Source organism: Zea mays, chromosome 1, assembly GCF_902167145.1.
Source record: "Zea mays cultivar B73 chromosome 1, Zm-B73-REFERENCE-NAM-5.0, whole genome shotgun sequence".
NCBI lineage: Eukaryota > Viridiplantae > Streptophyta > Magnoliopsida > Poales > Poaceae > Zea > Zea mays.
Window position 1 is genome coordinate 188294741 of NC_050096.1, and position 144179 is coordinate 188438919.

At 45.2% G+C, this 144179-nt stretch overlaps 2 protein-coding genes across 4 annotated transcripts; one reads left to right on the forward strand and one right to left on the reverse strand.

The window, feature by feature from the left end:
- The first annotated feature begins 64594 nt into the window (after positions 1 to 64594).
- LOC100194190 (uncharacterized) lies at positions 64595 to 74990 on the forward strand. Of its 3 annotated transcripts, XM_020546440.2 has the most exons (12): positions 64595 to 64751; positions 64872 to 64940; positions 65037 to 65201; positions 66082 to 66213; positions 67086 to 67225; positions 67663 to 67770; positions 67958 to 68083; positions 68743 to 68895; positions 72591 to 72698; positions 73758 to 73928; positions 74022 to 74101; positions 74563 to 74990. In XM_020546440.2, the coding sequence occupies exons 1-12, from the start codon at positions 64673 to 64675 to the stop codon at positions 74603 to 74605; spliced, it is 1374 nt and encodes a 457-aa protein (XP_020402029.1). In that variant the 5' UTR covers positions 64595 to 64672; the 3' UTR covers positions 74606 to 74990. The 3 variants fall into 3 exon arrangements, with proteins under 3 accessions (XP_020402029.1, XP_020402031.1, NP_001132707.1); XM_020546442.2 differs by lacking the exon at positions 73758 to 73928 and having other exon boundaries at positions 64597 to 64751; NM_001139235.1 differs by lacking the exon at positions 67663 to 67770 and having other exon boundaries at positions 64620 to 64751; positions 74563 to 74940.
- A 32521-nt stretch (positions 74991 to 107511) lies between these two features.
- Positions 107512 to 112171, reverse strand: LOC100384473 (uncharacterized). Its single transcript, NM_001177004.1, is given in 3 exon segments — positions 107512 to 109320; positions 110533 to 110955; positions 111854 to 112171. Coding segments are annotated over 3 exon segments (2094 nt in total). The 5' UTR covers positions 111980 to 112171; the 3' UTR covers positions 107512 to 107775.
- Positions 112172 to 144179: the final 32008 nt, after the last annotated feature.

The following is a 144179-nucleotide window of genomic DNA, read 5'->3' on the forward strand; positions in this document are numbered from 1 at the left end:
GCGTAGTAAATAAAGTTCACAAAATAAAGTGCAGCGGATAATCGATGTCGTCGGTATCGAGGAATTGGGCAAGGCCTAGCCCACTACTCCTCGTGCTCCTCTCTTGCCGGAGCAACATCCCACTCGACTGTCCAACCCGGTGGCAGGGTGGTAGGCCAAGTCACACCATCAACCATTTCCCTATATGGTACCTGCAAAAATTGTGCCACAAGCAAGGCTGAGTATGCTAATACTCAGCTAGACTTAACCGGTGTGAGGAGTCTACTCCTCTACCTCTAGACTATGCAGCTGTTTGGCTGATGGGGTTTGGTTTGCCAAAAGCACTAGCTGTTTCTAAAATCAATTTTTAGCTTTTCAAGTTCTATCATCATTAGCTTAGCTAGGTTTGCTCCTTCTAAGCATACATGGTAACAATCATTTAGTTCAATCAACAAGTTATCTCATGTAACCATATTTCACTTCTTACTCGATGCAGTACAAGGAATCAAGCAGTCTCATTAGCTGCGAGAAGCAGACGATTCGAATCGAGTTTTAACCTTGCAAGGTAAACCTAAACACACGGCATGTCAGGGTACTCCGACCCTGCACATGACAACCGTCCCCATCGATTCACCGTTCGCGTCCAGGCCTCACCGCCTTGGCATACAATGCTCCACTGACCCCGGCTGCCGCCGTGCAGTGACCGCACTTGTACCCACCATAGCTAGCATGGGAGACCCAGTCTCAGGTCGCATGAGGGATAAAGTCCGCGCCCGGCTTCACTCAGGTACTAGGTTTACCGGTTACCATTTTTCCCGGCATGTGCTTAGTACGTTCAAAAGCTTGACTCAGGTATCCACACATTAATCCTTAATTCCTTTTTCCCGTCTCATGGACAAGGCATCCTCCCTGGATCCAAATCCATAGACTAACATATATCCCATTGTCAAGATGAATACAATCAATTCCTGACCTCGCGCGAGTGCTAGAAAAATCACTCGACTTCTACCGAGATCCTGATTAGCAAGCAGCTACTCGACCTAGCATACTAGTATTCATCTCAAAAAGGAATCCTAAGTTCATGCAACTAGAGGTTTCAAGCAACTCCTACACTTAAGTGCACATTGCAATCCTACAAGCATTAAGTGTAGTAAGGTAGCATATAATAATACGGTTATGCATAAAAACCGGGGCTTGCCTTCAATTGTTGGGGCTGCGGGGAGATCCTCAATAGCAGCCTCTGAAGCCTGCTCCTGGTCCTCCTCTTGGACAGGTCCTTGCTCGGGGATGAGCACGTACTCTCCGTCGGCAAGATTACAATCTAATGAATGCAATGCGTAAGATATATTCATGATATGATATGTGCTTTTAGAAATCACAACTTAAAGGTGTATGATCTTCTTGAGTTAAACAAGGTTAACTTTACTTATGTAAGACCCTTGGCTGGTATACTTGGTAAATTAGTTTAAACTTAGCTAAGGTAAGTAGTAGATTTAATTTTTGGGGTTCCACTGAATTCCTTTTAAGTCTTAGGTAGAATTGATAAGTTCCCAAGTTAGACTTATTGGGGTGAGGTTTATTTCTTCTTCCCTTTTCTTTTATTCTTTTTAATGTTTTGGAGTGGGTTTGAACTATAAGTTGCTTTTATCAAATTCTAAAAATTCTGCAAAAATTACTGTGGCTTGGTACTGGTGTATGGTTCTCTGTCTCAAAATTTGGGAGTCAGAAAGTGAATAGTTTTCTCTGGACAAAATTATCAAATCCTAGGGCAGAAGGGGTGCTTTGAACTACAGCTACTATTTAACAGTGGGCAATTCTCTAGAACTTATTTTTTCTGGCTTCTAGGTGTTATAACATGACTTGATACAAATTTCTAGTCATTAATACCTTTTAATTATTTTTCTATGGTTTTCTCAAGTTTCTAGCCAAATGGGTGCTTTCTACTACCACTATATATGAAAAACATCAAACAACAAAGTTCTTATTTTTCTTGGTTATTATTTTGTGTAAGAGCAATCATTCTGAAGTTTGGCCTCTTTTTGCTTAAAGGAAGGGGTGGTATGCATTATTTGAATCAAGTGGCCTTTCTCATAAATTATTAGCAATAGGTATGAGATTGTTTCTTTTTCATGGGTTTGCATTTTTCTCTGGTAGTTTATCTCATCATGGACTTAGCTAATTTTTGGTTGCCCATTATCACATTATTAGGGGTTGTTCAAGAATTATTGGGAAAATGCCTTATTATCACTTTATATTTATTTTCCTTAGTTAAAAAGTTGGGCTGAGGTGCTCTTTATTTTTGTAGTGGGACTCTGGTGGTTGTAAGTCCACTGGATTTTTATTACTCATTTTGGTTATAGTTTTGCTACTCTAATAATTGATTTTCAGTCCATATAAGGCTAAATAAAACATTTTAATTTAAAACTGGTCCAAATTAATGGTCTCTGTATTTTTCCTAGGTTCTCTGTTACATAAGTAAACTAGGAAAAATAATCTTAATCAATGTTCATTAATTTCCAATGCCCTTCTGACTTTTCCTAAGTTTTGGGCAAAATATCTTTAAATGAATAAGCACATCATAATTTCTAATGCTGGGGTTCCTACTATTTTTAAACAGTGCCTAAATGAGGTTTGATCATCTACAAATTTTCTTAAGTTCAGCACAGAAGAAAAACTGATTTTCCTTAATTAAACAAGGTTTGGTGGGTTTCTGTTTTTAATTTTAAACTCTAAAATTTAGAACAGAAAGCATAGGGTTTATCATTTTTAAATGATAGTTCATAATATTCAAGAGCTAGCAAAATTGGTTTGACAACTTTTTATTAAGAATTCATCAAGTTATGGATTTTACAAGTTCTCTGGTTGTTTTAAAAAGAATAACAGAATTGGTTTAATGGAAATCCACTTTGCACTGGGGTCCCTGGCGGGTTTTTAAGTTTTCTTCGCGGATCAGTCCTTAGGCTACTATTCACATGGGTCACTGACGTTACAGAAAACCCCTCGGGTTCTACAAATCCTAACCCGAGGTCCTTCTTCTAACTTAAACAGTAACCGCGGCGGAAGAAAGGGCGGAGGGGCTTACCGGCGGCGAGATTGCTCCGGTGAAGTGGTCGAGGACGTAGGGGAGGTCTCGGGGATCACAACGGTGTGTGGGTCGCCGTCGGAGATGGCCGGAGTCGGTCGGTCCACGCGCGCAGGCGGGGATGCTCGTCGGCGGCGAGGAGTCCGGCCTGGTCACGGCGAGATAGTTCAATTGGATGGGTCAGAGAGGTTCACGGGATGCCAGAGAAGATATGGGTGCAAGGAATTGGTCGGAGACTCACTGGATAGCTCGGTCCACGCGCGGCGGCGGAAGACCGAAGTCCGGTGAGGTCGATCTCGGGCCTCCGGTGAAGTCCGGCTGGGTCCGAGGGCTTGGCAAGCTTCACGGGCTACTGGCGGAGCTAGCCGAAGCACTGGCTCGACTTGAGGATGGCTGGAGTGGGCTGGCCACGATGGCCGAAGCTCTGGCGGCAATGGCGAGCGGAATTGAGCTCGCCGGAGCTAAGGAGAGGGGGCTGGCCGGTGAGGGTGAGTGCGGGGTGAAGTGAGGTGCGCCCGGGGAGGCTTTATAGGCGTGGGCGGGCACGGCCGAGGGCGTGGGCGCGCGGCGGACTTGACCGGACGCCGGGGCGAGTGCGCGCGCGGGTTGGCGAGCTCTGGCGTGCCGACCAGGGTCGAACACGTGTGCCCGTGCGTTCTGCCCAAGTTCTGGCGCGTGTGGTCGCTCATCCGAGCCTGCTCTCGCCTTGGTCAGTGCACAAAACCTCTTCTCCTCCCTACAAGCTACCATTCTTGTGTGGGGGTCATAGGATTTTGCCTACTGGTTGCAGAGATATGGAGCCAGGAAATCCGGTCTGTCTCCCTGCCCAAACCCGAGGCAAATCCAAGGTTTTGTCATGTCTAGGGCTCGCGTCCCAATGCCATCTTCTGGCACACGATAGAGGGGTTAGTTAGACACAATTTTGTCAATGGGGCCATTAGGATTCGAGTTAGGGATCAAGGTGAACATCCCTGATCTTTGGCTCAAGGTCTGAATTTCAGAATTCTGAAATTCAGAATTCCCAATAAGTCCCCACATGAGAAGCTTGATCTGGGATCTTATTTGAGCTATTTTGGCTAAGCTTTCTCAACCTTTCTTGTTGCTCATTAAATATACTTCAATTTTTATAATTGGCTCAAGTCATAATTTTAAACTTTTCATCCCCTTTTTCTTATTTTCTTGAATTTTGCTCATGGGGCTCACTTAGGGTTTTCATTAGGGTTGTACATTCTTATCTTTTTTTAAAAGATTCAATTGTTTTGATCATGATACTTTTAAGTATATGCTTGGTGAATTCTTTGTTCTTAAGTAATTTTTGATGCTCATGATTACTTTGATTCACATGAAATAATGGTTCTTGGGTTGGTATTTGAGAGAAACCCTAGGTGACACTGGGGTGTCACACGAATCTAAAATTTATAAATTTAAGCACAACTACAAGCCGGGTTAGCGTTAGAAATATGAACGAGTCCGAGAGAGAGGGTGAAAAACAAATCGTGGGCAAATAAAGAGTGAGACACGATGATTTGTTTTACCGAGGTTCGGTTCTTGCAAACCTACTCCCCGTTGAGGTGGTCACAAAGACCGGGTCTCTTTCAACCCTTTCCCTCTCTCAAACGGTCACTTAGACCGAGTGAGCTTCTCTTCTCAATCAAACAGGACACAAAGTCCCTGCAAGGACCACCACACAATTGGTGTCTCTTGCCTCGGTTACAATTGAGTTGATCACAAGAAAGAATGAGAAAAAGAAGCAATCCATGTGCAAGAGCTCAAATGAACACAAGTCACTCTCTCACTAGCCACTATTTGATTGGGAATGACCTATTGACTTGGGAGAGGATTTGATCTCTTTGGTGTGTCTTGTATTGAATGCTATAGCTCTTGTAAGGTGTGGAAAGTCAGAAAACTTGGATGCCATGAATGGTGGGTGGTTGGGGGTATTTATAGCCCCAACCACCAAACTAGTCGTTTGGTGAAGGCTGCTGTCGCATGGCGCACCGGACAGTCCGGTGCGCCACCGGACACTGTCCGGTGCGCCTGCCACATCACCAAGCCGTTGGATTCTGACCGTTGGAGCTTCTGTTTTCTGGGCCACCGGACAGTCCGGTGGTGCACCGGACAGGCACTGTTCACTGTCTGGTGCACCATCTGGCACTGCTCTGACTCTAGCGCACTGTAGCGCATTTAATGCCTTCTGTAGACGACCGTTGGCGCGAAGTAGTCGTTGCTCCGCTGGCACACCGGACAGTCCGGTGCGCCACCGGACACTATCCGGTGCTACACCGGACAGTTCGGTGAATTATAGCGGAGCGACCTCCAGAATTCCCGAAGGTGAGAGTTCGGAGTTGGAGTCCCTGGTTGAAGCGTCCCGATCCTTTGGGACTCAAATGTGATACAATTACTAGTCCCAGGAGGCTAGTAACCACATTCATTACTTCAAATGGTCATAGAGTCTGAATAATGTTATTACAATACCAGGGATACAAGCTCGAAAGTGAGCCGAAAAACATAAAGCGCAGTGGAAGATAAAATAGCCCAGGTCACAGGCAGAACTGGGTGAAGACACAGCCCCATCAATCAAGCATAGCAGAAAAGAAGTCTTCAGCTGCTGAAAAACATAAATAAATCTGGGTGAATACACTAGGTATTCCGCAAGCCCACCCGGCTCACGTAAAGAGAAAGTGACCTATATAGTACATGCTTTATATGGTGGAGTTGAAGTCACTCATACTTTTTCATAGAAAGGCGGTACTCAATGTTTAGGGTTTTCCAAAGACAATAGAAGTAACACTTGCTTGACCACCACTGAGCTTCCCGCTCCCGTGGTACCATTTTCTTTCCAGAACATACACACGCATTTCCCTGTTCCCAGTTGTAGTAGAAACACTAATTGTCATACCATACCAGACTCGTCCATACCAGTGGACACGGACTATTCGAATAGGTTTAGACTCTGCGCAGAGGGGTACACTTTACCCACTAGTCCGGCTCTGCGATCTCATGGCCAATGAGACCCGAATCCGAAACTCTTTCCTTCCTTGTACGTCCGAACCTTAACGGTTATACCGGAAGGAGTCAGGCCACCACCATGTCCAAACCGGACAAAACATTCCCCCTCCTTATCCTCCCGTTGCTACCCCAGCCTTCATAACCCTGGGGTGGGACCGTACGAGTTCAGATTGAGTGGCTGCCCACACAGCCTCGAGTGGTTGTACTTTTTGAGAGTACAGGTAATGAAAGATGACAAACCGGTCCTTATATGAGAGGACGATCCTTCTGCTCACGTCTAAACCAGCTGAGCCAACACCTTAGGCCCTCCCCTAAACCAGGGAGTCCCTGATCATCCTACTTCACCAGGTGATGAGGGTGAGTACCCTTCATCGCACTCTTTTGGAAAACATTTCACTTATACCCCTTTTACTTGTCCCATATCTTTTAATCGAAGTAATAGTTAATGCGGGCTCTCTCATGCTTACCATGCAATTCGATTCCCATCCCATAATCCAGGTTTAGGCAGTGGTAGAGAGAAATAGGTAATTAATGCATCAAGGGAAAGATGGACTTGCCTTCGTCGAAGCTTTCCTGGCACAAAAGGTTAATCTCGGAGGGGTCGGGTTCCTGCCCTTCTTCCGGAGCTAAGAGTTCCGGAGGATCGGATCCCTCTTCCGCTAATTAAACAAGACAATAACAATACATCAAACAGAGTGACCTTTGTGGGGTGTGCAAATTATTATACTTTATTATTTTTGTGCTCTAATAATTTATTTAGACAATTTTTGGTGCATAAAATATTAGTATCTAAATATATATGTGAAAATGGGAAAGGAAAATAGGAAAAAGAAAAAGGAAAGGGATTCTTCACTCAACCGGGCCGGGGGGATTTTGGCCCACAAGGCGTGCGGGCGAGGGCGCGGGCGCGCTTTGCGGCCCAAACGGCCCAGCAGCGAGGGGACGGCAGCGGGGACAGCGCCGTAGCGCGGGCCCACCAGCCAGCGAGAGAGGGGGGGCTGACGGCGCTACTGGTAACGGAGGGGAAGGGGGGCTCGACCGGGCCGGTCGGCGGCGAGCTCCGTGGCGGTTCTCCGCCGTCGGTCTGGTCCTCTGGCGGGGAAGGGGTTGTGAAGCACGGGCGGTTGGAGTGGGTCACGATGGTGGGGCAAATTTGGCCTGCGGGGGCCTATGGCGGCCGGTCCACGGCGCAGTGGCGGGTGCCCGTGGTGGCGAAGCCGCTGGTGAGGTTTCCGGCCATGACAGGGGGGCAAAGTGGTGTCGAGTGATCGCGAGTGTGTGACGGAGCTTTGGGCCATAGCTTAATTGAACAGAGAGACGCTAGAGAGGGGGAAGGGAGCTCACTGGAGCAAGGCAGGGGGCACGGCGGCGCTTGCTTGAACGGCTCGGGGAGGAGAGCAGTGAGGATGGCTGGTGTTGTGTGGCGAAGACGGTGCTCGAGCGGGCCCTTTTATAGGCGCTCGGGGGAGGGAGGGGGATGGGGGAGACGGCGAGCACCGGCGAGCTCGCCATGGGTACGGGAATGGCGCTAACGCCGATTGGGACGGCTCGGGCAGGCTGAGGGGGTGAGTAGTCGGCTCAAGCACAGTGGCGGGGTTGTCGCGGGGGCTGGCGGGCATTAATGGCGAGGCGACGAGGCGAGGGGCGCTCGGCGGCGATCGCGCCGGTGAGGGATGGGCGAGGGAGAAGGAGCTGACGGGTGGGGTCGGGCTGCCAGTGAGAGGTTCGCGCGAGGGAGAGAGCGGTGAGGTGCTGACAGGCGGGGCCCAGTGGTCAGGGGGCGGGAGCGGCGCGCGGGTTGGGCCGCCTGGGCCGGAAGAGAGGGGGGGAGCGGGCGCGCGGGAGCTGGGCTGGGATTCGGCCCAGCCGAGGGAGGGGAGAGGGTTTTTCCTTTTTCCTTTTCTTATTCTATTCCTTTTTCTTTTTCTTTTCTACTTTTTGTGACATTTTGTTTCTTTTTCTCTTATCAAAATTTCTCTAAATGAACTTGGTGATAAATATGGTCTATGTGAGGTGCTTCAAATCATTTTAAGTGCATGCAAAAGATGGGGGTGACCTAGGGGTAGGGTTACGGGAGAAGAATAAAATGAAGGAGGGGGGAAATTAGGGGGGGTTAGGGTTTCAAACCTGGGTTGGGATTTTGGGATGTTACAAACCTACCCCACTTAAAGGAATCTCGCCCTCGAGATTAGACTAGATTTGGGAAAAGATAAGGGTATTCCCTCCTCAAGAAGTCCTCACTCACTACCGGAATCCGAGGCTTTGCCGAGTGTTGCATTCTTTGCCGAGTGCATTTTGTCGGGCACTCGGCAAAGACGGCTTTGCCGAGTGTCGCACTCGGTAAAGTTAGGCTCTCGGCACAGAGCCCCTTTACCGAGTGCTGAACACTCGGCACAGTACGACACTCGGCAACGACAAGTTTGCTGAGTGTCCAACGCTCGGCAAAGAGGGTCTCGGCAAAGGGCCGTCAACGGCCGTCCCAAAGCTGACGGCCGTCAGTCTTTGCCGAGAGCCAAAGTCTGGCACTCGGCAAAGAGGCTTCTTTGCCGAGTGTCTAACAGCTAGCACTCGGCAAAGCTGCCTTTGCCGAGTGTCATCTTTAGACACTCGGCAAAGTATATTTTTATTTTTTTGATTTTGTCTCCCAAACTTTTTGTGGTATGTTCCTACACTATGTAGACCTACATGTATCATTTGTGGACAATTATAACATAGTTTCAATCGTTAGTAGATTTAGTTCGTTTATTTGAATTTCTTCGGAAAATTCAAATTTGAACTGCAGGTCACTCGAAACTTGGACAACCGTACATGCAAAAATGATATTCATGTTACTTAGCATAAGTTACGACCGATTGCAGGTGCGGACCGGAAACTTCGAGCAACATGCTCACTAAACATGGTCGTGAACTTGGCATCCACATGTTTAAAAATTGTATAAAACCCAAACAAAGTCAGAAAATCATGAAACTTGTCCACGTGTCATGATATCATATGTACAGGCTGTGATAAAAATTTTAGAATGTTTGGAGAAAGTTGTGAGACACTATGTGTAGAAACATAAGAGATCCACATTGAAACTCTTTGATTTCATGTGTAGTCCTCTAGGTTTCTATACATAGTGTCTCACAACTTTCTCCAAACATTCTAAAATTTTTATCACAGCCTGTACATATGATATCATGACACGTGGACAAGTTTCATGATTTTCTGACTTTGTTTGGGTTTTATACAATTTTTAAACATGTGGATGCCAAGTTCACGGCCATGTTTAGTGAGCATGTTGCTCGAAGTTTCCGGTCCGCACCTGCAATCGGTCGTAACTTATGCTAAGTAACATGAATATCATTTTTGCATGTACGGTTGTCCAAGTTTCGAGTGACCTGCAGTTCAAATTTGAATTTTCCGAAGAAATTCAAATAAACGAACTAAATCTACTAACGATTGAAACTATGTTATAATTGTCCACAAATGATACATGTAGGTCTACATAGTGTAGGAACATACCACAAAAAGTTTGGGAGACAAAATCAAAAAATAAAAATATACTTTGCCGAGTGTCTAAAGATGACACTCGGCAAAGGCAGCTTTGCCGAGTGCTAGCTGTTAGACACTCGGCAAAGAGGTAGTAAAGAATCTTTGCTGAGTGCCGCAACAGAGGGCACTCGGCAAAGAGGTCTTTGCCGAGTACCGCCGATCTGGCACTCAGCAAAGAATATTTTATAATTTTAAAAAAATCTTTGCCGAGTGCCAGATCGGCGGCACTCGGCAAAGAAGGAAAATAACTACCGACCGTTCTTCTTTCTCCTTTCTCTTCTCTCACGCGCTCTCTTCCTTTCTTCTCTGCCCGCGCCGCCGCGCCGCCTTTGTGCCCGCCGCCGCCCCTTTGTGCCCGCCGCCGCGCCGTCTGCCGGCCGCCGCGGCCTCCCCACGTCGTCTGCCCGCCGTCGCGGCCTCCCGACGCCGGCCCCTTGCCGTGGCCCCTTGTCGCCGTGTGCCGTGCCCGCCGCGCCCTCCTCGGTCGTGCGTCATGCCCTCCGCCGCCGTGCGCCGTCTGCCCGCCCCCTCCCCGCGGTCGTGCCCGCCGCACCCGCTCGCTCGTCGCGTCGTCGCCTCGCCGCCCGCCACCGAAGGTATAAATTATGTGTGTTTATATTATTTATATGTGTGTTTATATGCGTGTTTATATGGGTGTTCATGAATTTATGCATGTTTATATGTTGTGTGTTTATTAGTTAATAAACAATATTATTTATATGCATGTTTAACTGTTTTGGTCATTTGTTGATAATGAACTGGTATTAGTTAATAAACAATATTATTTACCATGATTTAATTTGAACAACTACATGTTTATATTAATGTAATCAAAGTAGACATGTTTATATTAATGTAATCAGAGTAGACACAATCACATTTTTAATGAGAAGGAGAATGAGGGTATTTGTGCGTAGGTTGAATGTCCTTATCATTTTATGCATGGATTTCCGGCCATCGTGCCGTTGAATTATGCGTGGAAGACAGCCATCGTGCTGATACTTTTATTTGCAGGATTTCGAAACCTCCCCGTGCAGGGGAGGTGCTGCCAAAATTTTCTGTTGCTAGGCTTCTGTTAGGGATGGAGGACCGTGAGTGGATGTACATGGGCCGTAGAGGAAGGAACGATGTCACCACTGAATGGATTAGAAAGACCGATGATTTCGTGGAACGGGCATATGGCGAAGCTGCTAAAGGAGCGAGTCTAGTCCCATGCCCGTGCAGCAAATGTGACAACCGGAAAAGAAAACCAAAGAAGACCATGGTAGAACATATTTGGAAGAATGGATTTACGCCGGGCTATACTCGGTGGATATTTTATGGTGAAGCGCATCGTACGAGAGAGGAGGTGCTGAGACAATGTGTCGAGGATTATGACGCGGATGCGGGGGTAGCGGATATGTTGAACGACTATCAGGAGGCACAGTACACGGGAGGATGTATGGATGACGAGCCAGAGCCGACTGCAAAGGCGTTCTACGACATGTTCGACGCGGCACAGAAGCCCCTTCACGGCCAGACAAAGGTTTCTCAACTGGATGCCATTGGGCGTGTAATGGCGTTCAAGTCGCAGTACAGCATGAGTAGAGACGCATTCGATGGCTTGTTGACGGTTATTGGGAGTCTGCTTCCGGATGATCACGTTCTGCCAAAGAGCATGTACGAGGCACAGAAACTACTTCGTGCACTCAAGATGACGTATGAGCAGATTCATGCTTGTCCGAAGGGCTGCGTGCTATTTAGGAAAGAATACGCGGAGGCAAAGTACTGTCCCAAGTGTAATTCGTCTAGGTTTATGGAGGTAGACTCTGGTGATGGACAGAAGAGGCAGCTCGACATCCCCTTGACAATCCTACGACACCTTCCGTTCATATCGAGGATCCAGCGTCTGTACATGACAGAGGAATCCACGAAACAGATGACATGGCACAGAAATGGAATACGATACAATCCTGACAAGATGGTGCACGCATCAGATGGTGAAGCATGGAAACACTTTGATGACATTCACCGTGAGAAAGCCGAAGAGGCTCGTAATGTACGTGTTGCGTTGGCCACAGATGGGTTCAATCCCTATGGAATGAGCGCTGCCCCGTACACATGTTGGCCCGTGTTTGTTATCCCAATCAATCTCCCCCCTGGTGTGTGCTTTCAAAGGCAGAATATATTCGTGTCGTTGATAATTCCCGGACACCCGGGGAACAAAATGGGCGTGTACATGGAGCCTTTGATCGATGAATTGGTACGTGCCTGGGAGGAAGGGGTATGGACGTATGACCGAGCTACGAAGACAAACTTCAGAATGCATGTTTGGTACCAGTACTCAATGCATGACTTACCGGCGTATGGGCTATTATGTGCCTGGTGTGTTCACGGTAAGTTCCCATGCCTAGTTTGCAAGGAAGCTCTCAGGTTCATTTGGTTGAAAAAGGGTGGCAAATATTTGTCCTTCGATAAACATCGACAATTTCTTCCTGCTGACCATCCATTCCGCCTAGACATCAAGAACTTTACGAAAGGTGTTGTAGTGACAGACCGCCCACCTGCAACGATGACTGGTGCCGAAATTCGTCAACAGATAGATGGGCTCGTGGCCAATATAGAAGGTGGTTTTGTGGGATATGGTGAGCAGCATATGTGGACACATAAGTCTGGCTTGACTCGGCTCCCCTATTATGACGACCTGCTCCTTCCACACAACATTGACGTGATGCACACTAAAAAGAATGTTGCTGAGGCACTGTGGGCAACAATTATGGACATTCCTGATAAGTCAAAGGATAATGTGAAGGCAAGAGTGGATTTGGCAGCGTTATGTGATAGACCAAAACTAGAGATGAAGCCGCCAAGTGGCGGAAAGTCGTGGAGAAGGCCTAAGGCCGATTTCGTCCTAAGCAGGCCCCAGAGGAAGGAAGTACTTCAGTGGATCAAGATGTTGATGTTCCCTGATGGGTATGCATCTAACCTGAGTAGGGGGGTGAACTTATCTACTATGCGAGTCTTAGGGATGAAGAGTCATGACTTCCACATATGGATTGAACGGATTCTTCCTGCGATGGTTCGAGGCTATGTCCCTGAGCATGTCTGGCTAGCGCTTGCAGAGTTGAGCTATTTCTTCCGTCAGCTTTGTGCAAAAGAGTTATCTCGGACCATTGTTGCAGACTTGGAAAGATTGGCCCCTGTGTTACTGTGTAAGCTTGAGAAGATATTTCCACCCGGCTTCTTCAATTCAATGCAGCATTTGATTCTTCATCTCCCCTATGAGGCACGAATGGGGGGCCCCGTGCAGGGACGTTGGTGCTATCCAATCAAGAGATGTCTAAAGACTATTCGAAAGAAATGTAGAAATAAATGCAAAATTGAGGCTTCCATTGCAGAGGCATACATTCTAGAGGAGGTCTCAAACTTCACAACAATTTATTATGGTGACAAACTGTCGAGCGTGCATAATCCACCCCCTCGTTACAATGATGGCGACAATGAATCGAACCTTAGCATATTTCGAGGCCAACTCGGAAGCGCAAGTGGCTCGACCACCAAGACCCTGACACATGAAGAGTGGCGGCATATCATGCTATACGTATTGACCAACCTTGAAGAGGTGACGCCATACATGGAACAATTTCTTCATGAATTCTGGCGTCGATCAAGGGATCCCACTCCACAGGAATATGACGCTCTTCTTAGAAAGGGTGCGAGAAATGGGTTGCCCGATTTCATTTCCTGGTTCAAACGTAAGGTACATGCTTAGTTTGTAAAAGAGATACGTCTTTGAACTCAATTTAGCGTCTTTTAACTTGCGAATACTTGCAGGGCCAAAGAGATCCGTCTATGAGTGCCGAGTTGGGACAAGTAGCCAACGACTTTGCTTATAGGGTCAAGAAATATTCTGGGTATGACGTCAATGGATACCGTTTTCGCACAACACACTACGACAAAAGTCGACCCAATCGGAAAACAACGTGTTCTGGAGTCTTTACGCCGGGCCTTGACAATGTCGATTATTTTAGACGAATTGAAGAAATATATGAGCTCAATTTTTATGGTTCCAAACCTCTTACTCCAGTGATATTCAAATGTCATTGGTTTGACCCTCAAGTGACGAGACGGACACATTCTAATCTTGGGATAGTCGAAATTCGACAAGATTCCACCTTAGCAGGAGACGATGTCTATATCGTGGCCCAACAGGCCACACAAGTGTATTATCTCCCATATGCGTGTCAAACGAAAGAACATCTTAAGGGTTGGGATGTTGTGTATAAGGTATCGCCGCACGGGAGGTTACCTGTTCCTAATGATGAAGATTACAACTTAGACCCGGACACATATGATGGAGAGTTCTTCCAAGAAGATGGGCTAGAAGGGCGATTTGAGATAGACTTAACTGAAGCTATCGGAATGGACGTAGATATTGAAATGGTTGTAGAAGAGGAGGATGATGAGGTGCAAAATGATAATGACTTAGGAATCCTTGAAGGCAATGATGAGGTTGCGTCTTCCGATGATGTTGAGATTGAAATGCTTGATAGTGATGATGAGAGTTATGATCCGGCTAACCCCGACACATATGAAGATTATTTTTAATCAATGTAATGCTATATGACTTTTTATTTCACACCTATTTTTAAATACATCTTTTTATATGTGCTTATTTGTTTACTCTTAATTGCAGGTTGTTGGACAAATATGGTGGGCAGTTTCCTGAGGAGGAGGAGGGGGAGGAGGAGTAGGACGGCGGACGATGCAGAGCAGGCAGCGCAGCAGGACGAGGCAGAGCAGGCAGCGCAGCAGCAGGCGGCGCCTCAGGACGACGACGACCAGCAGCAGGACGACGACGACCAGCACCAGGACGCCTCAGGTTAAGGCGGCTCTAGTTCGAGGAGCATCTACCTGCGAGGCCCCGCGAGTTTCCCGCTGCGTCCCATACTTCGGGACAGACGGCTGCTGATTCGGCCGGAAGGGGAGAGGTATGTAACTTTATGTTCTTCATTCTTGTTCATATTATGTGTTCAAAATCATAATATAAACTAATACTTTTTATTTATCACTTGGACAGGTCTTGGACGGTTTTGGATTATGCTGGGGGTCATCGTCGCCCCCCCAACAACATCCTCGGCCTGCTGTGCAGGGAACACTTCCCTGGACTTGTCGAGTACGCCGGAGTGACGGGCCCAGCCTTCACCTTCGACCACTACGCCGTCGCCCCCGATGCAGTAGACCGGGACGGCAGGGAATTCAATAACAAGGCGGAGCGGGTGAAGCAAGAGCTGTGGGTAAGTCTTAGTATAATGTAAAATATGTCGCATTCGTTGCAAATTCTTGAAATAATGTATGGATACATCATTTTTGTATGCAGGATTTCTTCAGATGCGATGCTGGATACGAGGCTAGGGCGGATGTGGTGGCCACCACGAGCTGTAAGAAGCTCGTTGTGGACATGCACTATGAGGCCCGCATCCAGGCCATCATCACCTACCACGGCTCCGTCCTTGGGGAGAAGGTGACCAAACCTCAAGCCTGAACCATGTCGTTGACCAGGGAGCAGTACCTGCAGGTAAAGTCATGCATGTTTGGTACCAGTACTCAATGCATGAATTTTATTTTATCTTCTGATATGCACTTTATGTGTTTACTTTGCAGGTGATTCCACATTGGTGCGCCGCACATCCTCTGTGCTGGGAGCAGATGGTGGATATGTGGTGTTCGGCTGAGTGGGACGAGGCACACACAGCTAGCCGGGAACGGCGTTTGATGATGCAAGGCCCGTCCCACCACCAAGGCAGCCGGAGCCTGGGCCAATATGCCGAAGCATGGGTACGCCACCTTTTTTATTTAGATATATAACACTAAGTTAGATATTATTTCTAACTATCTCGTTGGTTTTCGTTGCAGTCGGCGTCACATGGTGGCAGGCCTTGTTCCACCTTCTCGGCCTATGCTATGGCCCATAAGGGTAAGGCGACGTCCGACGTCACCTACAACCCGGATGACGGGCCCGAGGCCTACACCAACCCCGCCATCTACAGCCGCCTCCATGACTACACCGCCATGGCGCAGGAGGTCCATGGCCCAGACTATGATCCAAGCACCGAGCCGATCGACCCCGATGTGCTGATGAGGATCGGAGGAGGCAAGAGACATGGGAGGTACTGGATTGCCGACGGGGCAATCGACTCGTCCTCCACTCCCACTCTGTCTCAGGTGAGAGCAAGGAGCACGGGTTCGAGTCCAGCCATACGACCTCGGCACGACAGCTCACAGCATCGCATACAGCAACTCGAGGTTAGTGCTTATGTAACTCGTCCTTTCTTGAGTTATATACCTTCTCTTTGAGTTACTATAACGTTGGCTTGTAATATTACAGACCCAACTAGAAGAAGAGAGGAGGGAACGTCAAGAGATGGAGGCGAGGATAATGGCGGAGCGGGCGGCGGCTGATCAGAGGATGGCGGAGATGTTCCAGTACATGCAGAGCCTTGGCGCCGCACAGGGCATCGCTCCGCCACCTCCATTGTTCCCCCTAGTTGACCCTACTCTCTTCCACACTCCTGTGAGTATCAAAATTGTAGTTACATGTTTGTAATGCATCTGGTATAACACATGTAATCTCTTCTCTGTGTAGGGCCAATCTGGGGCGGCATCCAACAACCCTCCGGAAGGGTTCAGCCCAACGCAGCCCCGGTCAAACCGCCCACCTCCATGAGTGTTGTGTTTTCATTGTTGTAGACTTCAAAACTTATGTATAATACTTATGTCTGTGTTTGATACTTATGTGAGAGCTTGCGACGTTTGAGACTTATGTTTGTGTTTAATACGTGTGTTGAACACTTATGTTTGTGATGGATATTTATGTTTGTGTTGGCTATTTATGTCTGTGATGATATCTGTGATGTATATATGTGATATCTTCTGTTTGTGTGGATGGAATACAAAAAACAAATAAAAAAGGTATATACTGGTCACTTTGCCGAGTGTTACACTCGGCAAAGAGGCTCTTTGCCGAGTGTCAGGGTCATAACACTCGGCAAAGAGCACAGACCTGGGCACCGGCTTAGGTTCTTTGCCGAGTGCTGCCAGAAAGACACTCGGCAAAGATATCTTCGTTGCCGAGTGTCACCGTTGACACTCGGCAAAGCCGCCGTCTCCGTCACCCGGCGTCGTAACGGCCGCTTTTCTTTGCCGAGTGCTCCCTGGCACTCGGCAAACATCTTTGCCGAGTGCCCGACAAAAAGCACTCGGCAAAGAAGGCTTTGCCGATGTACTGTTTGCCGAGCCTTCTTTGCCGAGTGTTACACTCGGCAAAGCCTTTGCCGAGTGTTTTTAAGGCTTCGCCGAGTGCTTCAGGCACTCGGCAAAGCTATTGATTCCGGTAGTGACTCTCCCAGGTGGCTTCCTCTTCTCCTTCTCTGCTCCACTAAACTTTACAGAGCTTTACTTCTGAGGTGCGGGTCTTTCTGACTGCTGAATCAAGAATCTTCACTGGTTTCTCACGATATTGAAGATCTTTCTGAATCTGCACTGTCTCTTCTTCGAGGTGACTTTCTGGTGCTTGCAGGCATTTGCGGAGCTGGGATACGTGGAACACATTGTGGATGTCGGACATGGATTTTGGTAATTCCAGGCGGTATGCTGCGGGTCCTACCTTGCCAATAATGGGATAGGGACCTACAAAACGTGGGGCTAGCTTCCCTTTGACTTGGAACCTCCTGACACCACGCATTGGAGAAACCTTGAGGTAGACGAAGTCTCCTTCCTCAAATCGAAGTTCCCTTCGCCTGTTGTCTGCGTAACTCTTCTGTCGACTTTGAGCTTCAAGCAACCTTCTGCGGATCAGTGCAACTTTCTCTTCTGCCTCTTTGACAAAGGCGGGTCCTTCTAGTGCCTTTTCCCCCATGTTGGACCACATGAGAGGGGTCTGGCATTTTCGTCCATACAGTGCTTCGAATGGTGACATCTTGATGCTGGACTGATAGCTATTGTTGTAGGAGAACTCTGCGTAGGGTAGACTGGACTCCCAACTTCTATCAAAAGCTAATACACATGCTCTTAACAGATCTTCAAGGACTTTGTTGACCCTTTCTGTCTACCCATCTGTCTGAGGGTGGTACGTGGTACTGAAATCTAGCTTGGTGCCCATAGCTTTCTGAAGGCTTGTCCAGAACTTGGATGTGAACTGGGTTCCTCTGTCTGACACTATCTTCCTTGGGATGCCGTGGAGTCTGACTATCTCTTTGAGGTAAATCCGGGCAAGGGTGGCTCCCCCAAAGGTAGTTTTCACTGGAATGAAATGGGCTACCTTGGTGAGGCGGTCTATTATTACCCAGATGGAATCATTCCCTTTTTGCGTCCGGGGTAGTCCGGTTACAAAATCCATGCCTATTTCTTCCCACTTCCATTCAGGTATCGGGAGGGGTTGTAATAGGCCAGCAGGTTTTTGGTGTTCGGCTTTTGTTCGTTGGCAGATGTCACATCGGGCCACATACTGAGCTATTTCTTTCTTCATCCCCTTCCACCAGTATCTGGTCTTGAGGTCCAGGTACATCTTGGTAGTTCCGGGGTGGATGGAGTAGGCCAAGTCGTGAGCTTCCTTGAGTAGGACTTCTCGGGCCTCCCCTTTTGGTACACACAGACGGTGTTTGAACCAAAGGACTCCTTGGTCATCTGTCCTGAGGTCCGGGAGTTGTTCCTTGCGGGCTTTCTCCACAAGCCTTGTCGTCTCTGGGTCTAGATGTTGGGCTTTGCAGATGAGGTCTTCGAGCATTGGCTTGACTTCGAGACTGTCGTTGTTTCCCAGACATGCATTTAGTTGTGCCGATTCTTCCTTCTAGTCTTCTAGAAAGTTGGTCCCTTTTATTCCGAATGGTTTTCGACTGAGAGCGTCGGCTACCACATTGGCCTTCCCGGGGTGATAGTGAATTTCGAGGTCATAATCCTTGATCAGCTCTAACCATCTTCGCTGATGGAGGTTGAGATCAGGTTGAGTGAATATGTACCTCAGACTCTTGTGATCGGTGAAAATGTGGCATTTGTTTCCGATTAGGTAATGCCTCCATATCTTTAAGGCATGCGCTATGGCTACCAATTCCAAATCATGGGTGGGGTAATTCTGCTCGTGCGGCTTGAGTAGGCGTGATGCGTAAGCAATGACTTTCTCGTTTTGCATTAGCACACACCCTAAGCCTTGCCTCGAGGCATCACAGAAGACGACAAAATCTTGATGAATATCTGGCAGTGACAGAACGGGTGCTGTTGTAAGTTTCTCCTTTATGATTTGGAAACTTCCTTCACATTTTGGGGTCCATACAAATTTGTGGTCTTTCTTGAGAAGTTCTGTCATTGGTCTTGCTATGCTGGAGAATCCTTTGATGAAGCGGCGGTAATACCCTGTCATTCCTAGGAAGCTTCGAACTTCACTGACGTTGGTTGGTTGCCTCCATTTTGACACTGCTTCTACTTTGGAAGGGTCCACTTCTATCCCTTCTGCGGTTAAGATATGCCCAAGGAAGGCTATCTTTTCCAACCAGAATTCACATTTACTGAGTTTGGCATAAAGTTGGTGTGCTCTGAGTTTTCCAAGGACGATCCGAAGGTGACGCTTATGGTCTTCGCGGTTCTTGGAGTAAATAAGGATGTCGTCGATGAAGACTACGACAAACTTATCTAACTCTTCCATAAACACTTTATTCATGAGGTTCATGAAAAAGGCGGGTGTGTTTGTCAGTCCGAACGGCATTACCGTGAATTCATATTGCTCGTATTGGGTGACAAATGCAGTCTTTTGGATGTCCGCTTCCTTGATCCTCAATTGGTGGTAACCAGACCTTAGGTCTATCTTGGAGAAGTACTTGGCTCCTTGAAGCTGATCGAAGAGGTCATCAATCCGAGGAAGTGGGTACTTGTTCTTGATGGTAACTTCATTTAACGATCGGTAATCAATACACATTCTCATGCTTCCATCCTTCTTGGAGACAAACAGGACTGGTGCTCCCCAAGGTGATGAGCTGGGACGAATGTACCCTTTTTGCTGAAGATCTGAGATTTGAAGCTTCAGTTCTGCTAACTCGGTTGGAGCCATGCGGTATGGTCTCTTTGCGATGGGTGTTGTTCCAGGAATCAGATCTATGTAGAACTCCACTTCTCTTTCTGGTGGCATTCCTGGCAATTCTTCTGGAAATACGTCCATGAATTCTTCCACTACTGATATACTTTCCGTTGTTAGATTGAACATCATTGGGTCACTGGCGGGTGGCTGTGCCTGGCAAGAGACTGACTTTCCCTGCTGGTTAGTGAGGAGGACTATCTTATCTGCGCAACTGATGATGCCTTTGTGTTTAGTTAGCCAATCCATCCCTAGGATTACATCAATTCCCTTGGATGGCAAGACGGTTAAGTCTGCCAGGAATACTACCCCACTTAAAAGGATTCTGACTTGGGAACATTTTAGTTGGCATAGGAGGTCGGACCCTGGGGTTCGGGTGACCAAAGGAATCTCTAGGGGAGTAGAGGGAATGCCATATTTTCCACAAAGCTAGTGGCTATGAAAGAGTGGGATGCTCCAGAATCGAAAAGTACGGTAGCGGGAGTAAATTCAACAAGGAACTCACCGAGTACTACTCCCGGAGCCTGCTGAGCTTCCTGGGCATCGACGTGATTTACACGTGCCCTCCCTTGGTACGGAGTCTTGTTCTGCTGGCTGACGGCGGAGGGCGCCTTGGGGGCGGGTGCCGAGGTATTCTTGGGGCCATTCACCGAGTTGGAGTAGGCGGGTCCCTGTGGCTTCAGCTGCGGACAGTTGTTCTTGAAGTGACTTGGATCACCGCAGTGCCAACATGCATTTGCCGGAGGTTGGTTGCTTGCCACTGAGGGAGAATGGAAAGAGCTCTGACTCTGCTGGCTGAATCGTGACGGAGTGGGTCCAGCTGGTCTACTGAAGTTGGGCCCCTTGGGTGGAAACCCAAATGATCGAGTCTTCTGGTACCGGTCCTGCTGTTGTGCCCGGAGAACCTGGAATTTCCTTTTGAGATGTCCTTTTTCTTCCTCCTTAGCTCTTTCAACTTGCATGGCCTTGTTGGAAAGGTGAGAGAAGTTGAGGAAGTCTTGGCTAGCCAGAATTGTCTTAAGTTCTGGCCTGAGTCCCTTAAGGAAACGGGCCATCTTCTTGCTCTCAGTATTGACATCATCTGGCGCGTAGCGGGCTAACTCCGTGAACTTGTGCACATATTCGCTGACAGATCTTCCGTCTTGAGTCAATTCTTGGAACTCGTCCTCTTTAAGCTGTACCAATCCTTGGGGCACATGGTGCTCCCGGAAAGCTGCTTCAAATTCCGCCCAGGTAGCATCTCTGATGGTGACGTTGAAGGTGTCCCACCAGGCTAAGGCCATCCCAGAGAGTTGGTGGGCAGCCAGTTGAACACGCTGATTTTCTGGGCAACCAATGGCTTCCAGTTTCCTTTTGATCGTGCGCATCCAATCGTCTGCATCGAGGGGGTTGCTTGATCTGGCGAACGTGGGAGGTTTGAGTCTCATAAAGTCCCCCATTCTATCTTGCGGTCTTCCACCATTTGGCCGTTGATTTTCCAGATTTCAAGTGAGGACCTCGATGAGTCGGGTCTGATTGGCTAGAACTTGGGCTAGGTCTAAGGGTAGGGGTGGAGGTGCGGGGAGGTGGGTTTCACTTTCCTCTCTAACGACTTCCCCTTCAGCTCTTCGGGGGAAACCTGCTCCAATCCCTGAGGCGGTAGGCGTGGTTTTATCCGAAGCCATCTGCCAGGGAAGAGAGTCACTATCATGCACATGCAAATTGTTTTCAACCAAGTTATTTTATTCATTACACCATCACATTACAAGCATAAGACTACTACAGGGGGAGACTACACGAGAGCGTTCTTCGAGGTACTAGCGAGTTCCTTGTCTAAGGTGTCCCCAAATGCCTTGAGAAGGTCGTCGAGGCTGGCTAGGGATACATCTTCTTCGTTAGACCAGTCATCTATTCTGGGGGGAGGTAGGGCTAGAGGGGCCTTCTTCTTCTTCTTCTCTGTTTGGCATCCTTGGTTAGTGGTCTTCTTCTGGATCTTCTTTTTGGGGGCGAGCGCCTTTAGCTTCTTGTCAAAGTCTATCTTCAAGGTCTGATAGGCCTCACGGGTGTTGGCTTCCTCGCCTTCCACTATGCTGAGACTCTCCTGGAGAGATGCCTTCTCTTGCATAAGCTCTTTGACTTGCTGCTCTAGGCTTTCCACTCGGGAGTTTAGGTGGGTACAATGGGAGGAGAGCTCATCGTAGTGGTTGTCGAGGGTGTGGAGGTATCCGGCCATGTAGACGATAGTGGGATCATCTTCTATGGGATCTCCTCCTGACAGAGCCTGGAGTCTTTTCTTCCAGGTTGGGGTGTTTTTGTTGCTGGGTGGGAAATATCGGAGGGGAGTCTCAAAGATCTCTCGGCTATAGTTTTGGCACAGTTGTTTGAGGGCTTTTCGAGCAACGCTCTGGCATGTGTCTGGGAAGCGGTGCCCGATGAAGGTAATTTGGAAAGGAGGGTGGTTTGGGTAGTTCCGGCTCTCTCCCAAGTAGACCGCCATAGAGCACTTTTCCATTCCATTTTCACGGTACTCTTTCTAGACATATTCGGGCTTCTTGCGGATCCCCAAGCGCAGCGCGCAGCTCCGAAGAAGGTGAGGAAAGCCTTCCTCCTCTGAGCAATAGGAAGTCCTAATCACCCAGGGGTTTTCCATCTGGTAGACGAAAAGAAAGGTCTATTAATATCGGGGAAAAGGGGAAAGAGTGTTTCTTGGGGGTAAGAGGTGTTTTCTTGTTAAGGCAACTTTTAAGGTCAGGGCTGTGGTCTACGGCCAGTCCTATAGGCTCTGATACCACCTGAAGCGTCCCGATCCTTTGGGACTCAAATGTGATACAATTACTAGTCCCAGGAGGCTAGTAACCACATTCATTACTTCAAATGGTTACAGAGTCTGAATAATGTTATTACAATACCGGGGATACAAGCTCGAAAGTGAGCCGAAAAACATAAAGCGCAGTGGAAGATAAAATAGCCCAGGCCACAGGCAGAACTGGGTGAAGACACAGCCCCATCAATCAAGCATAGCAGAAAAGAAGTCTTCAGCTGCTGAAAAACATAAATAAATCTGGGTGAATACACTAGGTATTCCGCAAGCCCACCCGGCTCCCGTAAAGAGAAAGTGACCTATATAGTACATGCTTTATATGGTGGAGTTGAAGTCACTCATACTTTTTCATAGAAAGGCGGTACTCAATGTTTAGGGTTTTCCCAAGACAATAGAAGTAACACTTGCTTGACCACCACTGAGCTTCCTGCTCCCGTGGTACCATTTTCTTTCCAGAACATACACACGCATTTCCCTGTTCCTAGTTGTAGTAGAAACACTAATTGTCATACCATACCAGACTCGTCCATACCAGTGGACACGGAATATTCGAATAGGTTTAGACTCTGCGCAGAGGGGTACACTTTACCCACTAGTCCGGCTCTGCGATCTCATGGCCAATGAGACCCGAATCCGAAACTCTTTCCTTCCTTGTACGTCCGAACCTTAACGATTATACCGGAAGGAGTCAGGCCACCACCATGTCCAAACCGGACAAAACATTCCCCCTCCTTATCCTCCCGTTGCTACCCCAGCCTTCATAACCCTGGGGTGGGACCGTACGAGTTCAGATTGAGTGGCTGCCCACACAGCCTCGAGTGGTTGTACTTTTTGAGAGTACAGGTAATGAAAGATGACAAACCGGTCCTTATATGAGAGGACGATCCTTCTGCTCACGCCTAAACCAGCTGAGCCAACACCTTAGGCCCTCCCCTAAACCAGGGAGTCCCTGATCATCCTACTTCACCAGGTGATGAGGGTGAGTACCCTTCATCGCACTCTTTTGGAAAACATTTCACTTATACCCCTTTTACTTGTCCCGTATCTTTTAATCGAAGTAATAGTTAATGTGGGCTCTCTCATGCTTACCATGCAATTCGATTCCCATCCCATAATCCAGGTTTAGGCAGTGGTAGAGAGAAATAGGTAATTAATGCATCAAGGGAAAGATGGACTTGCCTTCGTCGAAGCTTTCCTGGCACAAAAGGTTAATCTCGGAGGGGTCGGGTTCCTGCCCTTCTTCCGGAGCTAAGAGTTCCGGAGGATCGAATCCCTCTTCCGCTAATTAAACAAGACAATAACAATACATCAAACAGAGTGACCTTTGTGGGGTGTGCAAATTATTATACTTTATTATTTTTTTGCCCTAATAATTTATTTAGACAATTTTTGGTGCATAAAATATTAGTATATAAATATATATGTGAAAATGGGAAAGTAAAATAGGAAAAAGAAAAAGAAAAGGGATTCTCCACTCAACCGAGCCGGGGGGATTTTGGCCCACAAGGCGTGCGGGCGAGGGCGCGGGCGCGCTTTGCGGCCCAAACGGCCCAGCAGCGAGGGGACGGCGGCGGGGACGGCGCCGTAGCGCGGGGCCACCAGCCAGGGAGAGAGAGGGGGGCTGACGGCGCTACTGGTAACGGAGGGGAAGGGGGGCTCGACCGGGCCGGTCGGCGGCAAGCTCCGTGGTGGTTCTCCGCCGTCGGTCTGGTCCTCTGGCGGGGAAGGGGTGGCGAAGCACGGGCGGTTGGAGTGGGTCACGAACTCATGATGGTGGGGCGAATTTGGCCTGCGGGGGCCTATAGCGGCCGGTCCACGGCGCAGTGGCGGGTGCCCGCGGCGGCGAAGCCGCCGGTGAGGTTTCCGGCCATGACAGGGGGTGCAAAGTGGTGTCGAGTGATCGCGAGTGTGTGGCGGAGCTTTGGCCATAGCTTAATTGAACAGAGAGACGCTAGAGAGGGGGAAGGGAACTCATCGGAGCAAGGCAGGGGGCACGGCGGCGCTTGCTTGAATGGCTCGGGGAGGAGAGCAGTGAGGATGGCTGGTGTTGTGTGGCGAAGACGGTGCTCGAGCGGGCCCTCTTATAGGCGCTCGGGGGAGGGAGGGGGATGGGGGAGACGTCGAGCACCGGCGAGCTCGCCATGGGTACGGGAATGGCGCTAACGCCGATTGGGACGGCTCGGGCAGGCTGAGGGGGTGAGTGGTCGGCTTAAGCACAGTGGCGGGGTTGTCGCGGGGGCTGGCGGGCATTAATGGCGAGGCGACGAGGCGAGGGGCGCTCGGCGGCGATCGCGCCGGTGAGGGATGGGCGAGGGAGAAGGAGCTGACGGGTGGGGTCGGGCTGCCAGTGAGAGAGGTTCACGCGAGGGAGAGAGCGGTGAGGTGCTGACAGGCGGGGCCCAGTGGTCAGGGGGCGGGAGCGGCGCGCGGGTTGGGCCTCCTGGGCCGGAAGAGAGGGGGGAGCGGGCGCGCGGGAGCTGGGCTGGGATTCGGCCCAGCCGAGGGAGGGGAGAGGGTTTTTCCTTTTTCCTTTTCTTATTCTATTCCTTTTTCTTTTTCTTTTCTACTTTTGTGACATTTTGTTTCTTTTTCTCTTATCAAAATTTCTCTAAATGAACTTGGTGATAAATATGGTCTATGTGAGGTGCTTCAAATCATTTTAAGTGCATGCAAAAGATGGGGGTGACCTAGGGGTAGGGTTATGGGAGAAGAATAAAATGAAGGAGGGGGGGAAATTAGGGGGGTTAGGGTTTCAAACCTGGGTTGGGATTTTGGGATGTTACACTAGTGCACCGGGCACTGTCCGGTGGCACACCGGACAGTCCAGTGCGCCAGACCAGGGCACACTTCGGGTGACTTTAGCTCTCTATTTTTGAATCATTTCTCAGTCTTTTTATTGGTTTGTTGTGAACCTTTGGCACCTGTAGAACTCATAATCTAGAGCACACTAGTTAGTCCAATTATTTGTGTTGGGCAATTCAACCACCAAAATCAATTAGGAAAAAGGTGTAAGCCTAATTCCCTTTCAATCTCCCCCTTTTTGGTGATTGATGCCAACACAAACCAAAGCAAATATAGAAGTGCATAATTGAACTAGTTTGCAAGATATAAGTGCAAAGGTTACTAAGAATTGAACCAATAAATTCTCATAAGATATGCATGGATTGTTTCTTTATTTTTAACATTTTGGACCACGCTTGCACCACATGTTTTGTTTTTGCAAATTCTTTTGTAAAATCTTTTTCAAAGTCCTTTTGCAAATAGTCATTGGTAAATGAGTAGGATTTTGAGAAGCATTTTCTAGATTTGAGATTTTCTCCCACTGTGTCAAATGCTTTTCCTTTGACTAAACAAAACTCCCCCTCAATAAAATCCTCCTCTTAGTGTTCAAGAGGGTTTTAGATATTAGTTTTGAAAGGGTTGTACCAATTCTATCAAAAGTAAGATACCGATTGAAAAATCTTTTCTTAACTCAAAATTTTTGAAATTGGTGGTGGTGCGGTCCTTTTGCTTTGGGCTAATACTTTCTCCCCCTTTGGCATGAATTGCCAAAACCGGATACTTGAGTGAAATATAAGCCCTTTTACGTTCTCTCCCAATGGTAAATAACATAAGAGTGAAGATTATACCAAAGTTGGAGAGCGGCTCGGAGCGACGGCGAAGTATGAGTAATTTGATGGAGTGGAGTGGAAGCCTTTGTCTTCGCCGAAGACTCCAATTCCCTTTCATTCTATGACTTGATTTGAAATACACTTGAAAACACATTAGTCATAGCATATAAAAGAGATATGATCAAAGGTATATTAATGAGCTATTTGTGCAAAACATCAAAAGAAATTCCGAGAATCAAGGATATTTAGCTCATGCCTAAGTTTGGTAAATGTTTGTTCATCTAGTGGCTTGGTGAAGATATCGGCTAATTGTTCTTTGGTGTTAATATATGCAATCTCGATATCCCCCTTTTGTTGGTGATCCCTTAAGAAATGAAACCGAATGGCTATGTGTTTAGTGCGGCTATGCTCAACAGGATTATCCGCCATGCGGATTGCACTCTCATTATCACATAGAAGAGGGACTTTGGTTAATTTGTAACCATAGTCCCTGAGGGTTTGCCTCATCCAAAGCAATTGCGCGCAACAATGGCCTGCGGCAATATACTCGGCTTCGGCAGTAGAAAGAGCTACGGAATTTTGCTTCTTTGAAGCCCAAGACACCAGAGACCTTCCCAAGAACTGGCAAGTCCCCGATGTGCTCTTTCTATTGATTTTACACCCTGCCCAATCAGCATCTGAATAACCAATTAAATCAAATGTGGATCCCCTAGGGTACCAAAGGCCAAACTTAGGAGTATAAACTAAATATCTCAAGATTCGTTTTACGGCCCTAAGGTGAACTTCCTTAGGATCGGCTTGGAATCTTGCACACATGCATACGGAAAGCATAATATCCGGTCGTGAAGCACATAAACATAGTAAAGAACCTATCATCGACCAGTATACCTTTTGATCTATGGATTTACCTCCCGTGTCGAGGTTGAGATGGCCATTGGTTCCCATGGGTGTCTTGATGGGCTTGGCATCCTTCATTCCAAACTTGTTGAGTATATCTTGAATGTACTTCGTTTGGATAATGAAGGTGCCCTCTTGGAGTTGCTTCACTTGAAATCCTAAGAAGTACTTCAACTCCCCCATCATAGACATCTCGAATTTTTGTGTCATGATCCTACTAAACTCTTCACATGTAGATTCGTTAGTAGACCCAAATATGATATCATCAACATAGATTTGGCATACAAACAAATCATTTGCAAGTGTTTTGGTAAAGAGTGTAGGATCGGCCTTTCTGACTTTGAAGCCATTAGTGATAAGAAAATCTCTTAGGCATTCATACCATGCTCTTAGGGCTTGCTTGAGCCCATAAAGCGCCTTAGAGAGTTTATATACATAGTTAGGGTACTCACTATCTTCAAAGCCGGGAGGTTGCTCAACATAGACCTCTTCCTTGATTGGTCCATTGAGGAAGGCACTTTTCACGTCCATTTGATAAAGCTTAAAGCCATGGTAAGAAGGATAGGCAAGTAAAATGCGAATTGACTCAAGCCTAGCTATGGGTGCATAGGTTTCACCGAAATCCAAACCTTCGACTTGTGAATATCCCTTGGCCACAAGTCGGGCTTTGTTCCTTGTCACCACACCATGCTCATCTTGCTTGTTGCGGAAAACCCACTTGGTTTCTACAACATTTTGATTAGGACGTGGAACTAAATGCCATATCTCATTCCTAGTGAAGTTGTTGAGCTCCTCTTGCATCGCCACCACCCAATCCGAATCTTGAAGTGCTTCCTCTACCTTATGTGGCTCAATAGAGGAAACAAAAGAGTAGTGTTCACAAAAATGAGCAACACGAGATTTAGTAGTTACCCCCTTTTGAATATCGCCGAGGATGGTGTTCACGGGGTGATCTCATTGAATTGCTTGGTGGACTCTTGGGTGTGGCTGTCTTGGAACTTGTTCATCTTCCTTGTCTTGATCATGGGCATCTTCCCCTTGATCATTGCCCTCCTCTTGAGGTGGCTCATCCTCTTGATCTTCTTTTTCTTCATCTTGAGCCTCATCCTCATCTTGAGTTGGTGGGGATGCTTGCATGGAGGAAGATGGTTGATCTTGTGCATTTGGAGACTCTTCGGATTCCTTAGGACACACATCCCCAATGGACATGTTCCTTAGCGCGACGCACAGAGCCTCTTCATCATCTAGCTCATCAAGATCAACTTGCTCTACTTGAGAGCCGTTAGTCTCATCAAACACAATGTCACAAGAAACTTCAACTAGTCCAGAGGACTTGTTAAAGACTCTATATGCCCTTGTGTTTGAATCATATCCTAGTAAAAAGCCTTCTACAGCCTTAGGAGAAAATTTGGATTTTCTACTTCTTTTAACAAGAATAAAACATTTGGTACCAAAGACTCTAAAATATGAAACATTGGGCTTTTTACCGGTTAGGAGTTCGTATGATGTCTTCTTGAGGATTCGATGTAGATATAATTGGTTGATGGAGTAACAGGCGGTGTTGACCGCCTCGGCCCAAAATCGATCCGAAGTCTTGTACTCATCAAGCATGGTTCTTGCCATGTCCAATAGAGTTCGATTCTTCCTCTCCACTACACCATTTTGTTGTGGCGTGTAGGGAGAAGAGAACTCATGCTTGATGCCCTCCTCCTCAAGGAAGCCTTCGATTTGTGAGTTCTTGAACTCCGTCCCGTTGTCGCTTCTTATTTTCTTGATCCTCAAGCCGAACTCATTTTGAGCCCGTCTTAAGAATCCCTTTAAAGTCTCTTGGGTTTGAGATTTTTCCTACAAAAAGAACACCCAAGTGAAGCGAGAATAATCATCCACAATAACTAGACAGTACTTACTCCCGCCGATGCTTATGTAAGCTATCGGGCCGAATAGGTCCATGTGTAGGAGCTCAAGTGGCCTGTCAGTCGTCATGATGTTCTTGTGTGGATGATGAACACCAACTTGCTTCCCTGCCTGACATGCGCTACACACCCAGCCTTTCTCAAAATGAACATTTGTTAATCCCAAAATGTGTTCTCCCTTTAGAAGCTTGTGAAGATTCTTCATTCCAACATGTGCTAGTCGGCGATGCCAGAGCCAACCCATGTTAGTCTTAGCAATTAAGCAAGTGTCGAGTTCAACTCTATCAAAATCTACTAAGTATAGCTGAACCTCTAACACTCCCTTAAATGCTACTAAATCATCACTTCTTCTAAAGACTGTAACACCTATATCCGTAAAAAGACAGTTGTAGCCCATTTTACATAATTGCGAAACTGAAAGCAAGTTATAATCTAAAGAATCTACAAGAAAAACATTGGAAATGGAATGGTCAGGAGATATAGCAATTTTACTCAATCCTTTGACCAAACCTTGATTTCCATCCCCGAATGTGATAGCTCGTTGGGGATCTTTGTTTTTCTCATAGGAGGAGAACATCTTCTTCTCCCCTGTCATATGGTTTGTGCACCCGCTATCGATGATCCAACTTGAGCCCCCGGATGCATAAACCTACAAAACAATTTTAGTTCTTGATTTTAGGTACCCAAACGGTTTTGGGTCCTTTGACATTAGATACAAGAACTTTGGGTACCCAAACACAGGTCTTTGACCCCTTGTGTTTGCCCCCAACATACTTGGCAACTACTTTGCCGGATTTGTTAGTCAAAACATAAGATGCATCAAAAGTCTTAAATGAAATGCTAGATTCATTTGATGCAACAGGAGTTTTCTTCTTAGGCAATTTAGCATGAGTGGATTGCCTAGAACTAGATGTCTCACTCTTATACATAAAAGCATGATTAGGTCCAGAGTGAGACTTCCTAGAATGAACTCTCCTAATTTTGTGCTCGGGATAACCGGCAGGGAACAAAATGTAACCCTCGTTATCCTGAGGCATGGGAGCCTTGCCCTTAACAAAGTTAGACAATCTTTTAGGAGGGGCATTAAGTTTGACATTGTCTCCCTTTTGGAAGCCAATGCCATCCTTGATGCCAGGGCGTCTCCCACTATAAAGCATACTACGAGCAAATTTAAATTTTTCATTTTCTAGTTCATGCTCGGCAATTTTAGCATCTAATTTTGCTATGTGATCATTTTGTTGTTTAATCATAGCCATGTGATCATGAATAGCATCAATGTTAACATCTCTACATCTAGTGCAAATAGTAACATGCTCAATGGTAGATGTAGAGGGTTTGCAAGAATTAAGTTCAACAATCTTAGCACGTAAAATGTCATTCTTATCTCTAAGATCGGAAATGGAAGCATTGCAAACATCTAATTCTTTAGCCTTAGCAATTAATTTTTCATTTTCAATCCTAAGGCTAGCTAGAGAAGCATTCAATTTTTCAATCTTAGTAAGTAAACTAGCATTATCATCTCTAAGATTGGAAATTGAATCATCACATACATTTGAATCAACCTTAGCAATTAATCTAGCATTCTCATTTCTAAGGTTGACAATAACATCATGGCAAGTGCTTAGCTCACTAGATAATTTCTCACATTTTTCTACCTCTAGAGCATAAGCATTTTTAACCTTAACATGCTTCTTGTTTTCCTTAATTAGGAAGTCCTATTGGGTGTCCAAGAGTTCATCCTTCTCATGAATAGCACTAATTAGCTCATTTAATTTTTCATTTTGTTGCATGTTTAGGTTGCCAAAAAGAGTGAGCAAGTTATCCTCCTCATCACTAGAATTATCTTCATCACTAGAGGATGCATATTTAGTGGAGGATCTTGATTTTACCTTCTTCCTATTGCCATCCTTTGCCATGAGGCACTTGTGGCTGACGTTGGGGAAGAGGAGCCCTTTGGTGACGGCGATGTTGGCGGCGTCCTCGTCGGAGGAGGAGTCGGTGGAGCTCTCGTCGGAGTTCCACTCGCGGCACACATAGGCATCGCCGCCCTTCTTCTTGTGATACCTCTTCTTTTCTCTCATCTTGCCCTTCTTGTCGTTATCCCTGTCACTGTCACTTGATAATGGACATTTTGCAATAAAGTGACCGGGCTTACCACACCTGTAGCACACTTTCTTGGAGCGAGATTTGTAGTCCTTCCCCCTCCTTTGCTTGAGGATTTGGCGGAAGCTCTTGATGATGAGCGCCATCTCCTCGTTATCGAGCTTGGAGGCGTCAATGGGGAGTCTACTTGATGTAGACTCTTCCTTCTTCTCCTCTGTCGCCTTGAATGCGACCGGTTGTGCTTCAGGCGTGGAGGAGGCATCTTGCTCGATGATTTTCTTTGAGCCTTTGATCATCAACTCAAAGCTCACAAATTTTCCTATTACTTCCTTGGGAGACATTAGTGTGTATCTAGGATCACCACATATTAATTGAACTTGCGTAGGGTTAAGAAAAAAGAGTGATCTAAGAATAACCTTGACCATTTCATGGTCATCCCATTTAGTGCTCCTGAGGTTGCGCACTTGGTTCACCAAGGTCTTGAGCCGGTTGTACATCTCTTGTGGCTCCTCCCCTTGGCGAAGCTTGAAGCGACCGAGTTCCCCCTCGATCGTCTCCCGCTTGGTGATTTTTGTCACCTCGTCTCCTTCGTGCGCGGTCTTGAGCACGTCCCAAATCTCCTTGGCGCTCTTCAATCCTTGCACCTTGTTATACTCCTCTCGACTTAGAGAGGTGAGGAGTATAGTGGTGGCTTGGGAGTTGAAGTGCACGATTTGGGCCACCTCGTCCTCATCATAATCTTCATCCCCTACGGATGGTACCCGTACACCAAACTCAACAACATCCATATGCTTTTGTGGAGTGAGGTTAGGTGATATCTCATCATATCACTCCACCTAGAATAATCTTCACCGTCAAACGTCGGTGGTTTGCCTAATGGGACGGAAAGTAATGGAGTATGCTTAGGAATGCGAGGATAGCATAGAGGAATCTTACTATACTTCTTGCGCTCTTGGCGCTTAGAAGTGACGGACGCGGCGTCAGATCCGGATGTAGAGGGCGATGAAGAGTCGGTCTCGTAGTAGACCACCTTCTTCATTTTCTTCTTCTTTTCGCCACTCTTGTGCGTTCGAATGCGTGAAGGGGATCCATCCTTCTTGTTGGCGGACTCCCTCGATGGAGCCTTCCCGTGGCTTGTAGCGGTCTTCTCACCGCCGATCACCATCTTCTTGGTGTGATCTCCCGACATCACTTCGAGCGGTTAAGCTCTAATGAAGCACCGGGCTCTGATACCAATTGAAAGTCGCCTAGAGGGGGTGAATAGGACGAATCTGAAATTTATAAATTTAAGCACAACTACAAGCCGGGTTAGCGTTAGAAATATGAACGAGTCCGAGAGAGAGGGTGAAAAACAAATTGTGGGCAAATAAAGAATGAGACACGAAGATTTGTTTTACCGAGGTTCGGTTCTTGCAAACCTACTCCCCATTGAGGTGGTCACAAAGACCGGGTCTCTTTCAACCCTTTCCCTCTCTCAAACGGTCACTTAGACCGAGTGAGCTTCTCTTCTCAATCAAACGGGACACAAAGTCCCTGCAAGGACCACCACACAATTGGTGTCTCTTGCCTCGGTTACAATTGAGTTGATCACAAGAAATAATGAGAAAAAGAAGCAATCCAAGTGCAAGAGCTCAAATGAACACAAGTCACTCTCTCACTAGCCACTATTTGATTGGGAATGATCTATTGACTTGGGAGAGGATTTGATCTCTTTGGTGTGTCTTGTATTGAATGCTATAGCTCTTGTAAGGTGTGGAAAGTCAGAAAACTTGGATGCCATGAATGGTGGGTGATTGGGGGTATTTATAGCCCCAACCACCAAACTAGTCGTTTGGTGAAGGCTGTTGTCGCATGGCGTACCGGACAGTTCGGTGCGCCACCGGACACTGTCCGGTGCGCCTGCCACGTCACCAAGCCGTTGGATTCCGACCGTTGGAGCTTCTGTCTTCTGGGCCACCGGACAAGCACGGTTCACTGTCCGGTGCGCCATCTGGTACTGCTCTGACTCTGGCGCGCACTGTAGCGCATTTAATGCCTTCTGTAGACGACCGTTGGCGCGAAGTAGCTGTTGCTCCACTGGCACACCGGACAGTCCGGTGCGCCACCGGACACTATCCGGTGCTACACCGGACAGTCCGGTGAATTATAGCGGAGCGACCTCCAGAATTCCCGAAGGTGAGCAGTTCGGAGTTGGAGTCCCTGGTGCACCGGGCACTGTCCGGTGGCACCTTCGGGTTTGAGAAGAGTCGCTCCGCTATAATTCACCGGACTGTCCGGTGTGCCACCGAAATGTCCGGTGTGCCACCGGAATGTCCGGTGCACCAGCGGAGCAACGGCTCCAGCGCAATGGTCGACTACAACGGACACCTGCAAAAGTGCTACAGTGTGCGGACAGTTCGCGCAGAGTCAGAGCAGCAGCCAGAAGGCGCACCGGACAGTGAACAGTACCTGTCTGGTGCCGCATGAAGACAAGGCTCCAACGATCGAAACCGTCAGAACCCTAACGGTTGGGTGACGTGGCTAGCGCACCGGACACTGTCCGGTGCGCCCATCGACAGCAGCCTGCCCCAACGGTTGAATTGGTGGTTGGGGGCTATAAATACCCCCAACCACCTCCACTCCTACAATCCAATCATTCACTACTCCTCATTCAATACAAGAGAAATACACAACACTCCAAGACACAAATCAAAGCCTCCAATCCAATCAAAGTCCACAATTCAACTCTAGTATTTTAGGACTTGTGAGAGGATCGTCTTGTGTTTCTTTGTCGCTCTTGTTGCCTGGTTGGCTTTCTTCTTTCTCTCATTCTTACTCTTAAAGCCTTGTAAGCGAAGCAAGAGACACCAATTGTGTGGTGGTCCTTGCGGGTTCTAAGTGACCGAGGAAATCAAGGAAGAAAGCTCACTCGGTCTAAGTGACCGTTTGAGAGAGGGAAAGGGTTGAAAGAGACCTGGTATTTGTGACCACCTCAACAAGGACTAGGTTCTTTGGAACCGAACCTCGGTAAAACAAATCACCGTGTCATCCGCTTTACTTTCTTGATTGATTTGTTTTCCCCTCTCTCTCGGACTCGGATTTTATTCTAACGCTAACCTCGACTTGAAGTGTGCTTAAAGTTTGTAAATTTCAATTTCCGCCTATCCACCCCCTCTAGGCGACTTTCAATTGGTATCAAAGCCCGATACTTCATTAAAGTCTAACCACTCGAAGAGATGTCGGGAGATCACACCAAGAGGGAGATCGTGACCGACAGCGACAAAACCCGCAAGCTCGAGAAGAACCCATTTGAGGGAGTCCGGCCACAAGCATAAGGAGGAATCTGCTTCCTCCATCAAGTCACAACAGAGAGGTGACAAAAAGAAGAAGATGAAGAAAGTGGTCTACTACGAGACCGACTCTTCATCACCCTCCACCTCCAGCTCTGAATCGACGTCCGTCACTTCTAAGTGCCATGAGCGCAAAAAGTATAGTAAGATGCCCCTCCGCTATCCTCGCATTTCTAAACGCACTCCATTACTTTCCGTTCCCCTAGGCAAACCACCATTTTTTATGGTGAGGAATATTGTATGTGGAGTGATAAAATGAGGCATCATCTAACCTCACTCCACAAAAGCATATGGGATATTGTTGAGTATGGAGCGCATGTACCGAAGGTAGGGGACAAGGACTACGATTCGGACGACGCCGACCAAATTCGGCACTTTAACTCCCAAGCCACAACTATACTCCTCGCCTCCTTGTGTCGAGAGTAGTATAATAAAGTACAAAGGTTAAAGACGACCAAAGAAATTTGGGACGACCTCAAAACGGCGCACGAAGGGGACGAGGTGAACAAGATCACCAAACGGGAGACGATCGAGGGAGAGCTCGGTCGATTCGTCCTCAACCAAGGAGAGGAGCCACAAGCCATGTACAACCGACTCAAGACCTTGGTGAATCAAGTGCGCAACCTCAGGAGCACAAAATGGGACGACCATGAAATGATCAAGGTTATTCTTAGATCACTCGTATTTCGTAATCCTACTCAAGTTTAATTAATACGTGGTAATCCTAGATATAAGCTAATGTCTCCCGAGGAAGTAATAGGGAAGTTTGTAAGCTTTGAGTTGATGATCAAAGGCTCCAAACAAATTGTCGAGCAAGGCGGCACCTCCACACCCGAGGTGCAACCCGTCGCATTCAAACGACGGAGGAAAAGAAAGAAGAGTCTACATCAAGTAGGCTTCCCATCGACGCCTCCAAACTCGACAACGAGGAAATGGCACTCATCATCAAGAGCTTCCGTCAAATCCTCAAAAAAGGAGGGGGAAGGACTACAAACCCCGCTCCAAGAGGGTGTGCTACAAATGTGGTAAGTCCGGTCATTTTATCGCTAAATGCCTTATGTCTAGTGATAGTGACAGGGACAATGACAAGAAGGGGAGGAAGAAGGAAAAGAAGAAGTGCTACAAGAAGAAGGGCGGCGATGCCCATGTATGTCGAGAATGGGACTCCGACATGAGCTCCATCGGCTCCTCCTCCGACGAGGACGCCGCCAACATCACCGTCAACAAGGGACTTCTCTTCCCCAACGTCGGCCACAAATGCTTCATGGCAAAGGACGGCAAGAAAAAGAAGGTACAAGCTAGAACCACCCCCAAGTATACTACATCTAGTGATGAGGGTAGTTCTAGTGATGATGAAGATAACTTGCTTAGTCCTTTTGCCAACCTTAACATGCAACAAAAAGAAAAATTAAATGAATTAATAGGTGTTATTCATGAAAAGGATGAACTCTTGGATAGTCAAGAGGAATTCCTTATTAAGGAAAACAAAAAGCATGTTAAGTTAAAGAATGCTTATGCTCAGGAAGTAGAGAAAAATGGAAACCTAAGGAGCTTAGCATTTGCCATGACACTATATCCAACCTTAGAACTGAGAATGTTAGTTTAACTGCTAAGGTTGAAAAATCAAATGTTTGTCATGATTCAATTGTCAATCTTAAAAATGAAAATGCTAGTTTGATTGCTAAGATTGAAAAATTGAATGAATCAATTTCTAGCCTTAAGAATGAAAATGCTAGATTAATTTCTAAGGTTAAAGATTTAAATGTTTGCAATGATGATGTTTCCAATCTTAGAAATGAGAATGATATTTTACATGCTAAGATTGAAGAATTAAATGCTTGCAAACCATCTACATCTATTGTTGATCATGTCTCTATTTGTACTAGATGTAGAGATGTAAATGTTGATGCTATCCATGATCACCTTGCTTTAATTAAACAACAAAATGATCACATAGCTCAACTAACTACTAAAATTAATGAGCATGAAATTGAAAATGAAAATTTTAAATTTGCTAGAAGCATGCTCTATAGTGGGAGACACCCTGGCATCAAGGATGACATTGGTTTCCAACAGGGAAGCAATGTCAAACTTAATGCCTCCAAAAGATTGTCTAATTTTGTTAAGGGCAAGGCTCCCATGGCTCAGGATAATGAGGGTTACATATTATATCCTACTGGTTATCCTGAGCACAAGATTAGGAGAATTCATGCTAGAAAGTCTCATTCTGTTTCCCATCATGCTTTTATGTATAAGAATGAGGCTTCTAGCTCTAGGCAATTAACCCATGTTAAATTGCCTAAAAAGAAAACTCCTACTGCATCAAATGAACCCAATGTCTCATTTAAAACTTTTGATGCTTCTTATGTGCTTACTAACAAATCAGGCAAAGTAGTTGCCAAATATGTTGGGGGCAAACACAAGGGCTCCAAGACTTATGTTTGGGTACCCAAGGTCCTTGTTTCTAATGTGAAAGGACCCAAGACCGTTTGGGTACCTAAGAACAAGGCCTAAATTGTTTTGCAGATTTATGCATCTGGGGGCTCAAGTTGGATTATTGATAGCGGATGCACAAACCACATGACAGGGGAGAAAAGGATGTTCTCCTCCTATGAGAAAAACGAAGATCCCCAAAGAGATATCACATTCGGGGATGAAAATCAAGGTTTGGTCAAAGGTCTTGGTAAAATTGCTATATCACCGGACCATTCCATTTCCAATGTTTTTCTTGTAGATTCTTTAGATTATAACTTGCTTTCAGTTTCTCAATTATGCAAAATGGGTTACAACTGTCTTTTTACAGATACATGTGTTACTGTCTTTAGAAGAAGTGATGATTCAGTAGCATTTAAGGGAGTATTAGAGGGTCAGCTATACTTAGTTGATTTTAATAGAGCTGAACTCGATACTTGCTTAATTGCTAAGACTAATATGGGTTGGCTCTAGCATCGCCGACTAGCCCATGTTGGGATGAAGAATCTTCACAAGCTTCTAAAGGGAGAACACATTTTGGGACTAACCAATGTTCATTTTGAGAAAGACAGGGTTTGTACCGCATGTCAAGCAGGAAAGCAAGTTGGCTCCCACCATCCACACAAGAACATCATGACAACGGATAGGCCACTGGAGTTACTCCACATGGATTTATTCGGCCCGATTGCTTACATAAGCATCGGCGGGATTAAGTATTGTCTTGTTATTGTGGATGATTATTCTCGCTTCACTTGGGTATTCTTCTTGCAGGAAAAATCTCAAACCCAAGAGACCTTAAAGGGATTCTTGAGACGGGCTCAAAATGAGTTCGGATCAAGGATCAAGAAAATAAGTAGCGACAACGGGACAAAGTTCAAGAACTCTCAAATTGAAGGCTTTCTTGAGGAGGAGGGCATCAAGCATGAGTTCTCTTCTCCCTACACACCTCAACAAAATGGTGTAGTGGAGAGAAAGAATAGAACTTTATTAGACATGGCAAGGACCATGCTTGATGAGTACAAGACTCCGGACCGGTTTTGGGCTAATGCGATTAACACCGCCTGCTACTCCATCAACTGACTCTACCTTCACCGAATCCTCAAGAAGACATCTTATGAACTCCTCACCGGTAAAAAGCAAAAATGTTTCATATTTTAGAGTCTTTGGTAGCAAATGTTTTATTCTTGTTAAAAGAGGTAAAAAATCTAAATTTGCTCCTAAGGTTGTAGAAGGCTTTTTACTAGGATATGACTCAAACACAAGGGCATATAGAGTCTTCAACAAATCCACTGGATTAGTTGAGGTTTCTTGTGACATTGTGTTTGATGAGACTAATGGCTCCCAAGTGGAGCAAGTTGATCTTTATGAACTAGATGATGAAGAGGCTCCATGTGTCGCGCTAAGGAACATCCATTGGGGATGTATGTCCTAAGGAATCCGAAGAGCCTATACAAGCACAAGATCAACCGTCATCTTCCAATCAAGCATCTCCACCAACTCAAGATGAGGATCAGGCTCAAGACAGTGAAGATGAAGATCAAGAGGATGAGCCACCTCAAGAGGAGGACAATGATCAAGGGGGAGATGAAGTTGATCAAGACAAGGAAGATGATCAGGAAATTCAGGGACAAAGACCGCCACACCCAAGAGTCCACCAAGCGATTCAAAGAGATCACCCTGTGAACTCCATCCTCGGCGATATTCATAAGGGGGTAACCACTCGATCTCGAGTCGCTCATTTTTGTGGACATTACTCTTTTGTGTCCTCTATTGAGCCATACAGGGTAGAGGATGCATTAAGAGATTCTGATTAGGTGTTGGCAATGCAAGAGGAGCTCAACAACTTCACGAGGAATGAGGTATGACACTTAGTTCCACGTCCTAACCAAATTGCTGTAGGAACCAAGTGGGTTTTTGAAAGTCTCCTAGAGGGGGGTGAATAGGCAAATCTGAAATTTATAAACTTTAAGCAAAACTACAAGCCGGGGTTAGCGTTAGAAATATAATCGAGTCCGAAAGAGAGGGCAAAAAACAAATCACAAGCAAATAGCGAGAATGACACGATGATTTATTTTACCGAGGTTCGGTTCTTGCAAACCTACTCCCCGTTGAGGTGGTCACAAAGACCGGGTCTCTTTCAACCCTTTTCCTCTCTCAAACGGTCACTTAGACAGAGTGAGCTTCTCTTCTCAATCAATTGGGACACTTAGTCCCCACAAAGGCCACCACATAATTGGTGTCTCTTGTTTTGATTACAAAGAACTTGGGAACAAGAAATGGGGAGGAAGAAAAGCGATCCAAGCGCAAGAGCTCAAAAGAACACGGCAAAATTCTCTCTTCTAGTCACTAATTGCTTTGAGCGGAATTGGGACTTGGAGAGATTTTTGATTCACTCTATTTGTGTCTTGTATTGAATGCACTAGCTCTTGTATTGAATGTGTTGGCTGAAAACTTGGATGCCTTGAAGTGTGGTGGTTGGGGGGTATTTATAGCCCCAACCATCAAAGTGGCCGTTGGGGAAGGCTGCAGTCGAAGGGCGCACCGAACAGTCCGGTGCGCCACCGGACACTGTCCGGTGCACCAGCCACGTCACCCAATCGTTAGGGTTCGACCGTTGGAGCTCTGACATGTGGGGCCACTGGACAGTCCGGTGGTGCACCGGACAGGCACTGTTCACTGTCTGGTGCGCCTTTTAGCACCTGCTCTGACTTCTGCACGCGCAGTCGGCACTGTAGCGTTGCCAACCGACCGTTGAACTCGACCATTGGCGCAGTAGCCGTTGCTCGGCATGGCACACCGGACAGTCCAGTGCTACACCGGACAGTCCGGTGAATTATAGCGGAGAGCCATTTCCAGAAACCCGAAGCTAGCAAGTTGGAGTTGATCCACCCTGGTGCACCGGACACTGTCTGGTGGCACACCGGACAGTCCGGTGCGCCAGACCAGGGCATCCTTCGGTTTTCTTTTCTCCTTTGATTTGAACCCTTTATTTTATCTTTGTATTGGTTTGTTGTGAACCTTCGGCACCTGTAGAACTTATAATCTAGAGCAAACTAGTTAGTCCAATTATTTGTGTTAGGCAATTCAACCATCAAAATCATTTAGGAAAAGGTTTGACCCTATTTCCCTTTCAATCTACCCCTTTTTGGTGATTGATGCCAACACAAACCAAAGCAAATATACAAGTGCAGAATTGAACTAGTTTGCATAAGGTAAGTGCAAAGGTTACTTGGAATTAAACCAATTTACATTTTCATAAGATATGCATGAATTGCTTTCTTCATTTTAACATTTTGGACCACGCTTGCACCACTAGTTTTGTTTTTGCAAATTCTTTGTAAAATTCTTTTCAAAAAACATTTTGCAAATAGTCAAAGGTATATGAATAAGATTTAAAGAAGCATTTTCAAGATTTGAAATTTTCTCCCCCTGTTTCAAATGCTTTTCCTTTGACTAAACAAAACTCCCCCTCAATGAAATTCTCCTCTTAGTGTTCAAGAGGGTTTTAGATATAAATTTTGAAGGAGGTTATACCAATTTGAAATTATATCAAAAATAAGGTACCAATTGAAAAACTTCTTAAATACAAATTGAGAGACTCATTTTTGAAATTGGTGGTGGTGCGATCCTTTTGCTTTGGGCTAATACTTTCTCTCCCTTTGGCATTAATCGCCAAAAACGGATACTTGTGAGTGAAATATAAGCCCTTTTTCAAACTCTCTCCCCCTTTGGCAAATTATATACGAGTGAAGGATTATACCAAAGTGAAGAGCGATGCGGAGTGACGGCGAAGTGTAATTAACTTGATGGAGTGGAGTGGAAGCCTTGTCTTCGCCAAAAACTCCATTTCCCTTTCAATCTATGACTCATCATGAAATGCACTTGAAAACACATTAGTCATAACACATGAAAGAGATATGATCAAAGGTATATGAATGAGCTATGTGTGCAAAATATCAATTAAAATTCCTAGAATCAAGAATGTTTAGTTCATGCCTAAGTTTGGTAAAAGTTTTCTCATCTAGTGACTTGGTAAAGATATCGGCTAATTGTTCTTTGGTGTTAATATAAGCAATCTCGATATCCCCCCTTTGTTGGTGATCCCTCAAAAAGTGATACCGAATGGCTATGTGCTTAGTGCGGTTGTGCTCAACGGGATTATCCGCCATGCGGATTGCACTCTCATTATCACATAGGAGAGGAACTTTGGTTAATTTGTAACAATAGTCCCTAAGGGTTTGCCTCATCCAAAGCAATTGTGCGCAACAGTGGCCTGCAGCAATATACTTGGCTTCGGCAGTAGAAAGAGCTACTGAATTTTGTTTCTTTGAAGCCCACGACACCAGGGATCTTCCCAAGAACTGACAAGTCCCTAATGTGCTCTTTCTATCAATTTTACACCCTGCCCAATCAGCATCTGAATATCCAATTAAATCAAAAGTGGATCCCTTGGGGTACCAAAGGCCAAACTTAGGAGTATAAACTAAATATCTCAAGATTCGTTTTATGACCCTAAGGTGGAACTTCCTTAGGATCAGCTTGGAATCTTGCACACATGCATACAGAAAGCATAATATCTGGTTGAGATGCACATAAATAGAGTAAAGATCCTATCATCGACCGGTATACCTTTTGATCTACGGATTTACCTCCAGTGTCGAGGTTGAGATGCCCATTGGTTCCCATGGGTGTCTTGATGGGCTTAGCATCCTTCATCCCAAACTTGGTGAGTATGTCTTTAGTGTACTTCGTTTGGCTAATGAAGGTGCCCTCTTGGAGTTGCTTCACTTGAAATCCTAGAAAATACTTCAACTCCCCCATCATAGACATCTCGAATTTTTGAATCATGATCCTACTAAACTCTTCACAAGTAGATTTGTTAGTAGACCCAAATATGGTATCATCAATATAAATTTGGCATACAAACAAATCATTTGCAATTGTTTAAGTAAAGAGAGTAGGATCGGCTTTTCCGACTTTGAAGCCATTAGCTATAAGAAAATCTCTTAGGCATTCATACCATGCTCTTGGGGCTTGCTTGAGCCCATAAAGCGCCTTAGAGAGTTTATATACATGGTTAGGGTACTCACTATCTTCAAAGCCGGGAGGTTGCTCAACATAGACCTCCTCCTTGATTGGTCCATTGAGGAAGGCACTCTTCACGTCCATTTGATAGAGCTTGAAGTCATGGTAAGTAGCATAGGCAAGTAATATACGAATTGACTCAACCCTAGCTACGGGTGCATAGGTTTCACCGAAATCCAAACCTTCGACTTGTGAATATCCCTCGGCCACAAGTCGGGCTTTGTTCCTTGTCACCACACCATGCTTATCTTGCTTGTTGCGGAAGACCCACTTGGTTCCTACAACATTTTGGTTAGGACGTGGAACAAGATGACATACCTCATTCCTCGTGAAGTTGTTGAGCTCTTCTTGCATCGCCAACACCCATTCTGAATCCCTCAATGCGTCTTCCACCATGTATGGTTCAATAGAAGACACAAAAAGAGTAATGTTCACAAAAATGAGCGACACGAGATCGAGTGGTTACCCCCTTATGAAAATCGCTGAGGATGGAGTTCATGGGGTGATCTCGTTGTATTGCTTGGTGGACTCTTGGGTGTGGCGGTCTTGGATCCTCATCATCTTCCTTGTCGTGATTATTGGCATCTCCCCCTTGATCATTGTCCTCCTCTTGAGGTGGCTCTTCTTGATCTTCATTTTCATCATCTTGAGCTTGATCCTCATCTTGGGTTGGTGGAGATGCTTGATTTAAAGATGATGGTTGATCTTGTGCATGTGGAGGCTCTTCGGATTCCTTAGGACACACATCCCCAATGGACATATTCCTTAGTGCGACGCATAGAGCCTCTTCATCATCTAGCTCATCAAGATCAACTTGCTCTACTTGAGAGCCGTTAGTCTCATCAAACACAATGTCACAAGAAACTTCAACTAGTACAGTGGACTTGTTAAAGACTCTATATGCCCTTGTGTTTGAATCATAACCAAGTAAAAAAGCCTTCTACAGCCTTAGGAGCAAATTTAGATTTTCTACCTCTTTTAACAAGAATAAATCATTTACTACCAAAGACTCTAAAATATGAAACATTGGGCTTTTTACAGGTGAGGAGTTCATACGATGTCTTCTTGAGGATTCGGTGAAGGTAGAGATGGTTGATGGCGTAGCAAGCAGCGTTGACTGCTTTCGCCCAAAACCGGTCCGAAGTCTTGTACTCATCAAGCATGGTCCTCGCCATGTCAAGTAGAGTTCTATTCTTCCTCTCCACTACACCATTTTGTTGTGGTGTGTAGGGAGAAGAGAACTCATGCTTGATGTCCTCATACTCAAGGAAGCCTTCTATTTGTGAGTTCTTGAACTCCGTCCCATTGTCGCTTCTAATCTTTTTGATCCTTAAACCGAACTCATTTTGAGCCCGTCTCAATAATCCCTTTAAGGTTTCTTGGGTTTGAGATTTATCCTGCAAAAAGAACACCCAAGTGAAGAGAGAATAATCATCCACAATAACTAGACAGTACTTACTCCCGTCGATGCTTATGTAAGCTATCGGGCCGAATAGATCCATGTGCAGTAGCTCAAGCGGCCTGTCAGTCGTCATGATGTTCTTGTGTGGATGATGAACACCAACTTGCTTCCCTGCTTGACATGCGCTACAAATCCTGTCTTTCTCAAAATGAACATTTGTTAGTCCCAAAATGTGCTCTCCCTTTAGAAGCTTATGAAGATTCTTCATCCCAACGTGGGCTAGTCGGCGATGCCAGAGCCAACCCATGTTAGTCTTAGCAATTAAGCAAGTGTCGAGTTCAGCTCTATTAAAATCAACTAAGTATAGCTGACCCTCTAACACTCCCTTAAATGCTACTGAATCATCACTTCTTCTAAAGACAGTAACACCTATATCCGTAAAAAGACAATTGTAGCCCATTTTACATAATTGAGAAACTGAAAGCAAGTTATAGTCTAAAGAATCTATAAGAAAAACATTGGAAATCACTACACCAAAATAGTTTATTTCCTAGAGCCTAAACTCTAGAAAGTTAGCCCTAAACTCTAAGAAGTTAGCGAAACCCTCGGAAGTAAAGATATCCCGTCGAAAGTTTGGCTCTCGGAATTTTTTTGTCGGAAGTTAGCTTAACTTCCTAGAGCCCTCTAGGAAGTTAGCTAACTTCCTACAGCCAGCGGCTCCTCTCGGAATTTAGTAGGTTCACGTCGTTAGTGCCGTCAGCTAGCTAACTTCTTACGACTTACTGTAGCCCTAGGAAGTTAGCTGGATAACTTCCTATGGCCCAGTTGGCCTCTAGGAAGTTAATTTGACCAGCATTACAAATGTTGTTAATTTTTATTTTACACCATATTCCACAACATAACAAATATATCAACAGCTATAGCACAACATATTTTCACATAAAACATCTCACACACAATCACATAACAATATTTAAATCCATAGTCTAATCAATTACATCACAAAAGTCTCATCCATAGTCATAAGACACATCTCATCCAATCATAATAAGAGACAATATCACAACATCTCATACATAGTCATAATAAAAGTTTCAAGTATCACAACATATAAAATCGAAGCTCACGATCGTCGATCACTATCGGGGTACAGTGACGAGTGATGGTTGATACCTCCACTAGCGAAGAGGGCTTCGACAATACGATGATGAACATCACAACTTTGGAAGAAAAAAGTTTATGATTACAGATGTCCAAAGCTCAGCACGCAATATACCAAGCTTTTTAAGGTCTTCAGAGTACAACAGTTTTAACTGCTCCATGCAAGACTTAACAGTGGACACCTACAATACCAAAGTGATAGTTTTGTCTTGAGTCAAACTTATTTAGCTTTGACCAAATTTATAGAAAAATACAGCGACATCTACAATACCAAATTAGTTTCATTAATTGACCATCATAAAATGCCTTGATAGTGTATTTATTTGATATTCCAGATGTCAATGTATTTTCTATAAATTTGTCAAAGTTAGAGATGTTTATCTCGGGAGAAAACAATATATATTACATTTTGGGAAGGAGGGAGTAGCAAATATTTACTTGTATCAAATTAAGAACATTCATTTATTATTGTATTCACAAAAAGTAGATACCTTGTCCAGATCGATGAGGGTAGTATACTCCACTTGTGGAGAGTCCACTCTAGATAATGACTTAGTATCATTGGTGTCGAACGGAGAGTCCATTCTCAAAACTGACTTACAGTCATTGGTATCCATAGTGTCTTTCATTTGTTCCATACTCTTTATTAGTCCAACTGTGGTATGGTTGGTTAGTCAAAACTAAAAATGCGCAGCAGGAATTGTGAGGCTGGTAAAAGAAGTGAATATACCAATTCACTCTGGCTAGCAATACGGCACTCGAATTCATCAATTACTTTGCTCAAGAGTGATTCCACAACCTGAAAATTAACAAACTCAATATGAATGTTTATTCTCTCAACCACATTGCATAAACAGCTAGCTACACAGTAGGCTCACTGATGGAATTTCTTCGGGTTTCTTATCTGAGAGAGTTGTTTGAACAAGCATCCTAATGTAGTCTGGAGCAGTCTACAGCTAAGAAGACAAGTATCACCCAAATTAAAAGAGAGAGTTACGTAATGTGAAAGAAGAATTAGGTAATTGATTCTTACTGTTTCAGTGGGTTCTAGAGAAAAATCAAGACCTATTTGCTCCGTGATATGCCATCCCGGAGTAATTCAGCTGAGTGACTTCTCATCATCGCCCTCTCCAACTTGTCACTTCTATTGAAACAAGTCTGATTAATTAGAGTACTAGACTATAAAGTATGAAGCTAAGTCAGCTAAATGTGAGATGAAATTCTAACGGATTCGTAATTCAATCTAGCATAAATGAGACTACATCAAAATTCAAGCTCTACAAGAGGATAAAAACGTATTCTAGCAGACTAGCACAACCACTACCGGAATCCGAGGCTTTGCCGAGTGTTGGATTCTTTGTCGAGTGTCTTTTGTCGGGCACTCGACAAAGAAGGCTTTGCCGAGAGCCGCACTCGGTAAAGTTAGGCTCTCGCCAAAGAGCATCTTTACCGAGTGTTGGACACTCGGCACAGGACCCCACTCGGCAAAGACAGGTTTGCCGAGTGTCAAACACTCGGCAAAGGGGGCTCTCGGCAAAGGGCCGTCAGCGGCCGTCCCAAAGCTGACGGCCGTCAGTCTTTGCCGAGAGCCAACGGTTGGCACTCGGCAAAGAGTCTTCTTTGCCGAGTGTCACATAGTAGGCACTCGGCAAAGGAGGCTTTGCCGAGTGTCATCTCTAGACACTCGGCAAAGTATATTTTTATTTTTTTTATTTTGTCTCCCAAACCTTTTGTGGTATGTTTCTACACTATGTAGACCTACATGTATCATTTGTGGACAATTATAACAGAGTTTCAATCGTTAGTAGATTTAGTTCGTTTATTTGAATTTCTTCGGAAAATTCAAATTTGAATCACTCGAAACTTGGAAAACCGTGCATAAAAAAATGATATTCATGTTACTTAGCATAAGTTACGACCGATTCCAGAAGCGTACCGGAAACTTCAAGCAACATGCTCACTAAACATGGTCGTGAACTTGGCATCCACATGTTTAAAAATTGTATAAAACACAAACAAAGTCAGAAAATCATGAAACTTGTCCACGTGTCATGATATCATATGTACAGGCTGTGATAAAAATTTTAGAATGTTTAGAGAAAGTTGTGAGACACTATGTGTAGAAACCTAGAGGACTACACATGAAATCAAAGAGTTTCAATGTGGATCTCTTAGGTTTCTACACATAGTGTCTCACAACTTTCTCCAAACATTCTAAAATTTTTATCACAGCCTGTACATATGATATCATGACACGTGGACAAGTTTCATGATTTTCTGACTTTGTTTGAGTTTTATACAATTTTTAAACATGTGGATGTCAAGTTCACGGTCATGTTTAGTGAGCATGTTGCTCGAAGTTTCCGGTACGCTTCTGGAATCGGTCGTAACTTATGCTAAGTAACATGAATATCATTTTTTCATGCACGGTTTTCCAAGTTTCGAGTGACCTACAGTTCAAATTTGAATTTTCCAAAGAAATTCAAATAAACGAACTAAATCTACTAACGATTGAAACTTTGTTATAATTGTCCACAAATAATACATGTAGGTCTACATAGTGTAGGAACATACCACAAAAAGTTTGGTAGACAAAATAAAAAAAGTATACTTTGCCGAGTGTCTAGAGATGACACTCGGCAAAGCCTCCTTTGCCGAGTGTCAAATGGGTGACACTCGGCAAAGTGTAATGACATAATCTTTGTCGAGTGTCCCCCGGATGACACTCGGCAAAGACGCCTTTGCCGAGTGCCGCATCTAGGGCACTCGGCAAAGTGTATTTTAAAATTAAAAAAAAATCTTTGTCGAGTGCCAGATCGCGGGCACTTGGCAAAGACCGTTTACTTACCGCCAGTTAACCCTTTCTTCCTCACTCTCTCACTCTCTTTCACACCGTCGCCGCCGCCGCGCCCTCGCCGTCTGGTTCGCCGCCGCCGCGCCCCTCGCCCTCGACACGCCCCGCCCGGCCGCGCCGCGCCGCCGAGCGCGCGCTCGTTGCCGCGCCGGCGCCCCCCGCCGCGCCGTCACGCGCTCGCTGCTCGCCGCGTCGCCGCGCTTGCGCTGCTCCGGGGCTGCGCCCCTTGCCCTCGCCCTCGCTGCGCCGGGGCCGCTCGTCGCGCACGCGCCCCTCGCCGCATGCGCCCGGTTCGCCGCCGTCGCGCCCTCCACGCCCTCGCAAGCCCGCCGTCGCGCCCTCCACGCCGTCACGCCCGTTCGCCGTCGTGCACCGTCCACGCCGAGCAACTAGGTATAAACTCATTTTGAGATTTTAGTTGCTAAATATTGTCAAATAAATGTTTGATTGTTGTGAAATAGAGTTAGGTTTTTTGTGTGTGATTGTGTATTGTGAAATAGAGTTAGGTTTTTAGTGGTCACTTTGCATGCATTAGGTAAGTCTTTTAATTGCACAAAAGATGTTTATGTGGTTATTTAGGCATTAATGTATATGTGTGGATATGTATATGTGTGGATGTCAGCCATCGTGCTGCTACTTATATTTACAGACTTTGAAAACCTCCCCGTGCAGGGGAGGTGCTGCCAGATTTTTTTGTTGATAGGCTTTGGTTAAATATGTTATAGGATGGAGGACCGTGAGTGGATGTACACGGGCCGTAGAGGAAGGAACGATGTCACCACTGAATGGATTAGAAAGACCGATGATTTCGTGGAACGGGCATATGGCGAAGCTGCTAAAGGAGCGAGTCTAGTCCCATGCCCGTGCAGCAAATGTGACAACCGGAAAAGAAAACCAAAGAAGACCATGGTAGAACATATTTGGAAGAATGGATTTACGTCGGGCTATACTCGGTGGATATTTCATGGTGAAGCGCATCGTACGAGAGAGGAGGTGCTGAGACAACATGTCGAGGATTATGATGCGGATGCGGGGGTAGCGGATATGTTGAACGACTATCAGGAGGCACAGTACACGGGAGGATGTATGGATGACGAGCCAGAGCCGACTGCAAAGGCGTTCTACGACATGTTCGACGCGGCACAAAAGCCCCTTCACGGCCAGACAAAGGTTTCTCAACTGGATGCCATTGGGCGTGTAATGGCGTTCAAGTCGCAGTACAGCATGAGTAGAGACGCATTCGATGGCTTGTTGACGGTTATTGGGAGTCTGCTTTCGGATGATCACGTTCTGCCAAAGAGCATGTACGAGGCACAGAAACTACTTCGTGCACTCAAGATGACGTATGAGCAGATTCATGCTTGTCCGAAGGGCTGCGTGCTATTTAGGAAAGAATACGCGGAGGCAAAGTATTGTCCCAAGTGTAATTCGTCTAGGTTTATGGAGGTAGACTCTGGTGATGGACAGAAGAGGCAGCTCGACATCCCCTTGACAATCCTACGACACCTTCCGTTCATACCGAGGATCCAGCGTCTTTACATGACAGAGGAATCCGCGAAACAGATGACATGGCACAAAAATGGAAAACGATACAATCCTGACAAGATGGTGCACGCATCAGATGGTGAAGCATGGAAACACTTTGATGACATTCACCGTGAGAAAGCCGAAGAGGCTCGTAATGTACGTGTTGCGTTGGCCACAGATGGGTTCAATCCCTATGGAATGAGCGCTGCCCCGTACACATGTTGGCCCGTGTTTGTTATCCCAATCAATCTCCCCCCTGGTGTGTACTTTCAAAGGCAGAATATATTTGTGTCGTTGATAATTCCCGGACACCCGGGGAACAAAATAGGCGTGTACATGGAGCCTTTGATCGATGAATTGGTACGTGCCTGGGAGGAAGGGGTATGGACGTATGACCGAACTACGAAGACAAACTTCAGAATGCATGTTTGGTACCAGTACTCCATGCATGACTTACTGGCGTATGGGCTATTCTGTGTCTGGTGTGTTCACGGTAAGTTCCCATGCCCAGTTTGCAAGGAAGCTCTCAGGTTCATTTGGTTGAAAAAGGGTGGCAAATATTCGTCCTTCGATAAACATCGACAATTTCTTCTTGCTGACCATCCATTCCGCCTAGACATCAAGAACTTTACGAAAGGTGTCGTAGTGACAGACCGCCCACCTGCAACAATGACTGGTGCCGAAATTCGTCAACAGATAGATGGGCTCGTGGCCAATACAGAAGGTGGTTTTGTGGGATATGGTGAGCAGCATATGTGGACACATAAGTCTGGCTTGACTCGGCTCCCCTATTATGACGACCTGCTCCTTCCACACAACATTGACGTGATGCACTCTGAAAAGAATGTTGCCGAGGCACAATGGGCAACAATTATGGACATTCCTGATAAGTCAAAGGATAATGTGAAGGCAAGAGTGGATCTGGCAGCGTTATGTGATAGACCAAAACTAGAGATGAAGCCGCCAAGTGGCGGAAAGACGTGGAGAAGGCCTAAGGCCGATTTCGTCCTAAGCAGGGCCCAGAGGAAGGAAGTACTTTAGTGGATCAAGATGTTGATGTTCCCTGATGGATATGCAGCTAACCTGAGTAGGGGGGTGAACTTATCTACTATGCGAGTCTTAGGGATGAAGAGTCATGACTTCCACATATGGATTGAACGGATTCTTCCTACGATGGTTCGAGGCTATGTCCCTGAGCATGTCTGGCTAGCGCTTTCAGAGTTGAGCTATTTCTTCCGTTAGCTTTGTGCAAAAGAGTTATCTCGGACCGTGGTTGCAGACTTGGAAAGATTGGCCCCCGTGTTACTGTGTAAGCTTGAGAAGATATTTCCACCCGGCTTCTTCAATCCAATGCAGCATTTGATTCTTGATCTCCCCTATGAGGCACGAATGGGGGGCCCCGTGCAGGGACGTTGGTGCTATCCAATCGAGAGATGTCTAAAGACTATTCGAAAGAAATGTAGAAATAAATGCAAAATCGAGGCTTCCATTGCAGAGGCATACATTCTAGAGGAGGTCTCAAACTTCACAACAACTTATTATGGTGACAAACTGCCGAGCGTGCATAATCCACCCCCTCGTTACAATGATGGCGACAATGAATCGAACCTTACATATTTCGAGGCCAACTCGGAAGCGCAAGTGGCTCGACCACCAAGACCCTGACACATGAAGAGTGGCGACATATCATGCTATACGTATTGACCAACCTTGAAGAGGTGACGCCATACATGGAACAATTTCTTCATGAATTCTGGCGTTGATCAAGGGACCCCACTCCACAGGAATATGACGCTCTTCTTAGAAAGGGTGCGAGAAATGGGTTGCCTGATTTCATTTCCTGATTCAAACGTAAGGTATGTGCTTAGTTTGTAAAAGAGATACGTCTTTAAACTTAATTTAGCGTCTTTTAACTTGCGAATACTTGCAGGGCCAAAGAGATCCGTTTATGAGTGCCGAGTTGAGACAAGTAGCCAACGGCTTTGCTTATAGGGTCAAGAAATATTCTGGGTATGACGTTAATGGATACCGTTTTCGAACAACACACTACGACAAAAGTCGACCCAATCGGAAAACAACGTGTTCTGGAGTCTTTACGCCGGGCCTTGACAATGTCGATTATTTTGGACGAATCGAAGAAATATATGAGCTCAATTTTTATGGTTCCAAACCTCTTACTCCAGTGATATTCAAATGTCATTGGTTTGACCCTCAAGTGACGAGACAGACACATTCTAATCTTGGGATAGTCGAAATTCGACAAGATTCCACCTTAGTAGGAGACGATGTCTATATCGTGGCCCAACAGGCCACACAAGTGTATTATCTCCCATATGCGTGTCAAACGAAAGAACTTGCGTCTTCCGATGGTGTTGAGATTGAAATGCTTGATAGTGATGATGAGAGTTATGATCCGGCTAACCCCGACACATATGAAGATTATTTTTAATCGATGTAATGCTATATGACTTTTTATTTCGCACCTGTTTTTAAATACATCTTTTTATATGTGTTTATTTGTTTACTCTTAATTGCAGGTTATTGGACAAATATGGTGGGCGGTTTCCTGAGGAGGAGGAGGGGGAGGAGGAGTAGGACGGCAGACGATGCAGAGCAGGCAGCGCAGCAGGACGAGGCAGAGCAGGCAGCGCAGCAGCAGGCGGCGCCTTAGGACGACGACGACCAGCAGCAGGACGCCTCAGGTTCAGGCGGCTCTAGTTCGAGGAGCATCTACCTGCGAGGCCCCGCGAGTCTCCCGCCGCGTCCCATACTTCGGGACAGACGGCCGCTGATTCGGCCGGAAGGGGAGAGGTATGTAACTTTATGTTCTTCATTCTTGTTCATATTATGTGTTCAAAATCATAATATAAACTAATACTTTATTTATCACTTGGACAGGTCTTGGACGGTTTTGGATTATGCTGGGGGTCATCATCGCCCCCCCAATAACATCCTCGGCCTGCTGTGCAGGGAACACTTCCCTGGACTTGTGGAGTACGCCGGAGTGACGAGCCCAGCCTTCACCTTCGACCACTACGCCGTCGCCCCCGATGCAGTAGACCGGGACGGCAGGGAATTCAATAACAAGGCGGAGCGGGTGAAGCAAGAGCTGTGGGTAAGTCTTAGTATAATGTAAAATATGTCGTATTCGTTGCAAATTCTTGAAATAATGTATGGATACATCGTTTTTGTATGCAGGATTTCTTCAGATGCGATGCTGGATACGAGGCTAGGGCGGATGTGGTGGCCACCACGAGCTGTAAGAAGCTCGTCGTGGACATGCACTATGAGGCCCGCATCCAGGCCATCATCACCTACCACGGCTCCGTCCTTGGGGAGAAGGTGACCAAACCTCAAGCCCGAACCATGTCGTTGACCAGGGAGCAGTACCTGCAGGTAAAGTCATGCATGTTTGGTATCAGTACTCCATGCATGAATTTTATTTTATCTTCTGATATGCACTTTATGTGTTTACTTTGTAGGTGATTCCACATTGGTGCGCCGCACATCCTCTGTGTTGGGAGCAGATGGTGGATAGGTGGTGTTCGGCTAAGTGGGACGAGGCGCACACAGCTAGCCGGGAACGGCGTTTGATGATGCAAGGCCCCTCCCACCACCAAGGTAGCCGGAGTCTGGGCCAATATGTCGAAGCATGGGTACGGCACCTTTTTATTTAGATATATATCACTAAGTTAGATATTATTTCTAACTATCTCGTTGGTTTTTGTTGCAGTCGGCGTCACATGGTGGCAGGCCTTGCTCCACCTTCTCGGCCTATGCTATGGCCCATAAGGGTAAGGCGACGTCCGACGTCACCTACAACCCGGATGACGGGCCCGAGGCCTACACCAACCCCGCCGTCTACAGCCACCTCCATGACTACACCGCCATGGCGCAGGAGGTCCATGGCCCAGACTATGATCCAAGCACCGAGCCGATCGACCCGGATGTGCTCATGAGGGTCGGAGGAGGCAAGAGACATGGGCGGTACTGGATTACCGACGGGGCAATCGACTCGTCCTCCACTCCCACTCTGTCTCAGGTGAGAGCAAGGAGCACGGGCTCGAGTCCAGCCATACGACCTCGGCACGACAGCTCACAGCATCGCATACAGCAACTCGAGGTTAGTGCTTCTGTAACTTGTCCTTTCTTGAGTTATATACCTTCTCTTTGAGTTACTATAACGTTGGCTTGTAATATTACAGACCCAACTAGAAGAAGATAGGAGGGAACGTCAAGAGATGGAGGCGAGGATAATGGCGGAGCGGGCGGCGGCTGATCAGAGGATGGCGGATATGTTCCAGTACATGCAGAGCCTTGGCGCCGCACAGGGCATCGCTCCGCCACCTCCATTGTTCCCCCCAGTTGACCCTACTCTCTTCCACACTCCTGTGAGTATCAAAATTGTAGTTAGATGTTTGTAATGCATCTGGTATAACACATGCAATCTCTTCTCTGTGCAGGGCCAATCTGGGGCGGCATCCAACAACCCTCCGGAAGGGTTCAGCCCAACGCAGCCCCGGTCAAACCGCCCACCTCCATGAGTGTTGTGTTTTCATTGTTTTAGACTTCAGAACTTATGTATAATACTTATGTCTGTGTTTGATACTTATGTGAGAGCTTGCAACGTTTGAGACTTATGTTTGTGTTTAATACTTGTGTTGAACACTTATGTTTGTGATGGATATTTATGTTTGTGGTGACGGTTTTATGTTTGTGTTGGCTATTTATGTCTGTGATGATATCTGTGATGTATATATGTGATATCTTCTGTTTGTGTGGATGGAATACAAAAAAACAAATAAAAAAGATATATACTGGTCACTTTGCCGAGTGTTACACTCGGCAAAGAGGCTCTTTGCCGAGTGTCTGGGTCATAACACTCGGCAAAGAGCACAGACCTGGGCACCGGCTTAGGTTCTTTGTCGAGTGTTATGTCGCTGGCACTCGGCAAAGAGGTCGGCTTTGCCGAGTGCCACTTGGGACACTCGGCAAAGAACCTGACATGGGGACCCTCCCTGGCGGGTTCTTTGCCGAGTGCCACGTTCTTTGCCGAGTGTCCCACGTGGCACTCGGCAAAGATGGATTTTTTGCCGAGTGCTGCCTGGAAGACACTCGGCAAAGCTAACTTCTTTGCCGAGTGTCACAAGAGACACTCGGCAAAGTTGCCGTCTCCGTCACCCGGCGCCGTAACGGCCGCTTTTCTTTGCCGAGTGCTCTCTGGCACTCGGCAAAGAGTTTTGCCGAGTGCCCAAGAAAAAACACTCGGCAAAGAAGGCTTTGCCGATGCACTGTTTGCCGAGCCTTTTTTGCCGAGTGTTACACTCGGCAAAGCCTTTGCCGAGTATTACACTCGCCAAAGCCTTTGCCGAGTGTTTTTAAGGCTTCGCCGAGTGCTTTAGGCACTCAGCAAAGCCATTGATTCCGGTAGTGAACACATTCCGTTTAATATTATTTTCAAGAGAGAGAAAATATAAAAACAATAATTTAATAGAGTAAACGGTTGCAATGATCCAATACTATTACGAATGCACTCTGAGCATAATCTAAGCTAATATCCGGAACAAAACTAAAAGCATGCAGTCATGCACCGACTAAAAGATCGTGACTGAATCTGAATCACACACAAAAAAAGTAAATTACAACCTACCATGTACGTAATAGCCTTAACTCAAATTTAATACGTACTTCCCATTAAAAAATGCAAATTTCCTTCGCAAAAAAACATGCAATTTTTCCACCGCACAAGAGAAATACACCGTGACTCACCAGCTTCATCCGCCATGCGCCAGGCAATGTCGATGTTCCTCGAGGACACAACAGTATCCCCTCCTCCTGCGACGTCGTACCCTTTGCCCTGTTGTCGCGTCACTTCCTCCACGACGGCGGCCGCGTCGACCGTCGCCTCCTGCTCCATCGACGCCATGGGAGGGTCTGGACCAGGACCAGCGCCAAACCCAGTGACCCGACCGCGGTTGGGACGCTTGTGAGGAGGCATGATTACTGGGATGAGGGCGGGGAAGCCGGTGGAGGGGAGCTCTTCCTAGAGATCTCTCCCTTATTCTTGCGCAAGGAATGATGGAAAGATAAGGGTAGATTCACGGATTAAGATAAAAAATAGAGTTTTTTACATTGGTCCCCTTAATTTCGCCACGGTACTCGTTGTTATCCTTAGTTTTTCTTCTTGCTCAGTTTTACCCAACACTACTTCCATTTGCTCAGAAATCCGCCTGGCCACCGTCTCCGTCCATTCTAACGTGACTTACAACGCGGGCCCACTACGCAGTTCCATCCTTACCTTCGCCGCGCCCACGCTACTCTGCGCAGCCGCCTCTATTCCTCCCAATGCGCGACTGGCAGCCTCCCGACCCTAATTCTCCCTCTCTCCTCGCCTGACAGTCTGCTTCTCAGATCTGCGGACGCGACACGGCGCCTGGCGGACGGAACGACGGCGCGGCAGGACTCTTCTTCACCGGCGCGGCGGCCTGCGTCTTCAACCCCGCGTCGCCTGGCGGACGGAACGACGGCGCGGCAGGACTCTTCTTCACCGGCGCGGCGGCCTGCGTCTTCAACGGCCTGGCAGCAGCCACGCCGGGAGGAGCTCCAAGCCGATCCCAAGCTCCAATTCCATCGCAAGCTCAAGCCCCGCCGGGAGGAGCTGCCACGCCGGGAGGAGCTCCAATTCGACGAATCCGCCCAAGCCCCGCCGGGAGTAGCTCCAATTCGACGAATCCGCTGTCGGGATTGAGGGAGGAAGATAGCATTCGGGGTAGCCACCATCGATCATCGGCATGCTCCACCCTCGGCTATCACTAGGCCAATACATGCTGTTGCTTGCCCTTCGAGTCTGAAGGACGATAGTGCTCCAGCAAAGCAGAAAAAAGGCTGACAACGGCTACACCTTCATCAACCTCGCTACGATTCGACGAATCCGCCCAAGCCCACGCCGGGAGTAGCTCCAATTCGACGAATCCGCCGCCGGGAGTGAGGGAGGAAGACGCCCGGAAGGACCTGCAGCTGCCCCGTGCCGCCGGCCACAGGCTGCTTCGTGGGGGCGCCCCGCCGGGAGGGAAGAAGCCAGCCGAATCCGCGAGCAATTGGCCCGCGCTCTTCTTCGCGTGCCAGGACGACGCGCTGGGGATCGAGGGCCTGCTGCGCAGCGGCGTCGACGTCAACAGCATTAACCTCGACAACGACACCGCCCTGCACATCGCCGCGTGCTAGAGCCACCGCGACGTCGTCAGGGTGCTGCTCAGCTGGAAGGCCAACATCGACGCGCGCGACCGCTGGGGAAGCACGGTGAGCCGCCCGCACGCCATTGCCATTTCTCTCAGCTCATGCCCTGTACTCTCTATAAATGTTGGCTACTATATGAGTTTTTAAAGTCGTTATTTCCTATGAAATAGGATGAATCATATTATTCCCAATGATGAGGTTGAACCAATAGAAGTAGTTGCTGCACCTGATGATGATGAAAGACAGTATCCTGAGTTTGTTGACAAGTGGGATATGCTAGAATTTGAGGACTATGATGGAGACATTTTCACAGGGGCACAATTTGAATTTTTTCGTAATGCTCTGAATTTTTTACCTTAACCAAATAAGACCAAAACATGACTCCATGCCAAGTTTCGCTAATTTTCGACCAAATTTGCTATTTATTTATTTTTCGCTAATGTGTCGTACTTCTATTTCTCCATACAAATAGTCTTGTTTCATGCACTTTCATACAACAAAGTCCATACCTCAGTGGTGTTTCATTTCTCACTGTTGTCGCAGCTCTCAAGTTCGATTCTTGATTCTAGCAGCAGTGACCCTTTTTTGGATTTTTTTTGGAGAAACAGAACATATCATTTTTTGCAATTTATGTCCTGATTCAGATCTCATCACACAATTCACATAAATTTGTCTCACAACATAATTCACATAAATTTGTCTCACTAGAATTCACACCATCAATCATAGATTTAGCGCTTACAATTTGAGTTTATCACAAGAAAAAGCAAGACAATAAACATCATAGAAGCATAAAAAACTCTAAACATATTCTTCAACTCGACCATGCTGGCATTCATCTTCTTCAACTCCACCAAATTGTCATTCACCTTCTTCATTTCGGCAGCAAATTTGTTACAGTTCGTAGTCACATCTTCCGCTCGTTCATCCCACATATTAGACACCATCATCTCTCCCGAACCACCCACCAACCCTGCCCTTTCAATCATCTTGACATAATCATCCATCCACATGAAAAAATTGCATATTTTAAGAACCTAAACAACCCAAATAAGGTTTCACAGTTCAGCAGTAAGCACAAAAATGAAATCAACTGTTATGGGAAAAACAAGGATGGACCTTATCTTGTTGCGGCTTGCTTTCACACTTCACGAACTCTCGACCAAAATTGTCGTTCTCCCACCGTTTCGATCTGAGTCTAACAAGCGACTCCGGCCTTTCGCATTTGGGGCAACGAATGAGCGACACTGGACCATACCTAGGCCATCCTTGTCCTCCATTGGAGGAGTCGCTCGCCCGCGACATGCGTGAATCCATGCTACTAAATACAAACACAATTAAATCTTTGGGTACCCTAAATCTTTCTCTCAGTTAAAACTGCTTTTGTTACACATTGATAAAGAAAAAAGGGTATGGTAATCAAGCAAATTTTAAGCAATCATCTGCTAAGAGCATGAACAGCAGCATGAACTAAGAGCAGGAACATCCATCGAAGTTAGCAAATTTAAGTTTACTAATCTAAGGTGTGCATGAACTAATCCAAGAAGACATTTTTGCTTGCTCCAATCATCTGCTAAGAGCATGAACAACAACACTGGAGAAGATCGCCAGGCTACCATGAGAAGGTGACTTACATCGCGTCGTCGAAGAAGCAGGCCACCGCCGAGGATGTGCGGCACAGGAGAGCGCGGGACCAACTGGAGGCGTGCAGGATATTCGGCCGAACCCTAAACCCTAACCTGGAGGCATGGAGCAGTGGAGGCGACCGAATCCGCGGACTCGAGGCACGGGGCAGCTGCTCGCGGATTCCTGGAGGCACGGGGCGCGGACCAACTGCTTGCAGATCGGCGGCGGATTCCTCCCTCACGGCGGGGCGCCTCCACGAAGCAGGTGAAGCAAGCCGGTAGGCCGCGCACCGAAGACCAACGCCGTCTGTGGATTCCTCCCTCCACGGCGCGACGGAGATCCGTCCCGGAGCCTCTTCTTCCCCGGTGAAGCAAGCCGAGACGCCGAGGATCCACCCGGAAGGCCGCGCGCCCTAGATCTGCCAGGCGCCGGTGAAGAAGACTCCTGCCGCGCTCCCGGCGGCGGCGGATTCCTCCCTCACGGCGGGGCGCCTCCACGAAGCAGGTGAAGCAAGCCGGTAGGCCGCGCAACGAAGACCAACGCCGTCTGCGGATTCCTCCCTCCACGGCACGGCGGAGATCCATCCCGAAGCCTCTTCTTCCCCGGTGAAGCAAGCCGAGACGCCGAGGATCCACCCAGAAGGCCGCGCGCCGCAGATCTGCCAGGCGCCGGTGAAGAAGACTCCTGCCGCGCCGCCGATTCGTCCACGGATCCGTCGCTTGGAGCTCCTCCCGGCGTGGCTGCCGCCGTTCCTACCGCGCCGCCGATTCGTCCGCGGATCCGTCGCTTGGAGCTCCTCCCGGCGTGATCTGCCAGGCCGTTGAAGACGTAGGTCTGAGAAGCAGGCTGCCAGGCGAAGGAGAGAGGGAGAGTTGGAGTCGGGAGGCTGCCAGTCGCGCGTTGGGAGGAACAGAGGCGGCTGCGCAGAGTAGCGTGGGCGCGCGACGAAGGTAAGAATGGAACTGCGTAGTGGGCCCGCGCTGTAAGTCACGTTAGAATGGACGGAGACGGCGGCCAGGCGGATTTCTGAGCAAATGGAAGTAGCGTTGGGTAAAACTGAGCAAGAAGAAAAACTAACGGTAGCAACGAGTACTGTGGCGAAATTAAGGGGACCAATGTAAAAAACCTTAAAAAATTTTACTTCCTAGAGTAAAATCGTAGGAAGTTATTTAACTTTCTAGAGGTTGTACATGTACTCTAGAAAGTTATTTAACTTTCTAGAGAAGGCCATAGAAAGTTAGCGGCTCATTTGACTGGTCAAAAGCTGAAAGCTAACTTCCTAGAGCAGGCCATTGCTGTGCACAATTACTTTGGATGAGGCAAACCCTCAGGGACTATGGCTATAAATTGAGCAAAATCCCTCTCCTATGTGATAATGAGAGTGCAATCCGCATGGCGGATAATCCCATTGAACACAGTCGCACTAAGCACATAGACATTCGGTATCACTTTCTAAGGGATCACCAACAAAGGGGAGATATCGAGATAGCTTATGTTAGCACCAAAGAACAATTAGTCGATATCTTCACCAAACCATTAGATGAGAAAACATTTACCAAACTTAGGAATGAACTAAACATTCTTGATTCTCAGAACTTTGATTGACACTTTGCACACGTAGCTCATTAATATACCTTTGATCATATCTTTTCTATGTCTACGACTAATGTGTTTTCAAGTATATTTCTATGCTAAGTCGTAGATTGAAAGGGAAACGAAGTCTTCGGCGAAGACAAGGCTTCCACTCTAGTCTATTGGTATCTAGGACTGGGCGTTCGGGTTTACCCGAAAATTCGGGTCGGGCTTTTCAGGTTTTTTAAATTTCGGGTTTCCAACAGTTGAACCCGTACTCGTACCCGAAATTTAGGGTACCCGCAATTTCGGGTACCCGCAAATTCGGGTTTGGGCTTGTATAAAATTTGGGTACCCGTTATTATAAATCATACACAGGCCTACAGGACAGGTGGACAGTAAACAAAGTTATAAAACAAGACTTATCAGCTATTATAAACAATCACATAGTATCAGTTTACTACACAAAATCACAAACTCAAATCACACAAGGCTGGGCACTTGGTTGTTGCTTGTTGGTCCACTCAGGGCAGTGCGTGTGCGTGGCGCCTGGACGTTGGCCTGGACGGCGACTCGGTGAGGCCACGACGCTTGGACACTGGCGCCGTGTTGGGCGCTGGCGGCCGGCGTACGACCGGCGTACGACCGGCTGGAAGCCTGGAACAGGTTGCAGTTGCAGCCTTGGCGATGGCTGATGGGGGGCGCGCCGCAGCCGCCGCTGGTGCCGTGCCACGGACTCAGGGACAGCCAGACAAGGGATACATGACTCAGGGAGCTAGGGTTGGCTGGATTGCGGAGGTTTCGATTTCATAGCAGGCTGCCAAATGGGTCGTGGGCTGTGGGGCTAGCGCTCGGCCTGGGCGCCTGGAGGCCTTCTAGTAGAATGGGTATCGGGTAGAATGGGTACTTCGGGTACCGCGGGTTAGTACCCGATTAAGCCCAAATTTAGTTCGGGTATTCAGTTTCGTTACCCGTTGGAGTTGTTCAGGTAACGGGCTTCGGGCTAAATGGGTACGGGTTCGGGTATTTCGGGTATAGGGCTTTGGGCTCGGGTTTTATGCCCAGGCTTATCGGTATCATTTACTCTTCGCCATCACTCTACATCACTCTCCAAAATTGGTATAATCTTCACTCATATTTACTTGTACCAATGGGAAAGAAAGCATAAGGGCTCACAAAGTCTCCGGTTTTGGCGATTTATGCCAAAGGGGGAGAGAGTATTAGCCCAAAGCAAAAAGACCGCATCACCACCCAAATTTCAAAATTTTCAAAATAAAAGTTTTCAATTGGTATCTTGTTAATATATTTCAAATTGGTATGATATTTTCAATTGGTATAATTTCAAAATTAATATCTATAGTATAAGTTCCAATAGATATCCATTAAAACCCTCTTGAAAACTAAAATGAGAATTTATTCAGGGGGAGTTTTGTTTAGTCAAAGGAAAAGCATTTAAAACAGGGGGAGAAAATTTCAAATCTTGAAAATGCCTCTCGCAATCTTATTCATATACCTTTGACTATTTGCAAAAAGGCTTTGAAAAGATTTTCCAAAAGAATTTGCAAAAACAAAACAAGTGGTGCAAATGTGGTCCAAAATGTTAAATAAAAGAAACCAACCATGCATATCTAGTAAAACTATAAATTGGTTTAATTCCATGTAACCTATGCACTTACCTCATGTAAACTAGTTCAATTCTGCACTTATATATTTGCTTTGGTTTGTGTTGGCATCAATCACTAAAAAGGGGGAGATTGAAAGGGAAATATGATTTAACCTTTTCCTATAAATGATTTTGGTGGTTGAATGCCCAACACAAATAATTGGACTAACTAGTTTGCTCTAGTTTATATATTCTACAGGTGCAAATGGTTCAACACAAAACAATAAAAAGATCAAGTTAGAGTTCAAAAAGAAAGGAGCAAAAAAAACCGAAGAGCACCCTGGTCTGGCACACCGGACACTGTCCGGTGCGCTAGGACCGTAGGAGTCTAAACTTGCCACCTTCGGGTTTTAGAAGAGCCGCTCCGCTATAATTTACCGGACTGTCCGGTGTGCCATCGGACTGTCCGGTGCACCAGCGGAGCAACGGCTCCAGCGCAACGGTCGACTACAACGAACACCTGCAAAAGTGCTACAGTGTGCGGACAGTTCGCGTAGAGTCAGAGCAGCTGCCAGAAGGCGCACCGGACAGTGAACAGTCCCTGTCCGGTGCCGCATGAAGACAAGGCTCCAACGGTCGAAATCGTCGGAACCCTAACGGTTGGGTGACGTGGCTGGCGCACCGAACTGTCTGGTGCGCCCATCGACAGCAGCCTGCCCCAACGGTTGAATTGGTGGTTGTGGGCTATAAATACCCCCAACCACCTCCACTCCTACAATCCAAGCATTCACTACTGCTCATTCAATACAAGAACAATACACAACACTCCAAGACACAAATCAAAGCCTCTGATCCAATCAAAGTCCACAATTCAACTCTAGTATTTTAGGACTTGTGAGATGATCGTCTTGTGTTTCTTTGTTGCTCTTGTTGCTTGGTTTGCTTTCTTCTTTCTCTCATTCTTACTCTCAAAGCCTTGTAAGCGAAGCAAAAGACACCAATTGTGTGGTGGTCCTTGTGGGGTCTAAGTGACCCGGGAAATCAAGGAAGAAAGCTCACTCGGTCTAAGTGACTGTTTGAGAGAGGAAAATGGTTGAAAGAGACCCGGTCTTTGTGACCACCTCAACGGGGACTAGGTTCTTTGGAACCGAACCTCGGTAAAACAAATCACCGTGTCATCTGCTTTACTTTCTTGATTGATTTATTTTCCCCTCTCTCTCAGACTCGGATTTAATTCTAACGCTAACCCCGGTTTGAAGTGTGCTTAAAGTTTGTAAATTTCAGTTTCCGCCTATCCACCCCCTCTAGGCGACTTTCACTTCAGCGTTTTACCCTTATCTTCTTTGAATCTATCTTCATCATGTGTATCCTTCGTCATGAGAAGGAAGTTTATCTACTGGAGGCGAAGCTTTATGTAATAGTTTATGCTAAAAATAAATGGTTAATTATACTTTTAAGGACCTTCGGAAGGAGAAGGCCCCAACAATCACTCTGCATGAAACTTTTTTTACAGCCTCTACACATACAATCAACTCATGTGCCAAAATTTTAGGAATTTCGTATGGACAAATTTAAATATATTAATAAAATATGAAACCCTAATGTAATTAAACAATGGTAAAATATTTTGGATTTTTTGTCTCCAGTATTTTTGTTGCACAGTATGTATTGCATCGAAGCCAACAAAAGCGATTTCGCATTTTTACTATTTTTCTAAAATTTTCTATGGCATTTTCAAGTTCCCAGCTAAAATCTGATCATAAAAAGCAAAATCTACACGCGTTAGCAATTAACCCTCTCACCTTCTTAATTTCTCTCTTTCCTACGCACCCTTCTTCCCCCGATACCCCATCGCGCACGCCAGGAACTCCCACCGGTCACAGGAGTCAGGCAGCGCCGCCACCACCGATGAGATCCCGGCCCTAGCCCCATCCAGTGCACGTCAAGCATTCCCCAAGCACCACACCAAGCACTGCAGCCGCTACCAGCACATGGCGCAAGAAAACCCGACCAGATAATAGAGAATGGAACGCGAGCGGAATCACGGAAGAGAGCGTCGAGCTTGCCGACCTGTACTGGCGGAGGTGGCAGCCTGAGGCGAGGACGGGAAGTCGACGGCGAGGCGGGGTCCCCAACCCAGGCGCGCGCGGACCACGCCGACAGAGAGACCGAAGAATGACGACGCGTATAGTGCAGAGCCAATGGCCAGGGAGAAGGACGACGATGACGACCGGAGTTGTTGGGACGACGACGCCACGAGGTTGACGAAGATAGAGAAGGGCGTGTCCGATGAGCTCTAGGACTCTAGGAGCACAGACCACACGGATAGGGCGAGGTCACAGTTGCGTTGTGGTCGTAGGAAGGCCGGCGAGGGCGAGACAGTTTTTTTGTTTTGTTTTGCGAAGGAACAACGAGCTACCGCTGTGCAGCAGCGAAGGAAGGAGACGAGACCGATGAATTGACTTGCGGTGCTGAGAGCTAGACACGGCAAAACCTAACTTTCGAGAGGTGAAGGGAGTGGCCGCCGGCCTAAGTTAGGACCGTATGGTCGTCCGCAAGCCCGGATTTCCACGCCGTTAGCTAAACTCGGCTAACTCCCGAGAGGGCCAGGGAGTGGCGGCAGTAAGAAGTTATGAACTTGCGAGAGGGTATATGCTACAAGCTGCAGGAAGTTTATTCGTGAGCATTCAACCGGGGATGTAGATTTTGGTAACTTTGATCGTGATCCGAACTTTGTGCCTACCATCCCGGATAGATACAAGTATGCAGTGTTTTCTCATGCATCTAATCAGTCAACTTCTGAAGCAAATTTTATTACAATAGACACATTTCATGATCGTGTGGCAACATTACTCTTGCATGGAACTAAACTATTATAGTGATCATGTAATATTTTTTAGATCAATACTACTTTATTTCTATTGTTTTCTATGATTATTGAGACAATATTATATTTAAGGATTTATGTTGGAAAAAATATTATATATGACAATTTATCAACGGTAAACATGTTATCACCCCAAACCAAGGGTAAATATGCCTTCTCTCTCAAAAAACACTCATTTATAGAGTTGGTTATAACCTTCTTGCTAACTTTCCAGAGTTATTACTTACCTACAGTTTATATCAAAAACCGTAGAAAGTTAGTAGGCCGTAGAAAGTTTTTTTTTGTGTAGTGTTAGTACCCGAGAGACTAATAAGCGATATAATCGTTTGATGGATTTTTATAAAATAGGACCATTGTTGGAAGATGTTTTATAGTCCCGAGTCTTATATTTCAAAATACAACCTTATCTATAGCTCCTCTTAAAAATGCTTTTAGATCAAAGAGATCATTTGCAGTTACTTCTAAAGGAGTAACTTCAAATGAGTCACTGACGTGTGGGATCACCTTGGATCTGGCCCCACACGTAAGTGATCATAATGGACTACAAATGATTCATTTGCACTTAGATTTGTTGTGCTTATGCATTTTGCACGGTGCTAGAGCATCTCTAATAAAAGAAGTACTATATTTAAGTTCTAAAAATTAAAATAGGACTTGATTAAAAAAATAGGATCATAAAAACATTCACAACCCCAACGGTCCTATATCATATGTTATTAAGTAACAGATAATGTTATTTAGGAAATAAAAGATTAGATTAATATACTAAATGAGGATATATGAGCTCCTATAATGTTAGAACCTGCCCCACACCTCCTTCCCGCGAAGCCACCGCCGAAAACCCAAAACGAACCATCGCCGCCTCCGCCGCGCCGCGGAAAGCCTACAATGGTTCCACCGCCGCGACCGCCCGGTGGCGGCATAGACAAGTACGACTTCTACTACTGGCTCGGGTGCCAGATCCTCGGTACGTGCGGCTCCGCCCGCAGTCCTCCCTCCCTAAAACCTTAGTTACGTTCGTGCCACTTGCTCCGGCGGCGCAGCATACTAAGGGCTTGTTGCTCCGGTTGTTTCTTCCTGCTTCCAGCCCTAGGCAATTCGATTAAGCTCAAGCTCGTCGAGGCGATCCAGGACGGGGATGTCCGCCGACTCAAGGGTGAGTACGACTCCTTGATTTTTTCATCTCCCGATTGTTATATGCTTGCATCTCATTGTGAATTGTTATTCTTCTTTGACATCATGGGTGCTGAAGGGCTGGTCAATAGCATGAAAAAGAAGACCAGAGAGAAGCTTTCCGACATGAATGTTGATCGCATGGGGTTGCTACAATTGGCCGTGCACCTAGGAAAACTGGAGGTATGCAGGTACTTTGTGGAGGACCTCGGGTTTGACGTGGAGCGTGGTGGCAGCTGTGATGGTGCGTGCTTTTCTCTTCGCTAGGTCAATTGAATTCATGTTCCTGTTTTATGGATTAGGTCATATAAGGTGTTATAGACTAAATTTAATTCCCTTTGAAAAAAACAGGCATCGGTACTTGGGCAATTACTTCTTAGTTTAATGTAAATCTAGCTGTATATTCTCTTCCTCGCCCTCTTATTCATGATTTTGATGTACAAACCTCTCATTCTTAAATTTTGGTCAGCCTTGTTCCTAGTTCCTAGTGCCTGTAACATTCCTCAGAAAACAATCAATTTCTTGTACTCTCTGTAATTTGTTTTTATGTCCGGCTATAGCATGGTGTAATCAGCAATTGCATCTTAATACGAGTAAAGTTATAATCATGGTTTTTAAAGCGGTAAGGCGCTCCAAGGCGTTGGACCACCGCCTAGACGCCTAGGCGGCGCCTAGGCGACGCCTAGGCGAGGTAGGCGGGCAAGGCGCCTAGGCGTCAGACCACCGCCCGGACGCCTAGGCGTCGCCTAGGCGACGCCTTAAAAACAGTGGTTATAATGTAGTATAGGTCAGATAGAGATAAGGGAGTTAGCATTTTTTTTGCCAGAAATTCAAAACATCATCTGCCTAAACAAGTATTATTATATGGAGGCAATAACTTTGTCATTCTGGTCTGCCGCAGCAGCATGAGTCACCATATAAATATAATAAGTCAATTCGACCAAGATAAATGTGCTTGTTTTTATTTGTGTTCTAGGATTAAAGGTTTAAAGTAATGGGGGAAAGAGATTCTCTAGTCTAATAGAGTTGTAACTCCTCTTGGGAAACTGCAGTGATTCCATCCATTGGTTGAGGCAATCAGAGTTATTTCTGACCTGACAAGTTTGATCACCTTATTTTTACAGGTGTGACACCTTTGGGTGGTGCATCATTGTTTGGAGAAGTGGCTTGTGCCAGGTTTCTTCTTGACCATGGAGCTGATCCAAATAAGATGGACAGCCATTGTTATGTTGCCCTGCACAATGCTGCAAAAAATGGTACCCCTCTGGATATATCGTTATAAATATAATTGTTCCTAAATAAGCAAGGACAAATCTATTCACCTTTTGTGGGTTTGTTTCCATATCACCTGATTTATTTATTAAATTTTCTCAGTGCGGCTAGCTTCACCATGTGATCTCTTCTTGCGTTAAACTTACTATTTTTTCTTTCCAAGACTGCTTTGTTTCACCATTGTGCCTAAAACAATATGCGAATTGTGTATCTGAAGTGCACCTTAATAACACTTGTCGTTCTTCTTCACAAGATTATGTTCACCAGTCGCCAGATTATTGTTCCATGCAACTTTTCTCGTAGTTTGATCATTCAACCATCAATTTGTATATTAGTTAGTTAGTTACACTCCAGCTGCATTTCAATAGCAGGGACTGGGACTTTTTTTTTTGAGAGCGTGCGGAGCACATTTTTCATAAGTAGGGGATAGGTCGTCCGAGGATACAGACAACATAAAACAAAATACAAGGGAACATACAAACTTTTATACTATGTTTTGATATGATGGTGCTGCATTTGCACCATCCCGTATCACCGGCATTTAAACTGTTGTGAGGCTTTCATATCATGATTTGTGCACATGGTGTTTCATCAATACAGTCTAGTATTAAATTACCTTTTACTCATGTGCATCTGCAATAAGCCACACTTTTGTAGTTTGACTGCCCTGCATTAATTGTTTGTTTGTAGCATAGTTCAAAATGAATCACAGTTCATTTCTTCAGCATATGTCTGCATGTCTATGTAGTATGCACCACATTAGCATACATTATGAATGGATTTAAGTAACATTTTGTCCAGTTGTTTTCTTATTGTGTCCATGTCTCCTCTATATGTTTTTATGAATTTTATATAGGGAATGGAGAAATAATACGACTGTTAGTATCCAGAGGAGCCAGGGTTGATATAGCTGCTCCTCATGGGACACCGCTACATATTGCTGCTTCCTATGGGAACACTGGTGCTGTGAAGATCTTACTGGAGCACCATGCAGACGTAATAAACGGATTTCATGATTTTCCATTGCCATTTTCTGATATAATGCATTTTATTTCATCTTCTGTTATATTGATGCCATTCTAGTTTTTATAATATATATGCTAACAAGTTTTTTCTTTCTTTGACTTTCTGGTAACATCTACTTCAAAATCATGTTGGAAATGCTTTGTTGTAATGTCTAGTTGTTGATATCTGGACCTGTAGAGGGAATACTTTGACCATGGATATGATACTTTTATGTGTCCTCAATAATATTAACTGGATATGTAGAAATTCAGAAATATTAGATAGCTGCATAGAATAGGATACTGGTTGGCTCTTTATATTCTATTCCAAGTTTCCAACATTACTTGTATTTGTTTTCAGTTTTCCCATAGCCTGTTGAATTATTTAGTTTTGAGTCCGTTGCTGTCTTATCTTTCTTATATCTACAGCCAAACAGCATTTCAGAAGTGTCAGGCAGCCCTCTAGTTTCAGCTCTTCAACCTAACAAACTAGTGAATGAATCTGATTCGCTGGAATCCGTGAAGCTACTTATCAAGGTCTGGTGCCCCCCTCCACACACACACAGGGCCACACACTACTGTGTCTGGACTAATGAAAGCAATAAGAACCTACCATAGGATGTATGCGATTTTGTTTAGAGATGGTCACTAGATGTCTAGGTTCTTCTATTATATTGATTGTTGTATGCATTGATATCTTGCTTGAGATTATACTTACCCGCAGGCTGGTGCTGATGTGAATTCTGCTAGTCCAAACACTCCCTTGGTGGTAGCAACTGTGAATGGCTTGACTGATTGTATTAAGTATTTGCTGGAGGCAGGTGCAGACGCTAACATTCCAAGTAATCAGGTGGTTTTTTTATTCTTCCAATTTTTTTTGCTACTAGTAGGGCATATGAAATGAGACATAAGACAGTGTACACAATCATATTATCAACCTATTCATATTTTTGTGCACCCATGAGATGTTGAAAGCATATGCCCATGCATCTATTTGCCTATATTCATAGGTCACACACTTCTATGGGTTTACCTGACATACTTTTGCTCCTAATTAGCTTAATCTCTTATGGTCGCGAAAGGGCCTCTAGCCGAGTTGGTTAGGTGGTTTGAGTAGCACTCCTCAGGGCCTGGGTTTGACTACCCGTGGGAGCGAATTTTAGACTGTGGTTAAAAAAATCCCGTCGTCTATCCCATGCTCTAAGGCCTGGTCTCGGTCACGGTCGTTTCTAGCTACGGTGTTGCTGTGTATGGGTGGGGCAGGGGTTCGGGGGTTTTCTCGACCTGCGTGAAGTCTTCTTCTTAATATAATGCCTAGGGCTGTCTTAACCCCCGCGGGTCGAGTTTTTTTAAAATCTCTTATGGTCAACTTCTTGATTTGTTTAATATCTACTTCAAAAGATACATTTTAGGCATGCCTCTCAATGAATGTATTCAGGTGGGAAACCACTTCAAAAAGATTCTTGTGGATGTATTAATCAGATTTGTTACGACTTCTTCTGATTATAGTCCGGCCAGAGGCCAATCCAAATTGCTTCAAGATTGGGAAGAAGAGATCATGTGGAGATTCTTTTCCCTTTCACTTCTCCGCTCCGAACAATGTCAGACTGGAGTGTTGAAGGAATTATTGCTCATGAAAAATCACGGTCCTCACTGTCCAAGGTAACTTGAAGCAAGGGCTGTCAATGTTTTCTAGTGGCTTATATGTATTGTAGTGGCCCTACACTTTGATGGTATAACCCAATTTCAGCATTGTGCTTCCAAATGACCCAAATGATCAAACAATATATATTTTTTTATATGTTTCATTTACCTTCAAATACAAACAGTTCAAAAAAACTTGTATGATGCATACTATATGAGTTGATAGACTCAGATAATAATGCATATAATGTGGTTTATTGATTGGTATATGGGATAGCACATAGATCTGTGACTTCTTTGAACTATTTTCTGCTTGCCTAAACCTATGACTCCTTCGCTGCGTTTATAGATCAGGTGCCTAACAAACTCCCTAACAAATCTTATCAAAATAACTCATCCTATCTTATCTCCTAACAACCTTATCCCTCTAACAAACCAAATCTAAATAGGTAACTACTACCGGCTGCCATGCCATAACACTTCACATCTTCAAGACTGCTTGTCCTTGAACTGGGATTTCTGAACTGAAGAGTAAGCAATACTGACGGCAGCGAACAAATAGAACTGAGCAGTAGGCTGCTGAAAAAGACTGATGTAGCTAGGGGTGGTAATGGGCCGCGATCCAAATGTCCCTTCACAATTTGTTTTAGCCCTTAAATAACTTTAGTTCAAAAATTAATAGAAATAGAATCCGATCCTAATCCAATCCGATCCTTAAATTTTATAGTGTAAAATTTAGAGCTCATTACCACCCATAGATTTAGCGAGTGTTGGTGAATATGGCAGCATGGTAGAGAAGATCATGCCACAAACAATCATTGGCTCACATTGCAGCACCATTCCACCCTCCGTCGCAAATGCATAGAATCAAACCTGCCTGGTCTAGCAGAAAAAGTTGTGCTGCACCATGGGTAATAGAAGCAGAGAGGCCTGGGCCTAACTGCAGGTTAACACCATCAACCTGGCTCTGCAATGGCAGTGCGGCCTCGCCGCGGAGCTTGGAACAGTGTGGTTGGTGCCATAGCGCAGAACAGATAAACCACCCATGTCACTGTTGTTGCTTCTGTTGGGGAATAAGCCCCGGGGCAGGCGGGCTACACCAACGTGAAAAACAATTTTCTGCCCCATGAACAACAGGAACTCGTACAAGGTTGAGTCCAAGGTCGTTACCACTAGACGTGCACTGCAGCGGAAGAAGCCGGAGCCAAGCCCGGCGAGCACGTCCTTCGTGTTCTGTGTTCAATTGATCATCGCCCAAGTGTAGAACTCCTCCACGGTATTCGGTGTCCACACATATGGGAGGAACACCGGGAATAGTTGTGCTAGCACCACGAACGCGGCGAGAGATTGAGACAACGGAGCGCAACAACTTCGAGCACCAGAACCTTTCTGTGCTCTCTGTTCGCAACTCTTGCGCTTGCTTCTGCTTGCATACACATGCCTAGATGCCGCAACCTCTTGGTCGTATTTAAAGCCCCTACCCTGGATACGATCAAATCGTATCCTGGTAGGATTCCCGTATGCATTAGAGTCCAACTTCGAACCCTAGTAAGAATCTGCACCCTGCGTATGGAATCTGGAGATCACCTTGCAAGAGTCTTGATCAGCCCCAGCGATCCAACCCCAGAGTCAAACCCCGAACTAAACCCTGACGACCTTGCGCATCCGGGTCCGGGCACAACATGTGTTAGCCCTGGACCTCTCGCCTCACATCGGACCTCGGGGTCAAACCCGAGCCTTTCTGCGCGGGTGGGTTCGGGCAGGACACATGTTGGCTTCAGACCTCTCATTCCACGTCGGACCCCTCGTCCCGCACCAAACCCCGTGGTCGCACCCTAGGCTAGTCCGCGTAGGACACATGTTAGCCCCGGACCTAGTCCGAAACTCAATAACGTGAAGCCAGCCCGCACTCGGGGTACGATGACGTCCGGGGCATGATGATGTAAGCCCAACCTCTTCAGCCCCCTTCATAGGGGAGGCATATCTCCATCAGCTTTGTGTGGCCTGCCTGGCGAAGTAGTGGGGTTGTGGCCAAGTCCCGGGGCGGTGGACAGAGTGTGGGTGCTGAACATGTCATTGCACGACCAGGGGGGCGGAGGGGGTTGACGCAGTGCGAGATTTGATTCTTCCAGCATAGACGTTGCACCCAACCGATGCAAAAACACATAGAGGCCGAGTCCTGGGGGCCAGGGCGGCGTACCGAGGGGCGAGGGCCGCACGTAGCGCAAGCGTGAGTTGGATCATGCAGCGCTGCGTAGAGGCATGCACATGACGACGTTAGGCTGCGAAGTGAACTCAGAATGAGGCGGGTGGCGGTGGGCGAAGAGGCATGATGAACGCCTGCGCCGCCGCCACCTTCAATCCCATGCTCTACGGTAGCTCGGGATGTTGACAGGGGCAGCTTTGCGACAGTCGTGGTGTCGACATCGAGGCTGGCTACAATGATGGTGCCGACGAGGTGGACGTCATTGTCAACGATGGGAGCGATGTTGACGGTAGCGGGTGTGATAGGCGCTGTTGCCAGAGATGGTGCTGGCTTTGTAACCATATCACGGAGATCAACCAGCATCTCATGAGAATGATCACGGTCGGTGCCCTTTGGAACCCGGTCCAAGCCAATAGCGACGTTGCTAGCTGATGCCCTCCACAAAGGTGCAAAAATCCTCCATTCCGCCGAGAACATAGTGTGGCGTAGCTGCAATGTTGCTGGTGGAGATATGACGATGGAGTCGAGCCTCATGAAAATAGTATTGAGGTACGCCCAGTGATTAGATCAACCATCCACACCCATGAGAGAGAATTGATTTGGCTCCCCAAACGGACCTGATATGGTGATGCTGGGGGATGGGAATTGGGCGGGATGTGAGGTCGGTAGATCGAGGTATTGGGTGGGATTGGAGGTTGCACGATCTGATCTGGTCGGTGGGGAAAAATTGGTGGGAAGGTCAGAGGATCAAAGGCTTTGATACCAAATAATGTGGTTTATTGATAGGTAGATGTGATAGCGGATGGTTATGTGACTAGCTCTCCCTTGGAGGCTCTAAGCTGCAGTTTGATCTATTTTTAAACCTATGACTCCTTAGCTGCTTTTATAGATCAGACATCTAACAAACTCCCTAACAAATCTTATCTAAATAACTAATCCTATATTATCTCCTAACAGCCTTATCTCTCTAACAAACCAAATCTAAATAGATAACTACTACCGTCTGCCATGCCATAACAACATAGCTTAAAATTGATTATTATTTAATTTTCTCGCTTATAATATTGCTGTAACCTATAACTGTATGATTTAGGTCTAGGGATGAAAGTGGTAATTCGAACTATTAGAACAAATTTAATATTTTAAAATAGATATGTATAAAATTTGAAGTTGATCTTTTCTTATGTTATCTAGCACATTAGTACAAATATGAATAAAATATTACATAAAATCTTTTATGTACTATTTGCTCCCTACAACACAAAAAGTTGAAAAAATTACCGAATTTGTTTTCGAATCCATACCGAAGTTTATATCTATTATTTGAGAAAATATAGGATGAATTTGATGTTTACCTTTTATGAATACTTACAAGCTAGATGTTAAAAACAAGAATACGAATTTGTATTATAGATTCTATATCCTATTTATTCGCAATCAAAGAAAAACGACTAAAAAACTGATTACCGAATAAATACCGTTTCCGACCGTTTTCATCCCTATTTAGGTCAATACCTGTAACAATCTCAATGATAGAAAGGTCGAGCTGAGATTACTTGGAGAAAAAGCAGTCAAGAGGAAGGACTACAATGGTGCGTTGGAGCTCTACTCTGAGGTATGTGCTTACATATTATTGTTCACATCTTGTCCTATTTCAATGCCATACTGTACCTCGTGATAATGCCTCATTATCCAATGTTTTTGGCATTAACAGGAAAGAAAAAAAATAACAACAATTTATGCTATTCAAGGAACCTGATTTTGGTCTAAAATAAGTCATTTGTCTTTTTGGGACAAGATTCTCCATCAGATAGTTATATTGTTTGAATGATTGCTTAGTGATATGCATTGTTCAATGTTTTCAAGTCGAGAAGTTGAATTGAGTCGTGTACTCGTGTAGGTACTCACTAATATAGTAGTCGTGATAGGTTAGACTAGCCATTACTAGTCAAACATAAGTTGATGATTTTAATTTTTCTAATTTTCTATTGATGCTAGACTAAAAATCATATTGCTGCAACACAAAATAGAGGGAAGAAGGGGCTTTGAACGATTAGACCATTCTAATGCCAACCTCAGACCATTATACAATGAAAGATCCATATTCCAGCTAATACTGACCAAATTTTTTTTTTTATCTCAGGGGGTGTTTGAATGTACTAGAGCTAATAGTTAGTTGGCTAAAAAATTGCTAGTGGAATTAGCTAGCTAACTATTAACTAATTTACTAAAAATAGGTAATAGTTGAACTATTAGCTAGGGTGTTTGGATGTCTCCAGCTAATTTTAGCCACTAACTATTAGTTCTAGTGCATTCAAACACCCCCTTAATCGCATCTCTGCCCTTGGTTTCTTCGACATCCATGGTTTTATTTTAACAGGTCACCTCACATTATTTGAACACTGAGAAACGACTAGTCGTGATTAGTGTTAAACTAGTCAGGCTAGTCGCTCTACTAGCTGAGTTGGCCGTGCAACTAGCACTGCTGAGCTATATTCTTCGACTAGTCGAGCGACTTTAAAACAGAGGATTGTTTATTGATAGTGGATGATCTGGCAACTTAGTGGATGAATTGTCGCATGGTCTGACAACTTAGTGGAACAATTGATTTCAAATCAACTCTTTCACCCATTTTGATTTAGATAAAATAATTTTCATGCTCGATTTGAAGCAGGCGATTGGGCTAGACTCCTTCGATGCAACCTTGTATTCAAATAGGAGCCTTTGCTATCTAAAAATTGGTGAAGCCCAGAAGGCTTTGTTAGATGCTGAGACTTGCATAAACAACCGACCTGATTGGGTCAAAGGTTACTACCGGAAAGGAGCTGCTCTTATGTTGCTCAAGGTCAATGATACCACAGTTAACTATTGTCATCTGTTTTTACCTTGTTTTTTTTTGTTTAAACCAGCTTGATGTAACTTACGCTTACTTTCTCAGGAGCACAAGAGAGCGTTGGATGCGTTTTTGGATGGACTGAAAGTGGATCCTACCAGTGCTGAAATGGAGAAAGCAATGCGGTAATTTCTAGCTATTATCTCATTGAGAACACTCGAGCCCCACTTTATGACTTACTGTCTTTAATGCTCAACACTCCGTACAGCTTTTCATGGTTTTTATTTGAATAGATCATTTCCAATTAGCTACCCTTTATATTTTACTATACATAATGTGGCCCTGCCTCTTTCTTGCACCAGGCAAGTGGTGTTAATCTTTGCTGTCTGGCATAGTTTAGCTAAGACTGTGACTGCTTTCTTTGGGTTCATAATGCAAAATTTCAAGATGCATTTGCAACATCTGTTATCTTCATGAGATCTGTTACGTGCATTTTCTTCTGTCTGTATTTGTTAAACCATCCAGCACTATCCAACGCATCTCAGCGAATTCAGTAACATGCATTTTAATGTAGTATTGCGGTACAGTGAATCTAGCTAGCACATACCTTTTTTTTGTAACTACTTACAATTTCACTCACGCGCAGGGCGGCGCTTGAGGCCGTGAAAATGGAGAGTGTTGCTGTTTAACGTCAGTAGATGATCCTGCCTCCTGCTGAGTTTGGATGGGATGATCCTTTACGTACAGCTTTACTCATTTTGCTCAAAATGTCACCACGACTCTACTTAATTTGGTTGTATCGCGTGGCATGTTTTTTTTTTAAAATTCGTTGTTTCTGCCTACTTTCATGACGGTGTGCCCTCTTTGCACAACTCGGAGGATCACATCAGACGGTCAGACTAGTCGGTTTTCCAAACCAAATATAGCAGAATACAAAGTTTGGCACGGCAAGCTTCAGATCAGTCGGAGCGCAATGTCATTAGGCGTGATTGGTTCCATGGAATTCATTTTTTTCTGTTTAGGTAAAGGAATGGATTTGCAACACGATCATCGGCATGTCATGTTTGGGCCTCACTTCCTGGCTGCACATCTTCATCGACGCATTTTTTTAATGTCTCGGGCAAAAAAATTTAGGTGAAATGTCACCGGCAAATTACATGCAACTATATATAGAGTTCTGTCGGTGACCAATTGATATATCCATGGCAATGACTCATGCTTGCACGTTGGCAGCAATGCTAAGTGATACGACCTCACCAATCCCTGGATAGCATACCTGAGGCTGAGCTAGGGTCTAGGGATGCTGTCGCTCGACTAGAGATGACAATGGGTGAATACCCACTAGGTATTATTACTCCATATTCATACTTACGACAAAAAAAAAATCCTGGTCACCATATACATTGGTAAGTGGATTTACCCACATACCAATACTCATGTGGTATGGGTCAACCGTCGGGTCATTTGTACCCACAAAGATTAAATGTCTACCAAAATGATATATTATACAAATGTCAAGTATATCCATCTAAATATCATTACAATCCTGTCGGGTGCCATAATTAGGGGTACCCCTAGTACTCTTAAAATGTGGTTGGAGAACATCTTTAAAACAAACCATAAAGACTGGTAAGCACGGTTCAAAGTTAAGGCCTTATCTACCGAGGGACGCGATCCCGTCTCACCCGAGCCCAGCCTCGGGCAAGAACAGTAGTCTCGTACGGATTCACGGCTCGCCCAAGGGTCTCCTCAGGCAGTGGGCGCACCCCTGGCTCGCCCGAGGCAAAGCTCGGGTAAACTTTGTCGTATAGCGGCCTCGGTCAAACCGCATTGCCACCGACTGTATCACGTGCACATTTAATGCAGGGATCACCTGACACCTTATCCTGACATGCACGCCTCAGTTGGCAAGGTCGAAATGACCGCAGTCACTTCACCCTTTTACTGATCGTTCTGACAGGATAACAACACTATTCACCCTGTTCCGACCAATGTGCCAACCACCAGGGTAAGACTAATAACAGTAAGTTGCTGACTCTCCCGAGTTTAGCCTCGGGCGTAACAAAGAGTTCCGCCTCGCCCGACCCAGGCCTCGGCCCCAGCCTCGGCCTCGGGAGGAATCATCACCACGCCCGACCTAGGCCTCGGCCTCGGAAGGAGGTCTTCACCTCGCCCGACCTAGGCCTCGGCCTCGGAGGAGGTCTTCGCCTCGCCCGACCTAGGCCTCGGTTTCAGGAGAAATCACCGCCTCGCCCGAGACGGACTCGGACCGACTACGCGAACCGGGAAAACAACACTATCCTTCCCCTAGCTAGCCACCTCAGGCTACGAAGGAACAACACCGGTGTCACATCAAATTACTCCAGCAGCAGGTAATGATGATTCCCGGCACGCTCCCATGACGTCGACTGTCCTCAGCTCTCTACGAAGGCAAAGAAACGTCAGCAGGACCTAGGGCCGCACCGCCAGCCACGCTTCTACAAGGCTCAAGCACTTCTCCGCCGGCCACGTTACCGCATAGCTACACCCCCATATGTACAGCTGGGTCACCTCCTTGTACCTATAAAAGGAGATGCCCAGGGCCTTCCCACGGCACGCTTTGAAGGCTGAATCAGACGGCTCACTCAACATCAACCTCCTCCCCACAACACTAAGACCTCTCAAGAGACCTGGGATCCGTTTCCTCTCTCGCGAAGCTTGTAACCCCTACTACAAGCACCCCAGTGCAAGATAATGTAAGCCTCATCCTCCCTCTGCTGGAAGTAGAGCCTTCTTAGCCCGAACCAGGATAAACCTTGTGTTTCATCTTGCATCAATCCATCCGGGCAGGAACACGCAACATAAAATTCACTAGTCGGTTGAGGGTCCCCCCGGGTCCAAAACATCGACAGTTGGCGCGCCAGGTAGGGGCTCGCTGCGTGTTGACAATACTTTCCCGTTAAGTTCCAGATGGACAATCTTCAGCAGCCTCTTCAGCCCGGGACGGTGCTCCGTTTTGGGAGTCTCGAGTTCATGTCCCTCGATGGCAACTACGACATGATACTCCTCCCACCGCAGCACGACAGCAACGACGGTCGTCGGCTCGCCCGGCGGAGGCGAACCCGATGACGACATCTCCCCAGGGCGGAAGAGGGACACTCGGGTCTACCCCGCCACCCTCCTCGCCGAAGGAGAGGGAGACGGGGCAACCATGGCCAGGCAGGAGGCATCACCTCGTCGGCTGTCGGACCAGAGCGAGTTGACGGCGCCGGCACCCCTGCGGGGGACATGTCGGGCGTTATCCTCGCACCTAGGACAACGACGGGTGTCACTTCCCAACAACGTGCCAACCCCAGGTGGACTGATGACGCCAACACCCTTGCGAGGGACTTGTCGGGCATTAGTCTCGCGCCTCAGACCGTGACACGTTTCATCTCCACTGTAACTTCACCACCATCCACCAACCAGGTGGTACCATCGGTTTTCCATCCTGTTCCTTTTAGGTTCAGCTTCGATCCGCTAGGCGACCCCACTTCGGCGAGCGCTTTCGCAAGGACATATCCTGACCTCCCGGGGTACCATATGTGGTCAACTTGGGACCTACTGACGGTCGCCTCGACCTCCGAACCCGCGGGTCCCGAGGAAGAGGATGACCCCGACTTCAGTTGGGATTTCTCCGAACTCCGTGATCCCAGGGCCATGCGAGACTTTATGTCCGCATGTGACTACTGCCTCTCCGGCGACTCTGACGACGGCCATAGCCTTGACGACGAGGGTTACGACCCAACTCGCGAGTGCTTCCACATCGATCAGGAAGGGCACAACGGAGACAACCACCTCGGCATGCCAAGAAACTACGACACCCCTGCATCCTACCCACGGACTTAGAATACGGTTCCCCGAGGTGAAAGGGAATTAGGCTTACACCTAGTTCCTAAATGATTTTGGTGGTTGAATTAGCCAACACAAATAATTGGACTAACTAGTTTGCTCTAGTGTACAAGTTATACAGGTGCCAAAGGTTCACACTTAGCCAATAAAAAGACCAAGTATTGGGTTCAACAAAAAGAGCAAAGGGATAACCGAAGTGTGCCCTGGTCTGGCGCACCGGACTGTCCGGTGTGCCACCGGACAGTGTCCGGTGCACCAGGGGACTTCACGCTGAACTCCTCACCTTCGGGAAAATCCAGAGGCGCTTCGCTATAATTCACCGGACTGTCCGGTGTACACCGGACAGTGTCCGGTGCTCCAAGGAAGAGCGGCTCTGGAACTCGCCTGCTTCGGGAATTCGCAACGGATAGTCCGCTATAATTCACCGGACATGTCCAGTGTACACCGGACTGTCCGGTGTGACAACGGAGCAACGGATACTTCGGCGCCAACGGCTACCTGCAGCGCATTGAATGCGCGCCAGCGCGCGCAGAAGTCAGGCACGCCCATACTGGCGCACCAGACACTCTACAGTACATGTCCAGTGCGCCACCGGACATCCAGGCGGGCCCAGAAGACAGAGCTCCAACGGTCGGAACCCAACGACTTTGGTGACGTGGCTGGCGCACCGGACATGTCCGGTGTGCACCGGACTGTCCGGTGCACCATACGACAGTCAGCCCCACCAAACGGCTAGTTTGGTGGTTGGGGCTACCCCCAACCACCCACCATTCATTGCATCCAAGTTTTCACACTTCCAACCACTTACAAGAGCTAGGGATTCAGTTCTAGACACATTCAAGAGATCAAATCCTCTCCCAAATTCCACACAAAAGCTTTAGTGACTAGTGAGAGAGATTTGCTTGTGTTCTTTCGAGCTCTTGCGCTTGGATTGCTTTCTTCTTTCTTGATTCTTTCTTGCGAACAAACTCACTTGTAATTGAGGCAAGAGACACCAATCTTGTGGTGGTCCTTGTAGGAACTTTGTGTTCCAAGTGATTGAGAAGAGAAAGCTCACTCGGTCCGAGGGACCGTTTGAGAGAGGGAAAGGGTTGAAAGAGACCCGGTCTTTGTGACCACCTCAACGGGGAGTAGGTTTGCAAGAACCGAACCTCGGTAAAACAAATCTGTGTGTCACACTCTTTATTCGCTTGCGATTTGTTTTGCACCCTCTCTCGCGGACTTGATTATATCTCTAACGCTAACTCGGCTCGTAGTTGTGATTATTTTTTAGAATTTTAGTTTCGCCCTATTCACCCCCCTCTAGGCGACTATCAATTGGTATCAGAGCCCGATGCTTCATTAGAGCCTAACCGCTCGAAGTGATGTCGGGAGAACACGCCAAGAAGGAGATGGAGACCGGCGACAAGCCCGCTACAAGCCACGGGAAGGCTTCATCGGAAGAGTCCCGCAACAAAAAGAAAGGGAAGGAGAAGAAAGCCTCCTCCCACAAGTCGCATCGGAGTGGCGACAAAATAAAGAAGATGAGGAAGGTGGTCTACTACGAGACCGACACTTCATCACCTTCTACCTCCGGCTCCGACGCACCCTCCATAACTTCTAAGCGCCATGAGCGCAAGAAGTTTAGTAAGATTCCCTTACATTATCCTCGTACTTCTAGACATACTCCATTACTTTCCGTTCCATTAGGCAAACCGCCAACCTTTGACGGTGAAGATTATGCTAGGTGGAGTGATTTAATGAAATTTCATCTAACCTCACTCCACAAAAGTATATGGAATGTTGTTGAGTTTGGAGCACAGGTACCATCCGTAGGGGATGAGGATTATGATGAGGACGAGGTGGCCCAAATCGAGCACTTCAACTCCCAAGCCACGACCATACTTCTCGCCTCTCTAAGTAGGGAGGAGTACAACAAGGTTCAAGGATTAAAAAGCGCCAAGGAAGTTTGGGACGTGCTCAAGACCGCGCACGAGGGTGATGAACTCACCAAGATCACCAAGCGGGAAACGATCGAGGGGGAGCTCGGTCGCTTCCGTCTTCGCCAAGGGGAGGAGCCACAAGATATGTACAACCGGCTCAAGACCTTGGTGAATCAAGTGCGCAACCTCGGGAGCAAAAATTGGGATGACCACGAGGTGGTTAAGGTTATTCTAAGATCTCTTATTTTCCTTAACCCTACTCAAGTACAATTAATTCATGGTAATCCAAGATATACACTAATGACTCCCGAGGAAGTAATCGGGAATTTTGTGAGCTTTGAATTTATGATCAAGGGCTCACGAAAGATCAACGAGCTTAACGGTTCCTCCACATCCGAAGCACAACCAGTCGCATTCAAGGCGACAGAGGAGAAGAAGGAGGAGTCTACACCGAGTAGAACACCCATCGACGCCTCCAAGCTCGACAACGAGGAAATGGCGCTCGTCATCAAGAGCTTCCGCCAAATCCTCAAACAAAGGAGGGGGAAGGACTACAAACCCCGCTCCAAGAAAGTGTGCTACAAATGTGGTAAGCCCGGTCATTTTATTGCAAAATGTTCCATATCTAGTGACAGTGACAGGGGCGACGACAAGAAGGGAAGAAGAAAGGAGAAGAAGAGATACTACAAGAAGAAGGGCGGCGATGCCCATGTTTGTCGCGAGTGGGACTCCGACAAAAGCTCTAGCGACTCCTCCGACGATGAGGACGCCGCCAACATCGCCGTCACCAAGGGACTTCTCTTCCCCAACATCGGCCACAAGTGCCTCATGGCAAAGGACGGCAAAAAGAAAAAGGTTAAATCTAAATCCTCCACTAGATATGAATCCTCTAGCGATGATAATACTAGTGATGAGGAAGATAATTTGCGTACTCTTTTTGCCAACTTAAACATGCAACAAAAAGAGAAATTAAATGAATTAATTAGTGCCATCCATGAGAAGGATGATCTCTTGGACTCCCAAGAGGACTTCCTAATCAAGGAAAACAAAAAAGCATGTTAAAGTTAAAAATGCTTATGCTCTAGAAGTTAAAAAATGTGAAAAATTATCTAGTGAGCTAAGCACTTGCCATGAGACTATAGACAACCTTAGAAATGAGAATTCTAATTTGTTAGCTAAGGTTGATTCTATTGCTTGTAATATTTCAATTCCCAATCTTAGAAATGATAATGATGATTTGCTTGCTAAGATTGAAGAATTGAATATGTCTCTTGCTAGCCTTAGGATTGAAAATGAAAAGTTGCTTGCTAAGGCTAAAGAACTAGATGTTTGCAATGTTACAATTTCCGACCTTAGTACTAAAAATGATATATTGCATGCTAAGGTTGTAGAATTGAAATCTTGCAAACCCTCTACATCTACCGTTGAGCACACTTCTATTTGTACTAGATGTAGAGATGTTGATATTAATGCTATTCATGATCACATGGCTTTAATTAAACAACAAAATGATCATATAGCAAAGTTAGATGCTAAAATTGCCGAGCATGAACTTGAAAATGAAAATTTTAAATTTGCTCGTAGTATGCTTTATAGTGGGAGACGCCCTGGTGGCATTAAGGATGACATTGGCTTCCAAAAGGGGGACAATGTCAAACTTAATGCCCCTCCTAAGAAATTGTCTAATTTTGTTAAGGGCAAGGCTCCCATGCCTCAAGATAACGAGGGTTACATTTTGTACCCTGCCGGTTATCCTGAGAGCAAAATTAGGAGAATTCACTCTAGGAAGTCTCACTCTGGCCCTAACCATGCTTTTATGTATAAGGGTGAGACATCTAGTTCTAGGCAACCAACCAGTGCTAAGTTGCCTAAGAAGAAAACTCCTAGTGCATCAAATGATCATAACATTTCATTTAAAACTTTTGATGCATCCTATGTTTTAACTAACAAATCCGGCAAGGTAGTTGCCAAGTATGTTGGGGGCAAGCACAAGGGGTCAAAGACTTGTGTTTGGGTACCCAAAGTTCTTGTGTCTAATGCCAAAGGACCCAAAACCATTTGGGTACCTAAAGTCAAGAACTAAACTTGTTTTGTAGGTTTATGCATCCGGGGGCTCAAGTTGGATTATCGACATGAAAGTTGCCTAGAGGGGGGGTGAATAGGCAAGTTAAAACTTTTTCAACAAAAACTAGAAGCAAACTGGGTAAAACTAAATTGATCTCGAAATTCACCCAGTTAACTTTGGAAATGAGATGTTCTAAATGATCCACAGGGTTCAAAGTAGTAGATCTGAGAAGGGCACTTCTCAAAATCCACACACTAAAAAGATATAAATAAATCTTTCACGGAATGGTGAGAGAACGAAGAACACAAACAAACACAATGAGCAAGAACACAAGAGACACAAAATTTATCCCGAGGTTCGGTCACACCACCAAGGTGCCCTACTTCCTCGTTGAGGCGCCCACAAAGAGTCGGGTCTCTTTCAACCCTAATCCTCCCTTTGCCGACCACAAAGGTAAAGCCCACACAATAATCTTTGCTCAAACGAGCGGGTAATACAAACTTTCTTATGGTCTTCCACAAGATTTGGAGACTCACAAGAGACACCTAGTCGTCTAGGAGCTAGAAGCTCCAAGAGTAATGAATCCACAAAGAACTCGATGTAGTACCAAAGCTCGAATCAAGAAGAGCAAGAGAGATTTGGAGATGAAGCACAAAAACTGCAGCTTTCAAACTCACTCAATGATTTCTCTCCAAAGATTTGAAATGGGAGAGGCAAGAGGTGTGTGAGAGAGAGTGGGAGGTGTTTCTCAGGTTAGAAATGGAGTTTTGTGCGTGCTCTTCCGTGGGGAAGAGAGGTGGGAGTGAGTATATATAGGTGGGGCTCCAAAACTAGCCGTTTTTGACTTTTGTGCCCAAAAACCGGTTGAACCGGTCCCAAAACCGGTTGAACCGGTTTTCAAAAAGCTGCGCACAGCTTTTTGGCTGACACAGCAGACTGGCAGAAAAACGTGAACAGTGCAAAAACCGGTTGAACCTGTTTTAAAACCGGTTGAACCTGTTTCCACCAGACAAAAACCGGTTGAGTGTCCGGCTGAACCAGTATTTTGAAAAAAGGTGAACAGTGCAAAAACCGGTTGAACCTGTTTTTCCAAAAATCAATTTTGACCAAGATAGACTTTAAAAGGTTGTACTACATACTTTCACTAAGGATTAACAAGGGTAAAATGGAAGTTTTAGATCAAGGATTTTGAGCTTTAGTACCAACACCAACCTTCTTTTTGGATCCCCCTTGATAGTACGACGATTCCTATACTCAAGTTAAATAAAATATAATTAAGTAAACTCCTTGAGTCATTGGTGTCTCAAGTGTGATTTCTCCATGATGTTGCTTCATAAGGATCACAAACATCTTTGTCTCACCTTTTGAAGCAAACACAAATCGAGCCTGTGACTTGTGCCATTTCACCATATATGAGTTCAAATCATGGCTTCAAGTCACCTTACTGATGCATCAACATGTTGTAACTCTTCATAGCTGATTAGTTCATCGACTTAGTGCAAGTACTCTCTTCTTCACCTTAGCCATGGTACCTCGGTCTACAAGCCGTCGCTTGGCCTTCACCTTCGCTTAGTTCCTCGAAGCCCTTTCCTTGCTATCTTCACCCTATCAAGCCATTCTTGAGTCACATCCTATTGAGCATCCATTGAGAGAATTATTTCTTCAATATTGTGAACCTTGCTTGAATGTCATCTAGATATAACTGCTAAGATCAATCAAGCTCTAGTTTGATTCTCATATATTCATATATGGACTAATAGTAATATGGTCAAGCCAATTCACGATTCCTCATATCTTGTTCACTTTGGCTTGACCAATCCTCTTAATCACTTCAACCTCTATTATGATCATATTTATGCATAGTGATTTCTCAGGACTTGTCCATATATTCAAACCAATATAGAGACCATATTATATCCATTTGCATTGTCTCACTGGTTATTTGACCTTGTGTTGAACTTTGTTCACTGATCATTATACACTATTCAAGTATGTTCATCATACTGAATTCCCTGTTCAACACTTAGCAAATTTGTTAGACCTTTAAATGTGTTGTTATCCAAATCACCAAAACTCACAAAAGGGATGAATGCACTTTCAATCTCCCCCTTTTTGGTGATTGATGACAACACATTTAAAGCTTACATAAGATTTGATAAATAAGATTTTGAATCCTATGATATAGTTTCCTCCCCCTAAATATGTGCATTTCAGAAAATACCAATTTTGTACTCAAATGCCAAAAGCACATATTTGGGTCAAAGTATGGAGACAACTTATATCATACTATTCATAGGATGCAGTGCGTCATAAAATAAACGTGATGCTCATGACATAGTATGCACTCATCAACTTTCTACATCTTATGTTTTTCTTATGACTTCCCCTTTTTTTAATTATTTCTCCCCTTTTTAAAGTCTTCTAACACTTAGTTACATAAGACTAAAGGTAAGCTTTAGTGCAAAATTTCTCCCCCTTTGTCATAAATCTCCAAAAAAAGATATAAAGAATATAAAGGGTAGAAATTATGATTAATCAAGATTTGAACACACTATCATGAAAAGGGTCCTTATATGGCACAAAGGTAATGGAGAAGTGCCATAAGTGATGTACCTTTGCGTTTTACCTTTTCAAAGGGGTGTTCCACACTTGTGTTGTATTTAAAGTTCATTTTGCAATCTCTTGTTGGCATAATTGTGACATAGGTCCAAGATATCAGCTGAATATTGTCATACTAATTGAAAGATAAATCTTGATACCTGGAGTCTAGATGTCATCTAGCATTTTCTTATCATAACAAGAGACAACATGAAAATTGCACAAGTATGGATTATACAACTAGTGATCATGTTCAAAAAATATCAATTAAAAACCACCAATTGATACAATTTGAGAGATAATCAGATCACTAATTGCATATTACACTAAGTTCTCCTCAAGTTTTAGTGCACACATATATATGAATTCAATTGATACCTGTTGAGAGTACTTATTTGCAACTTAAAGTACCATTGGCATACAAGGAGTATCAATTGAACATAATCATGTAACATAGGAAAAATGCACACTATTTAATCAATTAAGTGCTAGACAGGAGAATTTATAAGCTATGCTACTTCAGATATTTGCAATCCAAAAGGATGTGATACATATTTACCAATTTTAGATGACGTTGGAGTAGCATATACAAGAGAAACTCATTCTCTTATGAAATGTATAGAAGATACATTTATTGGAGCAAAGAATCTTTGATACCCATCAAATTTGCAGTGGAAGCGATTGTCTTTGCCCGAAGGTTCATTTCTAATTTGAGACTACACACATAATAGACTTGAAAATGAAGTTAGTCTCAAAGATTCAAATTATAGACCATTCTCCCCCTAAATGTATGCATACAAGTGACACACTTGCCTTCCACATATAAAGCTTATGCACTTGGACTTGTGAGGTCAGGGGATTAAGTTCTACAATTTGAACCTTGGTACAAATAAAGTATGAAAATATGAAATTGCACCAATTTAAGGAATTACTCATAATCAAACGGTATACTAATAGACATGATATGCAATATTTTTAAGCCAAGATTCAAGTGCAACCTTATGATGTGACTTAAGATATTGCATATACATGCATACACTAACTTGTAAAAGCCTAGATACACAAATGTAATACAATAGTTCATGGAGTGACACACCTTTGTTCCATGCCATATGGTCTTCATTATAATCATGAATTTCTATCTTAGCTTTTGATAGGCTTGACATTTCAAAGAGAAACTTATCCTCTTTAAACGATCAAGAGAAACTCATTCTCTTCAAAGAACTACACAAATTCACTAAAAGAAAATGTTAGTCTTTAAGGACACAAGATATAGAATGAGCTCCCCCTAAATGTATGCATCAAGTACTTGAATTACTTGTAACATGCAATTGATTCAATTAAGATTCTTAGAGGAGTTCATCATATATCTTGGTCAAGGCATAATATATTTGAAACAATTGAATTTATGCTAGAGAACACATATCGTTCCCCAATAGAACTAATCCATGGGGTGATATGTGGTAAATATTTGATCATTTCCTTGGAACCACTCATCCTCATTTGATGTTCTCCAAGGTGTGAGACTACACAACATGAACTTGAAAGAAATCATTAGTCTCACAAGATATAGGCTAAACTCTCCATCAATTTGTGCATGCAAGAGTACACAAAGTACACTTATGCACATCAACAATACGAGGTTAAAGGAGATGTTTGCACTATATCTTAGTTTAACATAACATGCTTTACATAGATGATGAAAATTATACCAATTAAAAGTTTAAGAACTAAAAGTATATCAATTGAAATCTTGAAGGGTAGAGCATGCTAATATGAGTCTCAAACCTCATAATGAAGAATATCATATAAATATGTCACTGCATCTTCATTATTTGGTTGACAAAAAAATGTAACTCCCTTATTGAATCACTGTGATCTCTTTTCTCTTTACGATTTCATCCAACCAAGTGATCTTGAACTTCTTTCATCTTTTCTTGATTCGATCATATTTGATATGAGATCAATTGAAACTCAATGATTGAAACAACCAAGACTCTTATATCCGTAGATTTTGAATCCATCTTGAAAGCTCTTGGAAGGACCTCGTTGTAACACTTAGAAAAGAGAGCATTAAAAACACAAGAGAGGGTTTCACAAATGATGATCCTTATATGTGGATGGAAAATGAATCATCATTATTGAAACCCAAAAGGATAGACTAAATTCCTTTAAATTAGTGCACACATATAGTTAACGTCAAAGTTATATGCACTATTGAACATTTTATATTGCGGGGAATTTAACCTATACTATGGTACATCCCACTAAGGATAAAATACTAAAAACAACTGAAGGAGAGGAAGTTTTCATACCTTGGCCTCTTATCAACTTCATCTTACTTTAGTTGAATAATATCCTTTAAGCTTGTGATTTATCCAATTTAAAACAAGCACCATCTCTTAACATAGATTTTCTATGGATAAACTCAACACAAGAGATGGCATTAGTAGCACAAGCACTAGTTTCTTATTTAGCAACCCTTTATATGTGAAAGGCAAACGAGTTGCTAAAAATAAAGAAACCTCATAATATGGACTAAATTTCCCTTAATCCCTTATACACAATACATTATTGAATGACATAGATTTAGATATGCATGTTTATTCAATGAAGTCCAAAGGTCTAATTTAAGCCATATTATGGTGAGTGTCTAATATGGAAGAATCAAATCCAAATTAATTAGAGAGAGACAATACATCACATAGTTTTGAATTATTGATCATACGATAAGATTCATTTTTCTTCCAATTGGACCTTTATTTCATAATCAACAACTGATGTATGTCCTCAGGTGCTTCTTCTTCCTTAGTGGCTACACAAGTCACAAAGGAGATAAGATTTTAAAAAAATATGCACTTGAGATTCAGTTGTTACCACCGTTGCTACTATCTCCAAATATGATTTATACATTCATTACCGAACACCCAACTTGATCCATTGAAGGAGTGATCCTGCAAAACAAGTTTAAGCTTCATATTTTGGTACCCAATTTGAATTGGGTCCTTTGAGATTAGTAGTAAGAGCCTTGAGTACCCACACAATCCTTATTGTGGCCTTTCTCTTTGTGTAGGCACCCACATATACTTGACAACCATCTTACATGGTTTCAAGTCAATATTTAATCGCACAGATAAAAGCAAGAGTTAAGAATAGGAGCCTTTTCTCCTTTTTCTTGATACATCGTTGTGTTGCCTTCTCGATGATGAACCTAGCTTGACCTTGGGTGCACCTAGCTTATCAAGGTTAGTCGCACAAGCATTCATAACATGAAGACAAGTTATGCATGGAATTTACAACTTAGTGATCCAATTCAATGTGAAGCATATGGATACCGATTTAAGTAGATTTCTAAGATATGAAAATATGGGTTTCCAAATTTTAGAGAGTATGGATCACTAATTGTACCTTTTACAGTTTAAAAATCATATCCATGTTAGTGCATATGTATGTGATGAATATCAACAAAAAGATTCTTATGCACTTTTAGAATTAACGATAAGGGAATTTTAAACTGCATCAAGAGTAGCTATTTAGAAAACAAAGATTACAATCCATATGAATGAGATACAAATTTACCATTTTGGATTGTCTTAGTATAGCTTACTCAAGGGAAACTTATTCTCTACGACACAAGATATATATAATGTGCTCCCACTAGATATGTGCATCAAGTATTTGAATGACTTATCAAATGCACTTTCAATTCAATGAAGATTCTCAAGAGGAGTACATTACATATATTGGTCAAGGCATGAAAAATTTCAATGAATTAACTTATGCCTAAGAATACTTACCACCATATAGAATGTACCATTTGTTATATCAATTGAAAGATCTTACTATATGATATGGTGTCATCTAAGTATTCTTCTTTTCTTCAATTGTGGAGACTTCCTTCTTTAGCTTGTTATCTCTTTTCCTTTTAAAACTAGTAAAAAAAGCACTTTGAAAAGAGGTATTAGTAGTATAATGAAGTATTTAATGAATGATGATATTTATATATGAATGTCAAATAAATCATCATTTATGAGGCATAAAGGCATAAATTAAATTCCTTTTAAATTAATGCACATGGATGAGTGAATTAATAATATGCACCAATTTACAAATTTAAGCCAAAAGGAATTTAACCTTCATATTGACATTTCTTTCCATCAAATAAATTATTACCAATTGAAAGAATGCCACTTGGAAGGAACTACTATTGATCAACTACCAATTGAAGCAATTTGTTCCATACCTTTGCCTTGAGCATTCCTAATCTTTCTTTTAGGTGAAGATTAACCTTTAAAGCTTGTGATTTTATCAATTGAAAGAGCACAATATCTACTTATGAATTTCCACGAAATATCTTAAAAGAGATTGTATTAGTAACACAAGCAATAGTTTCCTATTTAGCAACCTCTAGTATATGAATGACAGGAAGGTTACTAAAACAAGGAAACCTCATGATATGAACTAAATTACCCTTACAAGCATCATGCATAACATCAATTGTAAAAAAGATGAAAGTAGTGTGATTATTTAATTAAGTTTTACATGGCAAGTTTAATTCATAGCATGGTGAGTGATTAATGTAGAAGACTCAAAACCAATTTAAACAAGAATGAATACTTCACATAGTATTGGTTCAATCTTCTTTGAATGTTGAATGGCACACTCCATTTGGGAAACACATTCTCATGTTGTGAAACTACATAAATCACTTAGATAAAAACATTAGTCTCACAACTCTAGTCATATAGAGAATTTCCCTTTTGGTAAGTGCTTTAAGAATTTGAATTTCTTACTTCGCACTCTATTCATTTAAGAACATGAGATAATCCTCTTTATGTCTAGGTCATGGCAATAATACCATAATCAATTTGAAATATGCCACAAAACACATACAACCAATTTAAAGCATGTAGATTGTCACGATATAAACATATAAACTTGCAATCTACCATATAATTGGATCTTTTCCAAGGCAAGGTAAAATCTTTTAAGTTCATTCTCAAGTGCTTCATTTTTCCTATGTGGCTACAAAAGACAAAGGAATATACCAATTAAAAGCAATGTGCACTTAAAAATTAATTGTTACCATCCTTTGGATATCACTTGGTTATAGGCCTTTTGCTTGATTCCCACAAAGGTTAATCCTTATTCCCTACAACACAAGTTCTTGCTAGAGATGAATATGAAGTTAGTGATATAACAATTCAATTCATCTTTGGGTCAATCTTAAAGGAGACAATGTAAGATTGATAGCTTGAGATAAGAATTGAGTTAAACTGCTCAAGCACCCCAAAGCTTCATATCATCTCTAGGTACCTACAAAACTTATTAAGTACATTTTGGTACCCATTTTTGGATGGGTCCACCAAGGTTAGCTAATAAGTACTTAGGCACCCAAATGGCCTTTGTGCTAGTTTTAGGTGAACTAATTACCTTTCTAGCACAAGTGTCATTTTTGGGTCTCCTAAGAGAATATGAATGAATTGACATGGTAGACTTAGGATACTTACTCATGGGACAATCCTTGCAAAGGTGTCCCTTTCTTCGGCAAGTGTAGCAAATATGATTTTTAATTTTGCAAGACTCCTTCTTGCCTTGCTTCTTGTTTGCTACATGGTTAGTGAGCCTCTTTCTTTCCAAAGTTAAACCACTATCTTTTATGTAAGGACATGACTTAATCTCATGTCCCTTCTCATGACATTGATAACACTTTCTAGTGCATCTTCTCTTATTTGGAAGAGTGGCTTGTTTGTTACCTTGTGTGGAGCATGTGGAGGCATGGTTGAGGCACTTGTCATGAGCTTTGGCTTTCTTCTCTTGATGTTTGCTCATGCCTTTCTTAGGGAACTTAGCATTATTTTGAAGCGGGTTTGTGCATGCTACGGTTGTCCCCTTCTCAAGCTTCTTCACCATGTTATCACGATTATCGTGAGAAGGTTGAGCATGCCACTTTCCCTTCAAAAGAGTTAAGCTCCTTCTTAGCCTTCCAACTTCTTCCTTGAGCTCTTTATTTTCTTGTGTGATAGAAATATCACTAATTCCTGAAATTTCTAGCTCAATGGAAGATTGGCTTGCTTGATAACAACAATTGTTAGCACATGGTAATATAGTTTCAATTTCAACACATGTGCACATGTGAGGTTGGTATGATTTCAAATTAGTTAACACAACCTCATGAGCCATTTCTAACATGATATGCGAATCCATAAATTTATTATGAGAGCATACAAGCATACCATGTTTTTCTTGCAAAGCTAGATTTTCAATGTTTAGCTTTTCTACAGTGTTCTTGAGCATATCATTTTTATTTTCTAATTGAGCAATATATGATGAATGATTAATAGCTTTAATTTGCTCAATTGAAATGTCTTCATACCTTTGGACCAAATCATCATGAGAGCACTTTAGCTTCTCATGCTCTTTGGTCAACTTCTCCAAGTCTTTGATTTTTTCGATGAGGATATCTTCTTGCTTATGAAGCATTTCCTTTTGTTCTTCCGCTCTTTTCATGAGTTTGAGCAAGCTCATCCGGTTCTTCTTACTTAGCTGAGCGAAGAATTTTTGAAGATCATCCTCATCTTCACTATCACTTTCATGCTCCTCCTCATCCTCACTTTCGCTTTCACTGTCACTCTCATTAGCAACAAAGCACATATGAGAAGTGGATTTGAAAGACGAACCTTGTGAAGAGGTGGATTCGTCGTTTGGTCTCCATCGATCATTTTCTTCTTCTTCAATAATGTTCTTCGCCTCATCTTCCTTCATTTTGAGGAACATCATTTCGGCGATTCTCATGGCAAGGTCTATTGCCCTAGGATCAACATCTGCACCAAAAGATGAAGTCGAGGCAACCTCAACTTTTTCAAGCTTAGAAGCACTTTCGTTTCTTAGTCCCCCCGACATGATCTTTCCTCACGCGGTTAAGCGTTAGAACGAGGATTAGGCTCTGATACCAATTGAAAGTTGCCTAGAGGGGGGTGAATAGGCAAGTTAAAACTTTTTCAACAAAAACTAGAAGCAAACTGGGTAAAACTAAATTGATCTCGAAATTCACCCAGTTAACTTTGGAAATGAGATGTTCTAAATGATCCACAGGGTTCAAAGTAGTAGATCTGAGAAGGGCACTTCTCAAAATCCACACACTAAAAAGATATAAATAAATCTTTCACGGAATGGTGAGAGAACGAAGAACACAAACAAACACAATGAGCAAGAACACAAGAGACACAAAATTTATCCCGAGGTTCGGTCACACCACCAAGGTGCCCTACTTCCTCGTTGAGGCGCCCACAAAGAGCCGGGTCTCTTTCAACCCTAATCCTCCCTTTGCCGACCACAAAGGTAAAGCCCACACAATAATCTTTGCTCAAACGAGCGGGTAATACAAACTTTCTTGTGGTCTTCCACAAGATTTGGAGACTCACAAGAGACACCTAGTCGTCTAGGAGCTAGAAGCTCCAAGAGTAATGAATCCACAAAGAACTCGATGTAGTACCAAAGCTCGAATCAAGAAGAGCAAGAGAGATTTGGAGATGAAGCACAAAAACTGCAGCTTTCAAACTCACTCAATGATTTCTCTCCAAAGATTTGAAATGGGAGAGACAAGAGGTGTGTGAGAGAGAGTGGGAGGTGTTTCTCAGGTTAGAAATGGAGTTTTGTGCGTGCTCTTCCGTGGGGAAGAGAGGTGGGAGTGAGTATATATAGGTGGGGCTCCAAAACTAGCCGTTTTTGACTTTTCTGCCCAAAAACCGGTTGAACCGGTCCCAAAACCGGTTGAACCGGTTTTCAAAAAGCTGCGCACAGCTTTTTGGCTGACACAGCAGACTGGCAGAAAAAAGTGAACAGTGCAAAAACCGGTTGAATCTGTTTTAAAACCGGTTGAACCTGTTTCCACCAGACAAAAACCGGTTGAGTGTCCGGTTGAGTGTCCGGCTGAACCAGTATTTTGAAAAAAGGTGAACAGTGCAAAAACCGGTTGAACCTGTTTTAAAACCGGTTGAACCTGTTTTTCCAAAAATCAATTTTGACCAAGATAGACTTTAAAAGGTTGTACTACATACTTTCACTAAGGATTAACAAGGGTAAAATGGAAGTTTTAGATCAAGGATTTTGAGCTTTAGTACCAACACCAACCTTCTTTTTGGATCCCCCTTGATAGTACGACGATTCCTATACTCAAGTTAAATAAAATATAATTAAGTAAACTCCTTGAGTCATTGGTGTCTCAAGTGTGATTTCTCCATGATGTTGCTTCATAAGGATCACAAACATCTTTGTCTCACCTTTTGAAGCAAACACAAATCGAGCTTGTGACTTGTGCCATTTCACCATATATGAGTTCAAATCATGGCTTCAAGTCACCTTACTGATGCATCAACATGTTGTAACTCTTCATAGCTGATTAGTTCATCGACTTAGTGCAAGTACTCTCTTCTTCACCTTAGCCATGGTACCTCGGTCTACAAGCCGTCGCTTGGCCTTCACCTTCGCTTAGTTCCTCGAAGCCCTTTCCTTGCTATCTTCACCCTATCAAGCCATTCTTGAGTCACATCCTATTGAGCATCCATTGAGAGAATTATTTCTTCAATATTGTGAACCTTGCTTGAATGTCATCTAGATATAACTGCTAAGATCAATCAAGCTCTAGTTTGATTCTCATATATTCATATATGGACTAATAGTAATATGGTCAAGCCAATTCACGATTCCTCATATCTTGTTCACTTTGGCTTGACCAATCCTCTTAATCACTTCAACCTCTATTATGATCATATTTATGCATAGTGATTTCTCAGGACTTGTCCATATATTCAAACCAATATAGAGACCATATTATATCCATTTGCATTGTCTCACTGGTTATTTGACCTTGTGTTGAACTTTGTTCACTGATCATTATACACTATTCAAGTATGTTCATCATACTGAATTCCCTGTTCAACACTTAGCAAATTTGTTAGACCTTTAAATGTGTTGTTATCCAAATCACCAAAACTCACAAAAGGGATGAATGCACTTTCACGACAGCGGGTGCACAAACCACATGACAGGGGAGAAGAAGATGTTCTCCTCCTATGAGAAAAACCAAGATCCCCAACGAGCTATTACATTCGAGGATGGAAATCAAGGTTTGGTCAAAGGTCTTGGTAAAATAGCTATATCTCCTGACCATTCCATTTCCAATGTTTTTCTTGTTGATTCTTTATATTACAATTTGCTTTTCGTTTCTCAATTATGTCAAATGGGCTACAACTGTCTTTTTACTGATGTAGGTGTCACTGTCTTTAGAAGAAGTGATGATTCAATAGCATTTAAGGGAGTGTTAAAGGGTCAGCTATACTTGGTAGATTTTGATAGAACTGAACTCGACACTTGCTTAATTGCTAAGACTAACATGGGCTGGCTCTGGCACCGCCGACTAGCACATGTTGGGATGAAGAATCTTCATAAGCTTCTAAAGGGAGAGCACATTTTAGGATTAACCAATGTTCATTTTGAGAAAGACAGGGTTTGTAGCGCATGCCAAGCAGGAAAGCAAGTTGGTACCCATCATCCACACAAGAACATCATGACGACCGACAGGCCACTGGAGCTCCTACACATGGATCTATTCGGCCCGATCGCTTACATAAGCATCGGCGGGAGTAAGTACTGTCTTGTTATTGTGGATGATTATTCTCGCTTCACTTGGGTGTTCTTTTTGCAGGAAAAATCTCACACCCAAGAGACCTTAAAGGGATTCTTGAGACGGGCTTAAAATGAGTTCGGCTTGAGGATCAAGAAAATTAGAAGCGACAATGGGACGGAGTTCAAGAACTCACAAATTGAAGGCTTCCTTGAGGAGGAGGGCATCAAGCATGAGTTCTCTTCTCCCTACACCCCACAACAAAATGGTGTAGTGGAGAGGAAGAATAGAACTCTATTGGACATGTCAAGAACCATGCTTGATGAGTACAAGACTTCGGATCGGTTTTGGGCCGAGGCGGTCAACACCGCTTGCTACGCCATCAACTGGTTATATCTACACCGAATCCTCAAGAAGACATCATACGAACTCCTAACCGGTAAAAAGCCCAATATTTCATACTTTAGAGTCTTTGGTAGCAAATGCTTTATACTTGTTAAAAGAGGTAGAAAATCTAAATTTGCTCCTAAGACTGTAGAAGGCTTTTTACTAGGATATGATTCAAACACAAGGGCATATAGAGTCTTTAACAAGTCCTCCGGACAAGTTGAAGTTTCTTGTGACGTTATGTTTGATGAGACTAACGGCTCTCAAGTAGAGCAAGTTGATCTTGATGAGATAGGTATTGAAGAGGCACCGTGCATCGCGCTAAGGAACATGTCCATTGGGGATGTGTGTCCTAAGGAATCCGAAGAGCCTCCAGATGCACAAGATCAACCATCCTCCTCCATGCAAGCATCCCCACCAACTCAAAATGAGGATAAAGCTCAAGTTGATGAAGGAGAAGATCAAGCAAATGAGCCACCTCAAGATGACGGCAATGATCAAGGGGGAGATGCAAATGATCAAGTCAAGGAGGATGAAGAACAAAGACCGCCACACCCAAGATTCCACCAAGCAATCCAACGAGATCACCCCGTCGACACCATCCTCGGCGATATTCATAAGGGGGTAACCACTAGATCTCGTGTTGCCCATTTTTGTGAGCATTACTCTTTTGTTTCCTCTATTGAGCCACACAGGGTAGAGGAAGCACTACAAGATTCGGATTGGGTGGTGGCGATGCAAGAGGAGCTCAACAACTTCACTAGAAATGAGGTATGGCATTTAGTTCCACGTCCTAATCAAAATGTTGTAGGAACCAAATGGGTCTTTCGCAACAAGCAAGACGAGCATGGTGTGGTGATAAGGAACAAAGCTCGACTTGTGGCCAAGGGATACTCCCAAGTCGAAGGTTTGGACTTCGGTGAAACCTATGCACCCGTAGCTAGGCTTGAGTCAATTCGTATATTATTGGCCTATGCTACTTACCATGGCTTTAAGCTTTATCAAATGGACGTGAAAAGTGTCTTCCTCAATGGACCAATCAAGGAAGAGGTCTATGTTGAGCAACCTCCCGGCTTTGAAGATAGTGAGTACCCTAACCATGTCTATAAACTCTTTAAGGCGCTTTATGGGCTCAAGCAAGCCCCAAGAGCATGGTATGAATGCCTTAGGGATTTCCTTATCACTAATGGATTCAAAGTCAGAAAGGCCGATCCTACTCTATTCACTAAAACTCTTGAAAATGACTTGTTTGTATGCCAAATTTATGTTGATGATATTATATTTGGGTCTACTAACGAGTCTACATGTGAAGAATTTAGTAGGATCATGACACAAAAGTTCGAGATGTCTATGATGGGGGAGTTGAAGTACTTCTTAGGATTTCAAGTAAAGCAACTCCAAGAGGGCACCTTCCTAAGCCAAACGAAGTATACTCAAGATATTCTAAGCAAGTTTGGAATGAAGGATGCCAAACCCATCAAGACACCCATGGGAACCAATGGGCATCTCGACCTCGACAAGGGAGGTAAATCCGTCGATCAAAAGATATATCGGTCGATGATAGGTTCCTTGCTATATTTATGTGCATCTCGACCGGATATTATGCTTTCCGTATGCATGTGTGCAAGATTCCAAGCCGACCCTAAGGAAGCTCACCTTACGGCCGTAAAACGAATCTTGAGATATTTAGTTTATACTCCTAAGTTTGGGCTTTGGTATCCTAGGGGATCCACTTTTGATTTAATTGGTTATTCGGATGCCGATTGGGCGGGGTGTAAAATCAATAGAAAGAGCACATCGGGGACTTGCCAGTTCTTGGGAAGATCCTTGGTGTCTTGGGCTTCAAAGAAGCAAAATTCGGTCGCTCTTTCTACCGCCGATGCCGAGTATATTGCCACAGGACATTGTTGCGTGCAACTACTTTGGATGAGGCAAACCCTTAGGGACTATGGTTACAAATTAACCAAAGTTCCTCTTCTATGTGATAATGAGAGTGCAATCAAAATGGTGGATAATCCCGTCGAGCATAGCCGCACTAATCACATAGCCATTCAGTATCACTTTTTAAGGGATCACCAACAAAAGGGAGATATCGAGATTTCATATATTAACACTAAAGATCAATTAGCCGATATCTTTACCAAGCCACTTGATGAACAAACCTTTAACAAACTTAGGCATGAGCTAAATATTCTTGATTCTAGGAACTTCTTTTGTTGATTTGCACACATAGCTCATTTATACACCTTTGATCATATTTCCTTCATGTGCTATGACTAATGTGTTTTCAAGTCTATTTCAAACCAAGTCATAGGTATATTGAAAGGGAATTGGAGTCTTCGGCGAAGACAAAAGGCTTCCACTCCGCAACTCATTCTTCGCCGACGCTCCACGCATCTCTCCATCTTTTGGGGGAGAGTTCAAAGCAAAAGGACTTCGTCTTTGGTACAATCTTCACTCATTTATTTATGACCAAAGGGGAAGAAAGTAATTCTAGGGCTCTAATGACTCCGTTTTTGGCGATTCATGCCAAAGGGGGAGAAAGTATTAGCCCAAAGCAAAAGGACCGCACCACCACCTAATTTTAAAAGAGTTTTTCAATTGGTATGATTCTCAAATTGATAAATTTCAAATTGGTATCTTATTGTGTTCAAAAGGGGGAGAAAAGTAGTATTTTCAAAATCTATATCAAAACCCTCCTGAACACTAAGAGGAGGATTTCATCTAGGGGGAGTTTTGTTAGTCAAAGGAAGAGCATTTGAAACAAGGGGAGAAAATTTCAAATCTTGAAAATGCTTCGCAAAATCTTATTCATTTATCTTTGACTAATTGCAAAAGAACTTTGAAAAGGATTTACAAAAGAATTTGCAAAAACAAAACATGTGGTGCAAGCGTGGTCCAAAATGTTAAAAAATAGAGAAAACAATCCATGCATATCTTATAAGTATTCATATTGGCTCAATTCCAAGCAACCTTTGCACTTACATTATGCAAGCTAGTTCAATTATGCACTTCTATATTTGCTTTGGTTTGTGTTGGCATCAATCACCAAAAAGGGGGAGATTGAAAGGGAATTAGGCTTACACCTAGTTCCTAAATGATTTTGGTGGTTGAATTGGCCAACACAAATAATTGGACTAACTAGTTTGCTCTAGTGTACAAGTTATACAGGTGCCAAAGGTTCACACTTAGCCAATAAAAAGACCAAGTATTGGGTTCAACAAAAAGAGCAAAGGATAACCGAAGTGTGCCCTGGTCTGGCGCACCGGACTGTCCGGTGCACCACCGGACAGTGTCCGGTGCACCAGGGGACTTCACGCTAAACTCCTCACCTTCGGGAAAATCCAGAGGCGCTTCGCTATAATTCACCAGACTGTCTGGTGTACACCGGACAGTGTCCGGTGCTCCAAGGAAGAGCGGCTCTGGAACTCGCCTGCTTCGGGAATTCGCAACGGATAGTCCGCTATAATTCACCGGACATGTCCGGTGTACACCGGACTGTCCGGTGTGACAACGGAGCAACGGATACTTCGGCGCCAACGGCTACCTGCAGCGCATTGAATGCGCGCCAGCGCGCGCAGAAGTCAGGCACGCCCATACTGGTGCACCGGACACTCTACAGTACATGTCCGGTGCGCCACCGGACATCCAGGCGGGCCCAAAAGACAGAGCTCCAACGGTCGGAACCCAACGGCTTTGGTGACGTGGCTGGCGCACCGGACATGTCCGGTGTGCACCGGACTGTCCGGTGCACCATACGACAGTCAGCCCCACCATACGGCTAGTTTGGTGGTTGGGGCTATAAATACCCCCAACCACCCACCATTCATTGCATCCAAGTTTTCACACTTCCAACCACTTACAAGAGCTAGGCATTCAATTCTAGACACATTCAAGAGATCAAATCCTCTCCCAAATTCCACACAAAAGCTTTAGTGACTAGTGAGAGAGATTTGCTTGTGTTCTTTCGAGCTCTTGCGCTTGGATTGTTTTCTTCTTTCTTGATTCTTTCTTGCGATCAAACTCACTTGTAATTGAGGCAAGAGACACCAATCTTGTGGTGGTCCTTGTAGGAACTTTGTGTTCCAAGTGATTGAGAAGAGAAAGCTCACTCGGTCCGAGGGACCGTTTGAGAGAGGGAAAGGGTTGAAAGAGACCCGGTCTTTGTGACCACCTCAACGGGGAGTAGGTTTGCAAGAACCGAACCTCGGTAAAACAAATCCGTGTGTCACACTCTTTATTCGCTTGCGATTTGTTTTGCACCCTCTCTCGCGGACTTGATTATATCTCTAACGCTAACCCGGCTCGTAGTTGTGATTATTTTTTAGAATTTCAGTTTTGCCCTATTCACCCCCCCCTCTAGGCGACTATCATGAGGGCAAAGGCATACGACGACCAAAACAACCAAACCAGCCGAGAGGATTCATTGGACCAGCTGGAAGAGGCTCGGGACGTAGCCCTACTGCACTCAGTGCGATATCAGCAGTCTCTGCGACGCTATCACACCCGAAGGATTCGGCCCCGAGGCTTCCAAGTTGGAGACTTGGTGCTTCGGCTACGACAGGACCCCCGAGGACGCCACAAGCTTACTCCTCCCTGGGAAGGGTCGTTCATCATCGCCAAAATATTGAAGCCCGAGACATACAAGTTGGCCAATGATCAAGGCGAGATCTACAGCAACGCTTGGAACATCGAACAACTACGTCGCTTTTACCCTTAAATGTTTCAAGTCGTTCATGTATCTCGGTCCCTTTACATGTATAAATAAAGTCTAACCGTCAAGGAAGGATCGGCCTTGCCTCAGCAAAGACCGACCCTCCCTCGGGGGCTAGAAGGGGGGAACCCCCTCTGCGTCAAAATTTTCCTCGGAAAAGTTTTCTACCAAAACGACTTTCGTGCCTTTCGACTATATCGATAACAAAATCCTAAAAACGAACGAGAGAGACCTCGAACGGCAAGGCCGACCGAGCCAAGAGACTCCTACGCCTCCGGGATACGGATACCTCACTCATCACCTTCCGCGAAAGGTACCTCACGCTTAGATAAGTGATTCTGCTACCGAACAAGTCCTAACGCTCGAATCGAGAGGAAAGAAACGCAACTTTATACTCAGACACCCAAAATGTTTAGGCCTCAGCGACCACAGAAAACATACACATACACAAAATAACCATTCTACGCAGGCTCAGGCGTCGGCAGGGGGAGGAGCAGCACCCTCGGTGTTGTTTCCACCTGCGGCAGACGAAGCAGCCTCACCGGCAAGAGTGGCAGAATGTGGCCCGGCCTCGGACGGCGACACGGGCGGAAGGATCTCCACCTCAAAAAAGGAGGCCAGCGTCGCGCCTGGACCCTCGGCAACCGCATTAAGCCTTTGGGCCTCGGCCAAGGTGGCCTCCTCGTCATCGGGTAAGCAGTAGCCCTCGCTGACCCGCTCCAAATCCACGTCGTAGTGGGAAGCGAGGACGGCGAAGGCCCGCCTAACACCGTGATGCAGAGCCCCGCGGAGTCTGCTGCGCACGTGGCCACCCGCAGGCGACTCTGGGGGGAGCTGCCCGAGGGGACGTCATCGAGGCCAAAGGTCTGGCAAAAGGCCAAAATGGCCTCGGACATGGCTGTGTGGTCAGCCTCCTTCTGCTCGGCCGCCTGGGCAAGCGCCTTGCAGTTCTTAACGGACTCGTTAAGAGCCGTCTCGAACCCTGAAGATGGCCAGACAATATTCAGACACGAGGAGAAGAGTTAAGCTAAAGCAAAATCACAAAGCAGACAAAACATACCTTTGGCCCGGGCACGCTGCTGTGAAGCCATAGCTTGGGCGGACCAGGCTGACCCGATGGCTATGGCCAGGCCCTCCGAAAGGATTCCGGCCCGAGCAGTCGCCTCGGTTAGCCACTCTGTGACCTCAGCCAGCTGTCCCTTAAGGGTCTCAGCTCGGCTCACGGCCTCAGTAGCTTGGCCCCGGAGTTGGTCCCGCTCACTGATGACCTGGCCAAGCTCCAGCTGCCGCTGCTGCATCTCCTCGGCCTGGGAAGCCACTTGCTCCCGAGCCGACGAAGCCTCCGTCCGTGCCGACGAAGCCTCTGTCCGCGTCGCCGCTGCCTCCGACTTCAGCTCCTCACAGAGCAGCCGAAGGTCCGCCGCCTCGGCGTTCTATTGGGCGAGGTGCTCGTTGGCCTCGGTAAGCGTGACCCCCCTAGAGCCGCAGCGATTCCCAAACGCTGCTCTCACAGCGGAGGAACAGCGACTTAGCGGTGCTCATGTCTGCGAGCTCCTGAAAAGAAAAATAGAATATCACAAAGAATGCCCTGACCACACGAGGTGTGCGTCTAAATCCTTACCTGGAAGACCCTGGGAACGTCTTGAGAAAGGATTTCCGTGGCCATCCGAAGCGACCTCATCGCCGCCTCGCTAGAGTCACGGAAAGCGTTCCGCAACCTTTCCTCTCCCTCATCATTAAGGGCAAGGAGAGGCTCTGAGGTATCGCGGCCCCAGAACACGAGCGGCTGCCCTCCCCACTCATTGGGATTGAGCTGTGTGGGGATAAGGCCGCTGCTCCCCACGATGGACCAAGGATCTGCGTGCCCCGCGACCGAGGCATCGGGTCCCTCTGCAGCCGACGCATCGGGCCCCTCCTCGGTCAAGGCGACATGCCTCCGCTCACCAACCCTGGCAACAACGGTCGTCCCCTCCTCATGGTCGAAAATGGGGGAATCAGAGATGACCAGGACCGAAGGAGCCGGGGGCGGAGGCACCTCAGCCATCTCAACATCGGCGGCGGTGGGCGGCTCCATGGGCGCACCAGCGGCGGCCCCGACAGGAATCGATGTCAGCGCCGGCGACGAGGCAGGCGGGCTCGAGGTCGTTGCCGCGTCAACGACCTCCCCTGGCACGATGGCCGCTCCAACAGGAGGGTCGACCTGGGAGGCTTGCCCCATGACAGCCCGTGCCTCCTAGGCCCCCCGCCGAAGGGCGCCTTGCGCGGAGGCCAACCAACCAGCATGGCGCGCCGCAGCTCCGGCTAAAGAGGCCGGCCCCGTCTTAAGGGCCTTCGTGGGGGCCAGACCAGCCGAGCCCTGCCTCCGCTTGCTGAAAGGAAGAAAAGGCAAACTCAAGATACACAGAAGAATGGCTAAAACAAGGGTGCCCTCAGATACTTACCCGCTCCGGGGCAAGGACAATCGTGCCTGTGGGAAGACCTCTCGGACCCTGATCTCCACAGACGCTGCCGAGGGTTGGCCAGCGGCCGGCTTCGACGCCGCCTCCGCCTCGGATGCCCGAGGCGCCGAGGGGGCGGCCTGCCCGGGCGATGTCACGACAGCCGAGGGAACAACTTCCCGAATGGCTGGCACGGGCACTTGCTCTCGGGGGGCATGCGGGTCGGCCTGGCCCCCCGGAGTCACCCCAATTATCTCGGCCAAGGGGTCAAGTACCCCCTCGGCCCGCCTCCACTCCTCGGATCGGGACCCTGGCGTCCCGGCCCCAAACACTGGTGGTGCCAGCCCACCTGGAGGCCGGCTTGACGACCCCTGGCCCAGCCTCGGATCTAGACTAAGGCCAAGTCGGGCCGCCATGTCGTCGTCCTCGTCATCATCATCGTCATCGTCGTCGTCGTCGGGCGTGTCCGGCGATGGCTCCAACGGGAGCCCATCCCTTGCTTGCCTCCGACGACGCTTCTCCAAGGCTTCCCGAGCCCGCATCCTCTCGCAAGCTCGGGCCTTTTCCACGTCTTTTTTCTGCTTATCCTTCTCCGCGGCGAGCCTACGCGCGGTTCGGCCCGTCGTGTCCTCCGGGACCGGTGGCCGGGAAGTTTTGAAGTTCCTCAACCCCTGGGGACGAACAAAAATCCCAAGGGTAAGGGATAAAAACGTAAGAAGCACCGCACAAAACAGAAGAAAGGTCGGACACTTACCAGGGACACATATCCGTGGTCGGGACGCATCGGAGGTTGGTTAAGGACGCCAGCGTCCAGCCTCCCTACTGTGTCCGCTACCAGTCTGAGGAGGTCGTCGGTGGAGAGGGGGGTCGAGGACATCCGTGAACCCTCCAAATCAACCCCCGGCTTCATCTTTGAAAGCCACAACCGCCGCTCCGCCAATGGGAGCACCCTCCGGCGGTGGATAGCGGCGACGACCCCCGCAGCGGTAAGGCCTTCGGCTTAGAGCTTCTGCAGGGCACGGAGAATGGGCTGGAGCTTCTCCTGGTTCTCGCGTGTGGCCCCCCAGCGCCAGTTATCACCTGCGGCGGTCACCACTCGTTAAGAAAAGGGCGGCAACACCCCGTCGTCATTCTGGAGATAAAACCACCGGTTCTGCCACCCCTTGTTCGAAGACACAAGGGAGGCAGGGATGTACTGTTGTGCGCGCCCCGACCTCAGCTGGAGGGTGCAGTCGCCAGCCCGCACCGCCATACGGACCTTCTTCACGTCCGTCGATGTGGCGAAGAACTCCACGGAGAAGAGATGGGTCCACAGGTCCCAGTGGGGGTCAATCCCCAAAAACCCCTCGCAAACCGCCGCGAAAATGGCCTCCTGCGCGATGGAGTTGGGGTTGAAGTTGTGAAGCTCCACCCCGTAGTAGTGCGGGAGCGCCCGCATGAAGCGGCTCGCCGGCATCCCAAACCCCCACTCGTGAAAAGGGGTGAAGCTGACCACGTACCCCGGTGACGGAGTCGGGTCGGCCTCGCTCCCGGGGGCCAACCACTTAGGCTGCGGCCCGCTGGAGAGAGGACAGAGCAGACCCTTGGCAACGAGGGCCTGCAGATCCTCCGCAGTGACGGTGGAGAAGGGCCAAGGGTCGCGTGGCGGAATGACGGTCGTCTTGTCAGCCATCGCCGAGCGGAAGCGGTGGAAGCGGAGGGGACAAGGTGCGCAGTTTTTTCTTTTCTATGTCTACTCTCTCAGGTTGCGAAAGCAAAAGCGGAAGGCAAGCGCAAATGGCAGGGTAAAGAACCACTGTCGGTCCCTCTTCCAGGTATATAAAGGCCCGGGCGAAATCCACCCAAGACATCGCCCGAGCCCCTCATGAAATTTAAATTCAAAATCAAAACGGTTTTTTTCGTTCCTCGAATGACTCGCGCACGCGCAACGGATACCCCGCGAGTCGCCCGTCCCGTCGCATTAACTCTCTGGCAGGGCACGCGTCACCCCTGGCAGGCGAGCGGGCGCCGTTTCGCCTTCGTCATGATGACCGCCTCAAAAAGGTGTGACGCACTGTTTTGGTTTATATCCTTTCTTCCTTTCCCCTCTCTCTCTCTCCGCAGGGATAGGGAAAGGAGATATTTCGAAAGAGTCCTTCTCAGCAAAGGAAACGGGCCCCGAGCCCTCCTACTGATCAGGGGTTCGAAGGTTGCGCCCTGCGGGGTTCGGCAACCGCCCCAGAGCACACGGGCTCCGAGCCCTCTACTGATCAGGGGTTCGAAGGCTGGACCCTCAGAGGGATTCGACAGCCGCCCCAGAGCATGCAGAGTCAGGGATGACCCTGGGTACGTCTGTTACATGGCCAAGGCTCGGGCTACGCTCCCGAGGTACCCTAGGACATTTCTGAGACCAGCGGGAATGATTTGTAATGGAATCCCACCAGAGGGAGGCACCGAGCCCTCGGACCCTATCAAATGGGTCCGGGTCCAGCGAATCACCTGCAGGTACTTTTGGAGCGCGCCTCTGGGCCACTAGCCAAACCTTATCGAACGGGGCTCGAGCGTCCACTTGGATTACCCGTTAGCAACTCACTGGAAACACCGTGTTCGGTGCCCACCAAGGGTAACATGGCGCGTCCCCCCCCCCTTCCTCCTTGCGGAAAGGCGATGAAGGGGCATACTATAAAAAGCCAAGACGGTCCTTGATCGTCCTCTCGCTCCGTGCAGAGGCTCGAGGGCTGCTCTCGCACCAAGCTACGGCTAAATTGTTGATTGCGTCAACAAACTAACTTAAAAACTCGAAACCTGACTATGCACCCGGGCTGCGGCCAGGCCGCATGAGAGAACAACAAGGCCGACCGAGGAGTAACAAGAAGAGCGTAAAAGACCTCAGAGGAGCCAAACCACTCCTCCGAGACCTCGGGGGCTACACCCGACGGGTGCGCTCGCGCGCACCCATCGGAGCAAAATACAACTAAAAAAGACCAGTCACCTTGCAAAAATCCGGTAGAACCTCCAAGCGAGTGCCTACACTCCCTTTGAGGCTCGGGGGCTACTGTCGGGTACCATAATTAGGGGTACCCCCAGTACTCCTAAAACGTGGCTGGAGAACATCTTTAAAACAAACCATAAAGACTGGTAAGTACGGTTCAAAGTTAAGGCCTCATCTACCGAGGGACGGGATCCCGTCTCACCCGAGCCCAGCCTCGGGCAAGAACAGTAGTCCCGTACAGATTCACGGCTCGCCCGAGGGTCCCCTCAGGCAGTGGGCGCACCCCCGGCTCGCCTGAGGCAAAGCTCGGGTAAACTTTGTCGTATAGCGGCCTCGGCCAAACCGCCTTGCCACCGACCGTATCACGTGCGCATTTAATGCGGGGATCACCTGACACCCTATCCTGACACGCGCGCCTCAGTTGGCAAGGTCGAAATGACCGCAGTCACTTAACCCTTTTACTGATCGTTCTGACAGGATAACAACACTATTTACCCCGTTCCGACCACTGTGCCAACCACCAGGGTAAGACTAACAACAGTAAGTTGCTGACTCTCCCGAGTTCAGCCTCGGGCGCAACAAAGAGTTCCGCCTCGCCCGACCCAGGCCTCGGCCCCAGCCTCAGCCTCGGGAGGAATCATCACCACGCCCGATCCAGGCCTCGGCCTCAGCCTCGACCTCGGAGGAGGTCTTCGCCTCGCCCGACCTAGGCCTCGGTTTCAGGAGAAATCACCGCCTCGCCCGAGACGGACTCGGACCGACTACGCGAACCGGGAAAACAACACTATCCTTCCCCTAGCTAGCCACCTCAGGCTACGAAGGAACAAGACCGGTGTCACATCAAATTACTCCAGTAGCAGGTAATGATGATTCCCGACACGCTCCCATGACGTCGACTGTCCTCAGCTCTCTACGAAGGCAAAGAAACGTCAGTAGGACCTGGGCCCTGGGGCCGCATCACTAGCCACGCTTCTACAAGGCTCAAGCACTTCTCTGTCGGCCACGTTAGCGCATAGCTACACCCCCATATGTACAGCTGGGTCACCTCCTTGTACCTATAAAAGGAGATGCCCAGGGCCTTCCCACAGCACGCTTTGAAGGCTGACTCAGACGGCTCACTCAACATCAACCTCCTCCCCACAACACTAAGACCTCTCAAGAGACCTGGGATCCGTTCCCTCTCTCGCGAAGCTTGTAACCCCTACTACAAGCACCCCGGTGCAAGATAATATAAGCCTCATCCTCCCTCTGCTGGAAGTAGGGCCTTCTTAGCCCGAACCAGGATAAACCTTGTGTTTCATCTTGCATCAATCCATCCGGGCAGGGACACGCAGCATAAAATTCACTAGTCGGTTGAGGGTCCCCCTGGGTCCAAAACACTGACAAATCCATTCAACAACACCAAAGATAATTAGATAAAGTAGCAACACTAGGATAGTACTATATAGCACATTACATGTTCCATTACATGGTCATCAAATAGTCGTTAAGCATTCTATACACTATGGCCCAAAATGTTGTTAAATAGTAAAAAGATGGATGATTGAAGTATAAGTTTATGCTATTGGGATAAGTTTATACTGGGTATTTTATATCCACGGTTTAGCGGGTACAGGTGAGGGCGAAACGTTCTAATACCGGTTTACCCATTAGGTAAAGATTTTTGCTTAATAAGACCTACGGGTAGAATATTTAACTCATATATATATATATATCCTAATAGAGTAAATAACCATCAGGTATTAAGTCACGGGTACCATTGCCAAAATGAGATGGTGCATCATGACTCCATTTATCCATTTATTTCTCATATTAGTACTAACTAATTATAAGGAATAAGGTGGTGATGGATCAACTCCATCCATTCCACAAACCAAACAAAAAAGTAAGGAGTGTGAAGATGATGGACTAGCTCATTCTCAAACCAAACACCCTATAAATAGCCATGAGTGTTGTTGATGACTTGATGGGTCCATCTCATCGTCATTTGGTGCCTCCGTGTAAGACTATCTCCAACATACTCTCTATCTCACACCTTATTTCACTCACTATTTCAAACTTCACTTTACAAACCGTGCAATCTACAGTGTAAAAAAGTACTTTGCACGACCGTTTACACGGTCAGCTGAAGATGGCCTAAAGGCATGTATAGTAGTGTTTAATGTAGAGGCTCTTAAGGTGTTTACTAGTTAGGTGCCCATGCGTTGCAACGGTATACAAAATATTCAACAAAATGTTAGTGTGTTGCCCGAGATGTCGATGAGCTTGTAGCATCCCCAATCGGCACCTGAAAGCGAGATACATCGATTGAATCACTATTACGACCAATGGACTATCTATACTACTCTATTAAGAACATAATGTGGGCATCTAGTGCTACCATGGTTTCACCCTCCGTGCTGACATCTTGGATCCGACTGGTTCTCCCGCACCATGTGTCCCGCCTCGACGTCGTGCCATGTAGACCCCACGCCCAGCATCTGCGCAACGCTCTCTCAGTTACTGCTCTGTGAACCCCAGCGCCTGCGCAACCAGTTACTGCGACTGCATCTATCCCTTCTAATGCATATTCGTATGTTAGCTTATGGAGTACCGACTCATGCTTTAAATGAGTATATTCGTATTTGTGAGAGTATTGCTTTTGAATCTTTGCCAAAGTTTGTAGTAGACTAGTAGTAGTTGTTGATGTTTTTGCACTTTTAGGTTATACATCTATCCCTTCTACTGCATAGACATATTGATAGGACCTAAGGTAAGAAATAATGTCTCAAGTTTGGAGAGTTTGAGACTGAGGAGTTTTCCTAAATTTCAAGATAGATTTACTTGTTTTATCTAGCTGTTGGAGGTTGTTTTGCACTGCAGTTTAAATATGGGTATAAGGTGCTGAAGATAGTCTAATCACCTGGCTGTGAACGACGTTTGATATCAGAAGAAAATACGGATGGCATTAACATTCGTGGATGTTATCTGACTGTGGTTGACTTGTTTGGGGCATGCTTGTCACGTGACTGAAAGTGCCAAAGTGCACAAGAGACTTGACGATGTTCTATAAACACTTTTCACTCGGTTAATAATTGATCTCTTCCCGCATTTTGGAGTTGTGCACAGGGAGAATGCTGCGATGAGCAGCTGGCATATATAAAACTGACCGAGCAAGCAGAGATGGGCAGCCGGAGCACTATTATACCGACAATAATAAACGTACGAAGTTTGCAGGCTAGCAAAAGTAAAAAAAACACGCACACACCAATTAAGACACGATAGCCAGACTAGTCGACCTCCTCCATCTTGCTCTCGCCAGCGTCATCCTCCAGAGGAGGCATGTCGGTGTCGGCCTCCGGAGCCTCGTCCTCGTCGATGCTGAGGCCCAGCTTGAGCATGCGGTGGATGCGGCCGCCGAAGGTGTTGGGGTCGTCAAGGCTGAAGCCCGAGGTGAGCAGCGCCGTCTCGAACAGAAGCATGACAAGGTCCTTGACAGACTTGTCGTTCTTGTCGGCCTCCGCGCGCTTGCGCAGCTCCTCCATGATGGCGTTGTCCGGGTTGATCTCCATGGTCTTCTTGGAGGACATGTACCCAGACATGCTCGAGTCCCTGAGCGCCTGTGCCTTCATGATCCTCTCCATGTTGGCCGTCCAGCCGTACTCGCCCGTCACCAGGCAGCAGGGGGAGTCCACCACGCGGTCAGAGACCACAACCTTCTCCACCTTGTCGCCCAGCACCTCCTTGATCACCTTGCACAGGCCCTCGAACTTCTCCTTAAGCTCCTCCTTCCGCTTCTTCTCATCCTCACTCTCATCGAGCTTCAGGCCCTCCTTGGTGGCCGAGACGAGCTTCTTGCCCTCGAACTCCTTGAGCTGGCCAATAGCATACTCGTCGATGGCGTCCACCATGTACAGGACTTCATAGCCCTTCTTCTTCAGCTTCTCAAGGAAGGGGGAGTTCTCCACGGCCTTCTTGCTCTCGCCAGTGATGTAGTAGATGTCATTCTGGCCCTCCTTCATCCTAGTCACATAGTCCTTGAGGCTTGTCAGCTCATCTCCGCTCTTGGTGGAGTGATACCTCAGCAGCTCCGCAATCTTGTTCCTGTTCGTGGAGTCCTCGTGGATGCCAAGCTTCAGGTTCTTCGAGAAGGCCTCATAGAACTTGTTGTAGTCCTCCTTGTTCTCAGCAATCTCAAAGAACAGCTCAATGCACTTCTTCACCAGGTTCTTCCGGATGACCTTGAGGATCTTGTTCTGCTGGAGGGTCTCACGGGAGATGTTGAGGGGAAGGTCCTCAGAGTCAACAATGCCCTTGACAAAGCTCAGTCACTCTGGGATCAGCTCCTCACAGTTGTCCATGATGAAGACACGGCGCACATAGAGCTTGATGTTGTTCAGTTTCTTCCTGGTGTCGAAGAGGTCAAAGGGGGCCCTCTTCGGCACAAACAGGACAGCCTTGAACTCAAGCTGACCCTCAACAGAGAAGTGCTTAACGGCGAGATGCTCCTCCCAGTCGTTGGTCAAGCTCTTGTAGAAAGCAGCATACTCTTCTTTGGTAATCTCCTCAGGCTTTCTCATCCAGATAGGCTTCTGCTTGTTAACCAATTGCCACTCATGAGAAACCTCCTTGATCTTCTTCTTCTTCTTTTCCTTTTCTTCCTTCTCATCAACATCCTCAACCTTGCCCTCCTCGTCCTTCTTATCTTCCTCGTCCTCATCATCAGATATTTCCTTCTCAGTGGTCTTCTCGATCCAGAGAGAGATTGGGTAGCTGATGAACTCTGAGTGCTTCTTGATCAGATCCTTCAGCCGGCGCTCCTCAAGATACTCTAACTGTAGAAAACACAAGCAAATGTTAAGTAGTATAGACTTTTGATATTCTAATGATGCATTCACAAAATTTCAGGGCCATTGCAAACATGTACATCTATTTTCTATCTAAGTTCACCAACGGTTGAACCTAATTATCAGATGTTACAGTTTAAAGTTTAAACAACTAATAATAGTTATCATCACCCTGTCCGTCAGTCACTAAACTCATTTCTATAGCTATCACAATGCTAAAATTAGTGTAAGGGCCCGTTCGGTTGACGGGGAATAGAAGGCCGGAATTGTTCCGGTCCGGATTGTTTCTCTAATTTGTATAAGTTTTGATCAACAGGAATAATTCTTGGTTCAATCCAGCAGAAACGAACGGGCCCTAAGGGTGTGTTCGTTTGTTCCGGAACCATGACCTAGAACCAATCCAACCAAGAATGCTTATCTAATTTGTATAAGCTTTGATCACCTGGAACCATTCCTGGCCTCAATACTGAACAAACGAACGCACTCTAACTAAACAAAGCATCCCCACTTATACCAAAATATATCATTACACATCAATACAAAAATAGTGCAGGTTAGTTCATGTTTCAGATAAACCTAGAATGAACCAATCCAGCCCTAATGAAGTCCATATCAACGTTCACAAATAGATCAGTCAACCATTATATATTCAAGTGTATATATGATCAACAAGGTTATTAAAACAATAAAACATTGAAACGCTCATGGGTAAAGTTTTGACTTCTTCTGTTTAAACGTAGTTTTAAACAACATAGCAAAAAATGCCAATATATCATAATTTCAGACAGTAACGAGTAGCTAAATACCAAAAAAAGAGGTTAGTGCCTTACCAAAAGTTCACCCATGAGGGATTGGACCCAAAAGTAACTAAAAAGTAGCTAACGGTCTAAATCGCATAAAACAGTTTAGAACGCTAAAACACCAAAACACAGTTTCAAACTCTAATTAGAGTTTTGACATTTAAACATAGTTTAATAACACTGATGATCAACAAAAAAAACTTCAGCATGATTTGCATAGCAGTTTAGAAAGTAAACCCAATATCCACATGTAGACATGTGATTTCAGTAAGATACTATAGCCAGAAGCCATTAGCAGTGTAATACATAGTGCTACTGAAGCTAGAAGCTAAACAGTACATAACAACCATGGCTGCATGACAATAGAAAACAAAACAACATGCAAAAACATGTGATATACCTGATCATCCTTGAGGTAAAGGGTCATCTTTGTACCCCTGCCAAGTTGCTCCCCAGAGGTATCACGTGTGACAGTGAAGGAGCCACCGGCCTGAGACTCCCATACATACTGCTCATCATCGTTGTGCTTGGTGGTCACGACAACCCTCTCAGCAACAAGGTATGCCGAGTAGAAACCGACACCAAACTGACCAATCATGGACACGTCGGCACCAGCAGCCAGTGCCTCCATGAACTCTTTTGTGCCAGATCGTGCAATGGTACCAAGGTTGTTCACAAGGTCTGACTTGGTCATACCAATGCCACTGTCAATGATTGTCAGAGTATTGTTGGCCTTGTCAGGGACGATGTGGATGAACAGCTCCGGCTGGGCATCCAGCTTGCTCTTGTCCGTCAAACTCTCGAACCTGATCTTATCCAAGGCCTGTTTGGAAACAATAAAGAAACAGTTCGTTGGTTTGATGCATACAACCTAGTGCAGCCTAACCATGCAGTAATAAGAGTATAGCACAAACAAGGGATGATAATCAATGGTGGCAAACGTGCGCAGCTTCAGTTAGTAAATAAATATTCATTTACTACTGTTTGGTCACCACCCACTGCAGATTCTAGATTAGCACAGAACTAATAGATCATTAAATTATAAACTCGAATTTTTCAGACAACATAATGACCCCATAGTGTTCAAATCCTCCCTACCGCCACATACTTTGTGTAAACTTCCAAGCATGGATAATAGCGATCTCAGCTAACTAAAACATATTTTTAGTAGCACAGATCGTTGAAAGTAATAGTAAGACACAGGACACAAAACAGTCCAACTAGATTTACGACCGACGTCTCCTCCAACCACGTGGAGGATTTAATAGAGTGTTTGGTTTGAGGAATCATACCATCCAAATTAAGGTGGTGCATCATGGGTTCATTCCTCAGATTTGGTGGGATGACTCTGTTCCTCATATTAGTACTAACTAACTAACTATGAGGAATGAGATGGTGATGGATCAACTCATTCTATTCCACAAACCAAACAAAAATAGTGAGGAATGAGAAGACGATGGACCAGTTCATTCCTCAAACCAAACACCCCATAAAGGCGCCGCCAGAAACAGTACAAAACCCTACATAACCCATCACCACCAGATTCAAATCAAAATAACACGCGGTGAAAGGCCGGAGAGGCTCCGATCCATCCATAGCACGGCAGGAAGGTTTAGCGCATAGATCTAGTCTTACTTCTAGAACCCGCGAATGGAGGGGGGTTATCGGTGGTCTGCAAATAGACGAGGGTCATCGGGGGTTGGGGTGAGGATGAAACTCACATCGGAGGAGTTTGAAATGAGCTCCCTAAGGAAGATCTCCTTGTTGGAGTAGAAGGTGTTGATGATGAGCGATAGCAGCTGGTTGATCTCCGCCTGGAAGGCGAACGTCTCCGTCTCGGAGGCCATGTCGAGACGACCTTCCACGGACGCGAGGATGAGAGCGCAGAGCGCTAGCAAGCGGTTGCGGCGGCGGCTAGAAGAAAAGAGCACTGGAGGAGGGTTTGTGGTGGGAGGCTGTGTCTGTGTGGGACGGGAGTGGGATGCGGGGCGCTGGGAATTTATTGTTGGCTAACGAGGGGTTCTCGAATGTTCTACGAGAGACGGGAAGCGGGGGAGCGCCGGAGCGGGTTTGACTGACTTGCCGTTGGGCTCGAAGTCGCGGGCCCCCGCCTTTGTGGGGTTGGAGTTCCCTGTCCCAGGTGTCAGTAGCTGATGCGGATTTTGCTTTGCGTGTACGTATAATACTCCTCTCGTACTAGCGTTGGAAGGTTCTAGACAATGGGGACCGAAGCATGGATACCTCTCATCATCATTATAGCATGTCTCGACTATATTAAAACATCAGTTTCACTAAAAAGTAAAGATTGAAAGGGAAATAGGCCTAATCATTTCCTATAATCGATTTTGATGTTTAATGTCCATCACAAATTAAGTGAACTAACTAGTTTGTCTAGATGTCTTTTATCTCAGGTGCATAAAATTCAACATAAACCAAGAAAGAAATTAAGTTTGAGACTCAACCAAAGATTGGAGCAAAGACTAGAAAAGGTGAAGCCAGTGGCGTACCGGACATTATCCGGTGCACAGGCTGAGCACCTCATCAACTGGCCACTCTCGGGTCTTTCCAAGGGCCGCTCCGCTATAATTCACCACACTGTCCGGTGAGCCAATGGAGCAATGACTACCTGCGCCAACGGTCGACTGCATAAACAATAAAAGCTCACAGTGCAGAAGTCAGAGCAACGAAGTCAGAACGCACCGGACATGTCCGGTATGCCACCGGACTGTCCAGTGCAGCTAGAAGACAAAGGACTTCAACGGTCAACCGCTCCAAACCACAACGGGCAGCTGACGTGGCACGCACCGGACAATGAACAGTGTCATGTCCGGTGCACCACCGGACTGTCCGGTGCGCCATTGACAGCAACGACTAGAATAGTGGTTGGGGCTATAAATACCCCCAACCACCTCCATTCAAGTCATCTAAGTTTTCTAAACTTCACATTCAATACAAGAGCAAAAGACTGCACTTCAAAACACATTCAATAGGTCAAATCCTCTCCAAGCCTCCAAATCAACTCAATTGCTTAGTGACCTGAGAGAGGGTATTTTGTGTTTTTTTGTTGCTCTTGTTGCTTGGATTGCTTTCTCCTTCTCACTCTTATTCCTCTAAGTGCTTTGTAAAGCTAGCAAGAGACACCTAAGTGTGTGGTGATCCTTATGGGGTCTTAGTGACCCAAGTGATTAAGGAGAAGCCTCAACCGGTCTGTGTGACCGATTGAGAGAGGAAAAGGGTTAGAATAGACCCAGCCTTTGTGGCCTCCTCAACGGGGACTAGGTTCTTTGGAACCGAACCTCAGTAAACATATCACCGTGTTCACTTATTGATCTTCACTTGATTTGTTTCCCCTCTTTCCTCTCTAAAAAGTTCTCTTGCTCATATCGATTTGAGTTTGCTCCCAAAGTTATCCGCATTGATTGAGCAACTCTAAACAAGGAGAACTATCTTCCAACCTCCGAATTAACTCTAACGCTAACCCCGAGCATAGTACGTGTTTAAAGTTTATAAATTTCAGATTTCGCTTATTCACCCTCCTTTTAGACGACTTTTAATTGGTATCAAAGTCAGTGCTTCATTAAGAGTCTAATAACTCAAAGTGATGTCTGGAGATCATGCCAAGAGGGAGATAGTCACCGGCGACAAGGTCAAAGGGTCGGGAAGGAAGAACAATGAACAGACTCCATCAAGAGAGTCCGGCGACAAGTACAACGAGGAATCTGCTTCCTCCATCAAGTCACATAGGAAGGGTGACAGGAAGAAAAAGAAAATGAAGAAGGTGGTCTACTACGAGACTGAATCTTCATCGCCTTCCAAATCCGACGCCGAGTCCACTACTTCGAAGCGCCAAGAGCGCAAGAAGTATAGTAAGATACCTCTATACTATCCTCGCATTCCTAAATGCGCTCCTTTGCTTTTGGTACCCTTAGGCAAACTACCATATTTTGATGGTGAGGATTATTGTATGTTGAGTGATAAAATGAGGCACCATCTAACCTCACTCCATGAAAGCATATGAGATATTATTGAGTTTGGAGCGCAGGCACCACAGGTAGGGGAAGAGGACTATGACTCGGATGGGACCGCCCAAATAAGGCATTTTAATTCCCAAGCAACTTCTATACTCCTTGCTTCCTTGTGTCGAGAGGAGTATAATAAGGTGCAAGGGTTGAAAATGCCAAAGAAATTTGGGACGTCCTCAAAACTGCGCACGAAGGGGACGAGGTGACCAAGATCACCAAGCGTGAAACGATCGAGGGAGAACTCGATCGATTCGTCCTCAACAAAGGAGAAGAGCCGCAAGATGTACAACCGGCTCAGACAATGGTCAATCAAGTGTGCAACCTCGAGAGTACCAAGTGGAATGACCATGAAATGGTCAAGGTTATTCTTAGATCTCTTGTTTTTCGTAATCCCACTCAAGTGCGACTAATCCGTGGAGATCCTAGATATAAACAGATCTCTCACGAGGAAGTGATTCGCAAGTTTGTGATCTTTGAACTTATGATCAAAGGCTCCAAACATATTGTCAACTTGGAGCAAAGCACCACCTCCACACCCGAGGTGCAACCTGTTGCATTTAAAGCAACAGAAGAAACAAAGGAAGAGTCTACACCAAGTAAACTCCCAATCGACGCCTCCAAGCTCGACAACAAGGAGATGGCTCTTATCATTAAGAGCTTTCGACAATCCTCAAACAAAGGAAGGGGAAGGACTACAAGCCCCGCTCCAAGAGGGTGTGCTACAGGTGTGGTAAGTTCGGTCACTTTATAGCTAAATGTCCATATACAAGTGACAGTGACAGGGACAACGACAACGACAAGAAAGGGAAGAAGATGGGAAATAAAAGATACTACAAGAAGAAGGGTGGCAAAGCACACATAGGGCGGGAATGGGACTCTGATGAGAGCTCCACCGACTCCTCCGATGAGGACGCCGCCAACATCGCCGTCAACAAAGGACTTCTCTTTCCCAAAATCGGCCACAAGTGCCTAATGGCTAAGGACGGCAAGAAGAAGAAGGTACATTCTAGAGATACCCCTAAATATACTACATCTGATGATGAGGGTAGCTCTAGTGATGATAATGATGATTTAACTTCTCTTTTTGCCAACCTTACCAAGGACCAAAAGAAAAAACTAAATAATTTAATAAAAATCATTAACGAGAAGGATGATCTCTTGGGATGCCAAGAGGACTTGCTCGTTAAGGAAAATAAAAAGTTTATTAAATTAAAAAATGCTTATGCTCTAGAGGTAGAAAAATATGAAAATTTATCTAAAGAGCTTAACATTTGCAATGATTCAATTTCCTGTCTTAGATATGAGAATGCTAGTCTAAATGCTAAGATAGAAGAATTGAATGTTTGCAATATTTTTGCATCTATTGTTGAAAATGACACCATTTGCACTAGATGTAGAGATATTAATGTTGATGCTATGAATGATCACAATGCTATGATTAAAGAACAAAATGATCACATAGCTAAGTTAAATAATAAAATTGACGAGCATGAATTAGAAAATGAAAATTTTAAATTTGCTCGAAGCATGCTTTATAATGGGAGCACCTAGGCATTAAGGATGGCATTGGCTTCCAACAAGGGAGCCAAAGCAACATCAAGCTTAATGCCCCCAAAAATAGATTGTGTAATTTTGTTAAGGGTAAGGCTCCCATGGTTCAGGATAGAGAGGGTTACATTTTATATCCTGAAAACTATCCGGAGCATAAGATTAGGAGAATTCATGCTAGAAAACCTCATAATACTTCTCATCACGCTTTTGTGTATAAAAATGAGGCTTATAGTTTTAGACATTCAATTAATATCAAAATGCCTAAAAAGAAAATTGTCAATGCATCAAATGAGCATAATATTTCATTTAAGACCTTTGATGCATCTTATGTGTTAACTAGCAAATCAGGCAAAGTAGTTGCCAAATATGTTGGGAGCAAACACAAGAGTCCCAAGACTTTTGTTTGGGTACCCAAGGCGCTGTTAAAGGACCCAAGACCGTTTGGGTACCTAAGAACAAGACCTAAAACTATTTTGTAGGTTTATGCATCCGGTGGATCAAGTTGGATAATCGATAGCGGGTGCACAAACCACATGATAGGGATAAAAGGATGTTCTCCTCATATGAGAAAAATGAAGATCCCCAAAGAGCGATTACATTTGGGGATGGTAATCAAGCTTTGGTCAAGGGTTTGGGTAAAATTGCTATATCTCCTGACCATTCCATTTCTAGTGTTTTTCTTATAGATTCTTTAGACTACAATTTGCTTTCTGATTCTCAATTATGCAAAATAGGCTACAACTCTCTTTACTGATGTTGGTGTTACTGTCTTTAGAAGAAGTGATGATTCAATAGCATTTAAGGGAGTGTTAGATGGTTAGCTATATTTAGTTGATTTTAATGATAACAATGCTGAACTAGACACTTGCTTAATTACTAAGACCAATATGGGCTGGCTCTGGCATCGCCGACTTGCCTATGTTGGAATGAAGAATTTTCACAAGCTTCTAAAGGGAGAACACATTTTAGGACTAACAAATGTTCATTTTGAGAAAGATAGGATTTGTAGCGCATGTCAAGCAGGGAAGCAAGTTGGAGTCCATCATCCACACAAGAACATCATGACGACTGACAGGCCGCTTGAGCTACTCTACATGGATCTATTTGGCCCGATCGTTTATATAAGCATCGGCGGGAGTAAGTATTGTCTTGTTATTGTGGATAATTATTCTCGCTTCACTTGGGTATTCTTGTTGCAAGAAAAATCTCAAACCTAAGAGACCTTGAAGAGATTCATAAGACGGGCTCAAAATGAGTTCGGATTTAGAATAAAAAAGATTAAAAGCGACAACGGAACAGAGTTCAAGAACTCACAAATTAAAAGATTTCTTGAGGAGGAGGGCATCAAGCATGAGTTCTCTTCTCCCTACACACTTCAACAAAATGGTGTAGTGGAGAGGAAGAATAGAACTCTGTTGGACATGGCAAGGACCATGCTTGATGAGTACAAGACACCGAATTGGTTTTGGGCGGAGGCGATTAACACCGCCTGCTACTCCATCAACCGACTCTACCTTCACCAAATCCTCAAGAAAACATCATATGAACTCTTCATCGGTAAAAGGCCAAATGTTTATTATTTTAGAGTCTTTGGGAGCAAATGCTTTATTCTTATTAAAAGAGGTAGAAATTCTAAATTTGCTCCTAAAGCAGTATAAGGCTTTTTACTTGGTTATGACTCAAACACAAGGGCATATAGAGTCTTCAACAAGTCCACTAGATTAGTTGAAGTGTCTAGCGACATTGTGTTTGATGAGACTAATGGCTCCCAAGTGGAGCAAGTTGATCTTGATGAATTAGATGATGAAGAGGCTCCATGCGTCGGAACATGTCCATTGGGGATGTGTGTCCAAAGGAATCTGAAGAGCCTTCACAAGCACAATATCAACCATTGTCTTCCATACAAGCATCTCCACCAACTCAAGATGAGGAAATGGCTCAAGAGGGTGAGGATCAAGATGAAGATGATGAGCCACCTCAAGAGGAGGACATTGATCAAGGGGGAGATAAAGATGAGCTAGACAAGGAAGATGATCAAGAGATTTGAAAGGGAAATAGGCTTACACCTTATCCTAAATAGATTTTGGTGGTTGAATTGCCCAACACAAATAATTGGACTAACTAGTTTGCTCTAGTCTATAAGTTTTACAGGTGCCAAAGGTTCATAATAGACCAATAAAAATACCAAGAAAGGGTTCAAACAAAGAGAGCTAAAGAAATCCCAAAGGCACCCTGGTCTGGCGCACCGGACTGTCCGGTGTGCCACCGGACAGTGTCTGGTGCACCAGGGAACTCGACGCTGAACTCCTCACCTTCGGGAAAATCAGAGGGCGCTCCGCTATAATTCACCGGACCATCCGGTGGCACACCGGACTGTCCGGTGTGCCAGCGGAGCAACAGCTACTTCAAGCGCAACGGTCGACTGCAACGCATTTAATGCGCGCCTGCGCGCGCAGAGGTCAGAGCACGCACAGTTGGTGCACCGAACAGTCTACAGGACCTGTCCGGTGCACCACCGGACAGCCCAGAGGCCCCACCAGTCAGAGCTCCAACGGTCGAACCCTAACGGCCGGGTGACGTGGCTGGCACACCGGACAGTGTCCGGTGGCGCACCGGACTGTCCGGTGCGCCCGTCGACAGCAGCCTCCACCAAACGGCTAGTTTGGTGGTTGGGGCTATAAATACCCCAACCACCCCACATTCAATTGCATCCAAGTTTCTACACTTCTACACCTTACAAGAGCTATAGCTTTCAATACAAGACACACCAAAGAGATCAAATCCTCTCCCAACTCCACACAAAGCTTTAGTGATTAGAGAGAGAGATTTGTTGTGTTCATTTGAGCTCTTGCGCTTGGATTGCTTCTTTTCTTTCTCATTCGTCTTGTGATCAAACTCAATTGTAACCAAGGCAAGAGACACCAATCGTGTGGTGGTCCTTGCGGGGACTTTGTGTCCCGTGTGATTGAGAAGAGAAGCTCACTCGGTCTAAGTGACCGTTTGAGAGAGGGAAAGGGTTGAAAGAGACCCGGTCTTTGTGACCACCTCAACGGGGAGTAGGATTGCAAGAACCGAACCTCGGTAAAACAAATCTGTGTGTCTCATTCCTTATTTGCTTGCGATTTGTTTTTTACCCTCTCTCTCGGACTCGATTATATTTCTAACGCTAACTCAGCTTGTAGTTGTGATTAACTTTGTAAATTTCAGTTTCGCCCTATTCACCCCCCTCTAGGCGACTTTCAATTGGTATCAGAGCCCGGTGCTTCATTAGAGCCTAACCGCTCGAAGTGATGTCGGGAGATCACGCCAAGAAGGAGATGGAGACCGGCGACAAGCCCACTACAAGCCACGGGAAGGCTTCATCGGAAGAGTCCCGCAACAAGGGGAAGGGGAAGGAGAAGAAATCCTCTTCCCACAAGTCGCATCGGAGTGGCGACAAGAAAAAGAAGATGAGGAAGGTGGTCTACTACGAGACCGATTCTTCATCGCCTTCCACCTCCGGCTCCGACGCACCGTCCATTACTTCTAAGCGCCTTGAGCGCAAGAAGTATAGTAAGATTCCCCTACGCTACCCCTGTATTTCAAAGCGTACTCCTTTACTCTCTGTTCCATTAGGCAAACCACCGGTTTTTGGCGGTGAAGATTATAATATGTGGAGTGACAAAATGAGGCATCATCTAACCTCACTCCACACAAGCATTTGGAATGTTGTTGAGTTTGGTGTACAGGTACCATCCGTAGGGGATGAAGACTACGACTCTGAAGAAGTGGCCCAAATCCACCACTTTAACTCCCAAGCCACCACTATACTTCTCGCCTCTCTAAGTCGAGAGGAGTATAATAAGGTGCAAGGGTTAAAGAGTGCGAAGGAAATTTGGGACGTACTCAAGACCGCGCATGAAGGAGACGAGGTGACCAAAATCACCAAGCAGGAGACGATCGAGGGGGAGCTTGGTCGGTTCCGACTCAACCAAGGTGAGGACCCTCAAGCCATGTACAACCGCTTGAAGACCTTGGTGAACCAAGTGCACAATCTCGGGAGCACCAAATGGGATGACCATGAGATGGTCAAGGTTATTCTAAGATCCCTCGTTTTTCTTAACCCTACGCAAGTTCAATTAATTCGAGGAAATCCTAGATATACACAAATGTCTCCCGAGGAAGTAATAGGTAATTTTGTGAGCTTTGAGTTGATGATCAAAGGCTCAAAGAAAATTATTGAGCTAGATGGCCCCTCCACATCCGAAGCACAACCGGTCGCATTCAAGGCAACAGAGGAGAAAAAGGAGGAGTATACATCAAGTAGACAACCCATCGACGCATCCAAGCTCGACAACGAGAAAATGGCGCTCATCATCAAGAGTTTCCGCCAAATCCTCAAGCAAAGGAGGGGGAAGGATTACAAGCCCCGCTCCAAGAAGGTTTGCTACAAGTGTGGTAAGCCCGATCACTTTATTGCCAAATGTCCTATTTCTAGTGACAGTGACAGGGGCGACGATAAGAAAGGGAGAAGAAAGGAAAAGAAGAGGTGCCACAAGAAGAAGGGCGGCGATGCTCATGTGTGCCGCAAGTGGGACTCCGACGAGAGCTCCACCGACTCCTCCTCCGACGAGGACGCCGCCAACATCGCCGTCAACAAGGGACTTCTCTTCCCCAACGTCGGCCACAAGTGCCTCATGGCAAAGGACGACAAAAGAAAGAAGGTTAAATCTAAATCCTCCACTAAATATGCATCCTCTAGTGATGAAGATAATTCTAGTAATGAGGAGGATAATTTGTTTCTCTTTTTGCCAACCTTAACATGGAACAAAAAGAAAAATTAAATGAATTGATTAGCGCCATTCATGATAAGGATGAACTCTTGGATAGCCAAGATGACTTCCTAATTAAGGAAAATAAAAAACATGTTAAGGTTAAGAATGCTTATGCTCTAGAAAGGGAAAAATGTGAAAAATTGTCTAGTGAGCTAAGCACTTGCCATGATGTTATTACCAACCTTAGAAATGAAAATGCTAAATTAGTTGCTAAGGTTGATTCAAATGTTTGTAATGATTCATATGTCAATCTTAGAAATGATCATGATATTTCTATTGCTAAGATTGAAAAATTGAATGCCTCTCTTGCTAGCCTTAGAATTGAAAATGAAAAATTAATCGCTAAGGCTAAAGACTTAGATGTTTGCAATGCTTCCATTTCCGATCTTAGAGGTGAGAATGATATTTTACATGCTAAGATTGTTGAACTAAAAACTTGCAAACCCTCTACATCTACCGTTGAGCATGTGTCTATTTGTACTAGATGTAGAGATGTTGATATTAATGCTATTCATGATCATATGACTTTAATTAAACAACAAAATGATCATATAGCAAAATTGGATGCTAAAATTGTCGAGCACGAACTTGAAAATGAAAAATTTAAATTTGCTCGTAGTATGCTCTATAGTGGGAGACGCCCTGGCATCAAGGATGGCATTGGCTTCCAAAAGGGAGACAATGTCAAACTTAATGCCCCTCCTAAGAAACTGTCCAACTTTGTTAAGGGCAAGGCTCCCATGCCTCAGGATAACGAGGGATACATTTTATACCCTGCCGGTTATCCCGAGCACAAAATTAGGAGAATTCACTCTAGGAAGTCTCACTCTGGTCCTAATCATGCTTTTATGTATAAGGGTGAGACATCTAGCTCTAGGCAATCAACCTGTGCTAAATTGCCTAAGAGAAAAACTCCTATTGCATCAAATGATCACAATGTTTTATTTAAAACTTTTGATGCATCTTATGTTTTGACTAACAAATCTGGCAAAGTAGTTGTCAAGTATGCTGGGGGCAAACACAAGGGAGCAAAGACTTGTGTTTGGGTACCCAAAGTTCTTGTCTCTAATGTTAAAGGACCCAAAACTGTTTGGGTACCTAAAGTCAAGAACTAAACTTGTTTTGTAGGTTTATGCATCCGGGGGCTCAAGTTGGATCATTGATAGCGGGTGCACAAACCACATGACAGGGGAGAAGAAGATGTTCTCCTCTTATGAGAAAAACCAAGATCCCCAACGAGCTATCACATTCGGGGATGGAAACCAAGGTTTGGTCAAAGGTTTGGGTAAAATAGCTATATCTCCTGACCATTCCATTTCCAATGTTTTTCTTGTTGATTCATTAGATTACAATTTGCTTTCCGTATCTCAATTATGCAAAATGGGTTACAACTGTCTATTTACTGATGTAGGTGTCACTGTCTTTAGAAGAAGTGATGATTCAATAGCATTTAAGGGAGTGTTGGAGGGTCAGCTATACTTAGTTGATTTCAATAGAGCTGAACTCGACACTTGCTTAATTGTTAAGACTAACATGGGCTGGCTCTGGCATCGCCGACTAGCACATGTTGGGATGAAGAATCTTCACAAGCTTCTAAAGGGAGAACACATTTTAGGACTAACCAATGTTCATTTTGAGAAAGACAAGATTTGTAGCGCATGCCAAGCCGGGAAGCAAGTTGGTGTTCATCATCCACACAAGAACATCTTGACGACTGACAGGCCACTTGAGCTCCTCCACATGGACCTATTCGGCCCGATCGCTTACATAAGCATCGGCGGGAGTAAGGACTATCTTGTTATTGTGGTTGACTATTCTCGCTTCACTTGGGTGTTCTTTTTGCAGGAAAAATCTCAAACCCAAGAGACCTTAAAGGGATTCTTGAGACGGGCTCAAAATGAGTTCGGCTTAAGGATCAAGAAAATAAGAAGCGATAATGAGACAGAGTTCAAAAATTCTCAAATTGAAGGCTTCCTTGAGGAGGAGGGCATCAAGCATGAGTTCTCTTCTCCCTACACGCCACAACAAAATGGTGTAGTGGAGAGGAAGAATAGAAATCTATTGGACATGGCAAGGACCATGCTTGATGAATACAAGACTTCAGATTGGTTTTGGGCCGAGGCGGTCAACGCCGCTTGCTATGCCATCAACCGGTTGTATCTACACCGAATCCTCAAGAAGACATCATATGAACTCCTAACCGGTAAAAAGCCCAATGTTTCATATTTTAGAGTCTTTGGTAGCAAATGTTTTATTCTTGTTAAAAGAGGTAGAAAATCAAAATTTGCTCCTAAGGCTGTAGAAGGCTTTTTACTAGGATATGATTCAAACACAAGGGCATATAGAGTCTTTAACAAGTCCACTGGACTAGTTGAAGTTTCTTGTGACATTGTGTTTGATGAGACTAACGGCTCTCAAGTAGAGCAAGTTGATCTTAATGAATTAGATGATGAGGAGGCTCCGTGCATCGCGCTAAGGAACATGTCCATTGGGGATGTGTGTCCTAAGGAATCCGAAGAGCCCATTCGAGCACAAGATCAATCATCCTCCTCCATGCAAGCATCTCCACCAACTCAAGATGAGGATGAGGCTCAAGATGATGAAGAGGAAGATCAAGAAGATGAGCCACCTCAAGACGACGGCAATGATCAAGGGGGAGATGCAAATGATCAAGACAAGGAGGATGAGCAAGTTCCAAAGCCGCCACACCCAAGAGTCCACCAAGCAATTCAACGAGATCACCCCGTGAACACCATCCTCGGCGACATTCATAAGGGGGTAACCACTAGATCTCGTGTTGCACATTTTTGTGAGCATTACTCTTTTGTCTCCTCTATTGAGCCACATAGGGTAGAGGAAGCACTTCAAGATTCGGATTGGGTGATGGCGATGCAAGAGGAGCTCAACAACTTTACAAGGAATGAGGTATGGCATTTAGTTCCACGTCCTAACCAAAATGTTGTAGGAACCAAGTGGGTCTTCCACAACAAACAAGACGAGCATGGTGTGGTGACTAGGAACAAACCCGACTTGTGGCCAAGGGATATTCACAAGTCGAGGTTTGGATTTCGGTGAAACCTATGCACCCGTAGCTAGGCTTGAGTCCATTCGTATATTATTAGCATATGCTACTTACCATGGCTTCAAGCTTTATCAAATGGACGTGAAGAGTGCCTTCCTCAACGGACCAATCAAGGAGGAGGTCTATGTTGAGCAACCTCCCGGCTTTAAAGACAGTGAGTATCCTAACCATGTCTATAGGCTCCCTAAGGCACTTTATAGGCTCAAGCAAGCCCCAAGAGCATGGTATGAATGCCTAAGAGATTTCCTTATTGCTAATGGATTCAAAGTCGGAAAGGCCGATCCTACTTTATTTACTAAAACTCTTGCAAATGATTTGTTCGTATGCCAAATTTATGTTGATGATATTATATTTGGGTCTACTAACGAATCTACATGTGAGGAATTTAGTAGGATCATGACACATAAATTCGAGATGTCAATGATGGGGGAGTTGAAGTACTTCTTGGGATTTCAAGTGAAGCAACTCCAAGAGGGCACCTTCATTAGCCAAACTAAATACATTCAAGACATTCTAAACAAGTTTGGGATGAAGGACGCCAAGCCCATCAAGACACCCATGGGAACTAATGGGCATCTCGACCTCAACACGGGAGGTAAATCTGTAGATCAAAAGATATACCGGTCGATGATAGGTTCCTTACTCTATTTATGTGCATCTCGACCGAACATTATGCTTTCCGTATGCATGTGTGCAAGATTCCAAGCCGATCCTAAGGAAGCTCACCTTAGGGCCGTAAAACGAATCTTGAGATATTTAGTTTATACTCCTAAGTTTGGCCTTTGGTACCCCAGGGGATCTACATTTGATTTAATTGGTTATTCCGATGCCGATTGGGCGGGGTGTAAAATCAATAGAAAGAGCACATCAGGGACTTGTCAGTTCTTGGGAAGATCTCTGGTGTCTTGGGCTTCAAAGAAGCAAAATTCTGTGGCTCTTTCAACCGCCGAAGCCGAGTATATTGCCGCAGGCCATTGTTGCGCGCAATTGCTTTGGATGAGGCAAACCCTCAGGGACTATGGTTACAAATTAACCAAAGTTCCTCTTCTATGTGATAATGAGAGTGCAATCCGCATGGTGGATAATCCCGTTGAGCATAGCCGCACTAAACACATAGCCATTCGGTGTCATTTTCTAAGGGATCACCAACAAAAGGGGGATATCAAGATTGCATATGTTAGCACCAAAGAACAATTAGCCGATATCTTTACCAAACCATTGGATGAACAAACTTTTACCAAACTTAGGCATGAGCTAAATATTCTTGATTCTAGGAATTTTTATTGATGACTTGCATACATAGCTCATATATATATACCTTTGATCATCTCTTTCATGTGCTATGACTAATGTGTTCTTTCAAGTCCATTTCATGCTAAGTCATAGATTGAAAGGGAAAAAGAGTCTTCGGCGAAGACAAGGCTTCCACTCCGCTTCATCGACTCATTCATCCTTCGTCGTCGCTCCACCTCTCCAACTTTGGTATAATCTTCACTTCTATACTTCTATCCAAAGGGGGAGAAAGTAGTTAAGAAGGGGCTTATATTTCACTCAAATATCCGTTTTTGGCGATTCATGCCAAAGGGGGAGAGAGTATTAGCCCAAAGCAAAAGGACCGCACCACCACCACCAATTTCAAAAATATAGTTTATTTGATATAGAGTCTATTAATTGGTGAAGTTTTTCAATTGATATCTTATTTTGATATAATTTCAAATTGGTATACCCTCTTCAAAATTAATATCTAAAACCCTCTTGAACACTAAGAGGAGGATTTCATTAAGGGGGAGTTTTGTTTAGTCAAAGGAAAAGCATTTGAAACAGGGGGAGAAAATTTCAAAACTTGAAAATGCTTCTCAAAAATCTTATTCATTTACCTTTGACTATTTGCAAAAGAACTTTGAAAAGAATTTCTAAAACTTTTTGCAAAATCAAAACATGTGGTGCAAGCGTGGTCCAAAATGTTAATAAAAAGAAAAGGCATCCATGCGCATCTAGTAAGTAATATTTATTGGTTTCATTCCAAGCAACCTTTGCACTTACATTATGCAAACTAGTTCAATTCTGCACTTCTATATTTGCTTTGGTTTGTGTTGGCATCAATCACCAAAAAGGAGGAGATTGAAAGGGAAATAGGCTTACACCTTATCCTAAATAGAATTTGGTGGTTGAATTGCCCAACACAAATAATTGGACTAACTAGTTTGCTCTAGTCTATAAGGTTTACAGGCGCCAAAGGTTCACAATAGACCAATAAAAATACCAAGAAAGGGTTCAAACAAAGAGAGCTAAAGAAATCCCAAAGGCACCCTGGTCTGGCGCACCGGACTGTCCGGTGTGCCACCGGACAGTGTCCGGTGCACCAGGGAACTCGACGCTGAACTCCTCACCTTCGGGAAAATCAGAGGGCGCTCCGCTATAATTCACCGGACCGTCCGGTGAGGCACCGAATTGTCCGTCCGGTGTGCCAGCGGAGCAACGACTACTTCAAGCGCAACTGTCGATTGCAACGCATTTAATGCGCGCCTGCGCGCGCAGAGGTCAGAGCACGCGCAGTTAGCGCACCGGACAGCCCAGAGGCCCCACCAGTCGGAGCTCCAACGGTCGAACCCTAACGGCCGGGTGACGTGGCTGGCACACCGGACTGTCCGGTGCGCCCGTCGACAGCAGCCTCCACCAAACAGCTAGTTTGGTGGTTGGGGCTATAAATACCCCAACCACCCCACATTCAATTGCATCCAATTTTCTACACTTCTACGCCTTACAAGAGCTATAGCTTTCAATACAAGACACACCAAAGAGATCAAATCCTCTCCCAACTCCACACAAAGCTTTAGTGATTAGAGAGAGAGATTTGTTGTGTTCATTTGAGCTCTTGCGCTTGGATTGCTTCTTTTCTTTCTCATTCGTCTTGTGATCAAACTCAATTGTAACTAAGGCAAGAGACACCAATCGTGTGGTGGTCCTTGTGGGGACTTTGTGTCCCGTGTGATTGAGAAGAGAAGCTCACTCGGTCTAAGTGACCGTTTGAGAGAGGGAAAGGGTTGAAAGAGACCCGGTCTTTGTGACCACCTCAACGGGGAGTAGGTTTGCAAGAACCGAACCTCGGTAAAACAAATCCTTGTGTCTCTTTCCTTATTTGCTTGCGATTTGTTTTTTACCCTCTCTCTCGGACTCGATTATATTTCTAACGCTAACCCGACTTGTAGTTGTGATTAACTTTGTAAATTTCAGTTTTGCCCTATTCACCCCCCCTCTAGGCGACTTTCAAGATTCAAGATCAAAGACCACCACACCCAAGAGTCCACCAAGCAATTCAAAGGGATCACCCCATCAACTCCATACTTGGTGACATTCACAAGGGTGTAACCACTAGATCTCGAGTTGCTCATTTCTGTGAACATTACTCTTTTGTGCCTTCTATTAAGACATACATGATAGAGGATGCACTAAGAGATCCAGATTGGGTGGTGGCCATGCAAGAGGAGCTCAACAAATTCACAAGAAATGAGGTATGACATTTGGTTCCACTCCTAACCAAAATGTTGTAGGTACCAAGTGGGTAGTCCGCAACAAACAAGATGAGCATGGTGTGGTGACAAGGAACAAAGCTCGACTTATTGCCAAAGGTTATTCATAAGTCGAAGGTTTGGATTTTGATGAAACCTATGCACCCGTAGCTAGGCTTGAGTCAATTCGTATATTACTTGCATATGCTACTTATCATGGCTTTAAGCTATATCAAATGGACATGAAGAGTGCTTTCCTCAATGGACCTATCAAGGAAGAGGTATATGTTGAGCAACCTCCTGGCTTTGAAGATAGTGAGTATCCTTCTCATGTTTATAAGCTCTCAAAGGCGCTTTATGGGCTCAAGCAACCCCCAAGAGCATGGTATGAATGCCTGCGAGACTTTCTTATCACTAATGGCTTCAAAGTTGGAAAAGCTGATCCTACTCTCTTCACTAAAACAATTGCTGAAGACTTGTTTATATGCCAAATTTATGTTGATGATATTATATTTGGGTCTACTAACAAGTCCTCTTGTGAAGAGTTTAGTATGATTATGATACAGAAATTCGAGATGTCTATGATGGGGGAGTTGAAGTATTTTCTTGGATTCCAAATCAAGCAACTCCAAGAGGGCACCTTTATGAGCCAAACTAAGTATATTCAAGATATTCTCAAGAAGTTTGGAATGAAAAATGCCAAACCCATCAAGACACCCATGGGAACAAATGGGCATCTCGACCTCGACACGGGAGATAAATCCGTAGATCAAAAGGTATATCGGTCGATGATATGATCTTTACTCTATTTATGTGCTTTACGACCAGACAATATGTATTTATATGCATGTGTGCAAGGTTCCAAGCAAATTCTAAGGAAGTTCACCTTAGGGCCATGAAAAGAATAATGAGATATTTAGTTTACACTCCTAAGTTTGGGCTATGGTACCCCAAGGGATCTACCTTTGATTTAATTGGGTATTCCGATGTCGATTATGCCGGATGTAAAATTGACAGGAAGAGCACATCAGGGACTTGTCAGTTTTTGGGAAGATCCCTGGTGTCTTGGGCTTCAAAGAAACAAAACTTAGTAGCTCTATCCACCACCGAAGCCGAGTATATTGCTGCAGGACATTGTTGCGCACAATTACTTTTTATGAGGCAAAGACTTAGGGTCTATGGCTACAAATTGAGCAAAGTCCCTCTCCTATGTGATAATGAGAGTGCAATCCGCATGATGGATAATCCCATTGAACACAGCCGCACTAAGCACATAGACATCCGATATCACTTTTTGAGAGATCACCAATAAAAGGGGGATATCGAAATTGCTTATGTTAGCACCCACAACCAATTAGCCAATATCTTTACCAAGCCACTAGATGAAAAGATTTTTAGCAAACTTAGGAATGAGCTAAATATACTTGATTCTCGGAACTTTGATTGAAACATTGCACACATTACTAATTTATATACCTTTGATCATGTCTCTTTCATTTGGTACAAATACATATCTCTTATTCTTCTTGTGCCAAGGCTAATACTAATGTGCTTCCATGAGTATCTCTATGATTAGTCTTAGATTGAAAGGGAAATGAAATATTCGGCAAAGGCAAGGCTTCCACTCCAACCATGTCGGTATCATTTATTCTTTGTCTTACTCATAAACTTCCAATTTGTACTAACCTTTCACTCATATTATTTTAAACAAGGGGAGAAAATAGGCCCCAAAAGGGGAGAGTTCTAAGGCCTATCACATTTCTTCGTTTTTGGCGCTTAATGCCAAAGGGGAGAAAATATTAGGCCCAAAGCAAAAAGGACCGACCGCACCACTATTTTAAAATTCAAATTCAAAAATTTCAATAGGTATAATTTCATTTGGTATCTGTTTCAAAAATGGAAATCATTGTAAGTACAAAAACCCTCTTGACAGCTAAGGGGAGAACTTTTTCAGGGGAGCTTTTGTTTAGCCAAAGGAAAGACATTTGAAACTGGGGGAGAATTTTTAAAACCTTGAAAATGCTTTTTTAAATCATATTCTTAGACCATTCGCTATTTGCAAAATGATTTGAAAAGACTTTTCCAAAAGATTTGCAAAAATAAAGCTAAGCGGTGCATATGTGGTCCAAAATGTTAAAATGGTAGAAAGCAATCATATATACTTAGACATATGTAGAAATTCTCTCAATTGGTTTAATTCTAAGTAACCTATGCACATCTGTCAAAATTGCAAACTAGCTACATTTTTACTCTTTGTATTTGCTTTGGTTTGTGTTGGCATCAATCACAAAAAAGGGAGATTGAAAGGGAAATGGACCTAATCATTTCCTATAATCGATTTTGGTGTTTGACGCCCATCACAAATTAAATGAACTAACTAGTTTGCCTATAAGTCTTTTATCTCAGGTGCATAAAGTTCAACATAAACCAAGAAAGAAATTAAGTTGGAGACTCAACCAAAGATTGGAGCAAAGACTAGAAAAGGTGATGCCAGTGGCAGACCGGACACTGTCCGGGCACAGGCTGAGCACCTCATCAACTGGCCACTCTCGGGTCTCTCTAAGGGCCGCTCCGCTATAATTTACCGGACTGTCCGGTGTGCACCGGACAGTGTTTAGTGAGCCAATGGAGCAACGACTACCTGCGCCAACTGTCGACTGCGTAAATAGTAAAAGCACATAGTGCAGAAGTTATAAGTCAGAGCAACAAAGTCAGAACGCACCAGACATATCCGGTGTGCCACCGGACTGTCCGGTGTAGCTAGACGACAAAGGACTTCAACGGTCAACCGCTCCAAACCCCAATGGGCAGCTGACGTGACACGCACCGGACACTGAACAGTGCCATGTCCGTTGTACCACCAGACTGACCGGTGCACCATCGACAACAACGACTAGAATAGTGGTTGGGGCTATAAATACCCCCAACCACCTTGTGAATCATCTAGGCCCCTAAGTGGTGTTTTGATAATTAATGACAACTGATTGTGAACTAATAGTTCCTTGAGTGATAAGATTGGAGGACTAAACCACAAGATACAACAAAGTTCTTGAGGACTCATAACCATTGATTGTGGATCAAGTGAAGGCAAAGATAAAACATAGGTTTTTGCTTTTGTCGGTCAGCAGGTGTTTAGAGAAGAAACTGACTAGATTAATAGGATAGACAGTCGTACTATTAAGAGGGGTCAATGAACTTGAATGGTGTATAACTTAGTGCCTCGTAGAGCATAAATGGTAACATGTGCATGAGGGCTAACATCGCTATGGGTTTCAAAATTAAAATTCTTTTGAATCAGCGCAAAACCTTTTTTTGAGTACGACGGACCGTCTGGTCCAGACGGCCGGACCGTCCGCGACTTTGCCAGAGAGGTCAGGTCGTCGTCTGTCTCTGCCTTCTTCTGGCAGACCGTCCGGCCCCGGTAGGCGGACCGTTCGCATAAGAAGAATGGAGTTTGGGCAGGGACTATGTGTTTTTGAGACTTTGTACTACGGACCGTCCAGGGTTTTTAGCCGGACGGTAAGTGGTCCATGTGTGGACCGTCTGGCCATGATTGGCGGACCATCCGCTTGAATTACTGAGACTGATCAAGTACTCTGTTACTCAAGTTTGTAAGGTTCCGGACCGTCCGGCCCCAGTTGGTGGACCCTGCAACCTTGACTTTTCTGACAGCTCTAACATGTTTCAAACAGTCGATATAGCCATTACTAGTACGACGGACCGTCCGGCCATAGGGCGCAGCCCGTCCGCGTGTGCGCAGAAATTGTGCTAGTTGCACATAACGACTATGTATGTGTTGAGGGCTATAAATAGAAGTGGAGCTCGTGTGTGGGAGCTCTCTTGGTCATTCCTAGCACACATTGAATTCATTTGTGAGCCTCCCACTCAAACACTTACACTAGTTGATTGAGATCACATTCTAGTGAGTGATTGAGACACTCTAGTGCATTTGCATTCGTTGTGATCTTTTGAGGCACTAGATGATACACCGGGCAAGCGTCATCGACTTTTTACTCTTGGAGGTTGTCGTCTCCTAGACGGCTCGGGTGTTGTCTTCGTTGAGCTCTCCGTGAAGATTGTGGATGTAGCACCCCGAAAATTCAAATCTTGAATTTTCCCAAACTCGCTCTAAATTCAAAATGAATTTTGAATTTCATTTCAAAATGTTTGTTTACGAGTTGATCTCAACAAATAAAATATAGTGGTCTATATCCTCCTCAAAATATCCTACAAATATTTCCCCAGTGATCCCCCTCAAATTCTTTCCAGAAATACTGCCCAAATATTCCACCGATAACTCTCCAAATATTTTCCTCCTGAGAAATACCTTCAGAATCATTTTTAAAGTCCCTACAAATATTTTCTCCATAATTTTCCTCATGCTCATACGTATACGTATACCTCCGGTGTCATACAGTGAACTCTACAAGCTAATTTCACTTATATTTGACTAATACATGCTTATCTCCCACTAATCCTCGCATCCTCCCACTAATCCTCGCCTCCTCCCCCTAATCCCCCACCTAGCCTATAAATAGAGGGGCAAGGGCCTCCCCTTAAGCCACACCAAGCCATTTCATGGCAACTCTCCCCCCCACTCCCACTCCCACACAAGCATAAGGATCGTTCGGTCGTTTATTCGATCGTTCATCCACCTATTCTTAGTTTGTTCGTTCGTTCGTCCGATCATTCGTCCGATCGTTCATGGTTCGTTTGTTCATTCATCCGACCGTTCGATCGTTTGTCCGTTCGTTCGTCCAAATAATCTTTGTTCAGCCGTTATGCTACCGAAATTTCAATCGTTCGTTCGTTCGTTCGTTCATAGTTCCTATTCATCGTTCATTCATAGTCCATATTCATCGTTCGTAGTCCCTATTCATCGTTCATCGTTCGTTCATAGTCCCTATTCATCGTTCATAGTCCCTATTCATCGTTCATCGTTCGTTCATAGTCCCTATTCATTGTTCGTTCATAGTCACTATTCATCGCTCACCGTTCGTTCATACAGACTATTCACCATTGCTATTCATCGTCACTATTCATCATCTTTAGTATTCACCATTACTATTCATCATCGTTACTATTCATCGATGATATTCATCGTTGCTATTCATCGTTACTATTCATCGATCATCCGATCACCCAAATTTTCAACACTCATCCATCATGCTGTCCAGCTCACCTAAGACCTGCTAGACCAATATTTTAGTCATATGAACTCCGGTGACTTAGATTTTCCTTCCAGTAAGAACTTCCCATCTGGTCACCCATCCCAGATTTCTCCAAGTTGAGCATGCTTAACTTTGAGATTCTTTCGAACCAGGCTTCCAAACTCAGATTCCAATAATTCTTGTTTCTAAATTCTTATCAAATTATTCCCTATCCAACCATGTCATCCCTTAAGCATGGTTCATATTCCAAAAAACTCCCAAAATGCTCTTATCCCATATTCTGCCTATAATTTCCCTGTTCAGACTAAATCAGATGATTCACTCTTCACTATTCTCACCAACATTGAACTCTACTGTACTACACCACACACACCCAGCTATAAATACACCCAGCTACCCTCACCCTCTCCACACACTCAACACCCTCAGCCAAGGCAAACCCCCACCCACTCAGTTACTCCGCTCTGCTGGCTACACGCATAGTGTCGCTTCGCCTCCAATCCACCCTCCTGTTAAGCACCGCCACCAGTAATATCACAACACCACATGACATAGATTCTGCTCAAGACTCTACCCATCCATATATCACCATTCTGACCACTATACTAAATATTTGTTGATATACTTGCTTGTTTGTATGTTTGCTTGTTCATGTTGCATAGTTATCGGAGCGTTCGTGTCGTCTCGTGAAGGCCAGATCTGCAAGTCTACGCCAGACGGTGGAGCCAGAAGCCAGTTCCACGAGCTCTCACCGTTTCGCCAGTTAAAGCAACGGCAAGCTCACTGGATCCCTTTGATGCATAAATTACCTATGCTTTTTGAAAGGGAAATAGGGTCAAACCTTTTCCTAAATGATTTTGGTGGTTGAATTGCCCAACACAAATAATTGGACTAACTAGTTTGCTCTAGATTATGAGTTCTATAGGTGCCAAAGGTTCAACACAAACCAATAAAAAGTCCAAGATAGGGTTCAAAAAGAAAGGAGCAAAACCAACCGAAGGCTGCCTTGGTCTAGCGCACCAGACTGTCCGGTGTGCCACCGGACAGTGTCCGGTGCACCAGGGGGATCAACTCTGAACTGCTCAGCTTCGGGTTTTTAGGAAGGCACTTCGCTATAATTCTCCAGATTGTCCAGTGTAGCACCGGACTGTCCGGTGTGCCATGCGGAGTAACGGCTACAACGCCAATGGTCGTCTGCAAAAGTGAACAGTGAACGCTACAGTGCGCGGGCAGTTCACGCAGAAGTCAGAGCAGCGCCAGAAGGCGCACCAGACAGTGAACAATGACTGTTCGGTGCACCACTGGACTATCCGGTGGCCTAGGATGACAGAGCTCCAATGGTCGAACCCTAACGGTTGGGTGACGTGGCTGGCGCACCGGACAGTGTCCGGTGGCGCACCGGACTGTCCGGTGCGCCCGTCGACAGCAGCCATCCCCAACGGCCACTTTGGTGGTTGGGGCTATAAATACCCCCCAACCACCACACTTCAAGGAATCCAAGTTTTCAGCTAACACATTCAATACAAGAGCTAGTGCATTCAATACAAGACACAATTAGATTGAATCAAAACCTCTCCAAGTCCCAATTCCACTCAAAGCAATTAGTGACTAGAAGAGAGAGTTTTGCTCGTGTTCTTTGAGCTCTTGCGCTTGGATCGCTTTTCTTCTTCCCATTTATTATTCTCAACATCTTTGTAATCAAAGCAAGAGACACCAATTGTGTGGTGGTCCTTGTGAGGGGTCTAAGTGACCCGTTGATTAAGGAGAAAAGCTCACTCGGTCTAAGTGACCGTTTGAGAGAGGGAAAGGGTTGAAAGAGACCCGGTCTTTGTGACCACCTCAAAGGGAGTAGGTTTGCAAGAACCGAACCTCGGTAAAACAAATCACTGTGTCATCCGCTCTATTTCTTTGGTTGATTTGTTTTCACCCTCTCTTTCGGACTCGACTTTATTTCTAACGCTAACCCCGACTTGTAGTTGTGCTTAAAGTTTATAAATTTCAGATTTGCCTATTCACCCCCCTTTAGGCGACTTTCAATTGGTATCAAAGCCCGGTACTTCATTAGAGTCTAACCACTCGAAGTGATGTCGGGAGCATCCGCTAAGAGGGAGATTGGGACCGGCGACGACAAGTCCGCAAGCTCGGGGAGAACCCATTTAAGGGAGTCCGCCCACAAGCACAAGGAGGAATCCTCTTCCTCCATCAAGTCCCAAAGGAGAGGAGACAAGAAGAAAAAGATGAAGAAAGTGGTCTACTACGAGACCGACTCGTCATCACCCTCCACCTCCGGCTCCGAATCGGCGCACTTCTAAGCGCCATGAGCGCAAGAAATATAGTAAGATGCCTCTCCGCTATCCTCGCATTTCCAAACGCACTCCATTACTTTCCGTTCCCTTAGGCAAACCACCGGTTTTTGACGGTGAAGATTATTCTATGTGGAGTGATAAAATGAGGCATCACCTAACCTCACTCCACAAAAGCATATGGGATATTGTTGAGTATGGAGCACAGGTACCAAAGGAAGGGGACAAGGATTATGATTTGGAGGAGGTCGAACAAATCCGGCACTTCAACTCCCAAGCCACTACTATACTCCTCGCCTCTCTCGGTCGAGAGGAGTATAATAAGGTGCAAGGGTTGAAGAGTGCCAAAGAGATTTGGGACATGCTCAAGACCGCGTATGAAGGAGATGAGGTGACCAAGATCACCAAGCGGGAAACGATCGAGGGGGAGCTCGGTCAACTCATGCTCAACCAAGGGGAGGAGCCAAAAGCCATGTACAACCGGCTCAAGACCTTGGTGAATCAAGTGCGCAACCTCGGGAGCACAAAATGGGATGACCATGAAATGGTCAAGGTTATTCTAAGATCACTCATTTTTCTTAACCCTACACAAGTTCAATTAATTCGTGGTGATCCTAGATACAAGCTAATGTCTCCCGAGGAGGTTATAAGAAAGTTTGTGAGCTTTGAGTTGATGATCAAAGGCTCCAAACAAATCATCGAGCGAGGCGCCACCTCCACACCTGAGGTGCAACCCGTCGCATTCAAAGCGACGGAGGAGAAGAAAGAAGAGTCTACGTCAAGTAGGCTCCCCATCGATGCCTCCAAGCTCGACAACGAGGAGATGGCGCTAATCATCAAAAGCTTTCGCCAAATACTCAAGCAAAGGAGGGGAAGGATTACAAGCCCCGCTCCAAGAAAGTTTGCTACAAGTGTGGTAAGCCCGGTCACTTTATTGCTAAATGTCCATTATCAAGTGACAGTGACACGGGCGACGACAAGAAGGAGAGAAGGAAGGAAAAGAAGAAGTACTACAAGAAGAAGGGCGAGAATGCCCATGTTTGTCGGGAGTGGGACTCCGATGAGAGCTCCACCGACTCGTCCTCCGACGAGGACGCCGCCAACATCACCGTCAACAAGGGCCTTCTCTTCCCCAATGTCGGCCACAAGTGCCTCATGGCAAGGGACGACAAAAGAAGGTAAAATCTAGAGCCTCCACTAAATATGCAACATCTAGTGATGAGGATAACTCTAGTGATGATGAAGATAATTTGCTTGCCCTTTTTGCCAACCTAAACATGCAACAAAAAGAAAATTAAATGAATTGATAGGTGCCATTCATGAGAAGGATGAACTCTTGGATAGCCAAGAGGACTTCCTTATTAAGGAAAACAAGAAGCATGTTAAGGTTAAAAATGCTTATGCTCTAGAGGTAGAAAAATGTGAAAAATTGACTAGTGAGCTAAGCACTTGCCATGACACTATTTCCAACCTTAGATTTGAGAATGCTAAATTGATTGATAAGGTTGATAAATTGGATGTTAGTGATGATTCTCTTGTCAACCTTAAAAATAATAATGCTAATTTAATTGCTAAGATTGACAAGTTGAATGAATCACTTTCTAGCCTTAAAATTGAGAATGAAAACTAATTGCTAAGGCTAAAGATTTAGATGTTTGCAATGTTTCTATTTCTAATCTTAGAGATGAGAATGCTATTTTACATGCTAAGATTGATAAATTAAATGCTTACACACCCTCTACATCTATTGTTAGTCATGTCTCTATTTGCACTAGATGTAGAGACATTAATGTTGATGCTATCCATGATCACCTAGCTTTAATTAAACAACAAAATGATCACATAACTCAACTTAGTGCTAAAATTAATGAGCATGACTTAGAAAATGAAAATTTTAAATTTGCTAGAAGCATGCTCTATAATGGGAGACGCCCTGGCATTAAGGATGGCATTGGCTTCCAACAGGGAGACAATGTCAAGCTTAATGCCCCCTAAGAAATTGTCTAACTTTGTTAAGGGCAAAGCTCCCATGGTTCAGGATAACGAGAGCTATATTTTATATCCTACTGGTTATCCCGAACATAAGATTAGGAGAATTCATTCTAGGAAGTCTCACTCTGGTTCTCACCATGCTTTTATGTATAAGAGTGAGGCATCTAGTTCTAGGCAATCCACTCATGCTAAATTGCCTAAGAAGAAAACTCATCTTGCATCAAATGAGCAAATTATTTCATTTAAGACTTTTGATGCATCTTATGTTTTAACTAACAAATCAGGCAAAGTAGTTGCCAAATATGTTGGGGCCAAACACAAGAGCTCTAAGACTTGTGTTTGGGTACCCAAGGTGCTTGTTTCTAACGTGAAAGGACCCAAGACTGTTTGGGTACCTAAGAACAAGGCCTAAAACTATTTTGCAGGTTTATGCATCTAGGGGCTCAAGCTGGATCATTGATAGCGGGTGCACAAACCACATGACAGGGGAGAAAAGGATGTTCTCCTCCTATGAGAAAAACCAAGATCCCCAAAGAGCTATCACATTCGGGGATGGAAATCAAGGTTTGGTCAAAGGACTTGGTAAAATTGCTATATCACCCGACCATTCTATTTCTAATGTTTTTCTTGTATATTCTTTAGATTACAACTTGCTTTCAGTTTCTCAATTATGCAAAATGGGCTACAATTGTCTTTTTACCGATATAGGTGTTACTGTCTTTAGAAGAATTGATGATTCAATAACATTTAAGGGAGTATTAGAGGGTCAGCTATACTTAGTTGATTTTAAAAGAGCTGAACTTGATTGAAAGTAGCCTAGTGGGGGGGGTGAATAGGCTAATCTGAAAATTTTCACAACAAACTTCGAAAGATTGTTAGATACACAGTTCGACTGGTGCAGGCCGGTTCAACAGCTATGTGCGCAAGTTGAACCACTCTGAACCAATCCAACTGTTTTATAAACTTTAGACTAAAATCTACTCGAAAAAGTATTTCGCAAGTTCTTGAGAGAAGTAAGGTATAGCTAAGTGAGGATGAAAAGATGAATATGTAGAGGCTATTTTACTTCTAGATAAACTCTACGGAAAAATCTTTATGTCAACCTTGCAAGTAAAAAATATCTCAAGTTAAAACAAGCAAGAACACAAGACACAAGATTTAATCCGAGGTTCGGCCACACCACAAAGGTGTCCTACTCCCCGTTGAGGAGCCCACAAAGGGCCGGGTCTTTTTCAACCCTAATCCTCCAAAAGCCGACCACAAAGGTCAAGGCAATCTCTTCTTATCTTAGCTCAAAGAGCGGGTGATACAAACTTCTTAGGGTCGTCCACAAATTTGGAGACTCCCAAGCAACCTCAAAGATCTTGAAACCTAGGGTTTCAAGAACACCAAGAACGCACAAGAGGGGTTTGCACAAGCTCAAGTCTTTGTAAAAGAGATGGGAGAGGAAAACCAAATCGTGAGCACAAGCACAAACCTCACACCCAAGAGCTCCTCCAACAAGGTTGAATCTTGAGGAAGATTTAAGTGTGAGAGAGATGGAGAGATGAGTGCTTTGTCTCAAGTTAGGTGAGCAATAAATGAGTGAGTGTTCAGCCGTATTGAAGAAGAGAGAGAGAGGGGGTCTATTTATAGTCACGGCTCAAAAACTAGTCGTTTGACCAAAAACCACGCCGAAAACCGGTTGAACCGCCCCCTAGGGCGGTTGAACCGCCCCCTGACAGGTCAGCAGTCTGTCTGCCAGTCTGACTGCCAGACTGACTGGCAGACTGACCTACAGGCGGGTCAGACAGGCCAGGACCGGTTGAACCGCCCCCCTAGGGCGGTTGAACCGCCCCCTGACACCCCTGGCGACCTGACTGCCAGTCTGACTGGCAGACTGCAGACCAGAAGTCAGAGGGTCAGAGACCAGGTGAGCTGCCCCCAGGACCAGTTCAGCTGGTCTAGACCAGAGAGTTTTGGAGAGAAAACCCCAGCTCAGCTGCCCGGGGGCAGGTTCAGCTGGGTATGGTCAAAGAGGTCCACAGCTGAAGTTGAAGTTCAGCTGGAGTTGAAAAAGTTCAACTCAGCTGAAGTCCAGCTCAGCTGAAAAGCTCAGCTGCAGCTGAAGAAGCTCATCACAGCTGAAGTTAAGTTCAGTTGGAAAGCTCAGCTGCAGTTGAAGAAGTTCAGCTGCTTTTCAGCAAGAACACTCTAGGTTTCTCAACCCTAACCATGGTCAACCAAATAATGTTAAAGTGATTTTTGGTTTTCAAAAATAGCTTTTGAATTAGAGGACTTGAGCTATGGCAAACACCTATACCTGTGCAGAAAAGAACAAGGAAGAATTACATCATGCAACACAAGATTTTACATAAATTTTTATACGTCTGTTGCATGAAGTCCTTGGAGCTTCCTTAAGTTCCTGTTTCCTTCTAATCAAACACTGGGAACAAAAACTGTTAGTACCCTTATTTGTTTTGTCATTAAATCACCAAAACCCTCACTTGGGGTTGATTGCACTTACAATACTTGATACTTGCTTAATTGCTAAGACTAATATGGGTTGGCTCTGGCATCGCCGACTAGCCCATGTTGGGATGAAGAATCTTCACAAGCTTCTAAAGGGAGAGCACATTTTGGGACTAACAAATGTTCATTTTGAGAAAGACAGGGTTTGTAGCGCATGTCAAGCAGGGAAGCAAGTTGGTGCCCATCATCCACACAAAAACATCATGACGACCAACAGGCCGCTTGAGCTACTCCACATGGATCTATTCAGCCCGATCGCTTACATAAGCATCGGCGGGAGTAAGTATTGTCTTGTAATTGTGGATGATTATTCTTGCTTCACTTGGGTGTTCTTTTTGCAGGATAAATCTCAAACCCAAGAGACCTTGAAAGGATTCTTGAGACGAGCTCAAAATGAGTTTGGCTTAAGGATCAAAAAGATAAGAAGCGACAATGGGACGGAGTTCAAGAACTCTCAAATTGAAGGCTTCCTTGAGGAGGAGGGCATCAAGCATGAGTTCTCTTCTCCCTACACGCCACAACAAAATGGTGTAGTGGAGAGGAAGAATAGAACTCTACTTGACATGGCAAGGACCATGCTTAATGAGTACAAGACTTTTGACCGATTTTGGGCGGAAGCAATCAACACCGCTTGCTACGCCATCAACCGTCTCTACCTTCACCGAATCCTCAAGAAGACATCCTATGAACTCCTCACCGGTAAAAAGCCCAATGTTTCATATTTTAGAGTCTTTGGTAGCAAATGTTTTATTCTTGTTAAAAGAGGTAGAAAATCTAAATTTGCTCCTAAGGCTGTAGAAGGTTTTTTACTTGGTTATGACTCAAACACAAGGGCATATAGAGTCTTTAACAAGTCCACTGGACTAGTTGAAGTTTCTTGTGACATTGTGTTTGATGAGACTAATGGCTCTCAAGTAGAGCAAGTTGATCTTGATGAGCTAGATGATGAAGAGGCTCCATGCGTCGCGCTAAGGAACATGTCCATTGGGGATGTGTGTCCTAAGGAATCCGAAGAGCCTCCACAAGCACAAGATCAACCATCTTCCTCCATGCAAGCATCTCCACCAACTCAAGATGAGGATCAAGCTCAAGATGATGAAAATGAAGATCAAGAGGAGCCACCTCAAGAGGAGGACAATGATCAAGGGGGAGATGCTAATGAACAAGACAAGGAAGATGATGAGGGTCCAAGACCGCCGCACCCAAGAGTCCACCAGGCTATTCAAAGAGATCACCCCGTGAACACCATCCTCGGCGATATTCAAAAGGGGGTACCAAGTGGGTATTCTGCAACAAGCAAGATAAGCATGGTGTGGTGACAAGGAACAAAGCTCGACTTGTGGCCAAGGGTTATTCACAAGTCGAAGGTTTGGATTTCGGTGAAACCTATGCACCCGTAGCTAGGCTTGAGTCAATTCGCATACTACTTGCCTATGCTACTTACCATGACTTTAAGCTCTATCAAATGGACGTGAAAAGTGCCTTCCTCAATGGACCAATCAAGGAGGATGTCTATGTTGAGCAACCTCCCGGCTTTGAAGATAGTGAGTACCCTAACCATGTCTATAAACTCTCTAAGGCACTTTATGGGCTCAAGCAAGCCCCAAGAGCATGGTATGTGTTGGGGGCCTTCGTCTTCCGAAGGTCCTCAAAAACATGATTTAACAATGTTTCTAGAGTTGTAATACATGAACAGGTACCTTCAGATTCGAATTAGAACCACAGTGGGAGAAGCACGAACAATACGAAGATTGATGCAGCGCCGAAGCTACGCGCAAGGGAGCTTCGGCATGACAACAGGAAAGGGAATTGACTTAAAGGGGAAAAGGCTATTTAGACCCCGATGAGTTACCTTATAGTCATTAGCAAATGTAAAGGGCATGCATGTAATTTCATGTGGGCTGCGTCCCATGCCTATAAATAGATGAACAGTACCCCCGTACTGTTCACGCTGACTTGGCATTTGCTTTTGCATCACGCTTGCACCTTTGCTGCCTATCAAGTCGAAGGTACCAAATGTAATTCAATATTGTTTCTATTTTCTCATGATAATATAATGGAGATGAATTTATAATGCTATATGATTGTTTATGTTATCTTTTGTATTTTACACGCTTCTTCTATTACCTTCTTACCTTCGATATTCAAAGGTATGTCCTTCATGACCTTCGTCTAAAGATCATTATATCCTAAGGGAAATAATGTTTTGAAGGACGAAGGGCGTTAATATTTAACATTTTATGTTGCCTTGTTCTTGATTCATAGCATTTGAGAACAAGTCACCAACATTGGCGCCCACCTCCGGTGAATCCTTTTCGACCACCTTCGGCAAGCACTGACCTTCGTCATGCCACCGAAGAAAGCTTCAGCGACAGGGGCTGCCACCCTGCAGCCACTGGATCCAAACCAGGAGACCCTTTCTCTTCGAGAGGCCCGAATCCAGAAGAGGAAGGCCACTAGTCCAACACTCCAGGAGGAGGAGTTGGACCAAGAAATCAGAAACATGGAGATGCTTCATCAACAAGTACAAAGGAAGAAGGAGAAGATGGCTCGACTAGCCGATCTTCAAAGGCAGATTGACGAAGCCACTGAAGAAGTACGCCATCTTGCCTAGAACGAACAAGAGCAAAGGCCCCAACATAGGGAGCTCCACCAAGAAGGCTTCTTCAACGAGGATGGATGGTATGATGATTTTAATCATGATACCTTTACCTTTGACGATGCTTCTCCCTTGGCAGCAGAACTACAGGCTATCCCATGGCCTCCATCATACAAGCCACCTCAGTTCCCCATGTATGATGGACATTCAGATCCGAAGCAGTTTTTGATGAGTTATGAAGCAACTATATCTTCATATGGAGGCAATGCAGCTGTCATGGCCAAGTCCTTCGTCATGGCAGTTAAGAATGTGGCCCAAACGTGGTATTCTTCTCTTCGACCAGGAACTATTACTTCATGGCAGAAGCTTAAGGATATGCTAGTGACAAGTTTCTAGGGCTTTCAGACGAAGCCAGTCACAGCTCAGGCTCTCTTTCAATGTACACAAGATCATGAGGAGTATCATCAAGCATACGTCCGAAGGTTCTTGCGCCTGAGAGCACAAGCGCCTACAGTGCCCAATGAAATTGTCATTGAGGCCATGATGAAGGGGCTTCGTCTAGGACCTACTGCCTAGTATTTTGCTAGAAAGCCTCCATAAACTTTGGAGAAGCTGCTTCAAAAGATGGATGACTACATTCGGACTGACAATGACTTTCGCCAAAGAAGAGAGGAAGCCTACAGGTTCTCTGAGATGACCAGGGGCTTCAGAGGAAGAATCCACCCAAGACATGTCAGGTCAATTCACTCCACCCAGAGTGACGACAGAGGAAGTCAACAACAGAGGCCACAGTATTCCTCGCACGCTTCGGGGCAGCAACAAAGCTCTTTCTGGCCGCCAGCTCCAAGAGGCAGAGGCGCCAGGAGCTTCGGAGGAAGGTTTGAGGATCAGCCTAGAAAAATTTATTGCTTATTCTGTGGTGAGGACAAGGGCCATACTACAAGGATGTGCCATGTCACCATTCAGAAACAAAAGGAAATAGCAGAAGCCACAGTTCCGCAGAACCAGCCGAAGCAGGTCATGCATACTGCTTCGTATCACTCACCCTACATACCAGAGTATGTGGGTAACCATCCTGCAGCGTATGTTGCTTCGGCTAGTCAGCCACAGGCATCTTGGCCACAACCTCCACCTCCGCCACTACTACAACCTATGAATTCACGAGGCCAGCAGCCAGAAGGGAGCCAACAGACCCATCAACAGCAAGATTTTAGGGAGGAGTCCGAAGCTCGCACAGTCAACAGTACTGTGCCAGAATCGAAGCATATCTATTGAGAGATATCCTACCCCTGAAACCGTTTTTACATTCATTGTCATTTTCTTTTTTAATAAGGAACAATTATTGAAAACCTAGTTCTCTTGTCATTTTCAATTTTCTGTAATAGCTTCATTCTTGTCATAGCGAAATATATCTTCTCCACAGACTCACGAAGTCCAAAAAGTCACTGAAGCACAAAAGTCGTTCCTAAGGGAACACAGGGCTAAAAATCACATTACAAGTATCACCGAAGCTACAAAAAGTCGTTCTAAGGAACGCAACATAAGTTCGCCGAAGATACAAAAAAGTCGTTCCTAAGGGAGCGCAGTGTAAGTTTTCTGCTCAAAAGTCGTTCCAAAGGGAATGCAGAGCCAAATACCGCCGAAATATAAGGCGAAGCGCGAAAAGTCAACGCGAATACCGCCGAAATAGAAGGCGAAGAAGTTCAAAAGACATTCCTAACAGAATGTAGAACTTACAGCAAAAAGTCAGCGCTGATACACCGAAAAATAAGCGGTGAAGCCGAAAAATAAGCGGCAAAGAGATTGTGTATTCCACTATGGGGGTGTGAGTGTGTGTCTTCGGCATAAATATCATTTTGCATAACATAACATAATCACATCATTTCGCATAACATAACATCATACATCATATTGCATCAATGGCACAAGAAGGGGATACAATGTTGACCTTCGGAGAATGCTTCGAAAAATGAAATTGTGCTAAGGCATAAAATAAGTTTTGAAGAAATACAGCTTCATCAGCTCTGATGTGGAGGAACAAATCTATTGTTGACGAAGCATTAATGTTTTTGCGATGCTTGGAGGATTTTTTACGAAGCATAGAAGCTCTTCTTTACGAAGCATGAAAAGAAGGGAAGGTGTTTTTTCGCCAAAGGCTCAAAAACGGTATGTACATAAAAGTTTCATGCATCACAAAGAAATGAATTGCAAAACCATTCATATATTACATTCAAAACCTACGAGCACCGAATATTACAAGCATGTTCCAGCAAATGTTACATTAATATTCTAGCAATGTTTTTACAAATAGCTATTCTTCTTCCTTCAGGACTTCTTCTGCAGCTTCGGTTAATAATTTCGTGACAACTTCGTCCACAATAGCTTCGGCCATATTAATAATTTCTACTGTCTTCTTTGTCTCTGGGTCAGCCAGTGGGTCGAAGGGCTCTGGGGGAGGAGATAGTTCAGCTGCAATAGAAGATATAAATTAGT

Excerpts from the sequence above, each read along its gene's own strand:
- LOC100194190 (XM_020546440.2), top strand. The coding sequence starts at position 64,673 with ATGGTTCCACCGCCGCGACCGCCCGGTGGCGGCATAGACAAGTACGAC. Across the intron at positions 72,699-73,757 it reads CGTTGGAGCTCTACTCTGAG|GCGATTGGGCTAGACTCCTT; the intron begins GTATGTGCTTAC and ends GATTTGAAGCAG. Across the intron at positions 74,102-74,562 it reads GAAATGGAGAAAGCAATGCG|GGCGGCGCTTGAGGCCGTGA; the intron begins GTAATTTCTAGC and ends ACTCACGCGCAG.